This window comes from Callorhinus ursinus, unplaced genomic scaffold, assembly GCF_003265705.2.
Source record: "Callorhinus ursinus isolate GAN/ISIS: 27379988/994484 unplaced genomic scaffold, GSC_fseal_2.0 scaffold9, whole genome shotgun sequence".
Classification (NCBI taxonomy): Eukaryota; Metazoa; Chordata; class Mammalia; order Carnivora; family Otariidae; genus Callorhinus; species Callorhinus ursinus.
Window position 1 is genome coordinate 9,826,769 of NW_027397071.1, and position 138,747 is coordinate 9,965,515.

At 47.4% G+C, this 138,747-nt stretch overlaps 5 protein-coding genes across 16 annotated transcripts in view; 4 read left to right on the forward strand and 1 right to left on the reverse strand.

Annotated features, from left to right (window-relative positions):
* Positions 1 to 992: 992 nt before the first annotated feature.
* On the forward strand, positions 993 to 25,892 carry PSMA5 (proteasome 20S subunit alpha 5). The gene is made up of 9 exons (XM_025872354.2): positions 993 to 1,145; positions 5,727 to 5,793; positions 12,658 to 12,784; positions 15,037 to 15,104; positions 16,221 to 16,328; positions 16,470 to 16,528; positions 17,302 to 17,404; positions 18,628 to 18,714; positions 25,646 to 25,892. The coding sequence occupies exons 1-9, from the start codon at positions 1,117 to 1,119 to the stop codon at positions 25,721 to 25,723; spliced, it is 726 nt and encodes a 241-aa protein (XP_025728139.1). The 5' UTR covers positions 993 to 1,116; the 3' UTR covers positions 25,724 to 25,892.
* A 4,396-nt stretch (positions 25,893 to 30,288) lies between these two features.
* SORT1 (sortilin 1) lies at positions 30,289 to 93,816 on the forward strand. Of its 4 annotated transcripts, none has more exons than XM_025872347.2 (20): positions 30,292 to 30,649; positions 50,316 to 50,375; positions 51,833 to 51,906; positions 61,210 to 61,312; positions 61,834 to 61,998; positions 65,894 to 65,967; positions 68,684 to 68,733; positions 69,807 to 69,937; positions 72,600 to 72,744; positions 73,719 to 73,874; positions 75,529 to 75,635; positions 79,104 to 79,206; positions 79,529 to 79,697; positions 80,275 to 80,465; positions 82,617 to 82,806; positions 86,236 to 86,352; positions 86,955 to 87,063; positions 88,466 to 88,572; positions 88,861 to 88,984; positions 89,202 to 93,742. In XM_025872347.2, the coding sequence occupies exons 1-20, from the start codon at positions 30,341 to 30,343 to the stop codon at positions 89,214 to 89,216; spliced, it is 2,499 nt and encodes an 832-aa protein (XP_025728132.1). In that variant the 5' UTR covers positions 30,292 to 30,340; the 3' UTR covers positions 89,217 to 93,742. The 4 variants fall into 4 exon arrangements, with proteins under 4 accessions (XP_025728134.1, XP_025728132.1, XP_025728133.1 ...); XM_025872348.2 differs by having other exon boundaries at positions 30,293 to 30,649; positions 69,810 to 69,937; XM_073896196.1 differs by lacking the exon at positions 30,292 to 30,649 and adding an exon at positions 32,000 to 32,018 and having other exon boundaries at positions 89,202 to 93,816.
* A 111-nt stretch (positions 93,817 to 93,927) lies between these two features.
* On the forward strand, positions 93,928 to 109,625 carry MYBPHL (myosin binding protein H like). Its single transcript, XM_025872355.2, has 8 exons — positions 93,928 to 95,809; positions 96,272 to 96,457; positions 104,556 to 104,644; positions 105,203 to 105,431; positions 105,661 to 105,800; positions 105,944 to 106,103; positions 106,205 to 106,341; positions 107,341 to 109,625. Exons 1-8 carry the CDS (start codon positions 95,788 to 95,790, stop codon positions 107,701 to 107,703), a joined length of 1,326 nt encoding a protein of 441 aa, XP_025728140.1. The 5' UTR covers positions 93,928 to 95,787; the 3' UTR covers positions 107,704 to 109,625.
* Positions 109,626 to 113,673: 4,048 nt separating this feature from the next.
* PSRC1 (proline and serine rich coiled-coil 1) lies at positions 113,674 to 117,444 on the forward strand. Of its 6 annotated transcripts, none has more exons than XM_073896203.1 (8): positions 113,674 to 113,916; positions 114,291 to 114,348; positions 114,440 to 114,497; positions 114,966 to 115,407; positions 115,752 to 115,895; positions 116,089 to 116,207; positions 116,514 to 116,607; positions 116,830 to 117,444. In XM_073896203.1, exons 2-8 carry the CDS (start codon positions 114,330 to 114,332, stop codon positions 116,863 to 116,865), a joined length of 912 nt encoding a protein of 303 aa, XP_073752304.1. In that variant the 5' UTR covers positions 113,674 to 113,916; positions 114,291 to 114,329; the 3' UTR covers positions 116,866 to 117,444. The 6 variants fall into 6 exon arrangements, with proteins under 6 accessions (XP_073752304.1, XP_025728138.1, XP_025728135.1 ...); XM_025872350.2 differs by having other exon boundaries at positions 113,678 to 113,916; positions 115,752 to 115,866; positions 115,959 to 116,207; XM_025872352.2 differs by lacking the exon at positions 113,674 to 113,916 and adding an exon at positions 113,979 to 114,061 and having other exon boundaries at positions 115,752 to 115,866; positions 115,959 to 116,207.
* Positions 117,445 to 119,888: 2,444 nt separating this feature from the next.
* CELSR2 (cadherin EGF LAG seven-pass G-type receptor 2) overlaps positions 119,889 to 138,747 on the reverse strand; it is a 25,221-nt gene continuing 6,362 nt past the window's right edge. The window contains exons 2-34 of one of the 4 annotated variants that reach the window (XM_073896199.1): positions 136,161 to 136,808; positions 134,086 to 134,308; positions 133,546 to 133,661; positions 133,275 to 133,363; positions 132,730 to 132,887; positions 132,150 to 132,313; positions 131,880 to 132,005; positions 131,349 to 131,515; positions 130,767 to 131,054; positions 130,509 to 130,683; positions 130,134 to 130,275; positions 129,866 to 129,986; positions 129,071 to 129,254; positions 128,793 to 128,894; positions 128,054 to 128,148; positions 127,611 to 127,820; positions 126,958 to 127,141; positions 126,723 to 126,851; positions 126,454 to 126,634; positions 126,127 to 126,294; positions 125,888 to 126,014; positions 125,552 to 125,752; positions 125,083 to 125,257; positions 124,701 to 124,813; positions 124,482 to 124,561; positions 124,261 to 124,387; positions 124,049 to 124,171; positions 123,298 to 123,425; positions 122,973 to 123,061; positions 122,676 to 122,867; positions 122,377 to 122,547; positions 121,995 to 122,229; positions 119,889 to 121,265 (exon numbers count right to left, since the gene is read on the reverse strand). In XM_073896199.1, the coding sequence (XP_073752300.1) occupies positions 121,259 to 121,265; positions 121,995 to 122,229; positions 122,377 to 122,547; positions 122,676 to 122,867; positions 122,973 to 123,061; positions 123,298 to 123,425; positions 124,049 to 124,171; positions 124,261 to 124,387; positions 124,482 to 124,561; positions 124,701 to 124,813; positions 125,083 to 125,257; positions 125,552 to 125,752; positions 125,888 to 126,014; positions 126,127 to 126,294; positions 126,454 to 126,634; positions 126,723 to 126,851; positions 126,958 to 127,141; positions 127,611 to 127,820; positions 128,054 to 128,148; positions 128,793 to 128,894; positions 129,071 to 129,254; positions 129,866 to 129,986; positions 130,134 to 130,275; positions 130,509 to 130,683; positions 130,767 to 131,054; positions 131,349 to 131,515; positions 131,880 to 132,005; positions 132,150 to 132,313; positions 132,730 to 132,887; positions 133,275 to 133,363; positions 133,546 to 133,661; positions 134,086 to 134,308; positions 136,161 to 136,808 (5,438 nt within the window). In that variant the 3' untranslated portion in view covers positions 119,889 to 121,258. Of the gene's footprint in view, positions 121,667 to 121,994; positions 122,230 to 122,376; positions 122,548 to 122,675; positions 122,868 to 122,972; positions 123,062 to 123,297; positions 123,426 to 124,048; positions 124,172 to 124,260; positions 124,388 to 124,481; positions 124,562 to 124,700; positions 124,814 to 125,082; positions 125,258 to 125,551; positions 125,753 to 125,887; positions 126,015 to 126,126; positions 126,295 to 126,453; positions 126,635 to 126,722; positions 126,852 to 126,957; positions 127,142 to 127,610; positions 127,821 to 128,053; positions 128,149 to 128,792; positions 128,895 to 129,070; positions 129,255 to 129,865; positions 129,987 to 130,133; positions 130,276 to 130,508; positions 130,684 to 130,766; positions 131,055 to 131,348; positions 131,516 to 131,879; positions 132,006 to 132,149; positions 132,314 to 132,729; positions 132,888 to 133,274; positions 133,364 to 133,545; positions 133,662 to 134,085; positions 134,309 to 136,160; positions 136,809 to 138,747 lie in introns of all 4 variants that reach the window. The other 3 variants (XM_025872346.2, XM_073896198.1, XM_073896200.1) reach the window with 3 other exon arrangements.

Sequence of the window (138,747 nt, forward strand, 5' to 3'; positions counted from 1 at the left end):
TACAAACCTAACCCAGGGCCATATATGAACTTTTCTTGAGAGAGACGAGGCCTGGAGAAGTTAAGACTTGACCAGTGGTATCATACTGACTGGAATGAAACCCTGGCATTTCCCTTCCAGTCATACACTGCCTATCAAATGGCTTCTTAACTGGCTATCTTTCTTGAACAAATAATTCATTTACAGCCTTTCCTGAAGCTGTGACGTTGTTCTCCTACCTTAGGGAAGGCAAGCAGGGAGCACGAAGCACAAAAAGGCGGCACCGTCAGCTAAATTCTCCATGAATGACAGAAAAAGCAGTGAGCCATATGAATCCCAGATCCAAGGCTCTGCGTTAGCCGATCTAAAACCTGTACTGGGGAGGGCTGGGGGGGGCGGGGAGGGCAAGGAGTGGAAGGAAGTTTAGGTAAAATTACCCTGACCAGGCGGCAACTTGGGAGACATTTTCCCGCTGACTAAAACCCACCAACTTTTCTCAAACGAACTACGCGGTAGGGTGGGCAGAAGCAAACGGACTCGCCCACAGCGCCCGCTCACACCCACGGTAGCGCACCTCATCACTGCCCACGGCGAGTCCTGGAGCGCACCACACAGCGCCTCGGAGAGACCGCAACCAGACCGAAAGGGCCGGGAATCCGCGAAAGGCTGGGCGGATGCACGGCGCGGAGAAAAATGGGACCAACGTACTCCGGCGCGGATTACTGGAGCCTATCAAACCAGAGTTCAGACAGCTCAACTCTCCGTACAAGGTCTCCCGATTGCCAATCTTAGGGCGGTTCACACCTCGTCTAAAAGAAGAACTCTCCCCACGCGCCTTCGTCTCCGAGCGCATTAGCAACCACCCGCGATTTAAGCGGAAGGACGGCCCTCCTCCCGCCCTCCCTGAAACCAACCCAGGCCGGGCAGGGAGGCACGTTGACCCAATCACCTCGGCGGGAACTAAGACCAACCAATAGGAGGCAGGCACAGGAGGGCGGGCTGAAGGGGTCGCGGGCGCACGCGCAGTTGGGAGCAGGGCCTCGATTCTGTGGTGGTGTGGGCGAGCTGGGTGCTGGTGGACTCGTGTTGGCCCTCAAAAACCCCGCGTAGCTGCTGCCACCCTCTCCTGCCCTCACCATGTTCCTCACCCGATCTGAGTACGACAGGTCTGTGCGTCGGGGGAAATGGGGTCAGGGTTATGGGTGGGCAGGACTGGGGCCCGGTCCCGGCCTGGGTTCTGCCGTGTCATGGGGCGCCCCAGGAACCCGAGTCTGGCCGGGCCTGGGGATCTCTTTCCCTCCCTGGCCGCCTGCAGTGATTCCCCAAGCTAAACGCGCGCCGGGTCCTACCGCTGAGTCACTACTAGGTCCTGACTGGGTGCGGAAGCGAGAAGCACCGCTTTGTGCTTGAGGAAGAAGGCTGAGGGGCCGGGACTCTGACCTTTAACCCGGAGAAGTCCAGGGGTCACCCCCTCCCCCGTTCATCATTTCGTGAGGAGTATGACTGCCTTTTTAGAAAATGTGAACGTGTTGCCTGGAAGAAAAAGCAACTAGAGATTCTTTAATGGCTTTCATAATTTCAGCTCCCCTTCTAGGGCAACTACCTCGTTTTCCGTTTCTTAGTCGTGGAAATAGAGCCGCCTTTTCTTTGAGATGTAGGAGGGCATGCTGGGATGTATACTTTATGCAAAAGCGCTAAGGCATTCTCAGCTATGCACAGATAGAGTGTGGAGTCTGATTTTGTAGGAACTGGAATTTAGAGTGGTTCTCAAGAGTTTCCTCATCACGCTGATTCCACTAGACCTAGGCTTTTCTGACTCTTTAAGAAGCTTCAAGCAAGTTAGTTTGTGTGTGTTAAGGCCAGATCTGTTTTTCGAAATTAAGGTTGTGAGATTGTTGTATTTATTTAAAAAAAAATAACACTTTTCAGGGCTTGGAAATGCTGAGTAATATTAAATTGCACATATTTATGCTGTAGACATTTTTACTTTCAGTTTCTGCTTTGGTCAGTTAGGTTTTCACATAACTATGAAAGTTTTGTGTTTGTTTTTTAAGCCGGGAAAGGCAGATTTTTCTTTCCTCCTAGGTCCTTAGAAGCTCCATTTTTTTGTTAGAATATATGTTGACCCTGTCAAAAGTTTTATCACCTGGAACTACCACTTTTTTATCCTTTTACTGACTCTTAGAATATATATGTGAAGTTTTAAAACTGACAGCTTTTCCTACTGTCCTATAAAATGACTATTAGTATTTATCTTCCCAAGCATTAAAAAGAATTATCTTTGGGTCATAGAATTTTGAGTTAGGGTGTGTATGATAGAAATTGTTATTATCAGAAAGCCTTTATTAAGGTTTTGTGATCCTTTACTTAGCTTCCTCAACGATTGCTTTGTGTTATTTTCATTTTTGTATCTTCCCAAGAATACCTAAAATACAGCTTTTTAAAATTCACTTAGCTAATATACTTGAATGCTTGCTGTGTATAAGGCACTGTTCTAGTTGCTGGCCATACAGCAGTGAACAATATCAAGATCCTTGCTCTCATGCGGGAGACTGTCTTTTAAAGAACTATTTACAAAAATAACTGTAGTGTGAGTCAGTGTATTCATGTCATTAGAGAAATTCAGATCAAGTACTATAGAAGTTTTGTTGAGAGAGATTGCACTCAGTATTGGGGATCATTGAAAACTTTGAAAAAGAACTGGTATTTACACTGAGTCTTGAGAAAGAGTAAGATTTTAATAAATATGGACTGTGAGAGTCAGTAGTTTTGAGGCCAAGAATATAGGATGCACAAAGGAGGGACAATGGGAAAGCACAGTGAATGGGAAAATTCTGTTCTGTATGGCACATGTGATGCATGTATGGGAATGGTGAACTATGGGAAAAACAGGTTGGTGCTAGATATTGAATGGTTTTTTTATGTGTGGTTATGGAGTTTGGGTCTTACTCTTTAGGCAACCATGTGCTATTAATTTTCGTTTTAAGAAGATGTGTTTTGCAGAGATTATTTGACTGGAATAGAGGAAAGAGTGAGTCAATACCAGTTAGAAGGCTATTATAATAGTTGGGTGAAAGGTAATGAGGGCGTTGAGCATGAAAGAAGAGTGTTGAGTTACTATGTGGGAGGAATTGATGTGACTTGGCATATTAATATGGGAGATGTCCCCATCATTTCTCCCAAAATGAGTCAAATCATTCAGAACTTTCTAGCTTGGAGAACTGGGAGATTGGAGATGTTTTGAAATAAAAATGAAATAGGAATGGCAGGAGATGGAGCCGATTTTGCAAGGATGGCTGGATTTAAAGAGATATTTCAGATTGGAAAATGTTGAGTGTTCGGTGCTAATGATATCCAAGTAAAAATGCTCAGGAGGCAATTAGTCAGGGAAGAGGTCAAACTGGTAATAGAGATTTGAAAGTAGTTGGTACTTAGTGTAAATGAAACAACCCAGGGAAACAGTAAAGTTTGAGCAGAGGGCCAAGAGCAGAGCCCATGTTAGAATGTAGTAACACCTCACTAGGATGAAGTGCTTGAATTAGAGTGAAAATACTATATTCACATAATACTTTACACATTTCAAAGTTCTTTCCTACTCTATGCAATTCAATATTATCTGTAACAGAGGCAGCATAGGTTTTGGTTTTTGTTTTTCATTTGAGGCAATTAAAGCTAGTTGCAGAACTAGAACTTAATTCCAGGTCTTCTGTCCTTACTTTTCACTCAGTGATTTTTAAAAAAAATTGTTCCTGGGACGCCTGGGTAGCTCATTTGGTTAAGCATCTGACTGGGCTCAGGTTATGATCTCAGGGTTCTGGGATTGAGTCCTGAGTCAGGCTCCCCACTCAACATGGAGGAGTCTGCTTGTCCCTTTCTTGTCCCTCTCCTTCTGCTCCAGCCCCTGCTCATGCTCTCTTTCTCTCTCTCTCAAACAAATAAAATCTTTTTTTTTTTAATTGTTCCTTACAGGTCATAACTTTTTTTTTTAATTTTTATTTATTTTTTATTTATTTTTTTTAAAGATTTTATTTACTTGAGAGAGAGATTGAGAGAGAGAGAGCACATGAGAGGGGATAGGGTCAGAGGGAGAAGCAGACTCCCTGCTGAGCAGGGAGCCCGATGCGGGACTCGATCCCGGGACTCCAGGATCATGACCTGAGCCGAAGGCAGTCGCTTAACCAACTGAGCCACCCAGGCGCCCCTAACTTTTTTTTTTTTTTAAGATTTTATTTATTCATTTGACAGAGCACAAGCAGGGGGAGTGGCAGGCAGAGGGAGAGGGAGAAGCAGGCTCCGGAGCCTGATGTGGGACCCGATGCCAGGACCCTGGGATCATGACCTGAGCTGAAGGCAGATGCTTAACCAACTGAACTACCCAGGCGCCCCGAGTTCTGAACTTTTTAAATGACCTCTGGGACAAGGGGGATACTGGGATTGTGGGATTCTCCTTTCACTTCTGATTTAACCCAGAGTAATAATTCCCAGAGGCAGTATGGTAGAATAGTTAAAAGCTTGGACTCTGCAGTCACATTGCCTAAATTCTAAATCCACCTCTACTTCTTATATGCTGAGTGACTTTGGGTAAATTACTTAACCTCTTTGTGTCTCAACTGTGAAATAGTATCATAGGATTATTTTGAGGATTAAATGAGTTAAGTCATTTAGAGGTTTATAGCAATGCCAGGCATATAGTAGGTGTGCAGTAAATGTCAACTTGTATTATTACCTGTTTTATATTTGGGGCTATATATAAAAATTTTTTTGAAGAAAGTGTTTGCTAGAACAGATTTGAAAATGCTGTATTATATATCATATTACATGTTACAAAATCCAAACTCCATAATCCAGGAATCATAACTATTTTCATTCACTTGTTCAAGTATTTTTGAAGTATTCATTGTGTGCTGAAAACTTTTATAGCTGAGACCATGACTGATGCTACTTCTTCATAGTGATTTCCAAAAGAATGGAGCAAAGAAAGGTGGGGAAGTGTTTTGGAGAGAAAAAGAAGTCTGGCATGTAATTGGTATAAATATGTATGGAATAAATAAACTAGCTTAGGCTTTAGGAACTGCACAGATTATCAGTCTCTTTTTTTTTTTAATATTTTATTTATTTATTTGAGAGAGAGAATGAGATAGAGAGAGCACATGAGAGGGGGGAGGATCAGAGGGAGAAGCAGACTCCCCGCCGAGCAGGGAGCCCGATGCGGGACTCGATCCCGGGACTCCAGGATCATGACCTGAGCCGAAGGCAGTCGCCCAACCAACTGAGCCACCCAGGCGCCCAGATTATCAGTCTCTTAAGATACCAGTCCTAATTCATAGAAATAGAGAAATGTACCTGTAACTGACTTTTACTGAAAAGTAAGATATTAACAGCAAATGTATGTAATGGGAAGAGGATAAGGATAAATGCTTATTTTCTTGGGAATTGCCTGGTAGTTTTGGGGCATGAATTTACTGAAGGAATTGCAGATTGATTCAGGATTGAGACAGAAGGCCACCTCTTCTCATTTGATCAGTTTGAAGTCTCCGGGAGTAGGACAGAAGTATTCCACACATAAGTTCCATTTTCTTGAAAAGCTGTTAAATGTACAAAAAAATAGCTCCAGATTGTTGTGGGTGAAGGAGAATAATGACAACATGCACATCTTGTAGCCATTTGAGCTAGATGTTAGGGAACTTGAGTTTTGTTTACGCTTATTTTTTCTGACAATTTTTAATACTTTTTTTTTTTAATTATAGGGGCGTGAATACTTTTTCTCCTGAGGGAAGATTATTTCAAGTGGAATATGCCATTGAAGCTATCAAGGTATAGTATCAAGTGGCAAGTTTTTGAAATTTCATGGCAACCTAATGCTTGCTGGCAGAACATTTGGAGTAAATGTGTTTTAGCTCTTTTTTTTAGAAAATATTCTTTATCTCCCTTTAACCAACTAACCATTTTATTTTTTTAAGATTTTATTTATTTATTAGAGAGAGAGCGCACACACAAGCTGGGGGAAGGGCAGAGGGAGAGGGAGAAGCAGACTCCTTGCTGAGCAGGGAGCCCTACAATGGGGCTTGATCCCAGGACCCTGAGATCATGACCTGAGCCGAAGGCAGACACTTAACCTAGTGAGCCACCCAGCACCCCTACTAACCATTTTAATAGCAATTTCCATCTCATTCCTAAAACCTTTTGAACAGATAACTGCTTCATAATTATGTAGCTTTTTCTCAATGGGGCTGGAGGGACATGCTTGTGTTCTTAATCTTCTTGGCTATAAAGAGAGGAGTATAGAAATCTAGAGTTAGCATCTGGAGATATTTTGAACATATCATTTAACTGATCACCTGTATTCTTATTAGTAAAGTTGTGGATTTTTACTAGACACTTTCAGGACTGAATAAGAGATGTGTCTTGTTATCTAGTAACAAAATCAAGTAGTTCCAACCAGTATTAAGAAAAATAGTAAGTAAGCTGTCAGTACTTAAACTTCGTTATCACATGAGATGTGCATTTGTTGAATTATGGATAATCTAAATTCTGATATAGATTGTCCAGGGTAAGGTCCAAGGCATCAGTATTTTTAAGGATTCCCTCAGTGATTCTGATATCTAGCAAGGTTTGAGAATCCCTGATCTAGTCCAGCCCTTTACCCTGTGCTTCAGAATATTTTCTCCCAAGATGGCTCATTTCTGTTACAAAACAATTCATAATGGTTAAGAAATTTATCCTTGTATTGAATGAAAAGTCTCGCTTCCTGAAGTTTCCTTCATTTGGCCCTAGTTTTGCCCTTGAACCATACCGGACATTGAAACCTTCTCCAAAGACAGTTCCTTGCATAATTGAAGAGAGCTACTGTGTTTCTCTCTTAAGTTACTTATTTTAGAAAGAATGTATGGTTTTATGAGAATCTGGAAAAGGGCAAAAGAGATTTCGATTAGTTGAAGACATAGAAATAAAAGTGGATGCACTATGATAGGTGGTGGGCCAGCTACAAGTGCTTGTCTCTGTTTCTGATCATGTTTGCCCTGTATTGAAACCATACAGTACTATGAAGTATGAAACTATCAAGCTGTGGCATTTATTTTGAGCCTCTAGAGACAACAGTCCCACCCAGATGTGCAAACCAAGAATAAGCCTCAGTTTTTTGGGGTTTCTCCTTTAAGCTCCTTACTGCTAGTGATTTCCAGATTGCTTAAAGATAATTAGATAGCATCTGATCTCTAGCCTTATGTTGGACTAAGATAGAAATAGCCATGTGGCCCTTAATAGATGTGACTTAACCTGTGTGAAAATAACCTGGTTGTTGCCTTGACAACTTTTGAGTTGTCAATGAGAAATCAATTTAATAACTTTAAGTATTCAGTAGTATGAAAGGAGATGGAGAAATGACTAAGAATGGCTGACAAGAAGAAATTATCATTTAGAGGTATTGTATGGATGGCATGGGTGAGATACAGCCAGCAGAAGTGGAAAAAAATTGCCTTTAGAGTAGGTTTTTTGGGGAAAGGAAGGATAATCTGTGGCAGTATCAAAATTACCATATTATACGGAGCATCTGGTCATTGGTTACTATGAGTTATACTAAGGAAGTACTACACAGAATCAATTCAAATGTTCTCTCACTTCTCTTCTCCGTTTCCCCCATCCCTACCAAGCGGTGGGGTGAAGTTTAGGCAGAACTGTAATACTGAAACATCTGGGGGTAAATGTAAGTGTTCAAAAGAAAATTATCTTGATTTTGATGTATTTTATAAAGTAGACTGTCTTGAAAATATTAACCCTTTTTTTGGAGTGGAACCTTAGGAAGTTATTTAAGTTGGAGGCCAAATTGAACAGGCTGAGAATTTATTCTTGTAATATGAGAATGGTTCATCCACAAAATAATTATAGTACCCAGGGACTATTTCCATTTTGGACCAGATAATTCTTTGTTCGGGGACCATCTTGTGCAAGGTAGAATGTTTAGCAGAATCCCTGGCCTCTACCTGTTAGATACCAGTAGCACTCAGTTTCCAACTGTGACAACCAAAAACGTCTCCAGACACATGTCCTCTAGAGGGTAAAATGGGTCCCTGGTTGAGAACAACTCTGCTAGATAAAATTTAAAAGTAGGTATGAATTCTGTCCTGCTCTGTTCAGTTGGAGATTTAAGAGCAATACACAATACATAAAATAACTAGAGAACAACTAAGTGCCAAATAAATTCTCTGATAATATATTTTCTCATTAAAAATTTCATTCTTAAGGCATACCTGTATGTAGTTTTAGAGTCAAAAGATAAAATAATTATATAAACTTTGTAACAAAAACAGCAATCCCTGAGGACTGCCCCCTTCACCTTCAGCTTCCCAAAGGCAACACTTTAAAGTCTTTTAGCTGATAATTTTCTTGGCATTTACTTCCGTATTTCTAGCGCAGACTTACATATTTTTGTTTTGTTTTACTTAGGCATTATCCACAGACTTTATATTATGGAGAATGATGATTTCTGCCCCCACTGACACATGTAGAGAGACAGGCAGACAGATACCCCACACACATACAATTTCCTAGTGGGGTGGTGGTAAGGCAACCCACTCTATATGATATATATCATAATTTTGTAAGATCATTAGTCAACATTTATATCAGTGTGACTATGTAAATGCCATTCACAGCTGAGCCATTTTTCCATTTCTGCACAATATTTTCCTGGGAGTTCAGAACTCTCTTTTTAAAAACATTTGCTTAATTTACTATATGAATGTCATAAAATCATCCCCAAAGTCTCTCCAGGTTGTATATATCTTCTCAAAACATCCAGGCACATTAAATATCCTATTAAAGATTCTTAAATAGGGGTGCCTGGTTTTTTTTTGTTTTGTTTAGAATTATTCTTTTTTTTTAAGATTTATTTATTTGACAGAGACACACAAAGAGAGGGAGCACAAGCAGGGGGAGTGGGAGAGGAAGAAGCAGGCTTCCCGCTGAGCAGGGAGCCTCATTCGGGACTTGATCCCAGGACTCTGGGATCACGACCTGAGCCGAAGGCAGACGCTTAACGACTGAGCCACCCGGGCGCCCCTGGGTGGTTCAGTTAGTTAAACATCCGACTCTTGATTTCAGCTCAGGTCATGATCTCAGGGTGGTGGTATTGAGCCCTGAGTCAGCCTCTGCGTTCATCAGGGAGTATGCTTGAGATTCTCTCTCTCTGTACCTCCCCTTTCTTGCATGTGTACACTCTGTCTTTCTCTCTCTCAAACAAATCTTAAAAAAAAAAAAAAAAAGACCCTTAAATATGTCTTTGAACCTTCTCACCTGCTCCAGTCTGGACTAGATCTCTGGGCATACTGCCTAGCTGTATATACTCAGGATACTCTGTCAGCATCATCCTAGCAATTCCTTTTAACTCCCTCTTGTGTTAGCTCCTATGTGTCATCCTTTTTTCTTTTCATGTATTCCTTCAATTTGGTAAAGGTTCTCCAGTAGTTTCATAAGAAAGTATTTTTAATTTCCAAACTCTTAATGTTTTTTCCTCTTTCTTATTAGTGTCCTAGTCTTGTCTTGTGGATGAAATATATTCTTTTTCTTTAAGGATTTTTAAAAAAGATTTATTTATTGAGAGAGAGAGAGAGAGTGGGGGGAGGGGCAAAGGGAGAGAATCTCAAGCAGACTCCCTGCTGAATGCAGAGCCTGACGCAGGACTCAATCCCAGGACCCCAAGATCACGACCCAAGTCAAAGGCAGACATTTAACCGACTGAGCCACCCAGGTGCCCCAAGGATTTTTTTTTTTTTAAGTTTTCTTTTGATTTTTTTCCTTCTTGGTTAGATTCCTTTCTTCCTTCCTTCCTTCCTTCCTTCCTTCCTTTTTCTTTCTTTCTTTCTCTTTCTTTCTGTCTTTCTTTTCTTTCTTTCTTTCTTTCTTTCTTTCTTTCTTTCTTTCTTTCTTTTTCTTTCTTTCTTTCTCTTTCTTTCCTTTCCTTTCCTTTCCTTTCTCTCTCTCTCTTTCTTTCTTCCTTTCTTTCTTCCCTTCCTTCCTCCTTAGTTTATTTATTTAAGTAATCCCTACACCCAATGCAGGGCTTGAACTCAACAACCCTGAGATCAAGAGTTACATGCTCTTCCAACTGAGTCAGCCAGGTGCCCCAAACTGATTAGATTTTTTAGAGCTGTGGTTTTCAAGCTGCAAGTGTTGACCCATTGGTAGTCATTGAAATCAATTTAGTGGATCATGGAAGCATTTCTTTTTGAGTGGAATAGAACAGGAGATATTAGAATGCCTTGCTCATAGTGTTGGTGAGTGTTTCATTGTATTTTTTCCCATGTTGTTTCTGTTACATTTATTCGTATCTTTTTGTGTTTTGATCATGATACAAAATATATTTCTTAATGTAGATTTCAAAAAGTGAAAACCACTGCTCCAGAGAAAACTGCCCCTTCTCATATCATGCCTGAAGGGTGTTTCTCCTACTAGCTTCTGAGAGCTGGATGGGGAAAGAAGGCTGAGGTTCTTAACATTAAGCTTGTCAATTTTTACTTAACACCCCTGTTTCCACTCTAATACTCCTGTTTTTGACTGTGCTTAGTGTTTCCCAATCCAAAGACCACCCTGTTTTACACTCTCCAGAGTCTTCTACAGGAGTTGGGGTGCAGACCATCATCTAGCTTTACAGCCCAGGGGAGGGGATCTGGAAATCTGTTTCTTAGGTAGACATTGAACTGATCTTGCAATTTTTAGTTCCTGTTTCTACTGCCAACGGTCCTTGATGCCACCATTTCCTTTTTTGAGGGTTCTATGATATAAATCACATTGTTTCTTGATTTTCTTTACTACTTTAGGATTCAGAATTCTCAGGTCTGCAAAGTAAATTATCACTAACCGACCCATCTTCTTTTTTCGAAATTTCGTTGCTGTGTCTTTGCCCATTTTCTTTATCCTTGTATATTTGTGCATCCCCGCCTCCCCCGGCCCCACTGTCCTTTAATCTTGTACTATTGCCAGGCTGGGGGAAGGAGTAGAGCTAATGTGTGTGTTCAGTCTACATCTTTAACTAGAAGTATGAACACTCATTTTTTTTTTTACACAAAATTCTTCAGTTCATCTCCTATAGTTATGCATGTAAACACCAATTAAGAAAATATATAAGGGGCACCTGGGTGGCTCAGTTAGTTAAGTGTCTGCCTTCAGCTCATAATCTCAGGGTCCTGGGATTGAGCCCCATATTGGGCTCCTTGCTCAGCGGGGAGCCTGCTTCTCCCTCTCCCTCTGCTGCTCCCCCTGCTTGTGCTCTCTCTGTCAAGTAAATAAATAAATAATCTTTTAAAGAATGAAATCCTAAAACAGTGAACTTTAAAAAAATATATAATAAAAAGCTGGTATATACATTTAAAAACACTTATAAGGTCACAACTTTACACATTTGAAAAATAATACATCTGTGTATGAGACATGATCATTCAGTGTACAAACATGTTAAACATCTTATGCATAATGATTCATGGAATTCTTTGGACTCCTTTGCAATAACAGGTTCCAGGAGTCTGATGATTGCACTGGCAGGCATTGCTTTGTAGGACTAACTAAATAATGGAAATTCAGAGGAAAGAGCACATTTAGTCATCGAAGGCTTTATGAATGGTGGGTGGAATTTGAATTTTTAGCATGCTAAAGAGCTTGAACTTGATCCAGAGAGAAGATTGTATTCCAAGGGAAAGAAGGCATGAGCAGAGGTGTGAAGGTAGGGGATAATATGGCATGAGAAAATGGGTTGGGCTATACCTGGTGGATTTTGTTGGAGAATAATGAGTAATAAAGTTGGAAGAGAAAAAGTGAGATTAGGTTTTGAGGACTCTGGAAGCTTATGTGGATTTTATGTTACAGGCAATATAGGGAGATGTTAATTCTTCAGAGAAGAAGTATAATGAAAATAGCACTTTATTAAATCAGTCAGGCCATAACATGAAATATACATTTAGAGAGAGATTAAGTTGGGGAGCCTAAGTAGGAGGCTGTTGATGTAATCTAGGCATATAAGAAGAATGACTAAATTTGTTACTCATTTATTATGTGCCAGGCACAATCTTAAGCGTTTTATATATTAACACATTTACTCTTCTTGATGTATTTTATAGATAAACAGACATAGAGGGATGGTGACTAGGATGGTGTCATGGAGATGGGGAGATGAAATTAAGCTATATTGTGAACTGCTAGTGACCTCAAAAGATTATTTTTATGTTGTTGGTGGTGTTTATGTTTCTTCTTTTCTTGTCTCCCCCCCCTTTTTTTTAAAGTACATTACTTTTTTGGAGGTCATGTTGTAGATTTGAGAAATACTACCTTTTGGGACAGGTCAAGATAGCAGAGGTGAAAAAAAAAATTCGAGTTTTATTACTTTTTTGCCCACTATGTTTAGAACTTTAGAATCTGCTAGTCCAAAATACTGGCATTAAAGTTGGTCATGTTCCAGGTGTTTTCAAGAACTTAGTGAACTTTGTCTTTAGAAGAACAAAATTCTATAAATCAGTGCTCTTGCCATTGATAGGAATAGTACATTACTTATTAGGGTGCTGCTTATTCTCTGCATGCTAGGTATGGCTGAATGAAGCTTTTATCTTGTGAAGTTATTCAGAGAGATTCCTGGTGAGTATGTGAGACTGTTCTTTGACCTGTACATGATAACCATAATGCATTTCTTTTTAGCTTGGTTCTACAGCCATTGGGATCCAGACATCAGAGGGTGTGTGCCTAGCTGTGGAGAAGAGAATTACCTCCCCGCTCATGGAGCCAAGCAGCATTGAGAAAATTGTAGAGATTGATGCTCACATAGGTAAGGAGTAGGGGAAAGCTGTTCTGTAGGATCTGGCTTGGGTTAATTAATCTTTGGTGTTCCAAGGAAGATGTATTAGAGGAACATCTTATCCCCTTGTTAGCTATTATTTTTCAGGTAGTAGGCCAGTCAGTGTGCACAATGTAGAGCTCACCTACTCCCACAAGTTCCTTTCTCCTTCAAATTTAGACTTGGCAAATGCAATGGTTGTTGAAATATGTAAAGGTTAAATCATAGGCCAGCTCCCTATGATTGTTGGGTCTTCAGTGATGCATAATGTTAGTCCTGGTAGGAAACCACCAGGAGCAGAGGATTATGTGGAAAACTAGAGATATCTGCTGAAAGGAGGACTTCTTAAAGATCTTTAGGGTGACTAAGGGTCAGAGAGCATAAGACTATTAGACTGAGCAGATCAGTCCTCTTCCTCTGTTTTCAGATTTATGTTTTTACTCCCTGCCCCCCCATCCCCCTCTGACTCCCCAGCACTCCTTTTCTTGGTCTCTTTAAATTCCCCTGCCTTAGCTTCTGGCATCACTGTAGCTTTACAGGGTGAGTAGTTCTGCTTATTTATAGTGTGACATTTTAGTTGGCTGTCCAGATTTTCTTAACCTACTAGTCATCTTATTGATGAAACATCAGTAAAATAATTACTTGAAGCCCTCAGAATCAAATGCCATGGTGACTCTGTGAGCTTGACATTATTTCTTTCATAGATAGAGAAACTGAGATTTAGTATTTTAAGATTAGAATATTGTGGCTGCTTTATTTCAAGTCACCTGTCTTTTGGAGATAGAGCAGTGTCACTTCATTCAGCAATTTGAGAACCTACTGTGTGCCAGATAATGCTAGTCAGCAGGGATACAGAGAGAAATGAGACATAGTCCTCGTCTTTCAGAAGCATATATATAGCCTAATAGTGGAGGTGGACATGTAAATAAGTAAATGCAATTCAGTGATGTAGGTAGGTATTAAGAAAGGCTGTAGTATGTGTTTAGTAGGGGTACAAAGGAGAAAATAGTTTTGTGTGGGGCCAGTGGTAATGGGTATTCAGAAAAGGATTCCATAAAGGTGAAGCTTGAGCTGAGTTGAAGTGTAAAAGTAAAAGATCAGGAAGTGTTCACCAAGCAAACAAGTGTCTGGGTATAGCAAGGGAGACTCTCTGGTTAGAGGGAATAGAAATGAGCAAACCCTTGATGGTGTAAAATGTGGAATACCCTGGCACAAGCAGTATGACTGGGAGGTGGACTGTAGCAAGAAGTGAGTCTGGGATCAGACAGTTGGAAATCCTTTTTACCATGCTAAAGAGCTTGAATTTGATCCTTTTGCATTGATGAGAAAGAGCTTAAGCATTGAGGTAATATGATCAGATTAGTATTTTAGAAAGACCATTCTGATAACAAGGTTGCAGGTAGAGTGAAGGGAGCTGAGATTAAATGTAGGGAGACCAGGTAAGAAATTTGCTTTAATCCACATGGAGATGATGAGGGCTTTAACCAAAGCAATAGCCAGAGAATGGAAAAAGTAAGGATTAATGCCAGACATGTTAATTCAATAGAGACTGATAGAATTTGAGATCTAATTGGTTGTGAGGGTCAAGGAGTCTAAAAGGGAAAGAACTTGATTTGAGTTGGTGGTATGTCCAAGTAGATATATTAAGGGAGTCATTTGGCTTTATAGGGTTTGAAATGTGGGAACAAGGCTTAGGCTGGCAATACAAATTTTGAGTCATGGTGTATAAAGTAAAAGCCATAACCTTGGCGTCTTGGACCTTTAGGCAAACTTTCTCTCTAAACTATTTGGTTTGTATTTGGTCAGGGAGGTGAAAAAGCTTTTGATTTTATCCTAGGGTCTTCCACTATAGCTCATAGTAAGATGGTTATTTTTTATCTTAATTTCTTCTGTTGGGATGTTATTGTTCACTTAGTTTGAAAGTGCATTGTGGTCTACAAAAAGTGCTAAAGGGATGTTTAAGGATTTAATGTGGAAATTCATGTTTGGCTGCTCTTCTCTGTCTTCTATCATAATTAATATTGGGCTTCTATGTTATTGTGGATGTTTTTTATTTATAATATAATTATACTTGTGTTCAATACAGATAATCAAATAATTTCCCATCTTACCTCTTGGGTATATTGCTGTGGGATTGCTATGTGGCTGTCATGGTTCCATTCTAGTATTTCAGTATTTCCTGAGTGGATGAAAGAGTCCTGCAAGGATTTGGCCCCTGGGTCACTATTGCTTTTACATTGCAGGTTGTGCCATGAGTGGGCTAATTGCTGATGCTAAGACTTTAATTGATAAAGCCAGAGTGGAGACACAGGTAAAATTAGCATCATCTCTCCTTTTTCCCATGATGCTTGAGTTTCTTGTTAAATGATGATATAGCTGCCTGAGCTGTATCGCAGGTTATCTGTGTCAACATCAGATGTAGCTCTTGGGAGTGATTTTGGGTAGAATCCCTAGTTTATAACTTTCTGAGGTTTGGAGTCTAGCCATTCAACCATTGCAGCTTTAAGGAATCCCTGGCAAATAGTGCTGACAGTCTCTTGCTTCTTTTTGATTTGCCGTATATAAAGCAAGCTTTGCACTGCATTCTGTTCCCTAATTGACTTTCTGTGGGAGCACCATAGCAGGAAGTGGATGTAGCTAAGGGATATTCTACCCTAACTGCCTTTGGTGTTGGGCTTGTAAATAACAGCTCTCCTGTGGCAAGTAATGTTAGTACCAGGTGACAAATACTGGTCAGGAATACTGATATTTTCTGCTTGGAGAGTAGACCAGTAAGGAAAAAAAAAATACCTGATTTGTAAAATTTTTTGCACTTATTTTCAACTTCGCTGTCACTACTTAATGTAAAAGTAAGTCATTAATTTAAACACCAACACAATGATGAGATAGGGTCTTTGAGGGAAAGTGGCACTTAGCTGTTAGCATTCACTTTGTGAAAAGACTAAGCTTGGTGCTGCGAGGGGTTGACTCTGATTTTCAGTGGAGTAATCCTCTAGTCTGTCGTTGCTTAGAGTCCTTTTGATCAGAGTTTATTTCCAGAGCTATTTCTCTTTCTTTCATGTAGTCCCAAGCATTCAAGTTTAGTGTTAAGGAAAACACAATGGAGCTGAGCATTCAGTTTGCAACCGTAGTTCACAGGGATGTGTGTAGTGAGATGGTGGGCTGCTTTAATGCTTTTCTCATTTAAAAGGTAGACCATTTAGGGGCACCTGGGTGGCTCAGTTAGTTAAGCGTCCAACTCTTGATTTCAGCTCAGGTTATGATCTCAGGGTTGTGGGGCATTGTGCTTTGTGCTCAGTAGAGAGTCTGCTTGAGATTCTCTCTCCCCCTCTGCCCCCACTGCACATGCTCGCTTGTGCTCAAATAAGTAAATCTTAAAAAAAAAAAAAAAGAAGAAGAGGTAGACCGTGTTTTGCTCTTCTTCTAGAACCATTGGTTCACCTACAATGAGACAATGACAGTGGAGAGTGTGACTCAGGCTGTGTCCAATCTCGCTCTACAGTTTGGAGAAGAAGATGCAGATCCAGGTGCCATGGTGAGTGTCATGTTTGTGTCAAGTTTTCTTGCTGTTCTAAGGGACCTAGGACATTTGTCCTCTGAACCTGCCTTTCCCAGCCCATTTCACCACCTACTTCAATAGCCATTTATCTTAATACCTCTTGTTTTTTGGTTCTAGTCTCGTCCCTTTGGAGTAGCACTGTTATTTGGAGGAGTTGATGAGAAAGGACCCCAGCTGTAAGAATAATTTGCCATTTTTTCCTGCTTTTTTGGTAGAATTATTTTAATTTGGGATGGGGACTGGTTATTTAAATCAACTGAGAAGATTATTGTAGAATTACAAGAAATAAAGGGCTTCTAAATTCTAAAGGTCAATAATTGTGTGCAGTAATTGTGTGCTGTTTATACAAAGACAAATTTGGGGATTCTATGAAGAACTCCCCCTATTGGCACCACTGCTAATTCTGGAAAAATTAAAAGTAACTTGTTACTATAGTCAGGATGTGTTTTAGAGCTTTGCTTTAGAATGTTGATTTGATCTTTACTCTCAAGTATTTAGATAGGCATATTTATATCTCTTATAATTTATTAGTTTAAACACCTTTTATTTATTTTTATTTTTTAATTTTTTTAAAGATTTTTTTAACTTATTTATTTGACAGAGAGAGAGAGAGCGAGAGCAGGAACACAGGCAGGGGGAGTGGGAGAGGGAGAAGCAGGCTTCCTGCGGAGCAGGGAGCCCGATGCGGGTCTCAATCCCAGGACCCTGCGATCATGACCCGAGCTGAAGGCAGACGCTTAACGACTGAGCCACCCAGGCGCCCCAGTTTAAACACTTTTTAAAAGATCTGGTTTCTCTAGGCACAGAATGTCTTTTGGACCTGTGCCTTAGTGTTTCAGTGGTTTCCTGGCCACAGGGCAAGCATTTATATTCTTCAGTGAGATGTTTGTTTCTTAAAATGCCACCACTCTTCAGCATTTTAATCCCCTTCTGTTGGGGGATTTTGCAGGTTTCACATGGACCCTTCCGGGACCTTTGTACAGTGTGATGCTCGAGCAATTGGCTCTGCTTCAGAGGGTGCCCAGAGCTCCTTACAAGAAGTTTACCATAAGGTAATTGAGCAGTCACAACTTTTATTATTATTTTTTAGATCAAGGTATAATTTACATACAATAAAATGGGCAGACCTTAAGAGTTCATTTCTAGGAGTTTGACAGTTCTATCTACCCTTATAACCACCACCTAAAACAAGATGTAGAACACTTCCCTCACTCCCTAAAATGCTTATCTCCTCTCCAGCCACCCTCTTCCTCCCTGGTAACCATGTCTACCACTAGAAATTAGTCTTGTCTCTTCTTGTCATTTTTATAAATGCATTCATACAGTTTGTATTGTGTGTTTGCCCTTTTTTGTTCAATATATTGTTTTTGTTCAATATACTGTTCCATTCATTTTTTTTAAGATTTTATTTATTTACTTGAGAGAGAGAATGAGAGAGAGAGAGCATGAGAGTGGGGAGGGTCCGAGGGAGAAGCAGACTCCCTGCTGAGCAGGGAGCCCAATGTGGGACTCGATCCCGGGACTCCAGTATCGTGACCTGAGCCGAAGGCAGTTGCTTAACCAACTGAGCCACCCAGGTGCCCCTCCATTCATTGCACTTAATCAGTAGTTAATGCTGAGTGGTATACCATGGTATAGATGTACCACAGTTTGTTTATCCTTTATCTTTACAGCTTTACTTAACAGTTCTTTTTCCTAGTCTGTTTCTTGAAGCAAGTAGGCATTTGGCACTTTTTATCTTGTGGGATGGGAGGGCTTGGTTTTGGGTAACTCGTTGTGGTTGAAGGCTGCCATACTTACCATTCACATGGTTCACACAGGGATACCTGGTTCCATCAACCCCTGGTAATTTTGATTTTTATGTGTGGAAAAAATTGGGTTCATGGGTTCAAAACGGTACAAGAACAGATTTGCTAAACCAGTGGGCTACCTTTTTAGATCATTTGGAATTCTGATTCATAGGATATTCCCAATATTATCTTGCTTCTATATTAAAGGAAGATAACTACAGAAGTGTAGCCCTTTCCACTTCTTCAAAATCACTTATATGAAAGTTGGTGACTTGATCTGGTTCAAAATAAGACTTTTTTTTTCCTTTGAATAAATGTACTTATTGGCAGTTTACTTGAATTCTAGAGATACTTGTTATGCACTGTACTTACTAAGCTGCTTGATTATTTGCTACGACATTTCTTCAGGGAACTATAGGGGAAATCTTTGAAGGAAAGAGGGATTATATTATAATGGCTATTCTTCTTACCCTTTTTGTTTCAAGTCTATGACACTGAAAGAAGCCATCAAATCTTCACTCATCATCCTCAAACAAGTAATGGAGGAGAAGCTGAATGCAACTAATATAGAGGTATTTTTCTGTTCTGTTGTTCTTTACTCAGATATCATAGCTCCCATTGCTGAAGATTGAATGGATGGAGATAATTGCATTTTTGTATGCTCAGCCCTTCAGAAGTTATTACTATCCTTTGAATTAGTGGTAACAGCAGAAGACAGAATTGGATGAGTTAAAGAGTGGAAGGGAGGTGGACAAAACAAGAGTGTGCTGCCTTCTCAAGGAGTTACTACTGTCTGCAGAAGGCAACACTAAAGAAAAGGATTTGTCTTTTTAAGGATGAGAAAAGACCTGAAAATACTTTCATAGACTGAGAAGAAACTAGTGTATAGAAAAATGTTAAAAGAAACAAAAGCAGGGATGCCTGGGTGGCTCAGTTGGTTGAGTGTCTGTCTTTGGCTCAGGTTGTAGTCCTCGGATCCTGGGATTGAGTCCCGCATCGGGCTCCTTGCTCAGCAGGGAGCCTGCTTTTCCCTCTGCCTGCTGCTTCCCCTGCTTGTGCGTTCTCTCTCTCTCTCTCTCTCTAACAAATAAATAAATAAAATCTTTAAAAAAAAAAGGAAACAAAAGCAGAGGTTAGATAGTGATGGGAAAGTTCTAGAAAGAGGGAAGGCTTAGTACAAATGAAGGAGTTGGTTTTGAAGAGCAGAGCTCATTCAGCTTTATATTGAATACCCATTATATGTCTAGTACTACACTAGATGCCAGGGATACAGACACAGAAAATCCAGTTCCCATTCAGGTAGTATACTGTGTAATATAGGGGACATATAGATAATAACAGCTTGAGGCAGTACTTGTAATCAGAATGGATTGTCACAAGAACACGTAACTTATACTAGGACATTAGGAAAGCTGGCTGGAAGAGGTGATGCTAAAGAAAAGAAGAGAAGGGTATTCCAGGAAGAGGGAACAGCCATGCACAAAGGCTCAAAGATGTAAAATAACATTGTATGTAAAAGGGAATTTTTTTTTTTTAAAGATTTATTTATTTATTTGAGAGAGCGCTCTCCCGAGCACAAGAGAACACAATGTGGGGAGGGGCTGAGGGAGAGGGAGAATCCCAAGCAGACTTCCTGCTGAGCAGGGAGACCGATGATGAGGGGCTCGATCTCAGAACCCTGAGATCAGTACCGGAGTGGAAACCGAGAGTTGGACCCTTAACCTGCTGAGCCACCTATGCACCCCTGTAAAAGGGAACTTTGAGGGTTTTCTGACTGCTTGGGTATGAGATAAATGTTAAGGTAATGAGATAGAGAGGACATGGGAGAGTTGTGGACCAGATTCTGCCTGCCCTTATTTAGGATGCTAAGAGTAGATGGGAGAAAAGGAGGTAGTGATGAGTGAAGATAGGGTCGGTTTGCAGGTGAATTGGGAGAGAGGTCCTGTATTTCCTGGTGATTGTTTACATCATCTGCTCAGGGTGGGTGAATGCAACAGTAGAATTAAGGAGAATGGGAACTGTTTGGAAGAGTCATTATGGATAGGGAAAAAGGAAGACAGGGATGAGTAAAAGGATTGCTGGGCCATATTAAAATACTAATGGAGAAAAATAATTAAAAAAAAAAACTAGCAGAGGCTGAAATCATCAAACAGATAGTTATAAAAAGTCAGGATAGTAGGCATAGTATGTATGTATATTTCAATTAGACAAAATTTTTCAAGGCAATGCAGCTGTAATCACAAATCCTTAATTAAACCAATCAGCACTTAACCAGGATATTTGTCAGCGGTACTCAGCATAGACTGAGATAATGTATGTTTGGGTTAATCCCTGATGGAGGATTGCTGGTTCAGGGCCTATGAATGTCTTTCCAATAGAGCCAGCTTCCACAGGCTGCAGTGAGAGGGGCAAACTTGGATGCCAGAACAGGGGCTGGGCTAAAGGTGGGAAGGTCTGAGTGGAGTGGGAGAGAGGGATGGGGGGTTGGGGGTTGCTCCTTGAGCAGTAATGGGGAGAGAAGGGGTTTGGAATGGAAATGGAAAAACTTACTATATAAATACCGTTTTTTCACTTTCTTAGCAAAGATTTTTAAGTACTTTCCCTTGCCAGTCTCTGAGACTATCAAGTGCAGCAAATGCAGTGATACCCCCTTCTTGACCCTTAGGAGGGATTTTGTCATATCCTTTCTAGTACTTTGTGTTTCTTGGTACTGAGTGAGATAGGGTCTTGGCGTTTTTGCTGAGACTATCCCCTTCCCACGTCAGAGTAGTTCAGAGGTAGTTCTGTTGATTTCGTAGTGAAAGTTCTCAGGTCTGCCTGGTTCAGCTGAAACTGCAAAGATTTTTAGTTCATTCCGTTTTGGTGTTGCTTTGAAAAGAGCATCAGATGTGTCTCCTTCATATTCTATCATTAACTGCATTAATCCCTGACTATAGTTTTTTCATATTAAAACAAAAGGGCACTTTCACTTGTCCAAGACCATTTACTCCACCAGTACTCTGATGTTTCGAAACCTACCTGGCTGTCCATCAGTCTTTGGAAATGAGGCCCAGAAATCTGTATTTTTTAAGTCTCTTTGGGTGAGTCTGATGGTCAGTCTGAGAAGGTCAGGCATTTGGGAGCCACTGCTCTAGGGCCCATCTCTTTCATCTCTTTTAGGTCCCTGCTCCATCAGTTGTCCCTTGGAACCCCACCCTCTCCTCTACAAAAAAAATTTCCAAGTTGCATCTTTTTTAGGAAACAAAACAGGGGCACCTGGGTGGCTCAGTCGGTTAAGCATCCGCAGCTCAGGTCATGATCCTGGGGTCCTGGGATCGAGCCTCGCATCGGGCTCCGTGCTCAGTGGGGAGTCTGCTTCTCCCTCTGCTCCTCCCCCCTTGTGTCGGAGCTCTCTCTCTTGTTCTCGCTCTCTCAAATAAATAAAATCTTAAAAGAAAAACAAAACAAAATCCACTTTTGTTAACTCCTCCCTCTACCTAGTGTCCTGTCTTTAAAAAAAATCAACTTTTTTGAGATACAGCGTACGTCCTGTAAAATGTACCTATTTTAAGTACACAGTTCAGTGAATTTTGACAGATATATAATCTGCCACCTCAATTAAGGTATAGAAATAGAACATTTCTGTCATCCCAGAAAGTGTTCTTATGTCCCTTTTTAGTCAGTTCCTTCCCACTGATCTGCTTTTTGTCCCTATAGATTTGTTTTGGGTGTTCTAGAATTTCATATAAATGGGTCACACAGTATGTGCTCTTTTGTGTCTAACTTCTTTCACTCAGCATAATGATTTTGAGATTCATCCTGTGTGTATCAGTAGTCTGATACATTTTATTGCTGAGAGCTATACCATTCATCCTTTTTTGTAACCTTTATTGCTAGGTCTCTTCTCAGCAGAACCTTATGTTCATTGTCCTCACTGCTTCCTCCCATTTATTCCTCAATTGCTACCATTTGTTTCTGTTCTTAATATTTCCCTGAGACTGCTCTTTGCTAAGATAACTCCTGTTTGTCAGATTTCATGGTCACATTTTAGATGTATTATTTGACCTTTCTGAAGCAGACTACTCGGTTTTTGTTTTTTTTTTTAATTTATTTGACAGAGACACAGCAAGAGAGGGAACACAAGCAGGGGGAGCGGGAGAGGGATAAGCAGGCTTCCTGCCAGCAGGGCCCGATCCCAGAACCCTGGGATCATGACCTGAGCCGAAGGCAGACGCTTAACAACTGAGCCACCCAGGCGCCCTACTACTCGAATTTTTGACAATTCTAAAACTAAACATTATTTTTCCTGAAAACCATTTCATCTTCTTGTCTTTCTAATCCTGGTTGATGACACCACTGGTGTACCTGTCATTCACAGCAGAAACCTAGAAGATTCTGGCTTCCCCTTTCCCTTCACTGAATTGTTCTCTTCACTGTCTTTGACCACTTAAATAACTCTCATGTCCGTGCCTCCTCTCCATCCCTACTTCCAGTGCCTTCTTTTGTTCAGGCACTCAATTTTCTCCTGCCTTGTATTTTTTCAGAGGTTTCCTAACTTGTCTTCCTGCCTATCCTTGCCATCCTTCATTTCATTCCATTTCCCTACCCCCACCCCGCACCGTGCTAGTGAAGTTGATTTTCTAAATTATGTAACTAGTTTTGCTTGTTCTCCACTTAAAAACATCTTTTCTGACTCTTGTCCATAAGATGAATTCCAAACTTCTTTCATGGTATGATGATTTACTATTCTTAAGTCTTAATGTTTAATCTGTTAGGCACCTTGCTAAGCATTTTGCATGCAGTTACCTTTTTGAATCTTCACAGCAACTCTCCAAGGTTGGTATTCCTATTTCCTTTTTACAAAAGAGGAAACTGAGGCTTTGAGAGGGTAGGATCATGCCTAAAATAACAGAATTGGTAAATGGTAGAATCAAAATCTGAACCCAGCCGTGATTTGGGGTCCTATACCAAACCAGGGTATACCAGTATAATACACTGTCTTTCCACTCCTCCTCCCCATTTTATCTCCTCACATATGCAACCTCTGCTCTAGCCCCCTTACTTTGTTTTGTAAATACATCATCTTGTTTTATGATTTTATGCATTTGCACATTCAATCTGCCCTTCTGCTCCTCCACTTTTTTTTTTTTTTAAGATTTTATTTATTTATTTGACAGAAAGAGACACAGCAAAAGAGAAGTAGAAAATCAACTTCAGTAGCACGGCGCGGGGTGGGGGTAGGGAAATGGAATGAAATGAAGGATGGCAAGGATAGGCAGGAAGACAAGTTAGGAAACCTCTGAAAAAATACAAGGCAGGAGAAAATTGAGTGCTTGAGCAAAAGAAGGCACTGGAAGTAGGGATGGAGAGGGGGCATGGACATGAGAGTTATTTAAAAGTGGTCAAAGACAGTGAAGAGAACAATTCAGTGAAGGGAAAGGGGAAGCAGGGGGAGTGGGAGAAGGAGAAGCAGGCTTCTCTCGGAGCAGGGAGCCCGATGCAGGGCTCCATCCCAGGACCCTGAGATCATGACCTGAGCCGAAGGCAGATGCTTAACAACTAAACCACCCAGGTGCCCCTGCTCCTCCAACTCAAGGGGCATGTGAGTGACACAGTTGGTTAAGCATCTGACTCCTGATTTCTGTTCAGGTCATGATCTCAGGGTCATGAGATTGAGCCCCACTTTGGGCTCCCCACTCAGCATGGAGTCTGCTTGGGATTCTCTCTCTCCCTCTGCCCCTCCGCCTCTTTCAGGCCTGCGTGCACGCTTGCTCTCGCTCAAATAAATAAATAAAATCTTTAAAAACAAACAAAAAAAAGATACACAACCTAAAAGTTGCTTCTCTTTGAAACCTTCCTTGACTTCCCGTAGGTCACTCCTTTGTGGCTCTACATATGCTTAGCTTTGTTATAACACCTAACATTGAAATCAGCATTTGGCGTCTAGCACCCTTGGTAAATAAGAGATTTTCTTCATCTTTGGATTCCTAGTGCCTAGTACGATTGTAACTAGTACACAAGTGCTTAATAATTATTAATTGAATCTGTGAAAGAAAATATCTATTTTACCTGCTTCACAGAGGTTGTGTTTTTCTTTTGGTTGTTTTTTGTTTTGGATTGGTTTGGTTTGGTTTTTTAGATTTATTTCTTTGAGAGAGAGAGAGAGAGCATGGGAGGGGGGTGGAGGGAGAGGGGAGAGTCTTAAGCAGACTCCCAGCTGAGCACAGGGTCCCACATGGGCCTTGATCCCACAACCCATGAGATCATGACCTGAAAATAATAAACATCATGTAATTGGATTGTGCTAATTCTGGCAGTTTTCAAATTATATTAAATATCAGTAATAAATATTACAAAAAATGCTCTAGTATGTTTAATTTTAAGGTCTAAAAAAAAGGCAATATGAGGAAATGACATTTAAAACAAACAAAATAGCTTTTTGGCAAATGTGAAGTGGTACCTGTTGCTCAGTATTGCCCCAAAACATGGGGGACTATGTTATCAACAGAGGTGATGGAAAACTTCGTAGTTTTAGTTAAATTGAAACTAACCATCTTCTGACCCTGGTCTTATTGCTTAAATAGATTATATCTGGACTGTTGGTTATTACTGGTATCTGTCAATCACAAATGATTTCCTGTTGTCCGTGTCAATAGAATCCTTTCATTTTCATGGCCAGTCCTTTTATTTTTTATTTTATTTTATTTTTTCTTAAAGATTTTTTTATTTGTATTTGAGAGCGAGCACGAGCTGGGGGAGGGACAGAGGGAGAAGCAGGCTCCCCGCCGATCAGGGATCCCGATGCGGGGCTTGATCCCAGGACTCTGGGATCATGACCTGAGTTGAGGGCAGATGCTTAACCGCCTGAGCCACCCAGGTGACCCTAATGGCCAGTCCTTTTAAAAAAACAAAGCAAACTTTGTTGTTAAGTTGCCTTATGAACAATTTTAGAGAATACAGTATACCTAATAATAATAATATTTAGTACTTATAATGTTGTAGGCAGTGTTGTAAGCACTTTACATATGTTATCACATTTAATCTTCACAACTTCTGTATGAGTTAAGTGCTGTTACTATCCCCATTTTTCTGATGGAAATTGAAACAGAGTGGCCAAGAAAACAAAGGTCTCACACACACAAGCTTCACTTGCAAGTCTGTAAATACACTTCTAATATATTTCTAAAGGAATCATTAATAGAAAAAAGTACTGACCCCGTGTAATTTGCTGCTGCTTTTCTGGTCCTTGTTGAAGTAAGTTCAAATAATGACAGTGATGCCAGCCATTTGGTTAACTATTATGTGGGAAATTAACCTCAAAATAGAAAATTTGGTCAATAAGAATTTTTATTTGGGAGTCAGAGAGCTATTTTAGGAACCTGCGGCTGGAAAGGATATCCCTGGGACAGCATACCCCTCAGTTCCTCATGAACAGCTGCATCCCTAACACAGCTTCTCCTGACCTGGTGCTTTCTGCAGAGTAGTGGCGCCCAGCTCGTTAACCCTTCTCTGCTTTCTTTCCAGCTAGCCACGGTGCAGCCCGGCCAGAATTTCCACATGTTCACAAAGGAAGAACTTGAAGAGGTTATCAAGGACATTTAAAGAAGCATGATCCTCAGAACTTCTCTGGGACAATTTCAGTTCTCCTAAATGCTTTTAACTTTTAATTCCAGCTCCTGTTCTTGGAAGATCTTCAGTGTATGTGCATTTTTTTTATGATGTCTGTACATAAAGGCAGTTCTGAAATAAAGAAAAATTTAAAATTTGTTAATAGACTGTTCTGATGCAGTCTTTTGTTTGAAATGCTCATGTTAGGGGGCAAAAAGGATAGTGGTATTAATATCCCTACCCTATCGGAGTATCTATTCTAAAATTGTTCTGGTGTCTGTCTACAACAGAATCAACTATCTCATGAATCCCTTGGTGTTGGCAAATGAACTCAAGCTAGTCCAGCTCCTCCCAGGGATATTAATACCACTGTGAACCCATTTCATTCCTATAGTTTCTCTTGATTAAATAGGTACTTTTGCTGCTTTTCTTATTATGAAGGAGATGTTAACAAATTGACTATAAAAAACATGTTTTGAGGGTTGGAGTTAATTAAGCCAACTACAGTGTTGTCCCAGTTCTGGTGTCTTAATAGGTAATTTGGAAAGAGATTTTCATTTTTAATGAAGTTAACTATAAAAGCTTCCATCTTATGACTCATTGAGATTATTTAAAGAATCAATCTTTTGGAGCCCCAGAATTGGCCATATGAGGTAGATATCATTATCATACTTCAACAGATGAAGAATCTAAGGCTGTGTGTCCATGGACACAGAAAATTAAGCTGTGGGGACTTGAACTCAGATTTTCTGGTTTCATATCATCAACACTTGATTTTATGATGCCAGGTCCTTTGAGCCTGCACACCTACTGAGTAATAGGGAAATCTCATTGAGATTTGAAATGTACCTGCACTATCTACCACATGGCTAATCCATACGTGGATAATAGAGAATTGATTGCATATTATCTTCATTGACATTTGTAGGAAGTTGTAGTCCATGATGTCAAAATAAGTTATGATTATTTGAGTAGGTTGAATTAATACTAAATTTCATACTGTGTTTCCATTAAAAAGCAAAACAAAACAACTGTGTTTATGTACATTTGGAAATTGCAATGGCAGGAAACATTTGGAAGAAAATTTTGCCTTAGATATACACATAAGGAAAGTAGGGAACCAGAATATATTGTCACCAATGTTCTGGAGACTGTTCTAGTGATTTTAACCCTGTTATTAAATACTACATGATAGGGGCGCCTGGCTGGCCCAAGTCAGTCAAACACACGACTCTTGATCTCAGGGTCATGAGTTCAAGCTCCATACTGGACATAGAGATTACTTAAAAAATAAATACAACACGATGATCATGAGATTCATTTCTCTCGTGTTCACCTTTTATCAAATCCTGGTAGAAAATGCCACTGAAAAATCCTATCACAACTTCCATTTATTCAAATCTAACAAACTTATTGTGCCAAGTAATGTATTAGGCATTGGGGATAGAGTTGTGAAAATACTGGATACGGTCTGTGCTCCCATGAAGCTTCTACTGGGGAGAACTAGAATGTAACATTCTCTAGGTCATGAACAAAGCATGCTTCTTTAGGGAGAGGTGAGAGTTGTGTCTCTGAAATTTGGGTATTATGTGGGGAAAAATAGATCTTAGCATATCTCCCTTAGCCACAGCTTACACTGTTTTCCCTTCTCGCTGCCTGGGCAGTGTTATTTATACCTTGGACTATACAGCTGGTGAGACAGTAAATTTCGTACCCTCTACATTCTTGAAAGAATAGAATTTCAGCATTCTTAAGAGAAGTTTGGTTTTCTGTAGAATTTTAAAACATTCTACGTTTCTTGTGTCCAATTTAAATAGGATCAGAGGGGCACCTGGGTGGCTCAGTCGGTTGAGCATCCGCCTTTGGCTTGGATCGTGATGTCAGGGTCCTGGGATGGAGCCCTGCATCAGGTTCCCTGCTCAGCAGGGAGTATGCTTCTCCCTCTGCCCCTCCCCCCCACTTGTGTTCCCTTTCTCGCTGTCTCTGTCAAATAAATAAATAAAATCTTTTTTTAAGACTTCCTGTTTAAAAAAATAAATAGGATCAGAAATGATCTCACTAGGAAAAGTGATGGTTTTGTGATGTGTAAGCGATTTCTATTCATCTTTCTGCTATAGAATTTATCTTGGAGAAAGGTACAGTTTTTAGTAATAAGTAACATATATTTTAGTCCTCACTTGCAGGACTTATGTGCATTATTTCACAAGGGAGATTTGACTGCAACTTTCGTATATAGTGCCTGTGTCAGACGAAAGTAATCTAAGTTTATTCACTCAAAACATTTCCTCAGTGCCATATGCAAAGTACCATGTCCCTATCAGCTGATGCAGTTGATGAAGGAAATATATAGTCTGTAAGCATATGGTTGGTAACAAAAAGCAATATATTCAAAAGTGAAGGTAGGTAAGTGCAACAATTTTACTTGTTTAAAAGTGCATTTAGTAATATCTCCAGGAGATGGCACTGTTGAGTTGTTTTTTCTTTTCAAGACCGTAAGACAATAGACCATTCATCTTTGTGTCACCCAAACAAAGAAAAATTCCTCTATAGCCCCTCTTCTTCCCCTAGCTAATCACATGCTACTGGAACTGACTGTCTTGTGATCTACTCCATAGTTGGCATAGATTAAAAAATAATCTGTATTTTAAAAAAATAATCTGACACATGGTAATGGAAAGGAACAAATTGTACACCAGTTTTCAAGCTTTGTCATTTCAGCAGCTGAGAACTTGAAATACTAGTCTAGTGATTTCACCACCCTGCTCAGATGCCATTCAAAAATATTTTTTCTCTTCTCGGGTCATACCAAGGTTGTTCTGGAAAAAATGTAAATTTGTAAATCTTTTTGTTTGCAAATTACTGTTGAGTAGAAGGATTTTAATGTAAACATTGGGTTGGGTGCATTGCACCATTTTGCACTACAATGAATAATATATTCTCATTTGGATTTACCTCCAGTTTATAGCTAAAAGTACTTTTTAATGGCCTTATTTGGGTGTAACGTTTTGCGCACTTAGTATCCATTTGCTACCTTTTCTACTGAACAACTTCTAGCATTCCGAAGGGATGGAGTCAGTAAAGATAAGATTCAAAACTGGTTTTACTTGGGGCGCCTGGTGGCTCAGTTGGTTGAGCGTCTGCCTTCGGCTCAGGTCATGATCCCGGGGTCCTGGGATTGGGTCCTGAGATCGGGTCCCGCATCGGGTCCCGCATCGGGCTCCCTGCTCGGCGGGAGGCCTGCTTCTCCCTCTTCCACTCCCCCTGCTTGTGTTCCCTCTCTCTCTGTCAAATAAATAAAATCTTTATTTTTTTTTAAAGATTTTATTTATTTATTTGAGAGAGAGAGAGAATGAGAGATAGAAAGCACGAGAGGGAAGAGAGTCAGAGGGAGAAGCAGACTCCCTGCCGAGCAGGGAGCCCGATGCGGGACTCGATCCGGGGACTCCAGGATCATGACCTGAGGCGAAGGCAGTCGCTTTAACCAACTGAGCCACCCAGGCGCCCCTAAATAAAATCTTTAAAAAAAAACAACTTCTGATTTAAAAAAGAAAACAAAACTGGTTTTACCTGCGCTGCATGTTCTAAAAGTTAAGTGTGCAGTTTCTGCAATAAAGGGAACAGCATGGGGGTTTTATTTTATTGATTAGAGGCAAGACTGCTAATTTAGGGGGCATCATATACTCAAAACCAAACTTATGCAATGCACTCTCTGCAGGATTAAGGCACTTTGGTAAAGAAAGACATGCACCTACCTATGAAATGATCGTGTCTAAAGTAAGCAGTGGGGAATTCCCTTGCCCCTTTTACCTACCCCTGATTTCTGAGCGAATTTGTAAGTTCGGGGAAACCAATAAGCAATTCTCCCTTTGGCCTAACTCCCTGCAGAAGAGGAAAGTGAGTGAGACCATACGTGGTGGAGTGGAGGATTCTTCAAGCTTGCATGAGTCACGGATGTTCTGATGTCTATCTGCCTCCGTAGGACTAGCCCACACAGTTCGCATTTACCTTTCTGGCAGCGAGGCAGGCTGCTTCATTAGACAATGGGTGCTCCAGTACGCGAGGGTTAAAAACCTGAAGCACCGGTTCATGACGAGGCCCCCTTTTCCAGCTGAGCGAGCTGAGGGATTCCCTTAGGAGATTTTCCAGGCGCTGCCGCAACCCAAGGAATTTTAGGGGTGTCTGTGGGGGAGGCGGGGTGGGGGGCATAACCCGGTCCCCAACCTGAGGGTGCCAGAGGGAGCAGCCAGGGGTCCGGGCGCCACGAGCAGGGGGCTTCGCGGGAGGTGGGGGAAGCTCCTATGCTAACTCTGGAAGCCGGGACCCGGAGACGTCAGGCGATGGGGGGATGACCTCAGCGGTCTCTGCCACGTTCCAGCCAATCAGTCCCGCATCTTGGCATCCGAATCCAGGACCCCCGAAGCCGGAGGCGACGCGAGCCAATGAGGAGTGGACTGGGGAAGAAGGACAGGCGGCCAGCCTATGGGGGCGGAGAGGCCCGGCTGCGCGTATCCAAGGAGCGCCCGGCTCCGGCTCGGGGGTGTGGCGCGCCGCCGGCGGGGGTGGGCGGGCGCGCCGGGCGGCAGGTGTCGGCGGCGTCGGCATTTGGCGGCGATGGAGCGGCCCCGGGGAGCTGTGGACTGCCTCTCGCGCTGGCCCCACGGCCTCGGCCTCCTCCTCCTCCTCCTCCAGCTGCTGCCGCGGGCGACCCTCGGCCAGGACCGGCTGGACGCGCCGCCGCCGCCCGCTGCGCCGCTGTCGCGCTGGTCCGGCCCCGTCGGGGTGAGCTGGGGGCTGCGCGCGGCCGCGCCCGGGGGCCCGGTTCCCCGCAGCGGCCGTTGGCGCCGCAGCGCGCTCGAGGAGGATCAGGACTGCGGCCGGGTCCGGGACTTCGTCGCCAAGCTGGCCAACAACACGCACCAGGTGAGCGGGCGCCGGGCCCGGGCGCCGCCCGGACTGCGAGGTGCCGCCCCCGGGCCCCCCGGCGGCCGCCTGCCCCGCCCGCGCGGCCCGTCCCTCCTTCTTCGTCCGTGCGCCTCGCGTCTCCGCCGGGGAGACCCGGGCCGCTCGCCGGCCCCGCGCCGCCCGCGCCCCCCCGCCCCGGGCCGCGGCCCCGAAACTGCGGCGGGCGGAGTCCGGCCCGGAGCGGCCCCCGGGACGCCGCGGCCCGCGCGGCTGTGTTTCGTCACAGGGGAGGCCGCCTTAGACTTTCACGGCATTCTTTTTAAGTTGTCAAAATCTCTTGAGGGTCGTTGTTTTGCGTCTGTGTAAATAATCAGGACCCAGTAACGCTATAACCCACTAGGAGGCTGGAAGAATAATTACCTCTTAAGTGCTTGGAGAAGTTGTGCTGCGCAGAAGCAAAGGTGTGTCCTCGCTGGGTCAGTACTTTCAGGGTGGGTAGGCGGTGTTCAGAAATCCCACAGCAGCTCTTAGGTTACTGTGTGTATTTTAATAGGTAAAGGAACAAGCTTGGAAATGGGGTGACGGTATATATGTGATCTCTCTTCCGCCTTCAGTTTGACCTTCGATCCTGGCATTGGACTCGGACCAGGTTGTCTTCATTCCGTTGTAACAAGATTTCCTACAGTTAGGACACACGTTGCAGATATTCTCCTTTGCGCTCGGTCCTAGTCAGAAACTTTAAAAATTGTGGTAGTTCTCTCCCCGGGGGACAAGCCCCTCAACCTTTGCACACTACTGGCTTGACAAAGCCCATTGTTAAGAAGGTCCTGGCTCCTTGCTGCAACATGGGCATCTTCCTCATGTGTTTCCAAGAACTGATGGTTTAATTGCTGCCACCCGTATTTGTACAGTATATTCTCAATGTGACATATTCTCCATCGCATCCCTTCCTCTTACAAAAAGTGTTGCACAGAGGGCCAGAGATGAGTGGCTTACTGCACTTGTCCGTGTATGACCAGTTCCCTGTCGGCCAAATCTCAGTCTCGCCTTGAACTAGCTTTCTCCCTCTGCCTGGACTATAATTGATACCTGTGCAGAATTCTCAGACGTGGGGTCAGGGCACAGGCAGTCAGGGAGAGCCCCACCGAAGGCCACACAGGCAGCAGCTGTGTAAAGGTGGCCAAACCAGTGCTGACGTGTGGGACCACTTGGATGCAGATAGGGTGGAATGCGTCCTGGGACGACTTCCTGTTTACGGAGGAAAACAGAATGGTGTGGACTTCCATCTCCGAGTGGGGAGTTGAGGAAGGCTTTACAGCACTGACTCCGAACTTAACAACAGGACCACTTCCTTCCTGGAGTCAGCTGGACATGGCATTCTTACCCCGTATTTTAGACTCTTCTCTTGCTGGTTGACCTACCTTAGGACGTGCTGCTACTGCTGGATTTATTCCCTGATTGGTTTGACTTGATACGTCTTTTGTAAACTATTGATTTCTAAAGCTAGAGGTTGAAAAAACTGGCTCAGGGGATACTTAGGCCAGATAGACTCAAGAGCAGACCTGAAACCTTGTTCTTTGAAGCTTCCCTCTATTTCTCTCATTTTATTTCGCTACTGTTTCCAGTGAATTTTTTTTTTTTTTGGCGTTTTTCCCTCAGTCTTCTTTTGGTGACCTAATTTTAAGTAGCTCTTTTTGCACTTGTTAATCACCCATGGTCTCTTTTCCAGACATCACCCCCGGTTTATAACATGTAAATATGATGAAAGTGAAGCCGGTTAATAATCTTCACCTTAGAAATGGTTGAGTAAAGCAGTTCTTAGAGGTCCATGTCCTTAACCCAGAATTGTTATGTAGTAGTCTGTTTTGCTTTTCAGTTCTTTATTTTTAGAAGTCCTGATAAATCATCCTGAACTCTATTGAAGAAATCTAGTATTTAGGGACCCTTTATAAACAGTGTGAAATAAAAGTATCAGCATGGGAAAACAATTTTTTATCAGGGATATTGTATGCTTTTGTACAGCTGGGGAAGTGCCATTTAGAGTAGTTTCTCATAAGATGACAGGATTCAATTCCTGAGGAAAAACCAAAGGTTCTTGGTTCTCCTCTTATTTGTTAAAACTTGCTGTTCATGTTAAGCCACATGAATTCATATAGTCAGTGTATGAGAGTACCGTCCAGATATCCAAGATGGGCTGGGTACTGGGGGTACCAAGATAAAAGAAAAGATAATTCAGACTGGACAATGAAAAGCCTCCGAAGGTTTTAGCAAATTTCCTAGACCTATGGCTTGTTTGGCTTGTGAGAATATTTTGGCCTTTCATCTTCTTTAAAAAGCAAGGTAAAACTAAAGGTGATAGCACGTTTATATTCTTCTGGTTTTAGGAGACCTGTACTCTAAATGGCTTCTTCCCTCATGAAATCCGGCAAGTGTGTATGTGTATTTATAAATTCCCTTTTCTCAGACTCAAGAAATAACCTTCTTTTTGCCTTTAACCCAAAACTGTTTTCATGCCACACTTTTAACTGATTCTTTCCTTTGAGAGCTGGGAGTATTCATGACATGTATAACCTTTGCACATGAGAGAAATTGAGCAAGCACAGAAGATTTTATTAATGTTGGTTTCTAAGTTGGATTGCTTCAAAACATTCCTCCTATAAGTACCCCTTTGAGGTTAGGCATGAAAACTGTCTTAGATGAAATGCTTTGGCCATAGTTACGGTGGTTGCTGACATAATTTCCTTACTTCTCATTCCTGTGTTCAGACCATTTGATAATTTCCTTAAAATTTTCAAAACTTATGATTAAAAGCCAGAAATTGTTGCTCATTCTCTGTCCTCCCTCTGCTCCTGTCATTAACTACTTCTTTACACAGAACTTCCCAACTTGTGCCCCAACATCAAAGCATCTGGTTTCTTAAATAAACAGGCCCTGTAGAGAGACTGTTGTATGGCATGTCGGCTCTGAGAAGAATGTGCGTGTTTGTTTGCTGGTGCTGGCAGGGCTGAGTCCACGCTGACAGGACTGAATGTGCCTGTTGGAAGTTCAGGGAGCTGCCGCTCCTAGCCTGTTGTGGATCATTGTCATACCCGGAAATCTGAAGGTCAGTGCCTTTAGCTGCCCCGGAACTTTCTGACTGCCTCATGTATTCCAACATGCAGTCTCTCTCCATACTACCTTCCCTAGCACTTCCATCCTCACCCTCGAGTTAATGTTCTCTTGAGCCCTGGTCCACCCATTTGTTATACACAGGGGTCAAAGAATAGGAATTCTGTAGGATTTCCTTCTTGGTCCTGGTTGAGCAGAATGAGCAGAATCCCCATGAGGATCCTACTCCCATGCAGTGTACTAATCAGACCTTTAACCCCTAAGGGCTGTTAAAATGACTTCTGCGTTGCGGATTTCAGTTACGAGTATCAGCAGATTTGATGAAGTGTATTTATCTGGGGAAAGGTTAGTCTTCATCTGTGGTTTGGTTGGGGTGAGGGTAGAGAGCTATCCAGGCAGGACAAATGGCTCAGAGGGAATGCAGGGTAACAATTAGGGAAGTTCTCTGCTGACTCAGATATTTGGCTCTGTGCATAGTGATTTTTAATTAGAAATCTGAGTCTCCTGTTTGTGGAAATAATTGGAAGAAGGCCTATGTTCTGGCCAATTTCTAATGGTTATTTTCTTTCTGAAATGCTAATAGTAATAGGCTCTCCATCCTGCTGTTTTGATCTGATCTTTCATGTCAGGTTCACAGAGGCTCTTAGCAGCTTCTCCTGCACTTTGCCGATTTCCAATCAGCTCTTGCCAACAAGCATTGGATCCTCAGTGGGTGACTACAGAGGCTGTGCTCCCCAACTTTGTCCTAGTTGGCCTGTTATCCTTGTAAGATCCTCACAGGAAGGGCAGTGCTTAACACTGAGTGGTAATAGTCGGAGCAGGAGTGATGTCTGCTCTTCTCCCTCCCTTTCTATCCAATCCTACCCCTCAAGTTCCGTCTTTTTTTTTTTTAAAGATTTATTTATTTATTTTAGAGAGAGAAAGAGAGCATGAGCAGGAGGAGCAGAGGGAGAGGGGGAGAAAATCCCAAGCAGACTCCACGCTGAGTGCAGAGCCCAATCTGGGGCTCGATCTCACGACTGTGAGATCACAACCTGACCCGAAACCAAGAGTTGGACACTCAACCGACTTTGCCACCCAGGCGCCCTTCAAGTTCTGTCCTTACAGAAAGTGAACTGTGTTTTGAGACTGGAGAAATGATGCTCAGATGTTTTATATGGTTAGAAACTAATATTACGGCAGGTAAAACTATCAAACTTGACATGTAATTAAAAATACAGCTTTTCTTGCAAAAGGCACTGTGACAGTTGCTCTAAAAATATTATGAAATAGATATTGCATTTGTAAATCTCCAAAATTTTTCAATTACCTTCCCATCCCTTTGTAACTAGTGTTTCTTTGGCATCTTTTATTCTTTTTAAAAATTTGGTGAAAATTTGTTCTTCCCTTCGTCTGAGTGGCCTCACCGATCTGTGTGTAGGTGGGTTTGAGGAGTAATGGGGCTTGAGGAACATGCTGGTCAATTTCAAGCTGTTCTAGACAGGTTTTTTTATTGTTCTAATAGTGACTATAGTCAAAGTTGGGTTAGTAATATGTGGCTTTGAGCTAGCTGGGTTGAATGAATCATCATGACAGACAGTTCATACCCATAGAGGTTGTTAGGTGAATGCCGGACATGTGGAGGTTTTTTCTGTTGTTGTTGTTGTTGTTTAAAGATTGAGGCTATTTTCCCCACTCTACCCTGAATCCTAGTCTCAGGAAACCACAGCAAAAACAGAATCTTCCATTCGGAGCCTGTGGTGTTTTGCTGAGAAAGTTTTCTGTGAATGCAATTTATTTTCTGTTTTACATTTTGGTATCTAGCTCTCAATTCCTCATCTACAACATGAGAAATTTTGGATTAGATTTAAAATGTCTAAAAAATTCTGATTCATATGGAAGACGGGGAGGCCAGGGGTTGTGATCACAAATGTTGGTTGATTCCAAATTTAGAAGCAAATTGCAGCTGTTCTGCTTCCTAGTTGAACTTGAACATAGCCCGGATTTCACATCTGGGGGTAATTTGTTACCACCTCCAGAGCTTGCTTAACTGAAATACGAATGTTCTTCAAGATAGCAGGAGTATTTTTTTTCATATAATTATGAAAGACATTTGACTCGTTTTTGGGCGGGGGGTAATACTTTATCATTCTTTGTTGTCTGAAAAATCTAATGCTAAGCAAAACTACTAGCTTGGATAGTCCAAAAGCAAACCCAGTAAACATATAACAGTAAATTTGTTTTTTTTCCTTCCCTACAGTACTTTGCCAAAACTGGGACTTTTTTTTTTTTTTTTTTTGTTCTGGCTGCTTTTGTTTTTGAAAATAGATGGTCAGCTTACCATAAATGTACTCAGCCCTGTGCTAGTTAGAAACATATGAATGATTAATTGACTTGATTTTTTTTTCATCAGAAGAAAATGTATGTTTTGTTTGTTTTATTTTTCCTTCTAGGGCTTGAATACTATCTCATATTTGCTTTTGTTAAGACTTTTGTTCTTTTCTTCCTGTGTGTTCTAAGAAACTAAGTTCTGATATGGTACTTAAGCCAGTTTGCAAGTCTGGTTCAACAGTAAGATCACCCTGAAGGACTAAGAGAATTGAACTGGGAAGGAAAATTTTGATTATACTTCCCAGACATGATAGTTCAAATCAGATGTCTATTTGGTACCTATTATTTGTCGCAGGGATTCAAATGTTGTATACAAAATTCAAAAGAGAGATCTCAATACCCAGATTTGAGTCCTGGCTCTGCTGGTTTATAGCTGTGTGATCATGGACAATCACTTAACTTCTCTGACCATTATTATAGTTTTTTAAATTAGAGAAGCAGCTTTAGGATTATTTGGAGGGTGAAATAAAAAGTTTTATCAAAATGTTTTGTGTCAATGTCATTCATTTAAGCACTTACTAAACTACATATAGTGGAGTCCAGGCCTTTGGACATCCAAGGCAAACATTAAAGATATCCTCATTGGTGCTGCTTTAAGGATTAAGTGTTCAGAGATGGCTCGATGAAAGTTTGGAAGAATTTTTGAAGAAGGCGTGCCCACTACAGTGCGGTGGTCTGGGAAGGCTTCCTGGATGAAGAGAGAATCAAGGTATGGAGATAATTCTTAGGGAGATCTGTAAAGGCATGATGGTAGGGAAATCCAGGACGTGCTCAGGGAATGGTCATTGGAAAGTTTCTGTGGGGTAGAAGTAGCTGATGAGGAGTATGTCTAAGGTTTCCAGGAAAACATATAGAGACGTCAAAAAAGGTAGGTCTTGGGCAGGGGCAGGAGGAGGAAAGAGAGGGGAGGTCTGGGCAGGGAGTTGTGCATTGAGACTTCCTGGGGAACATCTTTTAACGGGTAGTGTTAGACATGAGGCTAGAGCTGGAGAAACCAAAGGTGGAAATGGGGAGCCGAGAAGAGTTGACCATTTAGAGGTTGACCATTGCTGCAGTCTTGAAGAATACGTCCAACAGGAGAGCAGAATAGAGGGCAGGGCAGACCACCTTTTATACTTGAAGTGCTAAAGGTTCTAAGGAACACTCTTGGACTCCTGGACCTTATTGGAGGAGAATGTGAGCCAAGGTGTTAGAAACCCAGGCGCTGTAAGATGGTGAAGCCAATGAACAGATTTCTCTTTTCTTAATATTTGTGAACAGGATGAGGTTGAATTCTTGCTGATAATGTGCTTAACGGTTTGAATCATAGATTGTTAGGCTGATTAGCTGGTCAGAGCTCTTACTTTTACTGATGAGGCTAAATGACTTTGTGTGTGGGCCAAGAACTGAGAGTAGAACACAGATGTCCCAACATGGTGCAACGTTTGGAAGTGTTTCATAGAGATGTTTTTGGTTTTATTTTTTTTTTAAGATTTTTATTTGAGAAAGAGAGAGAGTGAGAACATAAGTAAGGGGGAGCAGCAGAGGGAGAGGGAGAAGCACTGTCTGCTGAGCAGCGAGCCCGTTGTGGGGCTCTATCCCAGGACCCCAGGATCATGACCTGAGCTGAAGGCAGATGCTTAACTGACTGAACCATCCAGGCGGCCCTCATAGAGATGTTTTAAATCAATGCATTTGCTTTAGGGATAAGGCAAGGTTACAGGCCCCAGTTGTAAGTCCTAGAGTTGTGAATTCTCTGCTCTGTACAGTCATTGAACCTTCAGCAGAGCTCTGTTAGCCTTTTTTAGCCTCAGTTTCCCGTCATATAAAATGGAGCATTATCAGAGGCTTTGAAGAGAAAATGTTTTGAAAACCTTGGAGTACCATATGTGTGATTTATGTCATTTTTTAATAAGCCTGTTGATCTAGCTAATGACTCCACAGGGCCCAATTATCAGCCAAATGATCCTGATAAATACCAACTCCAGAGGAACACGTGCATAAAAGGAGATACATGAGGTGAGGTGGTTTTATCACTTGGCAGGGTTGGGTGACAGGCTTGGGTGGGGGTGGCAAGAGGGGGGGTGAGTGAAGATTGGCAGAAATGTGAGAAGCGTATGTGTCCTTTTTTTTTTTTTTAACCTTCATGATTACATTAAAATTTTAACTTGTTAATATGATTGACAGTTCTTTGAGGCACTGGTTAAGAGGGAACGTGATCTTAGGTCAGACCTGGCTGGATTCAAACTTGAGTGGTGACCATGGATAGATTCATTTCAGTGAGTCTTGGTTTTTTCATCTATAAAATGGGTGTCCTAATATCTATGTGTTAGATCATTGTGAAGATTAAATGAGATGTGGGATTTAGTGTGTATTCATCCTCTATTATATCTTACAATGATTATTTCTCCAAAGCTTCTGATGCATTACCCATTAGATGCTCAAATATTTGTTTATGCACTTGAATTTTTTTTTCCTGGCTGTCATGTTCCTAGAGAATCATCAAGGGTACTCATAGAAACCAAATCTGGATTGAGAAATATGTACTACTTATGTCCTTGGACTTGGGATTTTAAGAACAAGGGTATACGGTGAGAGAGAGATTATCTCACCCTAGTCTTTCCTGAAGCTGTGGGAGATGAAGGAGAAATAATAATCCCACTGTCATCAGATCCCCGGTCATTTGGTTCTGGTAGTTTCAAGTTCTATAGTATAGTTGTTTACTTATGGTTTTAAAGAATTTACTGTTATAAAAAAATAAGACTGCTTCTCATTTAATCACTACTTCTGCTTCATTAAGCTCTAGTTTATTGGAGTCAGTGACTGTGGTTTTAAGTTGACAGCTCTGAAATGGCCCCTTGCCGGCTTCGCCCTCGTTTGTTAACTGAGCCGCGGCTGTTAGCTTTGCCCAGTACCCACCTCTGTGAAGTTTGGAGAAATAGTAACGAGATGTGATGGATACTTCTCAGGAACTTTGCTTGGAAGCACGGCAGACCAGAATGTTGGGGACTTATTTTTCCTTATGTGCATCTCTCTTTAGGCTAACATTTCACCACTCCCCGGCCTGTGCTGACCCTCTCTTCCAGTTAGTGTGACTTTTCCACCAGGCCCTTGAGCCCGTCATGTGCTCTGTGCGTCTCCATCCTTGTTCACATGGCTTTCCTCCTGTCTGAATGCCCTTCTAGATCTAGTGGCTTTCTTCTTTACTCCCCTGCTGTGGAGGCTAGCATTTAACTATAGTATTCCATCTCATGTTCACTTTCATTCATTCAATGTTTATTCCCCAGATTACAGTCTTAAAGGTAGGGGCCATGCTCGTGCTTTGCCTTCACCATTTCTGCCTCACATGGTGCTAGGGAAAGAGCAGTCATTCAGTGTGTGGTCTGGAATCAGACAGAGAGGGGTTTGCATCTTTGCCCCACCACCTACCAGCTGTGTGGCTCCAGGCAAATTACTGAACCTCTTTGAGCCTGCTTCTTCACCTCTAAGGGAGCAGTGGTATATTATATATCGTAGGTGTTCCGTACAAGTTCACTACCATTGTTGTTGTTCTTTACTTCAACAATTGCTGATTGCACACCTTCTAGATGTTGGGCATTGTATTGGATCTCAAGTCCTGGGAACTGATGGTGGGACACAGCAGACGAGACCCCTGTTTTTACGAACCAGCAGAAAACATGAATGTTAAACAAATACGTAACTGTACATATGCTAAGTACCCAGAAGAACAAAAGTAACGGCAGGAGAGTAATTGACAGAGGTCCTTTTAGTCTGGGGGCATTAGGAAGGACTGAGTCACTGAGAAATTATTTAAACTGAGACTTGAAGATGAATAGAATTTGGTCAGTAGGAGTATCACAGGGAGAACCAAATGTTCGAAGGCCTGGGGCTGGAAGGAGCTTGGTGTGCCCGAGGATCTGGAAGCAGGCGGGGGTGGCAGTGAAGGTTTCGTCCCCACCTGCGGTGGCTCAGTGGCTGGCGACAGGGGCCTACCACTTATCACTTCTTCCTACGAAGTGGGACTAAGATGTAAAAAGTAAATGCTAACTGTTTTGAAATTTAGCTCATTTATTGGGCATAATGAGAATTGAGATATCCCATGAAAGTGAATTTTTCCAAAACTAAGCCCACCCTTTTAAGTGCCAAAGGTTTTTTTGTTTTTGTTTTTGTTTAATGGGAATCTTTCTAAACTATTTCTCTGCCTTCTTAGTCAACACTATGACCCCGGATCATTTAAGAAGAGAGATTAAACTATGCTATGCCACTGCTCACATTATTTTAATGCAGTGTGGCATTCATGCCCTCAAGGTCTGTTGAGATATGTGGGGCCATTTTCTCCCCTTTCTTTGAACAGCCCATTGTCCACTTGTTGAAGCTTACTTTTTTGTTCTGCAGAAATGATAATCCCCTTGCAAAATCCTGTTCTTTTTGCTGCTGACCCTGTCTTGAGACACACTATCCCCTAAATTTTATTTGCTTCTTCTGTGAACTAAGAAAATGGATTACTAATTGTAGGTAATTCTGACAAGTTTAGCAAATTGATAGAGTGATGGTCTGCAGGTTTATCTTAGAGGTCAAATGCATAGATTTCTACTGCACAGATCCTGGCATCAGAGGTCTCCCTTGCTTCCTTCCAGTGAGTGTTCAGGTCATTGGGGTTTCTATCTAACGCAGGTTGCTGTTGCTCTCCCCTTTCAACACTAAAGTACTGTGGAGCCCGGAAGCTGAGTTGGTTTTTGTTTGTTTTGAACAAAGAGCAGTGGAAAAGCAAACAGAGTGGTTAAATTATTGATGAGTCATAGAATTTTAAAGCTTATAAGGACTAGAGGTGTTGGCACTCCAGCCCCCTCACCTTGGTGGTGAAGTTAGGTTGCACTGCTCAAGTTCACACAGCTTTCGGCAGAGCTGGAAATAAAATTCATATTGACTGTTAGCCCAGTGCTCTTCTCTGTATCGTCTTGCCTTGCAGAAATCTCTGAATAATTGAGTAAGTATGAAAACTTGTGTAATGTTTTGTGTTTAGCGTTTTCATTTCTAAGAATAGTCTCCATGAGAACTGGAACATTTGTGATCTTATTTTTAGCTCATGTTTTATGATCTCAGCAGCGCCTTATTTAACAGAACTGAATTCTGTGAAGATTTCCTTCCTGCCTGCAAGAGCATCACCCCGGCTGTGTCCCAGACCTCTTCTGCACCGCACTGTGTCCTGTCTGTCCCTAGTTGAGGTTTGGAAGCCTGAATCTTAAATTTCCAGCTTCTATGGGATCACCAGGGCCTTGCCTTTGTATGTTATTTCATTTGATACCTATTATTCCACTGAGCGAAGGAGCATAATTCAGTTTTACTTCTGAGGAAGTGGATTCCCAAGAGAGAAAATAATTTGAGCCTGTTTTTCCAACCAGTGAGTTACTGGACTGGGCTTTCACACCCACTTTTGTAGTTGTATTTTCACTCTGACAGGCTGTCGTCTCTAGATTAAAGGTCTAGCATGCTTAGACTTCATTTTTAGACTTCTGTAGGAAGTGTGTTTTGGGGTATAAATGCTCCATGAGCCCAGAACAGGGACTCTCACTACTGTTTCCCCGGGGCTCCAAATAGGGCATGGCGCATGGTAGACACACAGAGGTACTTGTCCAAAGAAGGAATGTGTGTGAAGGATGCCATCATGGGATTCATTCCCTTGTTTACTAGCCAGAGAAGTGGCTCCTGATGGCAGAATGGTCGGGTCATCTACGAGTGGCTTTTCACCTGGGGTCAACCCTGTGAAACTGACCCACATTTGGTTCATACCTGATCAGGTATGTAACTAAGACAGGCAGAAGTTTCTCATTACCAAGTTTTCTTTCTAAGCTACAGTGACTCGCACGACCAACTTTAAGTTCTCTGAGCTATAGCAACCGTAATTTAATTAGGCTTCTGGTTTAATTAGATAACAAAGGATAACAAAGTTATCCCCATGAAGCATGTTGTGTTTTGTGGCCTTTCTCTTTTTCCAGACGGAGCTAGCGATTGGCTACAGGACCACAGAAATGGACATTTGTGTTCATTCATGGTCTCTAAAATGTGTGGACCTCAGACTTTAATATGGTAGGCAATAAATGCATGGATAAATCTTATCATCAGCTGTCAAGGTGGATGTGTTTCAGAGAAGGTAGTACAAGCTGTCCCCTAATTTCTGCCATAATGAGTCCCTGAAAACCAATTTGGTTATAAATGCCAGCCAACGATTCCCTGCTGCCCAGAGCTTCCCTACTGGGGGCAACAAATGGCTGTCAGTGCCATCTGGGACATTAGAAATCACTGTTCAACAGGTGATGAATGGAAGACTATGAGTGTGTCAGTGAATAATGACGTTGGGATGTGGTATGAGGAAGTCTACCTTAAATCGAGACCACCTATTTTAGTGTGGCTGGGAGGAGCGGGGCTCTCTGACCTGTCCTGGAACCTTCTGTTTCATCCCGTTAGCCGGTGTAATAGAAGAATAAACTTGACATGGTCTATGTATACTTTTTATACCACTCTTTTATATATCCCTTTTTCAAAATAAAAATAATATAGTTTTTATTTTTATTTTTTTAAAGATTTTATTTATTTATTTGACAGAGAGAGAGAGACAGCGAGAGAGGGAACACAAGCAGGGGGAGTGGGAGAGGGAGAAGCAGGCTCCCTGTGAGCAGGGAGCCTGATGTGGGACTCGATCCCAGGACCCTGGGATCATGACCTCAGCCAAAGGCAGATGCCCAACTGACTGAGCCACCCAGGCGCCCCTATAGTTTTATTTTTAAACATGATTCCTGATAGTCGGAGGTGGGGTGGGGAGTAATTCAGGCAGTCCAGAAAAACTGTAAAGAAGAGAAAGTATCCCCATAAATTCTACCATTTAGAGACAGTTGCTATTGATTTTCTGAAGGACCTCCCTTCAGGTAACTTTTAACCATAAGGACCCACACACTGCTTGCTTCAGCAGCACATATACGTAAGGACCCACACAGGATTTTACACACTCTTCTGTCACTTGCTTTTTAGGCAGTACGTTGGGAATATCCTCCAGTGTCAGTGAATACCAGAAACATTTTCAGCAGCACCCACTATGTTTCATTGCACGTTGTAGCATATTTAATAAAGCTTTAACCTTCACCTAGAATATACAGAGAGAACGATATCTTATGTATCTTATGGCTTTGTTACATGGATTAAATGATAATGTGTTAAGACGCCTTCACACAGTGGACGGCCTACAGGGAGTGCTCAGTAGTTATTAGCTGCAATAGACATCCAGGTACGAACATCCTTTGTCAAGACGTGTCATTATCCCCCTGCGACGAATTCTTAAGGGTGGGGGTAGGATTGCTGGGTCACATGATGTGGACATTTTCAGTTCTGACTCACATCACTGAGCAGCTCTGCAGGAAAGTGGTAGCACGTGTTACGCTCCGTCCCACAGTACACCCAGGTGCCTGGTCTCCGTGTCCTCCCTGGGTACGCTCTGTCAGGCTCTTCTGGAAGGTGGAAATGTCATTGCATTATTTTTCTTTGATTTTCTTTGGATTAATAGTGAAATTGAATAGCTTTTCACATGTTATTAGCCATTTCCTTATCCTTTGTGAATTGCCTGTTTGTGTCTTTTGCCTACTTTCTTTGGAGGTCTTTGTCTTTTTCTTACTGACTTGACAACTCTTTTCTATAATGACCCTTTGTCTTGTTGCAAATAATTTTTCCATTTTTTTCAACTTGCTATTTTGTGTTTTGCCATTAAAAAAATTTTTTATGTAGTCCAAGTAATTCCTGTAGTATGTTATGTGTTTCAGTTTTTGCATCATTTTTTGAAATGGTCTTCTCATTTTAAGATTATAAAAATAGTCACTCATACTTCTAGGATTTTCAAGATTTGAATTTTTATATTTAAATCTTTGCTGTAGGTGGAATTTATTTGGGAGTGGGGGTAAGAAGGGTTTTAGGGATCCAGCTTATTTTTTCCAGAGAGAGAGTTTTTCCAACACTTTGACCACTAACTTGAAATGCTAGCTTGATCATACACTAAAAGAAACCTTGCCCAGTCTTGGAATTTGTTTTGTTCCAATGATCTGTCTTGTCTATTCCTGTGCCAGTAACTGTGCTAGGAGATTAATAAATCTCTCTCTAGGAGTGGCAAGTTTCATGCTCATCTGCTCCTGATTGAATCAAGCTGACATTTTTACATAGCTCGTCTTAAACTGCTTGGTTTCTGAGCTTCCTACCATAGGGTATGATTCAGTAATTGGAATTACTGTATTTATTCGGTGGCCCCTTTGGATACTGGCTTTTGGATTGTTCATCATATAAACAGTATATTTACATGGTTTCCCTTAATTTTGACCTGCTTCTGCATTGTACATTTGGCTGACATTTAGCAATATGAAGTGGCCAGATCATGTTCTCTTTGTGCTAAATAATCTACCTCTTAGGCATACTGCATTGGAGCAACACGGCTGTTGTTTTCCAGAAGTAAAACGGGTTTCAGCTCTCCCCACCTTCTCCATTTCAATTGTCGTGTATACAGCTAGCATAAAGCATCGTTTTTGCAACACTGCTTGAGGTAGACATTCACTGTACCTTCTGTTGGCCGGACTCCTCGACTCCTACATATCTACATGTTTTTACATGTTCAGTATTTTAATATTGTAGGCCATTCATTGGTAGTATTGTGCTGAAGGTTTGGGGTTTTCTCCTTTTTAAAAGGGATTATTCTGCCTTTCAGGTCTTCCTAGCCACACAGCCTTGTCCTCTGCTCATATTTCTCTTATTCATCTTACTTTGCCTTGATTAGAACAATTGAACCATAACTTATCAGTTGATTCTGTTCAGCTGTATATACCACTGGAAACCATGACTGTTTGAGTAGGTGATCCTGTGGCCCCATCTCCGTTTTCTGTGGGCATTCAGTCAGAGGTCCTGTTCTTCTCGTACACATTTCCTTTACTATATTTTTATTTTTCTTCTATTCCCACCACAACTTGTCTGTCCTGATCTTAAAATTCTTTTCTTTTAATATTTTTTTAAGATTTTATTTATTTATTCATGAGGGACAGAGGGAGAGAGAGAGAAGCAGACTCCCCGCCGAGCAGGGAGCCTGATGCGGGATCACGACCTGAGCCGAAGGCAGACGCTTAACCATCTGAGCCACCCAGACGCCCTGATCTTAAAATTCTTATTCATTTGAACAAGCACTTAGCACATCTACTGTATACTCAGCGCTTGACTGGTGGGTGACAATGATATGTTACTCTTGATATCCTTTGACATTTCTCAGAAGGTTTGCGGGTATCCTCCCATTTGTTTTCCCTGCACAACCACCTCCTCCCGCCATGTTGCTATTGCTCGCGGCCACTCCTACCTCTGGACGCCCTGCTTAAATCTCAGTGCACAGACCACTGTTTCCTTGCACTCAAATGTGTGCATTTCTGTTCTATATCCTCTGCCCCCGGCCGGTGTCTGCAAACACTTTGCTGCGTGCAGGACATCCTTACCAGTTTGGGCCATGTGGAGTTGATGGTAATTATGGTGGGGAGCAGAGGAGTGAGGTCACTGTTAGGTGTATAAGCACCCCAGAACATGTCCTAGTGTTAACCATGTTCCGGCTGGCAGAAAGGGCATAGGAAGAATCCCTGTTCAGCCATTATTTACTGAAATGTTGGTAACCATGCTAGAAGGAAGATTACACACAGGTCAGTAAAGTTGGTGGCAGGGGCTTGTGAATAGACTTGTACAGAGATATTTGTGGAGCACTTAAGACATATAAGACCTTGTGCTAGGCCTGATGGGTAATACTAGACCACAGTGCCTGCCATCTAAGAATACCTAGTGTAATCTGAGGGGTAGCCAAATATGTAAATAGTTATGGTACCAGCAACATCCATAAGTGCTGTGAGAATAATATCTAGGAGGAGATCACGTGAGCTGGGATCATTAGGAACCGGAATGGTTGGTTTTACACGGAAAGTTGAGATTTCAGTTATCTTTCAGATCTTTTGCACTGGTGTAGTCCCTCTCTTATGGCTGTCAGGAAAGGAACACCCACCATGTAATACCAAGCGGCAGCAAACAACTTCAGAAGAACAGAACTTTCTTTTCTAAAGTCAGCATTAAAAACTATTTTCACTGGGTATAGAATTTTATCTTTACAGTTTTCCCCTAGTTCTTTAAAGATCCTGATCCACTGGCTTGCACTGTGACTGAGGAGAAGTCCGCTATGATTCTTTGTTCTTCTGTATGTAATGTCGTTTTTTCTTCTGGATGCTTTTAAGATTTTTATCACTGGTTTTAAACATTTTGAATATGATGTGCTTTGGTATAGTGTTCATTGTGCTCCTTAAGCTTGGGATTTGTGAGCTTCTTGGCTCTCTGGGTTTATACTTTTCATTAGATCTGGGAAACTTTGGGCTCTTCTTTCTTTTCTGTTTGTTTTTTTTTTTCTGTTCCCATCCCCTCCATCTTCCAGAGACTCCTATTACATATATATTAGGTTACTTGAGGCTCTATAGCTCAGTGATGCACTGTTCATTTTTCCTGCTTTTTTTGCTGTGTCTCACTTGGATAGTTTCCATGGGTATGGCTTCGAGTCTATTAATGTCCTCTTCTGCAGTGCCTCCTCTCCTGTTAATGCGGTCCAGTGTAATTTTCACCCCAGACACTGTAATTCCCATCCCTAGTAATCCAGTTTGAGTCGTTTCATATTTTCTATGCCTTTATTTAGCATGCTCAATCTGCTCTCTAATTTCTTGAACCTGTGGAGTATAATTACAGCTGTCTTCATGTCCTTGTCTATGAGTTTTATTATCTGTGTTATTTCTGGGTCAGTTTGATTGATTTTTCTCCTCATTATGGTTCCTGTTTTCTTGCTTCTTTGCATGCCTGTTTTTTTTTTTTTTTGATTGAACGTTGGACATTGTGAATTTTATCTTCTCTAGTGCTAGATATTTTTATATTCCTATAAATATCTTGAACTTTGGTCTGGGGCATAGTTAGGTTCCTTGGCAGTGGATTGGTCCTTTTTGCTCTTGGTTGTTGTTTTTTTTTTTTTTTAAGCTTTTTAAGGCAATACCAGAATAGCATTTAGACAAGGGTTAATTTTTCTTTCCATATGACCTTTTCTTTCCACCTGAGGTTTGGTCTGTTGTTAGATCTGATTTCATTTTTCTCTTTTACTTTCACTAGTATAAGAATGTTAAAGACTGGAATATAAAAAGTTAGTTGCATTTGCCATAGATAGATGGGTTTTTTCAATGAGTTTATATGTTTTCAAAAGTAAAATGTAGTTGGTTATTGGAAAGGAAAAGGAGAGAGGGCTAAGGGTAGCAGAAGACCACAATTAGACTTAATAAATCTGGCCTACATTTCCAGAGGAACTCTTTGGATGATAAATGAGGCCAACTCTCCTTTGAGTTGTTCAGGTGAAGCTGGGTATCGCTGGTGATATCTAATGACCCTCCTCCTTCTGTGACTGGGCAAGAGGAAAATGTGAGTAATGCCAGTGTGTATTGACTGGCTGGATCAGGTGTGTAGAGCTTTGTCTGAAAAGTGAGAGTTGCAGATCCTGATTGGCTCAAGACTATATTGTGGCCTGATCAAGATAGCCAGGACTCCAGTGATGGAATTTTTCTTTTATCCTAGTCAGTTGTGATGACCAGAGCCTTCCTTGGAAAGATAGCCTGTGTTTAGATGACTGTGAGCCCATGTGGTCTCTCTGGGCCCGTGGGAGCTCTGGGTATTCCTGCTCCTCAAGGAGCTCATTGACGTAATTTCAGACACTATATCCTCACTCAGGAGAACAGGCCATCTTGCTCTGCGTGGAATATCTTACAAGACACATTGCTGTGTCAGTTCCAGATGTCTCTAGCAGCCCTACTTTTTCTCAGATGCTTATTAGCAAGCTTACCTGTATGAATGGCCTTTCTGTCCTGCAGAGGCTGTGAGAAGCTCTGCCTGAGCATTTGAGAGTTAAGCAGCATTTCGCAAGCAAGCCCTCCGTGAGGCACTGATTGTACCATTTCCAGAGATTGTACAAGAGCTTCTGCTGATCTCACAGGTACTCACAGTCGAGGGGGGAAATAACATAGGTGAATACAGAAACCCGTTCAGGAGGACCACGAAAGAAAATGAGAAGATAAGCAAAACAGTTAGTGTTTTGAGTCGTATTTCTTCAGACTTCTCTGTTGGGGTAGTGGCTGCAGTGACCAAGCGGCTGGCATCCCACCATTTATGGACGTGTTCTATTTTGAGACGGAGTTTGTGGTTTGGGAAGGATATATAATCATTTTCAACAAATACTTATGGTGGGTGTAAAGTATCATGTCAGGCACAAGGAATACTAAGAAGTATAGAGTTACGGCCTCTGCTTCTAAGGAACTGCTCATACTCGGAAAGGGAGGGCATGCTTAAGATGAAAAAACTTAATAAGATATAATAAGTCTTTGTAAGTGAAAAGCATAATCGTCAACATTTAGAAGAAATATATACTAAACTGTTAACTGCTCGGGGGTGTGGGGCTTGAAGTGGTGGGGCACGTGGTTGGGGAAGAGGAAAGATCTTCACTTTTTATTATACGTTTGACCCGTGAACAACAAGAGTTTGAATTGCACGGGTCCACTTACATGCAGTTTGTTGTTGTTGTTATTGTTGTTTGGTAAATGTATTTTCTCTTCTTTATGTTTTTCTTTATAACATTTTATTTCATCTAGCTTTATTGCAAAAAGATAGCATATAGTACATATAACATACAAAATGTGTTAATCTACTATCGATGATATTGGTAAGGTTTCCAGTCGACAGTAGCCTATAGTAGTTAGGTTTTGAGGGAGTCAAAAGTTATATGTGACTGTTTGACCGTGCTGGGGGTTGGCACCTCTTTCCCCCACATTGCTCAAGGATCGACTGTATACATCTGGTATGGTTGGAAATTTTTACTAAGTACCAGTATTGCCTTTTTGGAATTCTTTATCAGTTAAAAAAATGATAGAGAGGGGCAATGGGGTACATGGGTGATGCGCATTAAGGAGGGCATGTGATGTGATGAGCACTGGGTGTTATATGCAGCTAATGAATCATTGAATGGTACATCAAAAACTAATGATGTACTGTATGTTGGCTAACTGAATTTAAATTAAAAAAATAATAAAATAACATAAAAATTAAATGTAAAAAATGATAGACTAGAAGATTATACCCAGAACGTTAGCCTTGAATATCTGTGTGATAGGATTATAAATAATTTATATTTTCTTTCTTGTACCTCCCTATTATTGCCCACATTTTCTATAATGGGTATGTATTATTTTGTAAATAGAGAAAGTATTTAAAAACCAAAACCCTAAAGCACCCGTGATGATTATTATAACTACATGTCAACACGCGCACCGTATCTTGGATATAATGTACCAGCTTTCCCTTTTCTTTTTCCTCAGTCTTACCATAACTGCTAAGACAGTTCTTCTATCATAATTCATCATCATCGCCACTATTTATTTATTGATTTATTTTTAAAGATTTACTTTGTTATTTTAGAGAGAGAGCAGGGGGAGGGGCAGGGGGAGAGAGAGAATCTCAAGCAGACTCCGCACTGAACACAGAGCCTGACATGGGGTTCGATCTCACAGTCCTGAGTTCATGACCTGAGCCGAAGTCAGGAGTCACACGCTTAATGGACTGAGCCACCCAGGTGCCCCCATCATCACTATGTAAAGGTGAAACAGGGCATTGGCTCTTGCTTCTGTCCCTTGCCATTTTGAGTGAGTGAGTTAGCCTAGGAGCAAAAGGAATCCATCTATCAACTACTCAACTATACTGTGAAGGCTGCCTAGAAGAATTCAAATTATGCCGATTGGGTTACAATTATTTCTGTCCATGTGGGCTGTGATCTCTTGTTTTAAAGCATCCTAAGAATACTTTCTATATCTTTATATTTAGTTCTGTTGGAAAAAGCAATTAGATTATTCCATCTCCCCATCTGGTGCAGTAAGAAAACTCATCTGCTTGGCTTACTTTGCATGAGAGAGAATTAAAATGTCCAAGTTATTTGTAATTTGGGTTAAGTAGTTCAATCCTGGCTCTCCCAGATTTTTCTGGGAATTCATACCCCCTTATAATTATGAACTTAATCACTTTGAAAGTAATGGTGTTCTGAATTATTTAAGGAAGCCAGAGATCGGAAGACAGATGTCACTTCTAAATAAATTTTTTTTTTCCCTTATAGCATGTGTTTGATGATCTCAGTGTCTCAGTATCCTTGTCCTGGGTTGGCGATGGCACTGGGGTAAGTAGTATTTTGAATCTGTTAACTCAGTGTAGCAAGAAGATGGGGATTTTAGGAGTTTACACACTGAATGTTGTTACTTTCTGAAATGGTCTCCAACCTCCATTGCAGAAAACGCATGTTTGCAGTACAGACTTTCAGGAAGCTGTGATTGGTTTGGTTTTGCTTTAGAACTGGGAACATCTTGTGACCACCTTCTTCCATAATAGCAAGATAGACACCTTTTTAGTTTTTGGCGGCTGCTTGGCATCAAGATGAGCAAGAAGAAGAAAGAGGAAGGAGAGTGCCGTGTGCTCCAACGGGAGCCTCACAATACTTGGGAAAACCCCTGTGTAGCAGCAGAAAACTGCACATTGCACATCTTGGCATTTTTCCTCCAAACTGTATTGTTCCTGTGTCCTTTCCCACAGTTAGCGTTGAAGGACTGTGGCGCCCATGGGCTCGCGGCTGTTCAGCTCCATCTGCTGTCTCTTCCCCTGCCACAGGGGAGCCTGTGCCAGGACTGGTGGCATGGAGGGAGAGTCTGTCAGCTCCTTATCCCTGTATATCCCTGTATTTACAGCCTCCACGGAGGAGGGTGCACCAAGGGTGGCCTCGGGTCTTCGGGTCTTGAGTCAGGGCTTGGCGTTGCCCAGCTCTGTGTCCTTCCGTCTGAACAAGGGTGGGGGCCACAGCTCATACCCTCTGGTATTCTGGTAATGTGTACGTCATAGCACTGAGGCCCATGACGGTGGTATCAGGAATCAAAAGAAATAGAATTTTGGTGTTGAAAAGCAAGTTATAGATTTCTTATTTTCATTAAGTTTTAAACTTGTGGTAGGATATCTTTAACCATGTCTCAGTTTCTTCTAAAATTTGAGTAGCGCACCAATTTCCATGATTTATCCATTTGTCTAAGATGGTTGGTATCTCTAAGATTTCTTGTTATATGGCTATTTGAGACTTCATAGCCTCTTGTACTAATCTACTATCAAGAGTCTGTTTTTCATGCATATTTGTGTCTAGAAAAGTACTTATTTGAAAAATTAATTTCCCAGAGAACTAACAGCGAGGAGAGGAAGGAAAGGGCAAATGTATATGACCTAGTGACCTCTATTAGAACACCCATACTATCCTAGCCTCTGTAAGCAGAAAGAGGGATGATCTTTGCCTGAGAATATCTTACAATAATAGAGATACAAAATAGTTAAACCCTTCCTTTATTATAATGTGTAGTTGATTAGCCCTGCCTCACTACTTCAGGTGTATGTGATGGGACCATTTCAACAAAAGGAGCTGAGATCTTGAGTCATTGTGAGCCCTAGTAACGTGGTCCTTCTTGGGTTTCTGATATTACAGTATAGGCTACCACAGAGCAGGGCTATTGGCAATTTTTAGATGTTGATTTAATCCCGTCACAGGCAAGCATGTAATTGGACTATCTTTCTTATTGACTGCATGCTTTTGTCTCTTCCCAGATCATTCTAGTCTTGACTACCTTCCATGTACCACTGGTAATTATGACTTTCGGACAGTCCAAGCTATATCGAAGGTGAGATACATAACATGTGGCTGGGGCATTGGCTGAGTAACACATTGTGAATGTAAGTTCCCTACTTTTATCATAGACATGATGGAGTCTAAAATTTGATTTGAAGGATCTTCTAGCCATCTTAAATTTTCACCAGACTGTCACACTCAGCACGCTGAGTGTCTGCTTAGCAACCTGCTTAGCAAGAAGTATGAAAAGGGATCTAGTTCCGAGGAGATTAGGCTAACCTCACTGAGTGGCAAAACAATAAAGGAAGATGAAGGAAGAGTCCATAGGGGTCTGTATCTCTTCGTTTAAATGGGTATGTATTTGTGGGAAGGTAGCATAGAGTTTAACCATCTTTCTATTTATTATGAGTTTTTTTATATCACTGAAATAACACAGAATGGTTTTTATGAATTAACAGTCCTCACTACCTTTCAAGTGAATGTGATTTATCTTACAATAAAATGGACACGTATTTTGAGCCCTAAGCAGGTTGTTTCCGGATCAGTAGGGAGTTCCCAGGTCAGACCTAACCCAAGTGCGTCACAGTGTTCACACTGGTAATGATGGTGGCAGTGTATGTTCAGGAACCATAATCTATACTGTGACATTCACAGGGTTTTAGAGTTGTCTTCTCAAAGGTACAGCTTGGTTAAATAGTAGGTTCTTTCTCTTAATTATAAGATTCAAGACCAGCTAACTCTCAGAAATTGCTGATTGTCTTCTCAGTCATTTGTGTCTATCCCATTTTCCCCCCAAGGGACCTAAAGAAAGATGACATCCCAGCAGATGACATAGAAACTGCCCCTCAGGGCTAAGGGAGCTCCCAGGAACCATTGTACTCTCTCAGGTTTCCTTCTTTGACGGTCGGCCTTGGTCCAGGACGGGGTGAACCGATGTTGAAGCTCTGAGACGGAGCAGCCCAACCTCCCTTCCCTAGTAGGCCTGATCACTGCCTGCCCCTGCTGAGCCTGGAGCCGGCGCTCCCTGCCCTTCAGCACAGTGATGTTGGCTTAAAAATTGGCCAAGAAGGAATTGCCATCTTGAAATTGCTGTACGCTCCATGAAAGCAGGGTTCTTGACTGACTCAGGGTTCTCCACCAACTAGCCAAACAGCTGACTCATAGCAGGCAAGCAGTACATACTAATTGAATACCTTGGCTTCTCTGTAATTTTTAGGCTGATAGTATTTTTTATTTGTTTGATAAAGATTGATAATGCATCATAGAGTCCCCATGCTAGAAAGGGCTGTCATTTATAGGTGATTTTGTTTATTCAGATAGAACAGTAGTTGAAGCATTTCAGATAGATGAAAAGTATCCTGTTTGGGGAGGGAAAAAAATTTTTTTTTAAAATTTGTAACTTCAATAACTCTTCCCAGTGTTTAAAAAACCTTGCGGTCATAAAATCTTTCCTTATGGAAAACAACCATATTATAAAACATTTGGAAATTTTAAAAGAAAGAAAAAATTCACCCTAAAAAGTAAAGTGTAATCTTAACTTATTTACACTTTATTATCTGGATTTTTCCCTTTCATATTATTCATATGGCTACATAGTCTTGGGAAGCAGCGTGGTCCAGGGTAAAGTTGCCAGACTGTGTTGGCAAACAGGCCTGGGATTGAATCTCGGCACTGTCATTTGCGAGCAGAATGAACTCGAACAAGTCATTTAACCTCCCTAAGTTTTTTGTCATCTGTAAGAGAAAGATGGTAACAGTGGTCACCACAGAGCCTTTGCAGGTTATGCTTTGCAGGCTGGCGTGGAGTAACAATGCGGTGGGCCTAGATGGCATGTAGCCAGCCTTGCTGGTGCTGCCGTGCCAGTTGTTAAAGGAATTTGAGAGCCCTTGGGCCAGCTGGTCAAGAGTGATTGCCTGCCCCCAGATGCTCCCATGGCTTCTGCAGATGCACATGTACCCTTGCCCCTGCCGATATGCAAGTATTACTAACACCTGGTGTTACAGTCTATATGCATTCCGCTTGTTGAGTGCTCATACCATGGTAATTTTCATATCCCCTCTGCTAGTAACTCATCGATTTTGTTACATTGACAGAACTTACTTAATCACTATCCTCCGGGACACCTAGGTTGTAGCTGATGTTTTCAGTATTACTAATGCTGCTGTGGTAAATATCACCCATGTTTGCATCATAGAAGATGCTGATTTCCAATTCATTTTTTTAGTAGCAGATGAAAACCTACCTCCTCTCTGATGGATCCTTACCTGTTGTGAAGGCTGTTTACTAAACTCTTCCCTCTCCAGGTTGAATTAACTTCTGTACCTCTTGCCTCGGTCACTTTCTTGCTTACCTTCTGAATTCACTTTTTTTTCTCTACACTGCTCTTGAAGTGTGTGGCTAGAACTGGACCTGACAGGTTCATGAGTCATACCCAGGGGGGAGCAAAATGTGTTTGCATGACTCTTTTCCCCATCCTTTTACTTTTCAATTCTGTGCTTACTTGAAGACAGCCAAAAAACAAAACAAAAGCAGTATCACTAAGTGTTACTGTTAAAATACCGACCAGCATCTGACTCAGCCCTTTCCATCCTATATTTGTCTAGTCTTGTAAGAAACCCCTAACACACAGTTTACTAGAGAGCAGTCCTATTTGTTTCTCATGTAGTTTCATGTGACTGAGCTTCTGTGTCCTGTCACACAGCAGGGTTCTTGTTTGGTTGTTTATTGTTTTGGCCAAGGTCATTTTGAATATTAATTCTTTCCTCCCTGCTGTGAAGTGAGACCTCCTCCAGAGTTTAGGTGGAAAGTGTAAATAGGCCTTGTTGCTTCTCCCACTGGGCTGGCCTGGCCACTCTGAAGGCACTCGTGTTGTTGGCCCGCCAGTCAAGGGGCACGTGGTGCTTCAGAAGGGAGGGGCAGGTTGATTAAGAGGAGTCCTGAACATGGTGAGGTTGCCCAACTGAAAAATAAAACAAAAGCCTGTTGAATCCACTCCGAAGACTCTTCTGTTTTTCATAGGTCTCACGATTATATTTATCGGATTATCTTTCTGTACTAAATCTTATGTGGTCAAAGGTTCATTTGGGATTAAATAAAAGACACTTGATCACATGCCAACTGTTCTGAGTCTTAACGGCTCAGAGGCTCACAGGGGTAGAAGAAAGTTGTGTCTGTTACCTACGCCAAGTTAGAGGGAAATGTACTTTGATCTTTCAGTTATAAAAAAGAATTGTGGGAAGATTGGGGAAATAATAAATAACGTCCCTCTGCATTGGTGATTAGGAAAAATTGGATAATATATGAATATCTTCAATTTAAAGGAGTTATGTTAGAATAGCTTTAAATTTGATCCTCTGTTAAGGAATAATTTATATAATGGATTGTAAAGTACATTTGCCTCTTTCAAATGTGAAGTTAAAAAGGAAATAAACTAGGGATGCCTGGGTGGCTCAGATGGTTAAGCGTCTGCCTTCGGCTCAGGTCATGATCCCAGGGTCCTGGAATCGAGCCCCACATCAGGCTCCTGGTTCAACGGGGAGCCTGCTTCTCCCTCTCCCTCTACTGCTCCCCCTGCTTGTGCTCTCTTGCTCTCTATCAAATAAATAAATAAAATCTTAAAAAAAAAAGGAAATAAGCTAATGATTAAGATGATAATTTGGGTTTTGGCAACAGAAAGATGTTTTGCACGCTTTTGTTTGATGGCCTCTTGAGTTTAACTTTTCATTGTAAGATCAACTTAATGAAACACATGGAAGCATTATTCTACATCAAAATTCTGTACCCAGTTACCACAAAACTGCTGCTATTTTGGGGCACCTGGGTGGCTCAGTTGGTTAAGTGTCCAGCTCATGATTTTGGCCCAGGTCATGATCTCAGGGTCATGAGATCGAGCCCCTGCTCCGGCTCTGTGCTCAGCGGGGAGTCTGCTTGAGATTCTCTCTCTCCCTCTCCCTCTGCTCCTACCCCCAATAAATAAATAAATCTTAAAAAAAAAAAAACTGCTGCTATTTTATTTGTGATTTTTATTTCCTGTTGAGAGTCGTTCAACTTTTGAAAATTAGTAAGGGCATCTTGAAATGACTAAATTTCACGTTAAATTTTATTCCATTGTCAATGTAAATTTTTAAGGATGTTTCTTGAGGTAAAAAAAAAAAAGAAAAAAGTTAATGTAAAAGTATCAACAGATATTAAAGCAAAGCTTAGTAAACTGACTTCTCACGGTGCCTGGGTCGCTCAGTCGGTTAAGCATCTGCCTTCAGCTCAGGTCATGATGTCAGAGTCCTGGGATTGAGCCCCACATCGGGCTCCTGCTTAGCAGGGAGTCTGCTTCTCCCTCTCCCTCTGCTGCTCCCCCTGCTTGTGTGCGCTCTCTCTCTCTGTGTCAAATAAATAAATAAAATCTTTAAAAAAAATAAAAAATAAACTGGCTTCTCCAAGACATCTTGTATGACAGCCTTTTTAATGATATGCTTGGTTTTCACTGCAGTAGGTTATTAATAATGACTGCATATTTTAGTTACAAGGTTAGCATAAATTCCATTACAAAATATATTTTACTGCCTTTTTTTTCTTAAAGAAAAAGTTTATTAAAATGCATGATGATGGCATTTTTACTACATTTTCACTTTTACAAACTTAGGGCATATAAAAACATGAAACTAGGTGGTTTTCATCATTTGGGAGATATTCCCATGAAAATACATATAAAATTGCCTTATCAACTAAAGCAAAATAGGGACACTGGATACATACTCATGTTCCTTCTTATTATTCACAATATCTTACCCCCTTTGTTTTCCCACTTGTATTTTCAAAATTTCTACAGAAAACATGTACCCTTTTTTCAGTAAGAATAAAACAGAATAAAATATTAAAATAAAAGGACATAAGGTAGTATTAGACCGTGGGGGTAAAAAAAAAAAGAGAGAGAGAGAGAGAGAGAGAGAAACTAAAGTATTGGGAGTTCAGCTTAACGTGAATTCAAATTCTGCCCATTTTACTGGCCAGTCTGTGATTTCGGGTCTGCTGTGATGTTGCCACATTTTAATAAGCTACATTCTCCCTGTTGGTCTTTTAACTCGAAGCCTCAGTACAGTTGGTTGTCGTTGTTCTTCAGAGTCCCCGTGTACACTGAACTGGCGAGTACGAAACCATTGCTCCCAGGGGAAAGAAAGAAAGAGTTCAGCTCCCGCAAACCTCTGCTCACAGCATTCATTTTTGTTCATTGATCAGTACATAATCTTGTTTTATGTGCATTTCTGTTGAAAGACACCTTATGTAATGTATATTGTTGATTCATTAACATTGAGCTCATAACTCATGCCCAGAAGATGCTTATCTAACTCACATATTTTTTCCATAAGGCACATCAAAGCCTTCTTGTACTCAGGAACACTAGCCCTCTAACACTGTGCTCGGGTGCTGTTCGAAACAGTGGAATCAACAACAAAAAACACAAAAGTGCAAAATGCACGGCACTAAATATACTGTGAAGAAGACACTTATTGACAGTATTAGAGCTGCAACAAGAAGGCAGAAGAGCGTCCCATATTGGACCTCAGCTGGGTTCCTTAAATGTTCATCACTCTGTGCGTGCCTGCAGTTGACTGCAAAAGTGCCACAAGTAAGGGTTACAAATACATTTGAGTGAGTCGTCAGATTTGCAAATATGGAATCTAGGAACAATAAGGATCTACTCTACAAGCTTTCCTGATTAGTGAAAACTACCGGACAGTAGTTTGGTGGTTTGTTTTGGTTTTTTTAAGTGTGTTGTCATCCTTGTTGCTTATATGTTGCAATTTATAGCAACTTAATCATGGCAAAAATGAACTAAAGAAACAGAAGTGATTAGGCCTGAAAACCAACCAAACAAGAATATCTATGCTTGTTTGTTTCTTTGTTTGTTTTAAGAGAGTGTGCACGCACATGCCTGAGTGGGGAGGGCAGGGGGAGAGAGAGAATCTTAAGCAGGCTCCGTGCTTAGTATGGAGCCTGATGTGGGGCTCGACCTCACGACCCTGAGATCATGACCTGAGCTGAAATCAAGAGTCAGATGCTTAACTGAGTGAGCCACCCAGGCGCCCCATGTGCTTGTTTGATTGTTGAGAAAAATAAAATGTAAGATTATCTGAGATACTGTAAAACTCTCATACTGTTACTTTTCTTTCTTTTTTTTTTTTTAAGATTTTTATTTATTTAACAGAGAGAGGGAGAGAGAGCACAAGTAGGCAGAGCGGCAGACAGAGGGGAGGGAGAAGCAGGCTCTCCGCCGAGCAGGGAGCCCAATGTGGGGCTCGATCCCAGGATGCTGGGATCATGACCTGAGCCGAAGGCAGCCGCTTAACCGACTGAGCCACTCAGGCACCCCTCATACGGTTACTTTTCATTAAATGTCCGTAGTTCAGATGCCTGGTGTACAAGTTCCAATATATTATAAATGGAAAGTCCTCAAAAACAAGGATATAATTTTTGAGTATTGACATTTGGGTTGAGTGTCAGTATGTGAGTCTTCTGGAAAAACCTCTTTTGAGTGCTTCATCCTACTAGGAATTTTGATGCTATGTCTTACTAGAAGTTCTATGTGATGATTACTTTTTTTTTCATTTTTTTTTTTAATGTCTAGATCTTCCTTGTTCTTTGGGGGTATGGGTTCTATTCTGAAAATATTTGTATTTTAACACTTTTCTTCAGCTGCAAGTATATGCATTTTCTTATGCATGTTTACAGCACAAATACATGCATAAGTGATCATTTATTTTTGGCAACTTGAAATTGGTTATTTTTTATTCAAAAGACTTGTTTCTAAAGCAGATGGTTTCACAGGATTTACTTATCATTTGACTGCTGTTTATGACACTATTAATTATCTTACAGATTTTGAAAAGTAGGTTTATTTTTCAAGATGTTGAATTGATTTCCTCTTCATGATGTATGTTATGTGCTGATAGAAAATAAAGCTACTTTTTTTTAAAGATTTTATTTATTTATTTATTTATTTATTTATTTATTTATTTATTTTAGAGAGAAAGAGAGCACACAAGCAGGGGCAGGAGTAGAGGGAGGGCAATAGGGAGGGGGAAAGAATCTCAAGCAGGTACACTGAGCGTGGAGCCCTATGCAGGGCTCGGTCCCACGACCCTGAGATCATGACCTGAGCTGAAACCAAGAGTTGGATACTTAACCAACTGAGCCGCCCAGGAGCCCCAAATAAAGCTACTTTAAAATAAAGTGTTACATTAAAATATTTTCCTTGGCCTTGCGTGGCCTTAACAGAACCCTGCATGAATCGTAGCAGGTCGATACTAGCCATTGTGCTCCAGCTGTCTTTTTAAGTGGCTCAAAGTAGTGTTGTTGCAGATGATTTTTTGTTTTGCTCATGTTGCTTGCTTTTTCTGAAGGGCAGGGATGTGTTTGTTGTGCCAAGTTCTTAAAAAGCAAGCAGGCTTGCCAACAGGTTTGTGGAGGTTCCCTGGGGATGTCATGAAGGAGGGGCGATTTGTAAGCTGGTGATAAGCAAGCCACTACAAACCCCTTTAGATGGTTGTCTGAGCGATTGAGGATACGTACATTGTAGAGCTAGGAATTGTTTGTGCATAACCCTTTGACCTGCTATCCGGAAGATAAGCGTTTTGTACTCCAAAGCCACGGAAAGGGTAGTAAAGAATCAGTTGGGTGGTGCCTAATCCCTATTTTGTTGAGGAAGAGTCTTTCAGACAACTTCAAGCCGTGTGTAGTTTATTTTAGGATACTGTCAGGGTCCTATGCAAACACTCAGAGACACTGCCTTCCTGTCTGCCTCCAACTTCCTCTTAGCCCATCTCTACCTCCAGGCCACAAGCCCTGGAAGATCGTGGAAGTCTACAGGTTGTAAGAGAAAAATTCCTCACAAGTAATTAAAAGTTGCCTCTGGTATGAGACTGAGAATTTTGCCCTTAATTAACTGGTTGACTTTTGACAAATTGCCTCCTCTTGAACCTCCTCATCTGCGAGGTGAGGGAATTGGACAAGATGTTCTCCTCAGTCCCTTGCATCTCTCATGTTCTGTGGTTCTGTGATTCTTTATTTGTTGAGGCTGCTACCAAAATTATACCATTTATTAAGTCCTATACTCTATCAGTGAAGAGCATTTATCACTGGGCAACTAACTTGCAACGCGCAGTGATCTTCACTGATGAACATTTAGATTTCATGACTGCTAAGATGTTGCAGTCTATATCATGTTTTAGCAGACTGCACACAGTATGAAACCCATCAAAGGTAGATAGCTACTGACTTTTTTGCTTTTAGTTTTCAAAATCTAAACATGAAATTGAATACCTCTCAAAAATATTGTTGGAATGAACTTTTGGGAAAAGCTTTGACAACCCAAGAGATGAGATTAAGTTTGTTTTCCCTAGCTGTGTTCTGTGCACCACGCGCGGTAGACACTGGCGCCTGGTACGGCAGCCTCTGGGAGTGGGGGGACCTCAGGACTCCTGCTCCTTCGTTTGCAGCTTTACCATTAGTACTGTACATGACTAGATTAGGTTGGAAGCCTTTGGCTACAGTTAGCAGACATCCCAACCCAGACTAGCTTGAACAATAAGGGAATTAATGGCTCATAACTAAATACAGGAGAAGGATGGGCTTCAGTGTTAGTTCAACCCAGTGTCATAGGCTCTGCTTCTCTGGAATTCCAGAATTCCCTCAGCAGTTCTCTCCAATTCTGTTGGCTTATTTTTCAAGTTGTGCTCTCATTGTGCCAAAATGCCTGTAGCAGTTTTTTGCTTTGTCTTCACATATTACAGTGTTGGGGTTTCTCAGCCTCTGTATTATTGACACTTGGGGTCAGATAATTTTTTCTTGTGAAACTGTGCATTGTAGGATGTTTAGCAGCATCCCTGGCCTCTACCCACTAGATGCCAGTAGCATCTCACCCCTGGGTTGTGATAATCATGTTTCCAGACATTGCCAAATGTCTGTGGTGGCGGTGGGGGGTGGCTCACAAAAATACACTGATTGAGAACCACTAGTCTAAAGGAAGACAGATCATTTTGTCAGGTGGGTATCTTAAGTATAAAGAAATTGTATTTCCTCAAAGACCCCAGATTTCCCCCTTTGTCTTATTGGCTCAACCTGGGTCTCTCCCCATTTCTGACCCCATCACTGATGAGGAGGTAGAATTTCCTTCAGACTAATCAGGCCCACCACTGGAGCTAGAGACGGAATCTACTCCCCTGAGGCAGGTAACTGTTCAGGGAAGGGTGGTGAGCGCCTCCACAGAGCCAGTGGGAAGGGATAATGGAAGCCAGACAGGAGCCCCAGCAGTGTCCTTGACCCCTGCATTCTAAATTTGTCTTGCTTTTCTTCCTCTCAGTGAGGACTATGGAAAGAACTTTAAGGATATTACACATCTCATCAATAACACCTTCATTCGGACTGAGTTTGGCATGGCTATTGGTCCTGAGAATTCTGGAAAGGTGAGACTCATTCATACACATGAAGCTGTGCTTGAGACCATGCGCAGGGCTGTCAGATAATAATGTTAGAATGGTCCAGTTGTTTACAGCAATATATTTAGTTTGCTATTGTTCATTTTAAAATTAAACATAATGTAGTGCTGTTCATAAAAGAATGGAATTCAGCACACAGTTTCTTTTTTTTTTTGTCCCTGTCCAAGATTCAGCCAAACTCTTTGTAATTACGTAGCGGTTGTTTGGTGTCACAACGTATAATCCGCAAAACAACATTTTAGTCTTTGGGCAACTAGCTAATCTCAAACTGAGCAGGCTAAATTCATAGTTATGATGCACTATTTCAATTTAGGATAATATTTGTTATAAGACTAATACTTGAGGAGTGCAGTACACCAACTAATCTGTTTTTGTAACTCTTCCTACTTTTGGAATTTTCTTAACGAATATCTGGTGAAAATGGTGTAAAAAATTCTGTGTTTTTATAGTATTACGCTCTGACTCTGAACTTTTTTCTTCCTAATCAGGTGATTTTAACAGCAGAGGTGTCTGGAGGAAGTCATGGAGGAAGAATCTTCAGATCATCAGATTTTGCCAAGAACTTTGTTCAGACCAATCTCCCTTTCCATCCTCTGACTCAGATGATGTATAGCCCTCAGAATTCTGATTATCTTTTAGCCCTCAGCACTGAAGTAAGTATAGTTGAGGAACTTGTCTTGCTTTTTCGCATTTTTACAGGCTCAAAATATACTCTTTTAAAAGAACCCTGTAGGACATGCCTTTATATTGGACTGCTTTCTAGTGACTTCTTAAGGCATGAATTATGTATTTTTTGCATTTTTTTCCAGTTTGGTAAAGGGCATGATTTTCATGTGCTATCTGTTCCAGACAAGTATGATATTTAGCTGTCATTACATGTTTTTTTAAGTGAGTAGATGTGGTGTGCTATCAGAGTAATGAACTAGAAAACAGTTTAATGTAATCATTCTTATGCTTCAAGGGACAAGCATAAATTGTCAAACTCCTGATGGTGTTGTTCCTTTCCTGTGGCCAAACCACATCTTCATAATTTTTTTTTGTTAGTTCCCAGTATATAAAGCATACTGATTTCTGTCTTTGATACTCCTGTTTTAAATATCCAGAGTTTTAAATCTCTGCATCACCTACCACATTCCTATACTGTCCCCAGAAACCTGTGTCCCTCCTTAACCCTCCCACCTCTCTTCTGAAAGTTCTCTGGGGAGCACGTTTCACTTTTCCTTTCCAGGAGGACCAGTCTCCTTTACCATGGATTTTAAGGACCCAAAGTGGCTGAGTTGCTAGACTATGATAATCATAATTATACTTTACATTTACATGGGCTCTTTCTCATGTTATGTCTCAGAGTGTGGTCTCCTGACGAGCAATATCAGATAGAAGCCCCTGGAGACTCATGTAATTGTAATATGCAGTTCGTAGGCCCCAATCCAGACACAGTCCATCAGTGACTTTTGGTTTTGAGGTAGCTAGTATTTTTAACAGCCTTCCCAGCTGAGGGGCACCTGGGTGGCTCAGTCGTTAAGGGTCTGCCTTCGGCTCAGGTCATGGTCCCAGGGTCCTGGGATCGAGCCCCGCATCGGGCTCCCTGCTCGGCGGGAAGCCTGCTTCTCCCTCTCCCACTCCCCCTGCTTGTGTTCCTTCTCTCGCTGTGTCTCTCTCTGTCAAATAAATAAATAATCTTAAAAACAAAACAAAAACAACCTTCCCAGCTGAGTCTGCACACTAAAATTTGAGAGCCATTGCTGTGGTGACCATTGTGGGGACAAAAACTGGATCATCAATGTGGACAAGTCGGGCTGAGCAAAGGGGTGGCACAGGGAGGGTGAAGGGCACTCGAAGAGCCATCTGGGCTCTGGGCCTTCTGTGCAGATCTTTGAGCAAAGGGAAGGCTGGAAGACTCAAGGAGGTCAAAGTTAAGTTTAGCCAAAGGAGGCCAGAGGAAGGAAACTGGCCTGCTGGGTAGGCTTCAGATCTTAAAGCAACAATTCCAGGAAGTTGGCCTCCAGCAAGCTGGAGCTGTAGGCCCTTCAAGGGAGCAAAGAGACCCTCAGAGGGATGGACAGAATCACCAACCCCCCTTTTGACTACCCCATCGCCATTACCAAGTGTCTTAAGATCATTGAAATGCTATCCTCAGGAGGAAGTAGCCCCAGTCTGCTTTTATACCTCAGATTTCTTCCAGTTAAGGGTAAGTTGGAAGTAAAAATAATCAGAGCTGGGGCGCCTGGGTGTCACAGTCAGTTAAGCATCCAACTCTTGATTTCGGCTCAAGTCATGATCTCAGGGTCGTGAGACTGAGCCCCGCATCAGGCTCCCTGCTGAGTGTAGAGTCTGCCTAAGAGTCTCTCTCTCCCCCTCCCCCCTGCACCTGCTCTCTCTCACATAAATAAAGAAAATATTTTTTAAAAATCAGAGTCAAGAAGATGGACCAATGTGTATTAAAGTGCAAATAGGCGATACCAGACCCTTTCCTGTTTCCAAGTAGAATTAGGGAAATTAGAAATGCTGGGAGGTGAACGTTACCGGAGGAGGAAAGAGTTACAGAAGGAAGAATGGTGGGTGAGAGTGGAAGAGCACTGTAGGTAAACTCTGCCTAGATCAGCCCCGTTTAATTTCAGCTGTACCAGGACATCTCTGTCCCACCTCCACTGGGTCTGGGTCCAGTAGGCTTGTGTTGCCAATGTAACGGACATTGTCAGTCTTTATTTTACTGAGCCTCTGCTACATTTGAAAATATTGGCCAATCTCTCCTTTGGGGAACTTGGCTTGCTTGGCTTCTTTCTTACCTTCTAACCTTCTAATTGCTTCCTGGTCTCTTTTGTAAACTGTCAGTCTACCCCCAAGTCCCTACTGCTCATTTCACTCTGAGCAATCTCTTCCACTCTGACCTTTGTAACTGCCCCTGTAATGTATAAGATTCTCAAATCCCTATTTCTGGCTTCCTCCTAGGGCTTCATATTTCTGTCTTGCTGCTCCCCTATTACACACACACACACACACACACACACACTCTGCCCTACAGGAAAAAGCTTCCAGTTCTACTGAATCTAGTTTCTAGATTCTTCCTGAGCCTATTCCTCTCAGCTGTGGTTTAGGGCTTCACTAACTTTTTTTTTTTTTTTAAGATTTTATTTATTTATTTGAGAGAGAGGGAGCATGAGCAGGGGGAGTGGCAGGCAGAGAGAGAGGTAGGCTTTCTGCTGAGCAGGGAGCCCGACACGGGGCTCGATCCCAGGACCCCGGGATCATGACCTGAGCTGAAGGCAGATGCTTAACCGACTGAGCCACCCAGGGGCCCTAGGGCTTCACTAACTTTTTTTTTTTTTTTAAGATTTTGTTTATTTATTTGAGAGAGAGAAAGAGAGAGAGAGTACATGAGAGGGGGGACGGTCAGAGGGAGAAGCAGACTCCCCGCTAAGCAGGGAGCCCGATGTGGGACTCGATCCTGGGACTCCAGGATCATGACCTGAGCTGAAGGCAGTCGCTTAACCAACTGAGCCACCCAGGCGCCCCTAGGGCTTCACTAACTCTTAATGAACTAATGTGGTACTACTTTTTCACTACTTTTCCTGCTTCTGGTCTGAAACCCATCTTTCCCATTGCCATCCAAGTATTTCACCTTTAAAAAAGTAAAACTGAGGGGCGCCTGGGTGGCTCAGTCAGTTAGATGTCCAACTCTTGATTTTTGGCTCAGGTTCTGTGATCTTGGGAATCTCAGGGTCATGAGATTGAGCCCCGTGTCAGGCTCCATGCCTGCCTAAGATTCTCTCTCTCCCTCTGCCCTTCCCCTTCTACCCCCCCCCCCCCCACCCATCCCGTACTCATGTGCATATGTGCATTCTCTCTCTCTCAAAAAAAAAAAAGTAAAACTGAGGGCCCTCTGTGAGCTGGCCCTCACCTCTCTCCCTAGCATTAGCCCCTTCTTTCCTCACCTTGGAATTTGTGTTCCATCAGTGTCTGAAGGCTTTTAGTCCCTTGCCCATGCTGTGATGTTTTATCTCCTCTCGCCTTGGCAAGTACTAGTGTGTATTTGTGCAATAACATCCCATCTCCCCATCTGCCTTCTTTTGGTTATACTGCTCATTATTTAATACTAATTCAACTGTCTTCACAAACCATCTCTGATGCATTGTCCCTCCCCTCCTTATTCTCACCCTGGAGACATGTTTCCATAACTTACCACATTGTATCAAATTCTTATCCACACCCCTTGTTAAGCCGGGAGCTCCTTGAGAACAGGGAGTGTATCTTATTGGTCGTTGTGTCCCCAGTGTGACATCTGGGATGGTGCCTGGCACACAGTAGGCAATTCATAAGCATTTGTTATTCTGAACTTCCAAAACCCTGAAGGGGCCCCCATCACCCGTGTGTGTGTGTGTGTGTGTGTGTGTGTGTGTGTGTGTGTGTGTGTGTGTTTCAGGTAGCTTGGATGGAACTTCAGTGTGTGTGTTTACTGTCCTGAATTATTAGATATGAACTATTAAAGGTCATATTAGCAGCTGCACAGGACAAAGCTAGAATTCTGATAAGTTATTTATAATCTTTCAGAATGGCCTGTGGGTGTCCAAGGATTTTGGGGGAAAATGGGAAGAAATCCACAAAGCAGTGTGTTTGGCCAAATGGTGAGTAACAGAAGACTCCATCTGTGCAGAGCCCTAAACCTTTCCTGACAGTGCTGCCAAAAGTCACATGAATAAATATTGAGCACTGACTACGTGCCAGGTAGTCTTCAGGGTGCCAGAAGGGATAGAAGGGGAAGGGTATGACACAGATCATGACCTGGAGGAACTTCTAATTTTGCTGGGAAAGAATACTTAATCTCACTAAGTGTTAGAATATAAAGTATAAAGCAGGGCACATGACTGAGTAGCTGCTGCCTGCAAAGGTTTATTCTCCATAAATAGTGACATCAGTTGGAATAGCATAAAATACAGCTTCGATTGGGGGCCTTATGTACTTCTCTGTGCCCAGATTTATATTCCCCCACCTAGAGATCCATTTCAGTTGTGTGGAACGTAGCAAGGAATCAGGAAGAAAGCCTAGAGAGCTTCCAGAACTTCGGAGTCACCCTGTCTGTGCACCAAAACTCCTTCGCTTCTCTTGGTGGGACCACCCGCCCCTGCCCCCCAACACACACCCAGGGCCTGCTTAAGATGATGCAGTGGAAGAGCTCTTTCTTGGGAGTCAGGTCACTTTCATTCGAAACTGGCTAGTCAGTGGCTTAACCTCTCTGGGCTTTAGTGTTTCCCTTTTGTGAAAGGAGATATATTGGGGGAGTTTGGGGGATGGTGGAGCAAGAATTGAATTAAAAACCTTCATACCACCAAAATTTTAATTATGCTCACACCCTTGTTTAGAGCCTGCCTCTTCTTTCTCTTTGACAAATTTCAGCAAATTTGTGAAGGTAGTTTCCCTGTGGATAGCAGGTTGGTGCCCGAGGTGGGGGCCGTGAGTGCTAACAAGCAGCACACGCCAGTGTGAGAAGCTGCTGCTGGGAGCTGCACGGAGGTGGGGGCGATGACAGGATGGCGTGCTTTAGTGCGGGCTCAGTAACTTCCGGTGGGAGTGCTGTGTTACAGTGCTGTATGCTTGGTGTTCATGCGCGTGACCCTTAGTCCCAGGGAAGAATCTAATATTTAATGTCCTCTAATGTCAGGGAGATGTGTGATAGAGACATTGCCAAATATGTCTCCTGAAATTAAAATATTTAAAAAATATTGCTTAAAGTGGCCTTTTCCCAGATACTGCTGATAAAATGAGGTCCGTGCAGCCCCACTGTGGTACACAGGCTACGTCAGCATTCGGTCTGTGTGTTTTCACGAATTGTGTTTGTGCCTTATATGGTTTTACCAGGAAGGAAGTCATTTTTAAAGGAACTAAGTTAAGAAGTTGCTTCACTCTCGATGGACCTAAAGTATATAGGGTGTGTTCAAGAAGACTATAGTAAATTTTGGTCATTACAACTCACCTTGATGTGTGTATATCAGATCACCACAGTGTGCACTCTGAATGGTATTTGTCGGTTATACCTCAATAAAGCCAAAAGAAACAAACCGAAAACTCATCTTTAAAATGGAACGTTTAGGGATGTCTGGCTGGCTCACTTGGTAGAGCGTGCAACTCTTGATCTCAGGGTCATGGGTTTGAGCCCCACGTTGGGTGTAGAGATTACTTAAAAAATTTTAAAAATCTTTAAAAAAAAACCCTAAAAATTTATTTTTAAATGGTATTTTATTTTGTATCCCCTATAATATTGTTTACTTTTGTAACTCATTTCTTTGATTAGTGTCTAAATATAAGATAACTGGACTTCTGATAACTGTTTACTCACCTTTTAGAGTTTTGGTTTCTAGGAATTGACAGCCTGAAGTGCTGAAAAAACGTGCTCAGACCCCGCACCTTGTGCTGGTACTAATCCATAAGTACTGTCAGGGTCTGACCCTACTTTCCTGCAAACTCCATTTCCAAGGTAGAATTTAAATAATTCAACCTCTGACCTAGCTGTCTATTCGAGATGAAAGAACTAAATTATTTAGCACATGCAAAGCACTGAACTAGGTTCTGAGGGGAGACAACAAAGCATAAAACTTCATACCTGTCCTGAGGAACCCAATAATGTAGTAGGAGAGAGAAGGCATACACTGTTGGATTAAAATAATTAAATAGGAGACAGAGGAGTGCCGAGCAGCTGGTACAGAATGGCCCAGTGCTCTAGAACAAGGTTTCTCAACCTTGGCACTAATGACTGGACAATTCTTTATTGTGGGGGAGTTGTCCTCTGCATTGTAGGATGTTTAGCAGCATCCCTGGTCTCTACCCACTAGATATTAGTAACAACTCCCTGTCCCCCAGTTGTGACAACCAGAAGTGTCCCCTGGGAGGTAAAATCACCCCCGGTTGAGAATCACTGCTCTAGAGGTTTGCAGCAAAGAAGCTTTCCAGTTGGAGTGCCAGGAAAAGTTTCATTGAAGAGCTAGATTTTAAGCTGGAGCCTAAAGATTGTGAGGGTAAGATTTGCTTACAGGAGAGAAAAAAGCATTTTAAGCCAGAAACAGGAACAGCAAATGCAAGAGGCAGATTTGGAGAGTGTAAACAGACCATTCTGACCAGCTGGAAGCGTTCACGTGAAGAAGTAGTAGACTGGGGGAAATCCTGGCGCTGAGCTGGGGGCACCTTGACCAGTGTGGCTGGGAGAGTTAGCCGTATAGCATCCCAGAAGGCCGTTTCGCCTGGTGCCTATGGATGGAGCTTATCATTAGTAGCCTTGTTTGGAGCTTTGTGACTGTGGTTGACAGTAGTCTTGAACCGTGTCTTTTCTCTGTCTTTGCCTCTCTGTAGGGGATCAGAAAACACCATCTTCTTTACCACCTATGCGAATGGCTCCTGCAGTAAGTATATTTTAGTTCCAAATAAGAATGTCCTGTTGTCTGTTCACAGTAGAATGTTCTGGGTTGTAAGAGGTAGAAACATCAAAGATCCTTCTATTCTCCGGTAATTTTTTTTTAAAGATTTTATTCACTTTTTTGACAGAGAAAGACACAGTGAGAGAAGGAAGACAAGCAGGGGGAGTGAGAGAGGGAGAAGTGGGCTTCCTGCAGAGCAGGGAGCCCGATGCAGGGCTCGATTCCAGGACCCTAGCCAGGATCATGACCTGGGCCGAAGGCAGACGCTTAACAACTGAGCCACCCAGGCGCCCCTCTCCTGTAATTTTAATAGCTAAGATAACTGTCAAGGATTTTTAAAATTTTGAAAGTACTGAGCCTAGATCAAATGAAAACGTAAGCTATACCCAGAGGCAGTGTACTTAAATTTAGCAATGTATTTGCATAAAGTAAATACTAGGCTACAAACAATAACAAGTTGAAATGCATAGTGATTTCTGCAAAAGAGCCTGGAGGTTGTGTTTGTGTTGGTGGTGGTTGTTGGCTTTCCAATCCGTGGCACCGTTTCAAAGCAGAAAGCATGGTCTTTCACATTTATTCATTCCATTTTTTTCATCCATTGATCTGCACACCTGCAGTCGTATGCCAGTCACTGTCCTAAGGATGGAGGGAGCAAGACACCCAAGGCCTTCTCTCATGGGGCTTGAATTGCTATAGGGCTATTAGAGGATTAGCAAGAAAACCAAAAACTCCAACGAGACTACTTAAAATAGAAAAAGATAAGTGTGTCGTGAAGAAAGCAAAACAGGATGCTGGGGCTGTGACATGTTTGTGCAACACTGTATCTGAATTACGTAAACTCTGTCATTCTGTCCATTGCAAAACCCACATGTATAAAAATAAAACCCAAATGGGAATTCCCTGTGTCTAATGCCGTGTCATTTTACATTGTCACTTGATTAACAAGCATAGGATTAAAAATCCTTTAGCTATAAAATCAAGAACACTCTAAAACAGTTGTTTTGAACTGGAGGTTCACCAGTATGTGAAATTTTAATTAATATTTTGTCTTGTTTAAGAAGCTGACCTTGGGGCTCTGGAATTATGGAGAACATCAGACTTGGGGAAAAGCTTCAAAACCATTGGTGTGAAAATCTACTCATTTGGTCTTGGGGGACGTTTCCTTTTTGCCTCTGTGATGGCTGATAAGGTGAGTGTTGCCTCTTTTGGAGGTTCTGAAATTTCTGTAAATATGTCTCAAATGGACGCTTTTTACTACTAGTACTGGCAGAATTTCTTGCCTTTTTGCAGCATTTAGTATCACTAACATTTGGAGGTGATTCTAGAGGCTGATCGATTCTTCTGGGCTACTCGGCACATCAGCCTGTTGTCACCACATGAATACCCATAGCCCCAGTGTTTGGACTTTACTCAGACACCTGAAAAAAAGCAGTCCACTTGCTCATTATCCAATAATGACAATAGAAATAGATAACATTAATTAAGTACCTGCTATATTCTAGGTACTGTTCTAGGCCCCAGGAATATAGCATTGAACAAAACAGATAAATGTCCTGCTCTCAGAGCTTATATTTAAATATGGAATTAGACAGATACTAAACTAATAAATGTGACATTATAATACTGGGTAGTGATTAAAGCTATGAAGAAATCTATAACGGAGTAAGGAAATAGAATGTGCTAGGAACTGGAGCAGTCCTGTTTTAGATAAGGTGGCTTGGATGGGCTGTCTGAGACCCAACTGAAGTGAAAGCATATGTTCTGTGTACATCTGGGCTGAAGGAACAGTAAGCACAAAGACCCTCAGATTGGAACATGCTGGAAATATTGAAGAAAAGTGAGAAGGGCAGCATGGCTGGAGCACAGAGCAGGGTGGTCCAAAGAGGGGGAGCCAGTGGTCAGATCAGACAAGACCTTTATAGGCCAAGACCTTGGCTTTTATTCATGTGTTGGGAAGCTGTGAAAGGTTGTGAGCAGGGGAATGGCATAAGTTGGCTTCTGTTTTGACAGAGTAGGTAGGTGCAGAATAGCCTGACAGGGAGCAGGAATGGAAGCACCAAGAGCAGCTAAGAGGCCAAGACAGCAGTGAGAGATGGTAGGTTGTTAACACGGATGAGGGAAGAAGTGGTAAGATCGTGGATATATTGTTAACGTATCGCCAGTAGGATTTGCTGATGAATTAGTTGTGGTTTGTGAAGGAATGAGAGGAACCAAAGATAACTTTAGAATCTTTGCCCTGAGCAACTGGTTGAATGGTGGTACCATTTCCTGAGATGGCAAGAGAACTAAGTTTGTAGGAGGAAAATCAAGAATTCAGTTTTGGGTATGACATGCCCACCGGATATCTAAGTGGAAATGTAGAGTAACATTTGGGTATATGAGTCTCCCCACATTATATGGTATATGAAGCTGTGTGACTAGCTGATATCTTCTGGAGGACTGAGCACGTGCTGGAGCACCCCAGCGACACTGGAGGGTTGGAAAGAGATGGGAATCCAGCACAGAAGATGGAGGGAGGGAGGTGGGGAATCAGACAGGGAGGCCCTGAAAGCCAAGTGGAGAAAGTGTCTCAAGAAGGAGGAGTGATCAACTGTGTGAAACTCAACTGAGATGCAGAATTAAAGGAGTCCTGACAATGATCCACTGGAGTTGGTGAAGTGGAGGTGGCTGGTGACCTTGACAAGGGCAGTTTCTTCAGAGAACTGGGGTTAGCAGACTGATTACAGTGGGTTCAGAGAGAACGGGAGTGGAGATGGGGAAGTAGACATAGTAACTACACATAACTCCCTTGAGCAGTTGCACAAAATCCTGCCAGCAACCCTGGGAGCAGATCATCTTGACTCAATTTGTATCTGAGGAAATTGAGTAACTTGCCTAGGGTCACCCAGAGATAGAAGCGTGGTGGGAATCAGACTGCCTGACTACAGAGGTGGCCTCCTGCGGTGTGTACCGCCACTGTCTACAAAATCAGCGTCCTACTGTGCGCTGCTGAATTCTCGTTCTTACCTGTAACAGTGAAAGTAAAACTTGAAAGTAAACTTCTAGGTATGAGCTAGAGAAATTAAGTCAAATGCACTTGTCACTGAACTTAAAGAGTATTTAACATTAGGAGGTGCAGGGACTGATTCTTGTGCCCTGGCCAACTGTGTCTAGTAGGTACTTTAAGCTATTTATCAGAGAGGAGGTGTTAATTGCCTCCTTAGCAGACTCCTTTTAGCAGATAAAAACCCCCTGGTCAGCTCCCTTATATTGGCCACGTCCCAGGCTGTGCACGTGACCTTCGTTATGGCTGTTCACAGACACTTACTTCCTTTAAAGAGGAGACGTGTCACATCTCAACTTCCCTGTGATCTCCCAAGCATGGGTTTCATCTCCCATTTCTTAGACTCTTAATTATCTAATTCTTTGGATTATGCCAGGACTTTCTCAAAGGGACCAAACTTTTGTGCAGCAGTCATCATTTTGAGAATTATCTGAGCAAGCATATGCCAGTGGCTATAAAGCCAGACCAGTGATGGCCCCATGGTACCCTTAGCTCTATTGAAGGAAATGGGAATGTCAGAGGTTGGGAAGATTATATCCTACAGGGCCATACCGGAATGAAGAAGCCAAAGAGGAAGCCAAGATAGCCTTACTTACAATAGAATGGATTGTTCTGAGGCCTGGAACTTTGCCAGGGGTTAGAAATTGCTTTAGTAATTGGTACTGGGACCTGTCAATTATAACAGTTGTACCTAGTGAGGAAATGGATAATGATACTCATAATTATGAATAATAATGTTCCTATTCATGTCCCTGCACAGGGCATCTTGGCAGAAAATTAAAAAGATAAATATTGACATTTGTTCCAGGATGCAACAAGAAGGATTCATGTGTCAACAGATCAAGGGGACACATGGAGCATGGCCCAGCTACCTTCTGTGGGGCAGGAACAATTCTATTCTATTCTAGCAGCTAATGATGACATGGTGTTCATGCATGTAGATGAACCCGGAGGTAAGAGCTTTTTTAGTGGCCCACCCTTGAATGCATAGAGATGGAAGCTTCACGTTTGACTTCGAGCTTGCTTCTTACATGTTGACTTTTTCTCTGACCCCTAGGTATGTGTGTCCTACTGAATACACAGTCTTACAGACAATATGTAGTCTCTGTTAAGAAGGCCTCTTGTTTTGACTCTATAGTATGGTTTATGTGTGTGTCTACATAAACCTTTGAGCAGTGCTGCTCAAAGGATAATCAGAGGACTGATACTGGTTTGCAAACTCTTTGTTACCAAGTAAGCGCAGAAAGCAATAGCAAGCACTGAGAAACTCCTATAGCCACTTGACAAAGTAATTTTATATCTGTTGAATCTAATCATTAAAAAGTTGTGGATTATATTTTGTCTATCTTTTGTATATCAGGCTTCTTATGATTAATTTTTATTATATTTTACAAATGATCAGTTTCTGCCATAATAGAAATTTAAAAATTGGTCCTTTACCAGGGCACTTGCCTGGCTTAGTCATAGCGACATGAGACTCTTGATGTTGGGGTTGTGAGCCCCACACTGGGTATAGAGATTACTTAAATAAATAAAACTTAAAAAAAATTGATCCTTCACCACAGATAGTTTGAAAAGCATTGTTCTGGAATATAAAGATTTAGAGATATGTATGATACGAATCTAAATGCATTGCCTCTGCCACCAGAATATATCTGGGAAGGTCTTCTCTGTAGCATCTGATTAATCCATCCAACAAATAGCATCTGCCATACTCCAGGCACCAAGCTGGGTGCTGGAATTAAAGGTGGACATGAAAATCACGAGTATCAAACCGTGATTAATTCTCAGGTCTGCATCTACATCATGAAGAGAGACCATTGGCTAATGTCTGCAGTCAGTCAGTCAGTCATGCGTATGGTTAGACTGTTGTTTTCTCTCTGTTCCCTCCCTGGACTTAGTGTTTTTATGTATTTGCCTGTTTCAGATACCGGATTTGGCACAATCTTTACCTCAGACGATCGAGGTGTTGTCTATTCCAAGTCCTTAGACCGACATCTGTACACCACCACAGGGGGTGAGACAGACTTCACCAATGTGACCTCCCTCCGTGGGGTCTACATAACAAGTGTGCTCTCAGAAGGTGAGTCTGGGCACGGCTGTGCTTCAGCTGAAAATGTTGTGAGTTGAGGTTTGTGGGGAGAATAATGGTCCTGTCCCCCCAGTAATGTTGCTTTCCTAGCCTACAAGCCTATCCATGTAAATTCTGGCTCGCTCTTTCTTTTACATAAGTTATGGTAAATAGAACTAAAAAAAAAAAAAAAGCAACAGCAGGTAAAAAGAAAGACTTTTTGGGTTCTATGTTGTTTAGAATAAGTGTTAAATTAAAAAAAATAAGTTTTCTATATTGGGAGGTTCAGGGCTAGAGGAATGAGCGTGAGTTTGAACCACTACCTGCTTTTCTCCTTGTAGAGGACACAACTGTAGCCAGCCAGCATTTCTCTTGTGTTCTACTCAGTGGTTCTGCAGAGCTCACCTTTGCTAAGGCCCAGTTATACAAATAGACACGTCACCCAAAAGTACAAAAAGGCTCTTAAGGTTTTGTTTAAATATGTATTTATTTTTTGGTAGGAGGTGGGGGTTGTTTGTTTTTACTTGTGAAGATCTTGCAATGGTCTGCAAGGTCCTAAGCAATATTGGCCCCCGTTTCCTCCCTGACCTCAGCTCCTACCTCTCTCCCCTCTGCTTACTGCATTCTGGTCACTCCAGCCCTCTGCACTCACACGTGGTTTAGAGATTTGCAGGCACTGTTCTCTGTTTCCCCGGAGAGCTGCAAGGCTAACGCCATGCCCCTTCCCGTCTGTGCTCATATGTTGCTTTCTGACTAGAACCTGCCCTGGCTATCCCATTGGAAACTTGTCTGGCGTGCCCCGCGTCACCCCCCCCCGCCACGGACACACTCAGCCTCTCTTTAGCTGGGCAGGTTTTTCCCATAGCACTTACTGTCTCACATACTATATAATTTACCTATTTACAGCACCTGGTGTTTGTCCCTGCTAGGATGTATATTTCCCAAAGTTTTTTTTTCTGTTTTGTTCACTGATAAGAGTCCCAAAGGCTTTCAACAGTTTTCATAGTAGGCACACAATAGATGTTTATTGACTAAATGAATTGCCCTTCATTTGCTTTCTTGTTTGATTTTCCTTGGACATCTCAAAACATATTGTCTCTGAATTTAAACCTGCAATTGTTTATGTCATTGAAAATAGAACAGGGAAGAAACATGTAGAAAAAAGAAAAGAAAAATTATAAGAGAGATCAGATACAGAGTAGTGGAGAGACAAAAAGTAGGAATTACTACGCCAGACTTACACACATATATTCAAATCACATTCAAATCTTGAGAGTCCCCAAAACAAGCCTGGTATCCTGGCCTTATCTGAGGGGAGAATGGGATGCCTTCCCATTGTAGATTTTACTTCCAAAGCAAGCAAGCAAGGAGAATGGACATCAGCCTGTGTGTGTTGGTGAGGAGATAAAAGGTATCTTTTCAAGAGTATCAGTCTAGATGATTTCTGCTATCAGCTGGGTCCTGTTGAGGTGGGAAGCCTTCCTCAAATATCACGGAGTGCCGCTCAGTTACTTACCAACACTGAGCCGTTTGATGTTACAAGCTTGTAGGACTCCAGACTTCTAATGGTGTTATATTGTCTCAGGAGAGAGATATGCAATGAGAAACTGAACTTAATAGGGTGTTTCCAGTGTATCAGACTTAATATCATTCTTTTCCCATTCAGATAATTCTATCCAGACTATGATCACTTTTGACCAAGGAGGAAGATGGAAGCACCTGAGGAAGCCTGAAAACAGTGAATGCGATGCTACAGCAAAAAACAAGAATGAGGTTTGTGTCCTATGTGTTAGGAGCAAGGCAGCGGTTCCATTCTGCTCTGATCGGTGCCAGGTCCCTGAATAACGGTTTCATAATGTGATTAGGGTCCACAGCTACAAGTGGAAAGTTTGGAAATGAGAGTAATGAAAGGAACTTAGAATGCAGGGAAGGGAACTGCTAAGAAAAGCCCAAAATACTGTGGATTATTTGTCTTTTAAAGAAAAACAAAACTAAAGGCTAAAATTTTGTGTCTTATTAAACTGCTGAATGCAGAGTAGAAGGTGGACCTGTGATCATTTAGGAGTCAGCATGGCGGCCCTGAGACCTTAGGAATTCTACACGAAGTCATAGGCCGGCCCTTCATGAGCAGCGCAAAGCTGCGCGGGCCACAAACAGACGGACGAGAGCTTGGCCGTCTCTTCGCCGCTGCCTGGGCTCCACACAGCCCGCAGGCGTGGATGGTGACGCTGCGCTGTGAAAGCCGGAGCTGACCCTTCTGAGGAGAGGCTAAGAATAGAGATACAAAGGCATTGCTCCAGGAGATCCCAGATTCCAGGAGGGATGGGTCTTGACAGGCAAGAAAAAAAGAAAAGAGAAACAAGCTTTGTGTCTGGCTCCTGCGGAATTTGAGCGGAGCTGGGGGAAACCCTGGGAGTTTTCTTCAAAAAGTGACAGTGTTGGTGGTTCCCGAGGTCTCCTCGGAATACCTGTGGTGGATAGGCACTCTGCTGTTGTAGGCGGGATTTTGGTTTTCAGAACCTCAAACAGTGTGAGGTGGTGTACCTGTACCCCCCCCCCCCCAACGCTCTTTCTCCCTGCTCTGTACTCGTAAGTGCTGTGAGCCCCCCCCCCTTTCTCCCCATCCCTCTGCTCTGGCGTCCCCTTTAGCCTGCCCACTCTCACACTCCCGTGCCTCTCCCCCTCAGTGCGCTTCAGGGTTCCCCTTTGCCTGTGAATAAAGTCTTTGCCTCAGACCTGGTGAATGAAGGTCCTCTCCTCCCTGTCAGGATCTCTCCTGCCTTTTCATTGTCATTGTCCTTCTTATCACCAGTATTTTCCTTATCGTAGCCCTCTGCTGCCCCCTGAACACCCTGCATGCACCCCTGCCGCTTGGCCTTGCCCATGAGATTCCTGGGGAAATTGTGGCTGATTTTCCCACCCCCGAGTCATTAGAATCAGTGGAAATCCTGACCATCCTCCATGCCCATCTTCAGTTAGAATTAACCCTTCGGGGCGCCTGGGTGGCTCAGTTGGTTAAGTGTCTGCCTTCAGCTCAGGTCACAATCCCAGCGTCCTGGGATTGAGCCCCATGTCAGGCTCCTTGCTCAGCAGGGAGTCTGCTTCTCCCTCTTACCCTCCCCCCTCTCGTGTTCTCTCTCTCATTCTCTCTCTCTCTCAAATAAATGAGTAAGATCTTTTTAAAAAATAGAATTAATCCTTCCTCTTCATTTCACCAGTAGTTTGCTTGAACCTCTTTTTTATTGCAGTAAAATACATAACAGGAAGCTTTTATCCAAAGCAGACCTCTTTTTAAAGCATTAACTTTCGGGGCACCTGGGTGGCTCAGTTGGTTAAGCGACTGCCTTTGGCTCAGGTCATGGTCCCAGGGTTCTGGGATCGAGCCCCGCATCGGGGAGCCTGCTTCTCCTTCTCCCACTCCCCCATTTGTGTTCCTTCTCTCACTGTCTCTCTCTCTTTCTGTCAAATAAATAAGTAAAATCTTTAAAAAAAAAAGTATTAACTTTCATTGTTCTTTATAGCTAAACTGGTTTCTCAGAGATCTCTTTCTTTTAAAAAGATTTATTTGTTTTAGAGAGAGAAAGAGTGCATGCACGTGTGGGGGGAGGGGCAGAGGGAGAGAATCGTCAAGCAGACTCACTGCTGAGTGCGGAGCCCCTCCAGTGCTCTATCCCGTGACCCTGAGATCATGACCTGAGGTGAAACCAAGAGTCAGATGCTTAACAGACTGAGCCACCCCAGCGCCCCTCAGAAATCTCTCTTAAAGGTGGGACTGGGTCTTACTTTGGATCACCACCACATCTTGTACAGTACCTGAAATATTTCAGGCGTTCATCAGGTTTACTTGTGTGGAATCATGCTTTAAATATTGATCAGAGGGGCGCCTAGGTGGCTCAGTCGTTAGGCGTCCGCTTTTGGCTCAGGTCATGATCCCAGGGTCCTGGGATCGAGTCCCACATCGGGCTCCCTGCTCCGCGGGAAGCCTGCTTCTCCCTCTCCCACTCCCCCTGCTTGTGTTCCCTCTCTCGCTGTGTCTCTCTCTCAAATAAATAAAATCTAAAAAAAAGTAAAAATAAAAACAAATAAATATTGATCAGAGGCTTCGGTATAATGCAGGAATAAAACAAACTAAGACACTGCACATGAGAAAATAATTGCATAATTTGCTCCCAAATATACTAATGCATTTTGGAGCCAAGAATATCCTACTGGGACTATAACTCAACAAAAAAAAAACCAAATTAAAAATGGTTAAAGGACTTGAATAGACATTTCTCTAAAGAAAATATACAAATGGCCAAAAAGCACATGAAACGATGTTTGACAGCACTAATTATTAAGGAAATGCAAATCAAAGGCACAGGGAGAGATCACCTCTCACACACTAGAATGGCTACTACCAAAAACAAAACAAAACAAAACAAAATAACATGTATTGCTAGGGATGTGGCGAAATTAGAATTGTGCACTGTTGGTGGATATGAAAAATAGTGCAGTGACTGGAAAATAGTATGGTGGTTCCTCAAAAATTAAACTTAGAACTACCATATGATCCAGCAATCCCACTTCTGGGTGTACATCCAAAAGGATTGAAAGCAGGGTCTCGAAGAGCTATTTCTATGCCCATGTGCATAGCAACATTATCCACAAGAGCCAAAAGGTGGAAGCAACCCAAGTGTCCATTGACAGATAAATGGATAAGCCAAATGTGATATATACGTGCAATGGAATAATATTCTGCCTTAAAAAGGCAGGAAATTCTGACACTTGCTACAACATGGATGAACCCCAAGGACATGACGCTCAGTGAAATAAGCCAGTCGTAAAAGGACCAGTATGGTTCCAGTTCTGTAAGGTACCTAGAATAGTCAAATTCATAGAAACAGAAAGGTGGAATGGTGGTTCCCATTCTGGAAGGTCTGGAGGTCAGGGAGGAGGGGGACTGGGAGTTATTGGTCAACGGGTGTAGAGTTTCAGTTCTACAAGATGAAAAAGTTCTGGAGATGGATGGTGGTGATGGTGGCATAACATTGTTAATGTACTTAATCCTACTGAGCTGTACACTTAGACACGCGTGGTTAAGATGGTAAATTTTATGGTTTGTGTATTTTACCACAACCTTTTTTTTTAGAGTATCCCACTGAAGTCTGGGTTCAGTTCAAAGCTTCCTTAGAAGGCTCTGTGAGATGAGTAAAAAATTACACCTTTGGTTTTAATCTAAGCTTTGGTTTCTTTTCACAGTGCAGCCTTCATATTCACGCTTCCTACAGCATCTCCCAGAAGCTAAACGTTCCAATGGCCCCACTCTCAGAGCCTAAGGCTGTCGGCATAGTCATTGCCCACGGTAAGCAGCCCTCCCCTCGTCTCCCCGAGAACCGTCAGCTGAGCACACTGAGACTCGGTCGCAGCCTTGAGTCCTGTAAGAAAACCACCATACAGGACTTCTCCCATCCTTCGTAGGGTCTCTTACATGATAATGATACTTTGGGTTTTCCCTAGAGAGAGAAACATGACTTCTCCCTTTCCCAAATTTTGTGGTCCCTTTTTTCTATTACAAGAGACATGATGGGAAATCATCAGAGTAAATTCATTGAAAATTATTCTCTCGGCGGTAAATCCTGTTTCATTGCTGATTTTGGCTGATAAGATGGTGGATTGTGTTGCAGGTAGTGTAGGGGATGCCATCTCAGTGATGATCCCGGATGTGTACATATCAGATGATGGGGGTTACTCCTGGGCGAAGATGCTGGAAGGACCCCACTATTACACCATCCTGGATTCCGGAGGCATCATTGTGGCCATTGAGCACAGCAGCCGCCCTATCAATGTGATTAAGTATGCATGAGCTCTGCTCCCCCGCTCTATCGGCAGAGAGGGCAGCTGCGGGACGCTTTTTGGTTGTGGGGCGGATCCGCGGGGTGGGGGGCTGCTTACAGACCCTGATTCAGATGTGTGCGTTCTACAGAACTGTAGGGATCGTTCTTGGAGGGCTTGCAACCCACATTCAATGGCTGTGCTTTTTCTTCTGACTTCCTCTAGCAAACACTTTCCGTCACTTTTTAAAAATATTCTTCTTTCTCTCCTCAAGAATCATACAGAAGTGTTTAAGCACTTTGGATGGAAGATGACTCCTTAAGTATAAGTTATATAAAATAATTTCTGTTTGTGTATTTAGAAGCCCATTTTTTCCTGTGAAGAATCTTATGAAGGCATTTTCTTCTGTACTCTTTGAGTGAATCCCTTTTACCTACCCTTTTAACTGTAGGCATTAAAAATTAATATAATCAGTCAGTAAGCTATCACCTAAATCTGAGGGTTTTCTCTGGTTTGGGACCAGACAGCTAGAGTGGTCTCCTGATACTGCCGTACATGTGGATCGTCTGTCACCGTTGTCCTCTGACTGCGGTTTCAGGTTCTCCACAGACGAGGGTCAGTGCTGGCAAACCTACACGTTCACCAGGGAGCCCATCTACTTTACCGGCCTGGCCTCAGAACCTGGAGCTCGGTCCATGAATATCAGCATTTGGGGTTTCACAGAATCTTTCCTGACTCGCCAGTGGGTCTCCTACACCATTGATTTTAAAGATGTCCTTGAAAGGAACTGTGAGTACCTCCTTTGACATTTTTTTTTTAAGATTTTATTTATTTATTTGACAGACAGACACAGCGAGAGAGGGAACACAAGCAGGGGGAGTGGGAGAGGCAGAAGCAGGCTCCTGGCTGAGCAGGGAGCCCAACGTGGGGCTCAATCCCAGGACCCTGGGATCATGACCTGAGCTGAAGGCAGACGCTTAATGACTGAGCCACCCAGGTGTCCCCCTCCTTTGATATTTTCTACCAGAAACTTATAAGCCCATTTTCCTAAGTAACCAATTCAATTTCATTTCTTTTAGCTGGAATAAGAAACTGCATAGGAAAGAGGGTTGAAGGATGTTCCACGTGGGTAATCAGGCAGTGGAAAGGTATCAGAAATGCTACTTCCCTCTTTGGACTAGCACAAATGAGGACCACGTGTGTGATTTAAATTATTCTAGCAGCTGCATTATAGGAGTAGAAGAGGTGAAATCCACTTTAATAATAATGTAATCCTCTTAACATATCCAAAGTATTGTCATTTCAACATGTAAGCAATATTAAGAGTTGTCAATGAAATATTTTGTATTTTATATTTCTCCTCTAAGACTTCAAAATCCAGTGTATATTTGACGCTTACCCTTGTAGTAAATCTCAATTCAGACCAGCCATAAGTGGGTAGGGCTCTCACATAGGAGAGGGTAACTTCATACTGTCGGAGCTCTGTAACGGTTTAGGGGACTTCTTTCTGCTTGTAAGGATAATGCATGCTTGCATTTATCTAAAATTATTTTATGACATTTCAGGGGTTTTCACCCTTGATTGTAGAAGAACTGTAAAGAGAAAGATTTAGAGGAAAGCGTGTCGCAAAGAGCGTCTGACTGATTGTGTCTCTTATCAAAACGTTGAAGTGAAAAAACAACAACAACAAAAAACATTGAAGTAAGAAAGTTTTCACGCAGAGTTTTGGCTTGAGTGTCAGTCACAGGTGAGGCTCTAGAATGGCGACTGGGTAAGCATGGAGCCCACACTGACCGTTTCAGAGTTTTGTGACTTCAGGCTGGAAGGCATGTTAAAGGCACAGAAAATGGCTTCAGAAAAGGAGGTAAAAAGAATCCTAAGCAAACCCAGGCCCCAGTACCAAAGATGCTGACATTTTACTGAAAAATATGGAGGATAAAAGAGAAAACTAGAGAAAAGGTCCCCGCCCTGCGAGCTGCAGTTTCTTGTTGGTGTGCTCCGATAAAAGACTTAAGGTTTCAAGTCACTGTGGTTGAATTTAGGTCCTGTTATTCGAGTGTATGATGGGTCAGTTTCCTCAGAAGGTTAGTTCAGTGACTCCTGGAGGAAGCAGAGCACTCCATTTGGACCTTACTTTTCTACAGGGTGTTTAAATATGATTTAATACCCAAGAGTCATTATTATCCAGATTCATTAAGTAGGCTGTAAAGGAGCTGGCTTATGAGTTTTCCCCTCGTAAGGCAGCTCTACAGTTATCCTTAAAGTTTAATGCCATTGAAAGATTTGGTAAGCACCTGCTTCTTAACAGGCTCCATGCTGGTCTTCCTATCCCAAAGGATAAAAACCTAATCCACAGTCTTTAGGCCATAGCCTTTGAGTCATTTTTCCAGGAGTGGATGATCCGACTTATGAAGCCAGACTGACTATCATCAACAGTCTACTAGAAGGCCAGTCAACTAGAGTAAAAAGTCTAGAAAGAGATGGTCTTCCCTTCTGTTTGAGGCAAGCTAACCCATGGTGAAATTGAACCCATGCTTTTGGCTAATTGGTATCTTGTCCTAAAAGGAAACCCCTGGTCGCTTACCTGTGGCAGCCCCTGCTGACCAAGAGCACAGGTGCACAAGACATGGGGAGAGCAGCCCCTCTGCTCGGAAGGAAGCTTAGAGCTGCTCCATCCAGCTGCCCGCTTTGGAACAAATAAGGTTCTTCCTAATACTCAAACAGGCGGTGAGAGGCAAAGAAGCCTCCTGTGGCATGAGGAGATGCCAACGGCCAGTAGGCGCCAAGTCCTGCAACGTTTGCCTGCAGTTCCCAAATGAAGCAGTAGCATGAGTCAGACATGCCCGTTTCCCCTCCTTGTTCTGCTTTCCGCCCGGCAGCCGCCTCGCGCGCCTGGGTGCGGGGCCAGGTGGGGACCTGGACAGCCTGTCTTCTCTTTAGGTGAGGAGAAGGACTATACCATATGGCTGGCTCACTCCGCAGACCCTGGAGATTATGGAGACGGCTGCATCTTGGGCTACAAGGAACAGTACCTGCGGCTTCGCAAGTCGTCCGTCTGCCAGAACGGTCGGGACTACGTGGTGACCAAGCAGCCGTCCGTCTGTCCCTGCTCCCTGGAGGACTTCCTCTGGTATCTGCGTCCCTCAGATCCCTGTTAGCCACTTGGCCGTGCGGGAGGAGGTGAAAGGCAGCTGTCTTATAGGGCTTTCTGCCCCGAGGGTGGAGAGCTACTGCTGCTTACTGAGGAGATGGAGGCACAGAGAGGGGATCCAAAGGGATTAGTAATGGGACAGGTGAGCTACCACACCAGGCGGTCAGTGGTTGGACAGGGCCGGCGACAACCCCCAGGAATCCTGGCCCGACAGCAAGGGGGAGAGGTATGTAGGGAGGAAGAGAACTCAGAAACCTGGAGAGGAGGCGACAGGGCAGAGACCCCCGGGAAAGGCAGTGCAGGAGCCGGGAGGAGGCTGGACTTGCATGTGCTCACTCAACACTGACAGCCTGAGTTCAGCAGGTAGAGCACTAGGTTTCAGATTGTCTGCAAGACCGAAGGCAGGGAGTGCGGTTCTGTCCTGAGACAGGAGGGGACGTCGGGGTACTGAGGATCCAGATGTACCATCAAGGTCTAGGGGCCATCGAGGTGACTCCCTCGAGTTCAGGACCATCCGGGCTACAGGGTCAGGTGCACGGCTGGCATGGAGTTAGGTGATTGTCTAAGGGCAAGGCCGTCCCCAGGTCTCCAAGCGGGGGTACTGCTTCCCGTGACAGCCAGTAATCTTACGGAACTCATTTCTTGCAAAACACACGGGCAGGAAGTAAAGGTGAATCCTGGAGGGTCTGGAAAAGAGTGCGGACAGACAGCGGTCGTGTCCTCTCACGTCACATTCTCTAGAACTAGGAATATGGGACTGAGCGAACCCCCAGGCTGACGGGTGTGCCCCCCCCACAGACTGTGTGGCTCACATCTGCAAGTGGAATGGGCCAGGGGTGCCCCCCTCTGTGTTTCCATGGGGAATGGGATCCCTCCGACGGCTGTGGTGTCTGTCTAGGGCTAGGGCTTGTTGACACTGTGACACTCTAGTGGGCTGTCTTCGTCCTAGATGGCGCACAGACTGGGCTCTTAACTACCCAGCCTTCTGCTTTCCAGACCTGCTGTGCTTCGTCGGGGCCATGGCCATCGTACGCGGGGCTTCCTCTGCCCGGGGAAGTCTTGCCACATTCCCTGCTCGGCCCCCAGGTTTGGGGGATTCCTACTTGACCTTTAGTACTTAGCTCACTTCTCCCCTCCGGAAAGCCTTCCCCAGCTTTCCCTCATCTGGGCTCCTGCAGGACGCCTGTTGCTGTGTTTTGGTTATCGTGGACGGGCTTGGTTCTGCCATTACACTGCTGACTCCTTGAGGGCATGTTACATTTGATAATCACGTAGTCGTCACGCTAGCCCCTGACATTTACGGGCGCTCACTCTGTGCCAGGCACTGTCCTGAGCCATTTACGTTTACCCCCAGTGGCCCTCTGAGATAGGGACGGTTGCCATTCCCATCTCACCAAGGGAGAAGTGAAGGCTCAGGGAGGCCATCACTCCCTTGGCCACCGCGGCTCAGCCGGAAGTGGTAGAGCTGGAACGTGCGCCGGTGGCTCGGCCCCGGAGCCTGCACGCCGTACGGCCCGTGCTTGAGAAATGTGTAGTTGTGAGTAGGAAGGGCACTTCCTCCGACAGGTGGGATCCCATACCTAAGATTTTCACCAGCACTTTCCCCCTGCTGGAGGGGTGGTGTCTTCGGCATCTTTCGTTCTCTTACCCTGCTCCCTACATTTTTGCCAGAACAGCCCTGAAGCACGGGCAGCGTCCTTGCATCCCCCACACATTCGTTGCGTACTTGCTGCACTCAGGGCAGTGCAGAGTGACAATGGAAAGTTTGTTCTTGACGCTCCTGGTCAGACGCACAGACTTAGGCTGTGAAACGGTGCCTCGGGGATTTAGCGAAGGGAAAGGCCATCCCATCGCGAGCTGAAAGGAGGTGGCTCAGAGAAGGCTTTGTGGAGGAGGTAACATTTGAGCTGAGCGCTAGGACTTGACCTTGCACATCTGGGAAGAAACAAGTCGTTAGAGCCAGTGGACCTGTGCAAGCGCAAATATCCGCCAGCGTGCTCAGGAAGGGTGTGCTGGGAGATAGGCCGTGAGGGGAAGTCGCAGTGGTCACGATAAAGAAGCGAGCAGGGTGCAGATGGGGCAGGCCCAGGCTGACTTTTCAGCTTAGATAATGGAAGGAAGGTAGCACCGTGGACAGACACAGGGCAATTATGGGAGAGCCTGGCTTGAAAGAGAATATGTGATGTGTTTTGAATGCTTTATTTATTTGAGATTCTGTCAGCAGACTTAGGTGGTGACATCCAGCAGGTATTTGGAAATATGGGATCACAGCTCAAGAGAGGTACAACCTGGAAGTTTTAGCTGCAACAAATAGTTAGGCTCACGAAGGGAGAGCAGATAGAGGGCGAGAGAACCAACCGCAGACGGGGGCAAGGGTCTGCGTTTCCAGGTTAGGAAGGTGGAGGCGCAGGCCGCGCGGAGAGAAGCAGGCGAGCGCGGCTTTGCAGGGCGTGGGCAGGCGCGGGCGGTGTGTCAGGGGCCACAGCACAGGCCAGGCTGCAGAAGGCTCCCTAAGGTTGCGGGACTAGCGCGTCCCAGGGCCCTCAGGCATTTGTCTCCAACGTCGTAGAGGGGGTTGAAGCCAAAATGCACAGAATAAAAAGTAAACGAGTATAACAGAATGAGTACAAAATATACAAAATACTCTTTTAAGAAGTTTGGCCAGTGAAGAAGAAGAGGGAGAAGGAAGAGCGTATGCCCAGGGTAAGGAGCAGCCGCAGGTGAGTGGGCCTCGCGGTCCCTCCGCACGGGCCCTGGGCAATCAGAGGGCTGGGCCAAGGATGCTCACGCAGGGGGTCAGCCTTGGAGAGGAGGCAGCGTGGTACTTCCTGGGGGAAGCAGAGGAAGGAGAGCCGATGGGAAGCACTGTGGAGAGATGGGATCGGATGGAGGGCAGGACAGGCATTCACACTGGAGACAAGGATCATCTAAGAAGCTAAGAGGGACAGAAATGGGGCAGGTAGGAAAGATTTGACATACACCCTAGGGTACGCCACCAGAGAACATAACAGTGAGTGAGTGGAAGGTAAATAAAAAGATGACTAAGCCCCGTGGGTTCAGATCTGTCCCCGGTGCCCCTGTTTCTCAGTGTCTTAGTTCTCAGCGCGCGAGTCCCCACCCTGCTGCAGTCGGTCCCTTCCTGGAGCCGCTGCTGTCTGGGCAGGGCTCCTTGCTACCGAGTCCCAAGTCCACCGGGCCTGCTTCATAAGCCCCTGGTCCCCCAGTTAAGCCTTCTCCATGTCTGTCCTCCTAAGTGGACCTTCGTTACAGATGACACTGAGCTGCTTCCGTGCGACCAAAGACTAGAATGTTAATCTGCCACTGCCGCCCCACATAAAACCTTCATTACTAGTCACTTCACTGTCTTTCAGCAACTCTGAAAGATACTTTATTTGCTGACTCTTACAGTGATTTTGGCTACTTCCGTCCAGAAAATGACTCCAAATGTGTGGAACAGCCAGAACTGAAGGGCCACGATCTGGAATTTTGTCTGTACGGCAGAGAGGAGCACCTGACAACAAATGGGTGAGGCAGCTCTCCTCCTGAATCGAGACGGGCGTGTCCTCACCGTGCAGAGTGAGCCCCCACTCACAGCGCCCCACACCTCCATGCAAGCAGTCTTCTAGAGCATACTAGGAAAATACTGTCTAACAGAACTTTCTGTGGCGCTGGAAATGCCCTCTCATCTGCTGTGTCTGATATGGTAGCCACTACCCTGTGTGGCAACTGAGGCACTGAACTAATTTTACTTAGTTTAAATGTAAGTAGCCACTGTATTAGGCAGTGCTGCTCTGGAGGGGACACAGTGCCCCCCCCAAATACTCCCCCCTCCCATTTTTGTACCACGCGTTAATGTGCTTTCTTTGGGTCACTGTTCTTTGGCCCGATCTCTTAAGGCAGAAAGGTAGGCATGCCTCTGCAGCAAGGCCGGGGGTTGCTTGGTCTGTTCAAGGCCTGGAACTACACAAACATCCCCAGAACATTCCTGTGGCTCTCCCCTCAGGCTGAAAGGTGGTGGAAGTTTGAGAAGCTTTTCTGCAGCTTTTCAAATCTTGTTTTCAGGAACGAGGCAAGAATCCAGGAGTACATCCTAATGGTCTGATAACAAATTGTCTCTGCCTTTTCAGGTACCGAAAAATTCCAGGAGACAGATGCCAAGGTGGTGTGAATCCAGTCCGAGAAGTAAAAGACTTGAAAAAGAAATGCACAAGCAACTTTTTGAGTCCTGAAAAGCAGGTATGCTAAAGTAGACCTGGTTCAGGTACCAGTGGGATTTTGTGTTCTGCCAGGCACAAAGGGACAGCATTAAGGATTTTATTACTGAATACAAAGTGGCCAAACTACTTCGGGCAGGCTTCGCTGTGCACAGGAAACCACTGGGATGGAGGATGGGTCACACGCGATGATAAACTCCCTACTAAAAACTTTTTCATTGGGGAAACAATGTAGAATTCCGTAAAATTGTTTCGAATCTTGGGAGCATTGGGTTGAGGACATTTCTGGAGCTGAGAGTCATTTACGGAAAAGACTTGAAGTCGGGCTGTTAAGGGTGGGAAGAGAGGAGCCTGGGGCCATCGTTTAGGTGGGCTCTGGCCTGAGTCACGCCGACTGCATTCCTACTGGACAACTGAACTATGATAGCAGTGGGTTTGTGATGTGGGAGCAAGTTACGGGGCTGATTACAGCTCTGTAGTACTGAACTGTCTGGTGAGGATGTAGAAAATGGTGAAGAGGAAACCTCTTGATAAAGAAGCACTGGACCAGCAGTGTGATTGGGGCAGTCAGCTGTGGGCCCCAGTTTCCTAATCCATAAAATGGGAGCTGGACAATCTGCTGTCCTCTCCTCTCTGGCCTTCTAAGGGATGAGGGCCTGACATGGGCAGGATTAGGAAGGTAGCAGGAGCAGAATGTGTGGGTGTGTGTCCTTGTCAGAGGGCAAGTTCCCTCTTCTCTGCACCCGACCCTGCACTCCTGGTGGCTGTCCTCAGAATGTGTGTGTGTGACTGCACAGGACTCCCGCGCCCAGGGACACAGCGTGTCCCAGAACCCAGCTCTGCCTCCTCTTGGATTCATTGAAAACACGCACTCCCTATCTCCCACCCTGCAGCAGGTTAGGTCCCACTCCAACAATGATATGAAAAGGCTTATTTGTAAAAACATGCCAGAAATTAAGTAAAAACAAGTGTCTTTGTGTTGCATGATGTCCTGCCTGATCCGGCTTTGGCCCAGCTCCTTCCCAGGTGCTGGCCCTGTTCCAGATTCGTTCAGCCCGCTGTTCTCATGCTCTCCCTTTCCTGCTGTGCCCCTAAGTGCTCCACCACTCCACACGGCTAGCAGAAAACAGCCTCAATTGCTTTTTGACCTAGGTCTCTGCCGAGGCTCCCAGGGTAACCCGGACAGTAGAGCCCCTGAGTTTGGACCATTCTGGCAGCTTTGGGGCAGCCAGCGTTCTGGTTCCCCTCTGCTATCGGTGATCCACTCCTGGTAGCACTGAGACAGTCCGTTGAGGGGCCTGGGAAAGCACGAGGGGCCTGGAGACTGCAGACCATTCACTGAGAAACCAGGGGAAGGAGCAGCCTCATGGAGCTCAGTCCTAGAAGGTGCACACCTGAAATTGTCTGTGTTTTAATTTGTCGAGAACTCCAAGTCAAACTCTGTTCCAATCATCCTGGCCACCGTGGGATTGATGCTGGTCACAGTCGTAGCAGGGGTGCTCATTGTGAAGAAGTACGTCTGTGGCGGAAGGTAAGGAGCATGAAAGTTGATCAGAGGTACTGAATTCCAGCCACAGAGTCAGCCCAGGGCGTGTGGTTGAGTCGGCCCCCTTAGCAAAAACTTGCTAGTTGAAGCGATGTTCCTGAAGCATCGGGCCCAGAACTTCTCAGAGCTTCTATCTGCCACATGCCAACTATGGGCTGTGCTTCCTGTGTGCGGGCCTCATGCTGTGAGTGTATACAACTCAGAAAACCCACAGTCTTGTCAGAAACGCATCCCCGCTCGCCGCATGAGGGTCACGGAGGTTTCCCTCCCCAGGTTCCTGGTGCATCGCTACTCCGTGCTGCAGCAGCACGCAGAGGCCAACGGTGTGGACGGTGTGGATGCCCTGGACACGCCCTCCCGCACTCATAAGAGTGGTTATCACGACGACTCAGATGAGGTGAGACCATTTCTTCTGGAGGGGTGCTCCAGAAGTACAAGAAAAGAGTGTTTCTTTTCCTGTTCGTAATCAAGATCCGATTGAGGCAGAGGAGGGTGTGAGCCAGGAGCAGGCACTTAATGACTGTAAGAGTTGGCCAGCCCGGAAACCAGGTCATAACTTTCAAAAGAGGAATTTTTTAGTGTGCAAATAATATGGTCTCTGTTTCTCTTCCCAGGACCTCCTGGAATAGCTCCTCAAAGGAGCTGGGACCGAGCACAGATGATGGAACCGCAGTACCTCTCACACGCCCGACTTGGGGGAATAAATTTCCCATTGCGAGGGACCCAGCTGTTTCTGCTGCTTCCACCAAAGCCAAAAGGATCTGCGCTAAAGAAATGCAGGGGGGTGGGGACCCTAAACACTCTCACGATTGGCTCTGAGAAGGGGGGGGATACTAAATTCTTTAATTTTTTATTTCAAGTTCTGTCTTTTTGCAAAGTATGGGTTCTTTTGGTTTTGTTTTTGTTTAGTAAGGGAAATGAAATGGGATTGGAAGGGAACTTTTCACTAACCGCCCCCCCCTTGCATGTTTTGCATGGCACCTGCCCCCAGGGCCCCAGGGCACCTGCCAACCCCAGCATCAGCTCTCACAAAGTACTCGGTGCTGTCCCCGGGCTCTGCTGGCGATGCGAAGCAGCCGCTGAGAGGGACTCGACAGGGACTCGGGGCTGCAATGACTGGCCTGGCCTGGCGGCCTTTCCGCGGCCAGGGCCAGCCCTGCCCTGAGAACGCTGCACGCCAGCCCCCTCACACATACGCCACCTTTGCTTGCTTGCTTTTTGGGGGACCATAGACCACAGTGGTGTCTCTTCCCCTCCACCTCTGTTTAATTAGGCAATACCCTTGTTAATTGCCCTTTGGCAACTGACTTAACCATGTGCTTCCAAGACACTAAATCAGGAAAACTTAAAGGGCAATATTTTTAACTTGGGGCAGGAAGAAGGGAGCAGCAGGGACTTGACTAGATTTAGCAACTATTAAAGGACAAATTCTTGCTTCTTCCAAGATCTTTCCAGCCGTGCTTCATGTTTGTGCCAGTGGACTTGCTCAAGGACAGGGTTAGGGCTTGCCCTGGATGTCTGCCCAGGCTGAGTGGTCTCTCTGCTGGAGCCGAGGGAGGGTGCCCGTGGTGGCCCCTGAGGACCGAACATCACAGTCTTCCATGTCCTCTGCCACCTGTGGGCACAGTGGTGAATCCTTAGGACGGCCGCTTACTTGCTTGCTTCCTCTTGGACTGCTGTTGCACGCCGAGCCAGGACTAGACATGTTTTCAGATTTATAGGCTGTTTTTTAAAAATCAGGATTTTATTACCAGGCTCTCCTCCTCACCCATTTTTCCCAGCTTGGCCAAGGAATTTGTTGGCATGAAACTTTTGGCGGAACCAACTGAAAACACACGTCCAGTGTAGGTGATGTTTTACGTGATGCATTAAGTTCATACTTTAAATTTAAGGAAGTTTTCCATTGGACATTCTTTCAAGTCAACAACAGAATGTGGTGAGGTCGATTTTTGGGGGGCCACACAGTAATGGAAAGCTACAATAATTCGTTTTAATACAGCTTGAACATTTGCTATCCAGGAATATAGTATAGTACATTTTTGGTCTTAGCATCCCTACTGTGCTGGCCACAGATTCTCCCAGTGATTATGATTGGGACATTCTTTGGTAACTGCCATTTTGCTGCTAGTTCATTTTATGGTGATAAAGTCATGAAAAAGTAAACGTGCCAAATCAACTTTTGTCAGAATGCGTGAGCAGATGGCTGCGTTCTCTCCTCCCCAGAATGGATTAAGCAGCAGCAGGGAAAGTGGGAGAGGGGGTGGATGGAGAAGGTTAGAGACTTCAAAGCTTGCAGCAGAACTAAATGAGTCAGGGAGCTTCAGTTGGGAAATAAAGCTAGGACAGTTTTTGTGAAGAGAATTCGTATTTGTTCGAGCCAGAGAGCACTGGTCTTTTGGGAAAAAGACCATTTTCCCGAAAGTGCTCATTCATTTGGCAGAGTTTTTAAATTTAAAAAAATTCCAAAGATAGACCAGCTCACAAATGATAAAGCCTCGGTCTTTCTCCTGGACACCCTCACCTCCTGCCCAAAGTGATTTTGATGCCCAGCCAAGACCCACTTTTGCTGCACTCCTTCTCCCGGGGTAGATGTGCCCGTATGTGGTCATTCTCTGATTTGTTTTAGGATGCAGGAAAGTTAATCTTCTCTAATAAGGTGAGAGCGCTGTGCTTCTAAGGGTATCTGGGATTTCTGTAGAACTTGGCAGTTTTCCGAGCACTTTCTCTTGGCATTATGTCCCTGGAAACTTACAACATTCTCGATGAGACTTTCTCTTTGAAGGCAGGGGTTTGTCATCCCCATTTTTCTGGAGACAGAGCTAAGGTACAAAAAGTGAGTAAATTGTCCAGGTCCCTGTGTGCATCGTGAGCAGTGCTGGTCGGCTGTCTTCAGAGCTCTTCAACGTTTTTATGCGTGCAGGTGCTGCGGGCCTGGAGCAGGCAGGGCTCCTTGCGTACGGAGGCCTCGCTGTCCTTTAGGATAGGGGTCGGTGGCATCTCTGTGGGAGCAGTAGGGAGCACCTCTTTGCCACTGTGGTAAACAGAAAATTTTATTCTCCTTTTTTTTCATGGCTGAAAAAGAAAAATTAATGGTAATTTTGAATATGTGTTTAGAAACTGCCCCTCTCCTGGTTGCAGGAGTGAGCTCTCCCTTGATGAGCCACCCTTCTCCCTTCTTGTTTTCTCGTCCCCGTCTGGCTTGCTGGCTGGCTCGGTTGTTTGGAGGACTGCTAACAAGCCTGGCTTCCCCACTTCATTGGCTAGTTAGTTTCCTGTCTCTGCCCGCTCACTCACAAACGTACGCCGTCAGCCGGAGAGTATAACCACCTAAATCCATGACAGCTTCGAAGAGAAAACAATCTTTAATTTGTCCTACTGACGTTAGGTTAGGAGCCTTATCTTTGAAAGTAAAGTGTAGCTTATCATTGTATAAAACCTCAGGCTTGATGGTAGGAGAAGAGACGATTTCTGGAGGTCTTAGCGATAGGATTGAGCATTGTACGATACGTTGGACATAGCCATCTACAGTGATCTGAGCTTTTAGATCCAGGCAGAGAACTCACCATCCCTCACCTGTGATAGGCGTTTTGGACCTACAGGGGCTTTCGGTTTTTAACGACTCTAGAGGCCAGGGGTACATGCACCTGGGCTGGTATTTGAATGGGGGCACCACTTAGGAGAAGAAAAACGTCTGGAGGGTTCTGGCTATTCTAAGCTGGGCTCAGGAGATTGAATAGATTAGCTATAACTGAAATTTAGAATTTGACATCTGCCTCTGAGTAGGCTTTCCGGTGTATACCTCTCTAATTCCTGGGTTTGCCTCTGGGCCTCTCCATGCCCAAGCTGGCCTTTCGTTCCTGACACCTTAGTACCAGGCTGGCCAGCTCCAGCCCCTGCGCTGGCTCTCTAAACCACAGCTGGTTCTCCCGTGGCCTTGGTCACAGGGCCAGGATACCGAGAGGAGTGCAGGGTGGCGGGGCTGGCCGAAGTTTCAGTCAGTTCTCTATGTTCTAGGCCAATCCTCCAAGTAGAGAGGTCCTTTTATCCTTCGGGAGAGCCCTAAAGAACCCTGCCTCTATATGCAGTGGTTTGGAGCTCTTCCTGCTCATTGTGGGTACATCCTCCTCGCCCCATATGAAGCCTGGATACTTGGAACTGCTAAAATCGGAGATTCAGCTTTTCAACTTTGCTACTTATCTGGCCTCAAGCAGGGAGGTAAACATGGACTTAAATGTCCTTTGAACAAAACCAAAGTGTAAGATGTGCCGCATGACAGAGTGCTAGGGAGGGCCAGACCTTCAGCGCTGGCCTTCAGCAGGTGCCAGACATTCTGTTTCATCTGCCACCCGTGTGCCCAGCAGCTCTGGGAGCACCGCCCTGCCTGAGCAGCGCCGGGCCTTGCACTCATGGAGGCCAACTGACATAGCAGGAGCATGTTGATTCCTTGGTTATGTTGCATTATAACAGTAAGAGTCAGAACATTAATTTGAAACTGTCTTCAACAACTTGCTGTATGCATTTTTTCACACCAGTACATTCTTAAGCATCCTTGTTTATATAGAATAACATAAACTAATCTGTACCTTTATATATATATGTACATATATACATGTATAATCTGTATAGTGTACATGTTAATGATTTATTGATATGTCCCAAATCTTTCATGCAGCCCTCATCCTCCGCATGCCCTCGGTTTGTGGTCGGGTGACTTGAATGTTCCCCGAGGATCCTGCCCACCTCCCGTGTTTGGACGTCTAGGGAAGGAGGGTTTTGGTCGTACCCTCATCCTCATGCACAGAAATGCTCAGGGTCCCCATGTGCCTGTTGTTCAGCCCTCTCTTGTCTCTCATTCCCTTTCTGAGCATGTGGTCCCTCCCTGCCCTGTAACTTCTCTGCCCCTCCCCCAGCTGTGGGACAGCTGCCTTCCTACTGAAGTGTAAAGCAGTACTAACATCATTACTGCATGTGCGCTAAAAACCCAAGTCTTCTGTTCCCTTGGGACAGAACATTGCATGTGGGGTGGGATAATCAAGTTTCAGTGACCCATGTCAGTTACACAACAAAGCCAGATCCCATAGCAAAATTCCACAAAATGGAAATCAAACTTAAATTTCTTTATTAGCATTGTGTAAATAAATCTGGATGTGTTTAACTTTGTACTGGTAATTTTCTGTATATTTGCAATATTTGGGTTAGAAATAAAACAGACTGGACTTTGTTACCTGACCTATCAAAATGACTAGCTACATTTTGTTGCCATGATAGATTTCCCAGTGTTTCTAGCTTCAGAAATCAAACTCCAGCAACCAGAGAATAAGCCAGGTAAAGAGCCAGGACTGCCTTGGTAGCATGAGAAGTATTAGGTAAGTTGTGGGGGAAAACTTAGTTTTTCTTGTTCTTTACGCCCCTAAAGGTCTACCTCCCATGGGTATTTGTAGCACCAGCTTCCCCGTTCTTACCCCACACGCCCTCTCAGGGTGTGAGTGCTACCCACTTCCTCTGGACACAGCAGCATAGAGTGATTGTCCCGAATTAGCTGTTCCTCAGGCAGGTTTGACAAGGGACAACACTGAAAGCTTAAGTTCAGTACCTTCCCAGCTGCCTCTCTTAGATTTCTCTTGCGGTTCTTGCTCATAGTCCTGCCTGGTCCATCTCATCGAAGGACCTTTCAAAGAGTTGCGGCTTTCCTTTCTCCCCAAATATTTCTTTTAGGAGAGGTTCCCGTCCTCCCTTGAGCCTTGAGCCAAGCCTTGAAGACTGCTTCTCAGTCTGCCATCCTGGGGGACATTTCCAATGAATACTTACTCTGACATCATGATCTGAAGATGACAAGGCAGAAGACCTTGCTCTGAAGGAGCCGGCTCCTTCAGAGGAGCTGTCCCTGGCTCCGGCTATCTGGCCAAGGAGTTCCTCCTCCAGGAGATCGTGTATGGTAGTTTTATTTTCAGGAAGTCTAGCCAACCTAGTGTCCAAAGACTGACTGCACCAGAATCACTAGGTTGCTTGTTCAAATGCAGATTCCTGGACCCCACCCAGACCCATTAAATTAGACTTTGTAATGGACAGACCCTAGGAGTCTGCATTTTTAACTTGATTCTTTTACACCTTTATTGCAACAACGGGCTCAGAATGAAAGTCTAGGCCAATTTCATACCACCTGGTGTGGGGACTCGGTGCTTACAAGGGCTTTGGCTGGGTCAGGCAAGAGAAATCAGGCAGAGGCCTTCACACTAGTTCCGATGGGGCGCAAGTGCGGCCTCAGTGGTCAAGCTCCGTAGCGCCTTCCTCTGCCATCCCAGCTCCTGATAAATAGGTTCCTGGGCCGGAAGTGTGTTTGCAGGCTGTCCTGGCCCTCAGCCCCGGTACAAGCTGCAAAGAGGAGATTTCACACCCCATAGGAGCACAGGCGCCTGGGATCCTATCGACTCGGCCTCCAAATTGAGGGCTAAAGGGGAAAAATGAGTGTAAAGAGCCCATTCATTCAACCACACTCATCTTTTTTTTTCCATAAAAGAAAAGGGTGGTGGGAAGGAGGAAGCGGGTATGTGGGAACTCTGTACTTTCCATTCAACTTTACTGGGAACCTAAAACTGCTCTAAAAAGTAACGTTTTTACACACACACACACACACACACACACACACGGGAGGGGATGCTGGTTTCTGGAGCTACTGAAGTGAGGATATGATAGGAAACCATTTAGATGCAGGGTACAGAACATGAGGAATGATGGTTTGGTGAGCCGAGACATCATGCAGGACCTTTAGTATGTAACTAACACGGTGGTCTGGCCACTTCCTTCCACTTAATCATTTTCTCCTCAACACAGTCATGGCATCATCATCCCTTGTGTCAGAGCCCAGGGCCCTGGGGTTCAGAGTTCGTGATTTGCCGAAGGTCACCTAGCTCATGAGTGAGTGGCACAGCCAGAAGTCACACACACGTCCTCCGGCCTCCTGCCCCAGGCCGCCTCTCACTTTGCTGGTGCTTTATCTCAGAGGGCCACATGCCGGCCTGACCTAAAAATAGCTCACATTTATGGAGCACTTCGTCGGCTACATTCTGCTAAGCACTTTACACAGATTACCTCTCATAATCCTCGCGACAACCCTATGGTCATTATCCTCTCTGTTTTACAGGTGGGGAAACAGACCCGAGAGAGATGTGATATGTGGCAAGTCACACAGGCTGGTGGGTGATGGAGCCAAATGGGAGGCCAGGTAGTCTGGCTCCGGAGTGCGGACTCCGCCTTCCACTGCCACTAGGGGGTTAGACGGAGGGGATGGGGACAGACCCCCGAAAAGGGCGAGTTGGCAAGACCTTACAGCTCACTGACTGTGGAGCAGAGAGAGAGAAGGAGCCCTTAAAGGTGTGCCTGTGAATCAGCTAAGCCTGCTGAGCCAGGGCCCCATTGTGTGGTCTGTGCGTGCAGTCAGGGGAGCTGTTAGAAGCTCAGGCCCTCCCCTCCCTCCGCAGTGCTGTACGAGGGCTGCCCCCTCAGTCCTCCTGCGGCTATTCTGGGCTGCTGTCTGATGTCCCTCTCTTCCCCAGTCCCTGCTTCAGCCCTTCTGCTGAGAGTAGCCGGGTGGGAGAAGGCCAGGCCAGTTACATAAGCCTGTGGCTGGGACCCTGGGAGACCGGGCTGGAGAGCAGGTGCTTAGCCCCTCCCTCACCACCAACAGTGAAAATCTCCCGCTGGAGCCCAGCCTTGGGGTGGCCCAGCATGGAAGCAGCCACAGCTCTGGAGGCGGCCTCGGGATCCATACTGAAGGTGAAAGAAATGAGCCCAGCCGATGCTGAAGGACCCCCGGCTTTATCTCAACAAGAGTCCGGCTGCCCCATTCCCCAGCTCCTGTCCCTTACAGACGGTGACCTGGGGGGTTGGGAAGGGCGAGACGGCTGGGATGGTAGGAGTTGGGAGGTCTCCCTAACACCCGGCTGCACCTCCTTAGCTTTGTGCAGAGGTGAGCGACTTCATGGGTGGTACCTGGGACGGAGGAGCATTAGTTGGAGCCCCCACCCCTTTCCTTGGTGGATTCTTATTTGCTGCTCAAGTGTCTCTGCTAGGTTTGTGCTTTTTAGCTGAGAAGTCAGTGAATGGTGTTTGTGGCACTTCACAGTGACTAAAAATGATCTGTTTATATTTGTACCTGTATAAAATGTCTGTCCCGGGGACCGAGGACCAGATAGACTAATACCAGCTAGGAAGGGAATGAGGGGTGCGAAGGTGGCCGTCTGCATTAGAAGGGGGAGATGAAAAGCTTCTAGCAACCAAGAGGCTGGGTGGTGAACAAACAGTGGATGACACTCTGCCTCTCCCTGGGCAGTGCTGGGGGTCCAGGACCTACCCTAACACTCCAGCTGGCTCCCAGGGAAAACCCCAGCCTCTCAGGTCCCGAGCCCCATGGAAGAAGGAGGACCATTGGCCTCCCTTCCACAGTGGTGTCTGTGGGCCTCTAAGCAAAGAGGCACTTTTGAGCCAGGAGGTGGTGGGTGGCCCTGCCAGGCCCGGGTGTCCCTGCTGGCGGCCCAGCCGCCCACTCCGCAGCTGCCCCTGGCTGAAGCCTCTGCAGCTAACAGCTCTGCGAGCTCTGTGATGTTCACTTGGGCTGTCGCCACTGTGCCTGGCTCGGCTGGCTAGAGATGGAAGGCAGGAGCCAGGCTTTTTCCTTCTCCTGTGCGGTAACTGGGAGGAGGGACCACAGGCACCTCGCACATTTAAGACGGTTACCTGCACAAAGTCTGTGCTTTAGGCCCCTTGACATCTTGAGTGCAGGGGATGCAAAGACCGCAAGCAAGCAGCTCATGGAACCCCAGAGTAGGGAGAGGTAGGAGAAGACGTGATCTAGACTCTGCCCAGTGCCCCCTCCGGCAGCTCTGTGCCCTTGGACAAGCCAACCAACTGCTCAGTTTCAATTTCCTCCCTGTAAAATGGTAAGGATACCTGTCTAGCAGGGCGGTTGAAAGAATTGTTGAGATGATCCAAAGTGCCTTGGAAGAGGTCAAACTAAGATGCGAATAGATAATAAGATATTTCCAAGGCAGGAGTGAAGACTGAGTCTACCTGCAAATGGGGCTGGGTAGGGAAAGTTGGCTGCCTCTTCTCATCCTCCTGGGAGACGCTGAGTTTTCGGGAGCTGTTTGAATGTCACAGGCAGAGAGCCGGTTGAATTTGCTCCATTGAAAAGGAGCTTGGGGTAACAGAAGTTATTGTGAGCACATTAGGCTGGGATGGTCTTGAGGCAGAAAACCAGTTCCTTCCCCAAAAGGTCCAGGGAATAAGCCACAGAGTGAGAATGAGAGCCGGGACTGCTGACTCCCGACTTGGCTGATCTCCCTAAGACCCTGGGGGAGGGCATCCAACTCACCCACGCTCCTCCCTCTGGCTGTGAGTGGCTGCTGTGGGCCCTGGGCTCCTGACAGCCCCTGGCCGGCCGCCACAGTGCAGCCTCAAGAGCCCCCGTCTCAGGACCACCAGCGCCAGCAGCTCGATTCATTAGCCTTCCAGAGGTCAGTGATAGTAAGCACTGCTTGTGATACTTCGCAAAGCATGTTCGATTCTGTTATCTGCTTAGAGAAGATAGGAGTTCAAATCCTAGCTCTGTCCTGTAACCCTAGGCAAGTCGGTGCCCTTCTCTGGGCTTCCATTTTCTCATTTGTAAATTGAAGGATAACCTTTTGATGGCTATGGACCCCTAGGAAAATCTGATGATGTCTGTGGAATCTTATTCCAGGAAAAATACTCGAACAAGTTCAGGGAGCTCACAGAATCCCTGAAGCCCATTCAAAGGTCCTTCAGGGTGCCATGGACCTGGCCTAGATGGTCCCTAAGTCCCTGTGAGCTCCAAGAACTTTTTCTTCCTCTTAATGCCTCCTCTACCTGATGGGGAGCACCACGGGACCCAGAGGGGCCCCTCAGTGAGCGTGTGTGTGCATGGGAAACGGAGTAGGCACCAGAGGCGGAAATTCACCTGCAACATCAAAATAACCTGCAACTGGCCAACACTGAGCTTTTAGTCAAGAAAGCCTGCTCTGTGGCTAAATAAGCAGAAGTAGGTGGCCGGCACTGGGAAACAATTTCAGTGTATCCTCAGCACTACGCGGAGGCATTGGGTCCTGGAGGCAGCATCAGTGGGAGGCTGGCGGACAGGCTGCACCCCTGCCGTGAAGAAGAGGAGACTCTGAGACCCAGAGGAAGGGTCCATCTGCTGATTTCAGAGTAACTGCATCTCCTTTCAGTCCAAACTATTCTGTGTCTTCCAGGCTTGGGAAGCTGGAGCCCGTGCCTGGGAGCAACCTTCCTTCCTTTTTTCCTTCTTCCCTCCCTCCTCCTTTCCTAACCTCTTTCTTCCTTCTACAAATATTTCTTTTATGCCTATTATGTGCCAGGCACTGCTACAGAAATAAAATAGGCAAAAATAACTCCCCTTGTGGAGGTTCCATTCTAGTGTAAGGAGATAGACAATAAATAAACAAACAAGATATGTAATATGTCAGAAATGTGCTGAAAAAATGAAGCAGAGGAGGACAGAAAGTGCTGGGTGTGGGAAATATGTTTGCTATTTTAAACAGGATATTCAGTGACAGTCTCATTAATAAGGTGCTATTTAAGCAGCAACTTAAAGGAGATGAGAGAACAATGCATGCAGATATTTGAGGTGAATGTTTCCCATGCAGAGAGAACAGTCAGTGCAAAGGCCCTGAGGCAGGAGTGTGCCCTATGGATCGGGGCCACTGTGCCTGTAGCAGCACAAGGGAGATAATGGTAGGTTTGGGGGCAGAGAGCTAGCAGTACCCTTGTGAAGACTGGCTCAACTCCGAGACTGATGGGCAGCCTGGGCAGGGTTTTAAGTGAGAACCAACATGATCAGATATAGGTTTTAAGGCTTTTTCTGACTCCCGAGTTAAGAATAAGCTATAGGCAGGCCTGAAACACTAGCAAGGTCATCAACTGAGGATGAGGATGAGGGAGAAGGTATGGGGGTTTTAGAAGAGGAAGGTGTCCAGTTGTCACCCAGGAGAATAAGGAGGCTGGGTGGACCTAGGAAGTCTGGAAGAATTGCCAGGGGGCCATTGGGGAGTTAGTGGCCATCAGCCTACAGTCAGCCTCGCTTGTATTTTTCCCCAGTGTGCAGATGTGGGCACTGAGTGGCTGGAAAGCATTTCACTGGGGTTGGCCATGGCTAGGAGAGCACAGTGCAGTACCAGAGGATTAAGGGATCTGAGCGGGTACACAAGGGAGTGGGTGTAATGACCGGACTGCAAGTTGGGTGGGAGAGAGAGTGGTAACCGAGAGGACGACAGGGAGTGCAGGGGTGGAAAGGCACGGAGTGGAGATCTCAGTGGTGCGCAGGGTCGCTGGTGCTGGAGAGCAGAGCTCTAGGGGCAGAGAGCGTGCTTGTCAGGGAATGCCCGTCCATGTAACAAATAGGCCTCAGAACCGAAGGCTCAAAAACAATAGATGTTCATTTCTATTAAAAAGTTTCTCTATTTAGTTCTATTAAAAATAGTTCTGCATGCAATAATTCCAGGCCCCAGGCCTCTCCCCTCTTGTGGCTCTGCCACAAATCTCAGGCAAGTGTTTGCCTGATTCTATGTCCTTCCGTTTTTTTCTGACCTTAGTTTCACAGTCTTCATGAAGCTGACACTCCTGTCTTTCACAAGTGCTTCGGAGGTCACCTTTCCTATGGTGCTCCTCCAGACAAGTTTCTTTTCTTTTTTTTTTTTTTTAAGATCATTTGTTTTATTTATTTATTTTAAAAGATTTTATTTATTTATTTGACAGAGAGATGGAGGGCACAAGTAGGCAGAGTGGAAGGCAGAGGGAGAGGGAGAAGCAGACTCCCCACTGAGCAGGGAGCCCAACGCGGGCCTCGATCCAGGACCCTAAGATCATGACCTGAGCTGAAGGCAGATGCTTAACTGACTGAGCCACCCAAGTGCCCCAAGATCATTTATTTTTGCGAGAGAGAGAGAGAGAGAGAGCACACAAGCAGGGAGAGGGGCAGAGGGAGACGCAGGCTCTCCACTGAGCAGGGAGCCCAATGCAGGGCTCGATTAGGACCTGAGCCGAAGGCAGACGTTTAATGACTGAGCCACCCAGGTGCCCTCCAGACAAGTTTCTGATAAGGCCAAGGCCACATACTGTTTCAAAGCCATAGCTTGCCTTGTGCATTTGCTCTTTTTGGGTAGCCATTCACTCACACAGGCACATGCATGCACACACACATGCTCACAGTCTCGCACACTTGCACACACACTCTATCTCACACATAGGTGCATGCGCACACACACACACCCTTTGTTCTTTCAATGTGTCTCTTATTCCTTCACACTCCAGGCCATAAGTAATCATATCAACGTGAACTACACAGCCCTTAAGAAAGTGCTGGAAGAAAGTCTTTAACGGCATGAAGGGAAATTTTGAGAGAATATGAACACTTATTTCCCATGAACGTCGAATAAGGAAATGGGCATAAACTTCAGAATGAAATTAGGGTAGAATTAAGAGGAATTTTCTAATCCAGAGGAGTCAAGATCTTTGGACTTTAAGTAGTAGTCTCCTTCTCTGCTAATTTTCGAGGAAGAATTAGACAGCATTCTGTCTGAGAGAAAGGCCATGCTGAGAGCAGCACAGCTCAGAAGCCAATGTCTCTCAAAGGACTTTTCTCAAAATGCCTTTTCCCCAAGACTCTATGATGGAAGAAAACCACACTCAAAGTCTCAAACTGGTCTCAGGAAACCCAGGCTGTGCCGTAGGGCTCTCATCTTTGGTTCACATCCGTCCTGGGCATCTGAGGAGCAGAAAGACCTTGGGCGTCAGGGAAAAGCCACGTTCCCCCAAGGTCGGTACAATCAAGACCTCTCTTGATCGCGGATGTGTGAAAAGAGATGCCCCAAATGAGCCCTCCGATTAACATTCTTAGCAAAGGGGCAGACTGCTCGCTTGTTCAGGCACACGAGAGGGCCTGGGTGGAGCTGGAAAAGAGCATTCTGCTGCCCGGGTACCTGCAGCCGCCAAATACTCCCCCTGCCACCTCCCGCACTCTGTCAGCTGCTTTGGCCTCAAGCCCACCCTCTTTCTCCCCCTGGGGGCTGGGAGCCTGCTGGCAGCCGAATCCTCACCTACTAATCCTCAGACTCACAACATTCTACTAAGTTTGTTCCCTGTCAGTTCATCATCTTGTCAGGGAAGCCCGCTTATCAGCAAAGAACTGGCAGGGGAGCCCCCCCCCCCCAGGGAGGAAGAGACTGCCGCCCCAGCTGTCAGCCCTTCTCCTCTGTCTCTCTGCCCGCGCTGGGGTCCCCTGTGCATCTCAGGGCCGTTCTGCTCATCGTCCTTCTAGGCCACCATCTTACTTTACGTTCCACATAAACCTATTTCTTTGATCGTTCTCTTCCGTTCAGGTGCAACAATGCTAACATCTTCCAAGGTAGTTGTCTAAGAAGCACAAGAAGCACCAGTGGGCACAAATTAATACGTCAGCCTGCACCTATCTCTAGAAAAGCCCATTTCCCACCTGAGGTCTGAGCAGGGCTCGGACAGCACATCTTCCAGGCGTGACAACCGGGCTCCTTTCCTCACCCCAACCTGTTCAGTTCTTGAGGGTATCCCTCTGCCTTCCCTTCTTTGCCTCCTCCTCCTGAGGGCGAGATCACCGCCAGGGCCCTGACTGGTGCCCAGGCCCCAGTGGCCAGGGGAGGGCCCGGAAGCGGGCAGATACTCGGAGAACTGGTCCTGCAGGCATACTCTTCCAGATGGGGAGGCAGCCTAACTTCACAAAAGTGTTTCTCCCTCCGAGGCCTTTCCCCCCTGTCTCCTTGCTCCGGCGGCTCATCCAGGTCCTTCTGTGTCAAGCAGGCAGAGTAGGAGACAGCAAAGCTGGCTTCTCCCCAGCGAGCATGAAGGGCTATTTCCCCACCCAACAGTCTGGAACCAAGCCCAACAAGATGAGGTTTTGACCCCCCTTTTCAATTGCCGCCCTCTTTTTCCAGAAAACCCTTAAGTCATATCCGCTTGTTCTCAACTCCTTCGTTGCTCGCCAAGATGGCCACAGGAGGGAACACATCACACAAACACTTCTTCTGTTTTTCATGCCCCACCCCCCTCCAAACCGCCAAAGTTGAACAGAGGGCAAGCAGAGCAGTGTCTTTCAGCTGCCAGAGCTCGGTCGCTGTGGTGTTCTTCCGGAGGCGACCGGCCCTGAGCCGCACAGGCAGGACAGTGGCTCAGAGCACTGAGGCCCTGCGTCATTTAGTTCCTGCTTTTGCCAGGGGCCAGGGTGAGGTGCAGTCCAAGACTGTACCACCCAGGGGGAAATGTAAGCCTTGCAGCGAGAAAGGAAGCTAGATCAATAACATGGACAGCGTGCGCTGAGTGTCCGTGTTTATATTCACTTACAGGGGCCAAAAGTGATCTCGAGACGGTGATGGGGGCAGACTGCGGGAGGGAAGGTCCTGGTCTCTAAACAGTGGGCTACAAACGGAGGTGCAGGAAGAACATAGTGGAAAGTCTATTTACTTTATTTTAAAGTTCACCGCGCAGAAGTTTGCAGTGTATAACGTACATATTTAAACAGTCCAACTTTTAAGTAAACACACATACGCTGCGGTAGAATGCTCAGGAATGTATTTGCCGGGAAATGTTATCAGAAAGTTTGGAAACCTCTGTCAAACCATTCCGCTGTTTGCCACAGTTGTGAACTGGGTGAGGTTTACAACTGCTCGGATGAATTGTGGGAAGAGGCCGGGGAGTTGGTGGGACCTGAAGTGCTCTCGCAATTCCACTTAAGACGACAGCAGCAGGGGACCATCTCTGCCCAAGGAGAGGCCAGAGCCCCAGAAAGCTGGAAAATGGTGTCACCTCAGCCAGGCTCCCAAGGGAAGCCGGGTGGGATGCTTGCACTTTCTCAGCCAAGGCAGCCTGAGGCTCCCTGAGAGGAGAGAGGTCACAGCTGGGTGGCCTCCATACCTTACACTTACACTCCATACCTTACACTTTCCTGAGCATCTCCTGCCTCCATCCTGGAAGTCAAGGGACAGAGACTAACCCCTCTTCTCACTGGACACGCCTGGGAGATCACGGAGCAGCGAGCAGCAGGCCTAGTCTTTCCCAGAGTCTGTCCATACAAAGCGATGGCCCATGAACTGGAAGAGCACGTCGCAGGCGCCCGAGCGGGGCAGCGTGCAGAAGAAGGGACCCAGGTGCCAGCTCCCCGAGCAGTGACGTCAGGGCTGCCCTAGTGGTCCAGTGTCACTCTGCCTGCAGAGTGGAAAGCTTTCTCTTCAACTCTGGCATCAAGCCGGGAAGCAGGGCTGACACTTGGAGGTCAAGACTAACACTGAAAGCGGCTTTGATAAAAGCGTTGTTGAGGACAAATGTAGGGAAGGGGAAGACTGGTCTAGCACAGGCTAGACCAGTCTGTGCACAAACAGAAAAAAGAAATCTCAGTTGATGAAAAGTCAGTAGTTGAGAGTTACCCATTAAAAGAAGTGAGTGTTGGGACGCCTGGGTGGCTCAGTTGGTTAAACCTCTACCTTCAGCTCGGGTCGTGATCCCGGGGTCCTGGGATCGAGTCCCACATTGGGCTCCTTGCTCAGCGAGGAGCCTGCTTCTCCCTCTGCCTGCCGCTCCCGCTGCTTGTGCTCTCTCTCTCTCTCTCTCTCTTTAATAAATAAATAAAATCTTTAAAAAAAAATAAAAGAAGTAAGCGTCAGGCTCACACTCCAGTGGTTTCTGCCAAGACTTGAATGCTCTCGAGGGGATCTTTCAGCCAATCACTCTGCCCTAAATCCCAGCGAGACAATGGGAGCAAGCTTCCCATTCCCTGGGAGAGGACGGATTTGCTGAGCACGTGGGTCATCTGCCCATGGGGCACAGGCAGATGGTGTCCACTTCCTCTGAGCTCTGCCCCTCCCATCCTAGGAGGTTCACCACCCACTGTTTTCTTTCCTTCCATCACTCAGAGCACCCCAAGATCTGGCTACCTCAGACCTTGAGGCAGACCTATATCCAGAAGGTCGGAGACACTGTGAACGTACTAATCCCATTCCAGGTGATCATGCTGGTCCCATGCTGGGTCCATGTTGGGTTCATGCTGGGACCAGGCCAGGGTTTTGATTTGGAAACAGATACTAAGAGTCTTGCTGGCACTGGGGCAGTCGTCATGGCCTGAAATGGAGGGGGCCATGTCACCAGAAGCCTGAGGCAGAATGACCCTTCCATCTGCACTCCTGAGGTAGGGTTTGGGTTGGGCATGCCCCATGTGACGAACTGAGGCGAACCTATGTCCTTCAGTCAGCAGAGGTCTGGGAACTTTCGGTTCAGAGGGCTCTGGGGAGTTTAGGCAGCTATGGTTAGCCCCAGCTGCCCCAGGTGACCTAAACTCTCAGAGGGTGGGAAACTCAAAGCCAACCCCTTTGTTCCTCCCATGATCCTTAGGCTGTTGATGAAAGAGGCGAGTCCCCTGGGACAGTCCACCAATTTCTAACTCAAAGCATTTGCAGTTCAAGTCAGGTCACCATGAGGACCTGGGGTGGCTCTGACCCCCCATTGCAGCAGGGAGGGTCACGAGGCCTCTTGGGGTTGCTCACAGCTTTTTCCCATTTCTTAGGGCAAACCCAAACCTCGAGCCACCTGGACACATGATGGCTGTGTCTTGGATGCCAGCCGTGTGAGTGTGCGGAATGGGGAGCAGGACTCCATCCTCTTTTTTTTTTTTTTAAATTTTGGACTCCATCCTCTTCAACCGAGAAGCCCAACGTGCGACTCGGGTCGCTACCAGCTCAGTGTGCAACTGGGAGAGCTGGAGACCACTGCCACCACTGACATCCTGGTGATCGGTACAGTGCGGGGAGTGGGAGAGTGGTGGTCCTCAGGGGCTCCTTCTCCAGGCTAAAGAGGGGCCATCACAGAGAGCTGGGGAAGCCGGGGTGACTCCCCATGGCGAGGGTCACAGTGGTGGAGGAGGGGAGGCATAGCTGAGCAGAGAAGGGGAAGGGCACTCCCGAAGTGAACCCCAGGCATATGTGGGAGTTGTACCATGCCTGCTGCCATGCTTGTCTCTTTCAGAGAGGCCAGGCCCTCCTCAGACTATCAAGTTGGTGGATGTTTGGGGCTCCAGTGCTACTCTGGAGTGGACACCTCTCCAAGACACGGGCAACACAGCACTCCTGGGATACACCGTGCACCGTGCTGACACAAAATCTGGGGTGAGGCCCAGCTGGGAGGGAGTGTGGAGAGAGAGGAATAATGCATTCTGGAATGGGGCTCTGTAGCTCCATGCGGTGGGCTGAGGTGGAGTGAGTTCACAAAACAGGGGTCTCATTCACGGCATCTTCTTGGGACCCCAAAGCTGTGGTTCCCAGTGCTGGAGCGTTATCAAGGCACCAGCTTCACGGTCTCCAAGCTTATCATGGGCAACTCCTATGCCTTTCGAGTCTTTGCTGAGAACCAGCGTGGGCTCAGTGAGACCGCCCCCATCACTGCTGACCTTGCGCACATCCAGAAAGCAGGTGGGGCCTGGGGCCTGGGAGCTAGGAAGGGTTGAGGATGAAGAGTTGAAGAGGGGTGAGGATCTCAGGCACTACAGCGTGGCCCTTCTTGGTCCCCTCAGAGACTGCTTGCAAGACCGAGGGGTTTGCGCAGCGAGAATTCTCTGAAGCCCCAAAGTTCACCCAGGCTTTGGCAGACCGCACGACGGTCAGCGCCTATGACACGCAGCTCTTCTGCTGTGTCTGCGCCTCTCCCAAGGTGAGCGGGAGTCCCACAGGCTGGCCGGGCCGCGTTGCTCCCTGCTCCTGCCCTAACCTCCGCTGTGGGGAAGAGCATTCTAACCGCATCATTGTTCCATCCCCACCACCTGCCCCTTCCGCAGCCCGTCAGGCAGGTTATGAACAGTCAGGGCCCTTAGAGTCCAAGACAGCCTGATGTGGATGAGGCTTCCAGTTTCCTTTCTTTGTGTCTGTTCCTCGTAGATGAAGATGTCACTTACTGATCAGCTGGCAGCTGGGCGTGAGCTTCAAGTTGTCCCTCTGGCAGAGGTGATGGGGTCCCCTGGTTTCTCCTCCGTCACCCACTATGCCTCACCTGCTCAGGGCCATCTGCATGCCAGCTGTCTAGAGTTGAGGCCACGACCCTTAGCAAGGCCCTTTCCAGTCTAGTCACTGTACCTCTGTACCCTATACTGCATAAAACGTCACTACAACCTTACCAAGTACCTTTTGCATAGAAGCCCTGGGCCAGACTACATGGAGAGAACATCTCAGAAAGAGAATGTCAACAAGCCCCGTCTAGATACTTTCTAAGCAGAGGGAACAACAGTGGGAATAGAATATGAATGATTCAACAATGTATATACAAAAAAGAGGAGATCCTGAGGCCCGGTACTTAGGGATCCATGAGGGACCTGCTTGCACAGGATGGAACAGAAGGTCCCAGCTTTTTTCTAGTCAGGAATACTTGATGAACAGGCAAGGTTTCAGGTGCTCTTTTAAACCAACAGAAGGAGCTTAAGGCTTTTGAGGGTACTGGAAAGGGAACCCCTCCCCAAATGTAAGGAATGGGGAGCTTTCCAGAAGACCATTATCTCTTCTAGATTCCGTACCACCTGTTCTTCAGGCACCCTACTCCTCCCCCTTTTCTGGCCGGTGTGTCCCCAAGCCTTGTAGGCGAGGAGTCCCAGGGATTGAGCACAAAAAGAACAATTGGTTCTCACCACTCCTGTGCCGTTCCCTCGTCTTTATCTTGCAGCCAAAGATCATCTGGCTGAAGAACAAGATGGATATCCAAGGCAACCCCAAGTACAGAGCTCTCAGTCACCTGGGAATCTGCTCTTTAGAAATCCGCAAGCCTGGTCCCTTTGACGGGGGCATCTACACCAGCAAGGCGGTTAACCCCCTGGGGGAGGTGTCTGTGGACTGCCGGGTGGATGTGAAAGGTAAGGGCAGAACTCATCCCCTCTCTCCACAGCTGGAAAATTCGGGGACGGAGCCACAGCCTGCAGGGAGCAGGGCTTGGCTGGCTCCCCCTGCAGGTGCTCTTGGCACTGTCATCATCAGGATGGATTCGAGGAGCCGTTTTTATTATCCAATATCATATTTCTCTCCAACATAATTCTGTAATACAGAATGGCTAGTTCCATTCTGCAAAGGAGAAACCTGAAGCACAGGGTGGTGATCGGTTTACCCCAAGATTCCCAGCACTGCTTAAGTGAGGAGTCAGCACTGGGGTGGAAAGAGCCCAAGCCTCCTGGCCTTCACTCAGATCGTTTGTCTTGCAACTCTATAGTCTTTGACTCAGTCCAGGAAAGCTGCAGCTGTCTGTTAGGCTTTTAAACAAACCAGAGGACTTGCCCCTCCGGTTTGTTAAAAGGCTAAGCACATCCTCTCTACCTCTTTTAAAGTATTCATTCATCCATCCATTCCTGTCGCCTTGTTCTGACGTCCGTCATTGCATTTAATGTATTGTTATATAAATGCCTATTTACTGATGTTTCTCCATTAAACCAAGAGCACTGTGAGGGCGGGGACAGTCTGACTCGTTTTTGTCGCCCCCCCCCATCCCCGCCAGTGTGGAGCCCAGTTTCTGACACACAGTGGGCACTCTCTAAGTGTGCACAGCATGAATCAGGAATGAACGGGCCATTACATGCCCTATTATTCCCCCTGAGGAGACTCCTGATTAGCACCATGGACTCTGCAGAAACCTGAGAAGTATATCCCTTCCCAGTGCTCCTCCACAAGAACATTTCCCAGAGATTTTTGAGATGTTAACTCTGAGAAATGTCTGAATTCTTGCAGCTACTCATTGAGGCTCCCCGAGAGGATGAGGGCAACTCTGACAAAGGTAAGGAAAGAGAGACTGGGGTTCTGAATGGAGTAGGTCATGTTTATGGCTAGTGTTGAGTCTGGGACAGATATGTATTCCTGAGTCTTTCAACCATGCAGTCATTGGTGACTACTTTCCTTTTAACCACTTTTTTTGGTAAGCTGCTATCATCTCCGTGGAAGGAATTTACTATAGATGGTACTACTTTCGTCACATCCTCTATCTGTACTCAAGTTGATGACGGGTATGAAACCTAATGGTCCTCTGAAAAGGAATAACATCTACCTGACAATAAGCGGGTTCTGTGGGAGGGAGGTGGGCAGGTGCTACAAGAAAATGCATCAGGGGAACCACCAGGAGTGGGGGATGGAAAAGAGACAGGAAGTTGCTGCTGTCCACTGTTTCTACCTCAGAATCATGAGCATGGTGAGAAGCAGATCAGTTTGCTTCTCTTTTACTTTGAAGTTTATGAATTCCTTCCCTTCTGAGAGAAGAAACCACCATTACCTTCGTGTCAATAATAATTAAACATGTGGGTATGTGGTCCCAAGCAGCACATTACTGGCAAAGAGCAACTCAGATCATCGTTTAAAATGGGATAGCTCCTTCAGGTTCTAAATCACACACAGCGGAAATGCTGTGTGCGAACTGATGAGTGGGGCGAGAAAGCAGCTCGTGGGAGAATTAAGGAGAACTGGTTCCCAATGTCTCCTTGGACTTGCAGTTCCTGGCTGATAAAAATTGAGGATGAATACCATCTGAGAAGCCATTTAGTTGAGTCCATCATTGATAGAGAGCAAATAAAAACCCTCAGGGATGCATTAAAAGCACAGACTTCTCAGGAGAGCTCTCTCTGCCAGTTGGCTTGCAAAGACAGTTCTCTGGCCACCCCTCAGTTCCCTCTCTGGGTTAATGTTAATGTTACGTTGGGGTTAGCCTTGTCAGCGGGACTTGCTCTGCTACCTCTCTCTCAGCAAGCACACAGAAACAAAGCAGGGTAACTAGAGAAGTGACAGCACAGGACCCAGGGAGCATGAAGCGGATTGCCTCAGCATCCTGGATGTACGCTGGGTGTTTGCTGTTACAGCCACAACATACCGTTTCTTTTCTGTGCCTCCAGAAAGCCTGACTGGGGCAAGACTGTGTTCTTAAGGAGCTCCGGCACAGCGTCTGGTTTGGGCTAATCTAAATAAATGTGTGGATCCTCAGTGGCTAAGTGTCCGTCTGTTTGAGCCTTTCTCTATGGGAAAAAACATTTAGAACACTGGACTCCTTTAGCCAGACTGTATGGAATCTGCAGACCCTCAGACTCATCTTTCTCCTCATATCCACATTCTCTTCCGCAGAGGTTTCTAACACTGTCCTTTTGTCTAGAGTCTATGACAGAGCTGAATTCATCTCTCCAGTGCCTGGTGCTGAAAGAGATGCTGAACATGACTTGCTCTCTTCCTCTCTGCGCTCTCCGGTATGAGTTGGAAAACAGGATGCACATCCATCACAGAGACGCAGACAGCAGAACACATAAACACGTACATAGCTAAGTGAAGACAGAGCACTAAGACTTGAGGGCTGGGAGACACTGAAGAAACTGGAGCGGTCTCATTAAGCCCTGGGGAAAGAATAAAGGTGGGGTGCCCTTGCCTACACTTTTGTTTTCATTTTTATAGCAAGTAAGATCTTAAAGGAATTCTGTGATGGGATCTGCAAAAGAGAAATTCCTCCCATCCTAGCTAGGATGGGCATGGTGCTCTTCCCACCAAGAGCTGGAGTCTGTTTCCCCTCCCCTTGAACCTGGGCTGACCATGTGACCTACTTTAACCAAAAGAATATAGTGGAGGTGATGCTGTGCCAGTCTGGGCCTAGACCTCAAGAAGTCTAGTAGTTTCTGCTTTTGCTTCTGGAAGTCAGCTCCCATGTAAAGAATCTCAGGACAGATTACTGAATTAGGAGAGGCCACATGCAGGACAACCAAGCATCCCAGCCGACAGCCCACACCACAGCCCTAGATATGTGTGGCCACCTGAGACCCTTCAGCTCCAGTCAAGCCCAATCTACTGCCTGTGGAGCCGAGAGGGGTAGTCCTCCCACGAGCCTGGCCAAACTGTAAAATCATGAGATGAATGGTTGCTGTTGTTTCAAGCCATGAAATGTTAGAGTGGTTTATTACACAGTAATATGTAACTGAAACAGCCTTCTCTGCATCAGATGCTTTGAATGCTGAATGTTAGGCTTTATCTCTTTTTTCATTTTTCAAATGAGGAAGTCAAAGTTTATAAATTGCTCCAAGTCATGCAGCTGGTAGTAGCAGATCTGGGATTTGAACAAGATCTGCCTGACTTCAGGCCTTCCCTCTTTTCTGTCCTCTCTTTCACCCAGTGATCCTCACTGTAGTGAGTCTGGGTTGGAATCATGGGTTTAAGAAAGAAATTTTTTTTTAAGATTTTATTTTTTTGTCAGAGAGGGAGAGAGAAAAAGCACAAGCAGGGGGAGCAGCAGGAAGAAGGAAAAGCATGCTCTCTGCTGAGCAAGGAGCCTGATACGGGACTCGATCCCAGGACCCTGGGATCATGATCTGAGCCAAAGCTGGACGCTTAACCAACTGAGCCACCAGGTGTCCCTGAAGGAAAAGATTTCTAGGAGGCAGTAAATCTTAGACAAGGCTTTGGGGGCAGGGGGAGGGGTGTTTTGGCTGAGAAGAGTGAGAAGGGCTTTCTGTTCACACCAAAGGTCTATTTTCAGTTGAGGCAAAGTGTCTATTCCAGCCTTTCTCGACTGGAGCACTATGAGAATTAAGCCCCAGTGCCTCCATCCATTGCATGTCATAAATTAACTTCTTCTATGCATTCAGAACATTACTAGTTATGTAGCATCTTGGGAAAATTGAGAAAGTAGCCACACAAATTATCTGTGGGGTCTAATGCCCTTGCTGAGAATGTTGGGTTGGAGAGAGTGGGGGAACCAGAGTCCAGGGCCAGATAGTCATGTACGCAATGGCCAAGAGGCCTCCCTCCAGCTGAAGCAGGGCCTACGTCAGGAAGGAGTGGAATACTTCGTTATGATGCCCTAAGCATCAGTTAGACCTCTGGCTGTGGGGCCCACAGCCCCATGCCTCTGCTGTCTGTTGAAGTACTCAAGGACCATCCCTTACAGTTGATCTATTCTGAACCTTCATGATGAATAAAATCTTCACACTGAACGAGACTTCCAGTCACAGTGACTCTCTGCACATTCAAGAAGGATTGCCCTGGAATCCTTAATTTTATCATTTATGCATTCAACACTATGGAGTGCCTTCTGAACTAAGGCTGACCACGTACCTGGGAGGGGGTGTGATCTCTTTGTTACTTCATTTATTCACTATTTATCCAAAATCTTAAACATCTGTTCATATGTATCATTTTGGGGTTGAGCTAACATGGACAAACAATTCCCAGAGTAGTGGCCTTATGCTGAGTAAGAACTCTTGTGCCTGAAATCTGTATTTTCTGATTTTGTTATTATTTTGATGGAGGAGAAAGTAGTTTGGTTGCTTTTTTTTTTTGGTGGTGGTACTGCAACAGCTTTCAAAATCATAATTTGATAACAGGAATTTTTTTTAAGATTGTATTTGAGAGAGAAAGAGAGAGACAGAGCACAGTGAGAAGAGAGGCAGAGGGACAGGGAAAGAGACAAGCAGACTCCCCACTAAGCAGGAAGCCCAAAGTGGGGCTCAATCCCAAGACGCTGGGATCACGACCTCAGCCACAGGCAGACGCTTAACCAACATGGGCCCCTGGTGACAGGAAATTGAAGAGGAGTTTCCTTAGGAGAAACTAACTGCCAATTTGCTAAAACTGCCTCCCCCGGCTGAGGTTGGGTGAGGAAGCAATCGCAGGGTTTCCCTGCTCAGGCTGCTCCTAGGCAAAGCAGGAGGGCAGGTACTGAGCAGCTTCTCTCCCTCCACTCTACTTTGCCACCACCTGCCTGGAGAGAGGGAAGCTACTGGCCCCCGACCTCCCACCTCCCCAGAGCCTGAATCCTATAAGCAACTGCAGTCCCACCTTCGCCAGCAAGCCTCCAGAAAACCAGGCCATCCTCTTCTCTCAGCTCTTCTTCAGGCAAGTCTGCGAAGTTCTGGGCCTCCCCCACCCTGCCCCTCAGCACCCCACTAAATCCCAAGGCCCCTTGGCGGGCTGTGGCATTTATTACACTGACAGCTCACGCCTGCAAACCTCACAGCTAAACACTAGGAAGGAAACCCCACAAAGCCTGTAAATAGCCAAGATAATGGTCATAAACCCTGGAGACCAAAGCTCTCCAGCCATTCTTCTAAATTTTTAGAACATTTTTTTAAAAAGATTTTTTTTATTTATTTGACAGAGACACAGCGAGAGAGGGAACACAAGCAGGGGGAGGGGCAGAGGGAGAAGCAGGCTTCCCGCCGAGCAGGGAGCCCGATGCGGGGCTCGATCCCAGGACCCCGGGACCATGACCTGAGCCGAAGGCAGATGCCCAACTCACTGAGTCCCCCAGGCGCCCCTAGAACATTTCTAAGAAGCCCTGGCAGCTGGTGGCCCAGCCTACTCACAGGCAACCACTGGGAAACAACAAAATCTCTAATAAGGAGGCTTAAGCATTTTACAAACACAGCTTTTAGTTTAGAGATAGCAAGTTACAAACACGCTCAAAAGCCCCTGAGGCACGCGGCAGAAAACTGGAGACTGGTAGTTCTCCCAACCGCGGAACGTGACCGACGGTCAGGGGCCTCGCTCCGCGGGGAGACGGGGGGTCCCTGCCTGCCTCGTGACGGAGGAGTCTCGGCTGAACTGAACCCAAACCTCCCGGTCGGAAAAGCCTGTTGTTTGTTGTTTTTTTTACATCTCGGCTACCTCGGGTCCCGAATGTTCTCGCTTAGAAAGATGGAAGATGTACTTCTCAGAGAACCTCAACATACCTAAGATATAAGTATCCAGGTTCTCCCGCAACTTGGAAAAGTCACAACTGAGGAAATCTGGCAAACGCGGGGTTTGCAAACGGAGTAACCCGCCGGAAGCGAATTTCCTCAAGTGCGGCGTTAGTCTTAGGGCGGGCGCGCGCAGGCCGGGCGGGTGAGCCCCGGCTCCGCCCCGCTGGGGGAGGGGGCGCAGAAGGGCGGGGGGGGGGGGCTCGCCCGGGCGCGAAGCCTACATTCATTGGCCAGGTCCCTCGCGCCCCGCCACAAGGCCCCGCCTGCTCCGAAGGGAGGCCTCCCGGGCGCGCGCGCGCGCTCGCGGCCTCCCCGCTTGAGCCCTCCGGATGGAGTCTTTCTCAGAGCCGCTCTCCACACGGCCCCCACCTGTAGACTTCCGGCCGGCTGCCTATCGCCGCCCCGCCCCCGAGGGCAGGGGATGCTGGGATCCGCCAATCACTGGGCGTCTGTGGTAGGAGTGGGTGGAGCCTGAGAGATTCGAAAGGAGCCCCACCCCCTCGGGGCTGATTCCCGGGACCAAGTGGTGGGGAGGCAAGCACCTTCGGCGAGAGGTGAGGCGGGGCGGAAAGTAAAAACGCAGGGTGGGCTGGAGGTGTGGTGTGCGGGTGGTGCCGTGGGAGTTGAAAGGTGATCTGGGGAGAGGAAGAACCGGAGGATGGTGGCGGGGAAGGAGATAGGGCGTGCAGACCGCCCCCGGTGAGGAGAGGCCAGGTTGTAGGGGGGCGGCTGGGCAACCTGAGGAGGGGGGATGTGCGCTCTCCGCACCTTCCCCGGAGGTAACAGGGCTAAGTTACAGGGGCAGGTGCTACTCCTGGGACCCTTGCTTTACCTCCAGCGTGATCCCCAACCCCTGGCTTGCACCCTGAGTCTAGCTGGGAGCCTTGGGCAGGATGGAGAACTGAAGAAAAGGGTATTTTCTCTCCAGCTCAGGTCTAAGCTGACTCGTTCTCCTACCGGCTGGAACATGGAAGATTTGGAGGAAGGTAAGGAAAGGAAGGAGGGAAGAATGAGGCGCTGCGATTGAGAGCCGTGTTAGTGACCTGAGGCTGGCATTCATTCCCTTCTCCCCTACAGATGTAAAGTTTATCGTGGATGAGACCTTGGACTTTGGAGGGCTGTCACCATCTGACAGGTACCATCCTCTTTAACCTACTTGCTTTCCTCCAACAATGCCTCTTTGTCTCTAACCGCCTACTGCTGAATTATTGGTCTCTGGGGTCTGGGTTGGTAATGTAGCAAGGTTGGGTGCCCTGCGGCTGCCGGGGGACTTGTTGACATGGGCCTCAATGACACTACTGGGGGAAGGAAAAACGGATAAGCTGGAATGGGATTTCAGGATGTTAAGAAAAAGGGTAAGTGGATTTGCTGCGTCTTCATCCTGGCGTCGTTTCCAATGTCGGTAAGAGCTAAAGGCCTATTAGGCCTCATAGAACCAGGCGTCTCATCACCTAGAGGCCAGATCTCCCAGCCAGCATGGGCATCAGGGTTTGGGTTGTATCCCTGGCTCTGTTGTGGGGCGGGGAGGGGTACCAGGTCTCCTTTGCACAGTCTCCTGCTCTCTTCTGTGTGCGCATGGTGCCTGGTTTGTTTTCTGTCTCAGTCGTGAGGAGGAAGATATAGCAGTGTCGGTGACTCCAGAGAAACCCCTCCGAAGAGGACTTTCCAATCGAAGTGACCCAAATGCAGTGGCCCCAGCCCCCCAGGGGGTGAGGCTCAGCCTAGGCCCCCTTAGTCCAGAGAAGCTGGAGGAGATTCTCCATGAGGCCAACCGACTGGCAGCCCAGCTGGAGCAGTGTGCCCTGCAGGAGCAGGAGAGCACAGGTGACGTCCTGGGGCCTCGCAAGGTGAAGCCCAGCCCTCGGAGGGAAACCTTTGTGCTGAAGGACAGTCCCGTCCGAGACCTGCTGCCCACTGTGAGTTCTTTGACTCGGAGCACCCCCTCCCCAAGCAGCCTGACACCCCGACTCCGGAGCAGCGATAAGAAGGGGGCAGCCAGGGCTCTTCGGACAACATCTGGAAAGAGGCCCTCCAGTGTGAAGAGAGTAAGTTTGGAGGGTCTGGGTTGGATGTGTGCCCTCAGACACAGTGTGTGACTTGGTATAGCCATAGAGTTGGTAAAATGGGGTTAGTAAAATTCTACCTCAGAATTATTGGAATTAAGCAAGATACCATAAGCAAAGCACTTACCGCAGCATCTGCACATATCTCTGTAAATGTCTATAATAAGTTCAAGATAAATGGTATTGGTGAGGATGATGATGTTGGCAGCTAACGTCTGCCCTTCCTTACTGGGACGTAGGCAACTCTCCACCTCTATTTCTCAAACAGCCAGCAGAACAGATTCTTTTTCTCTTCTAGTTCTATTTTTTCTCTCTTTGTATTTCAGGAGTCACCCACTTGCAATCTGTTCCCTGCATCCAAAAGCCCAGCATCTTCTCCTCTTGCCCGATCCACTCCTCCAATCCGGGGCAAAGCTGGGCCCGTTGGGAGAGCAACAGCAAGTGAGAAGGCTTGGGCAGCAAAGCTGTGGGTGAGTGGGAGGGGGGGAAGGATGTGGATCTGACCCTCTCATTCCTCTACTCCTTTCCACCAGGCCCGCCTACCCCTGTCAGACCAGTCTTGGCCCCACAGCCTTCTACCAGCAACTCTCAGCGACTCTCTCGGCCACAGGGAGCAGCTGCTAAGCCTTCCAGTCGACTGCCTATTCCCTCAGCCATCCCCAGGCCTGCCAGCCGAATGCCACTCACCAGCCGGAGTGTACCACCCAGCAAAGGTGCCCTGCCTCCAGCTTCTCTGCCAACTCGGAAAGGACTTCCACGACCAAGCGCCGCAGGGCACAGAGGTGAGGAAGAGTGGACATAATAGTTGGAAATCAGGAGGAAGAATGCTTGCCCTTGCCCAGCTTGGATGCACCCTCCCAGAGCTGGGACCAGGGACCACTTTCTCCATCTTCATTACCACTCAATTTGAAGATGGGGAGACTAAGTGAAAGAGAGGATGGGGGTCCGGGCAAAGAGTCTGAACCATGGTTTTCAAATACCTTATGTTTTTGACCTTGGGTAGGAAGAAAGGCACTAATCCCAAACTCCCTCTGAGAAGGTCATTTGAACTCTCTGCTAACTCATTTCTTTTGTCAACCCCCATCAAGTTCCCATTTCCCAGCGACCAAATCTTCCGGTCCCTGGTGCCACTCGAAGCAATCTGCAGCCCCCCAAGAAGGTTGCAGTCCCAGGACCTACCAGGTAAGACTGGTTAAGATGCTCTCTCCCCTCTGTCATCTGGGCTTCCAAACTGTTATGCACACCAGCCCTGAGTCTTGTGTGGCAAGGTGGGGATGAGAGGGGAGCCTGGAGAGGCAAGGAGTCCCATTTCCTCCTTCCCTCAGAAACTTGACCTCAGCTGGGTGACAAATGGGCTTGAGGAAGAGGGACAATTTAAAGCAGTTCTTCCTTCTGACTCCTTAGGTAAAGAGATCAGGACAGCAAGCAAGAATTCAGTAGCAAACCACTACCGTCACTGCCTGGACTCACCTCTACTCGGCCTCCCAAGCCCTCTCATGGAAGACAGGCCCTGACTCTAGCAGATTCTGGCCCGGGAGCAGGAGAAAGAGATGACACCAGGGCTGGTGGCCCAAGAGTAAAGAGATGGGAGATGGGGTGGATTAGGGCTGAGCTGGAGGGGAATCAAACCCTGTGGGTTGAAAGAGGATTAGGGAAAAGAGGTCACCTCCTGACAGTGAAATTAACAAGCAGAAAATGAGAAAAGCCAGAGAGTAGCCAGCCCCGACTCTTGTGTTTAGTCCCAGAGGGTTTGATCTTCTTCCCAGGCATTGGTTCACTGGGCATTTACATGTGAATGGCCTCCTGCTCTCTGAGGAGGAGCCCTGAATTACGTCCAGGACGCAGGCCTGTTTGGAGAGACAGAGGCAGGCACATGGTCTCCAGAACTTCTTTCCTGTAAATTCTCTGACTCTTAAGAGGCCAGTTGATGATAAGCTTACATTGGTCAGTGTTTTTCTAAAATAAAATGAATGTATTTTTCTAATCTCTGTACATGTGAAAGTAAATTCTCCAATTTCACACAGATTTGTAGTAAACTCCTGTATTATTCCGATGACGGAGCCGCGACAAGCTTCCCAGACCAGGGCCTAATTAGGCTGAAGGGGCTTGTGATTCGGGACCACCCACCCTCCCTGTGTTGGCACTAGATGGGAACAAGCTGCCTTCTTCCGGGATACATGTGTTAATGAAAGGTCCAGATCAAGTGAAATATGTGAGTGAGGCTATCAAGGCAAGGTCTTGGTCAAGTTATTATCTATATCCTAAGCTTGGGTGTCTTTCCTGGCAAGAGCATGGAGCCTTCTGAGAATGCCCTCAGCATCTGCTCTGCTGTACTGATGAGATGAGGGGACCCTTTGGTGGGTACCCTGGTATTCAGTTTTGCTGACTGCTTCAGCAGAAGATGCTGGAACACCTCATCACATTCTGCCTTATATCATTAGAATTGGTGGTCCTAGACTTGAGGGCTGACACCTTTGTCTTACAAACCTCTGCCGTGCCTAGTGTTATGATTTGTATGTGGCAGAGAATTTCATTCATTTGTTGAAAAAATAAATTTGAGTGCAAGGGAGGGGGGGGTTGGTGAACGAATGACAGAGACTAACAGATTTCACTAAGGGTCCCCCTTTTCTCACAGCCTTTGACTCTTGAAACCAGAACCAATTCAATTCCTTGTTGGGTTTTTGGTTTTTTTTTTTAGGATTTATTTATTCATTTTAGAGAGAGAGAGCCGGGATAGGGGGCAAGTAGGGGCGGAGGGAGAGGGAGAGTCTTAAGCAGACTCTGCTCTAAGCATGGAGCCCGGGGCGTGGCTCAACACGGGGCTCGATCTCACGACCCCGAGATCACAACCTGAGCTGAAACCAAGAGTCAGACGCTAAACAGACTGCACCACCCAGGTGCCCCAATTCCTTGTGAGTTTTGAGAGAACTTCCCTCTTTGAAGGCTGGGCTATGACTTAAGGAAGGCAGTAGGCGACTGAACAGAGGGAGTGGAGTGTCAGCTGGTGCCCCCCGCCCCCCCACATATAGATGCCCATCAGCACCCCACTTAGGCATTAAAATGTCCTTTCCCAGACAGAGGCCCTCCACTGCTGTCTCCTTTTTATGGCTGATCTTCAGGTTCAATGAACATATTGACTTTTATTACAGTGGCAGCCGCCTAGGCATTCGCCTCTCTCCCTGAGCCTCCTACAGCAACTCCTACAGGCTCTGGGAGTCTAAGAATTGAGCTGCGGGAGGGGATGCGGAAAGACACCGACTATTTGGCTCTGGAGAAATTTGGCAGAGGCAAGAAAACCTCAGGTGTGTTCTCCAGCTGGTGAGCAGGGCCCTTGGTGACTCCCCAGTGGGACCGAAGCTCTGGAAGGCCGGCGCGCCTAGGCAAGCTCTGAGGTGTGGCCGTCAGATGGCACGTGTGTGTGGCTTGGGAGGCAGACCCGTATGCTGTTGCCACCTGGTGGCCAGAAAGGACAAGGCATGTTCCCTTTGCCCTTGGTCAGTCTTGAATTTCATAACCCCCACCTGCCCTGCCCCCATCCTGCTCCAAACCTGCTTAAGCAACGTCCAGTAGACCTTGCCAGCTAGGGAGGAGGCCCCCTGCCACAGCGGCCCTTCTTGCTCGGCTACCTGCTTACTTCCTTCCCTTTGGGGCTGGCTATTTTTCTCTGCACTCTACCCCCACCCCTCCCCAGGAGCAACAATGCCGGAAGCCAACATTTACTGGCCTCTTAACTACGCACTGCGAACTGTTCGAAGCACTTTACATGTGTTAACTCATTTAATTCTCATAAAAGCTCAATTAGGCGGATGCTATTATCATCCTCATTTCGCAGGCAGAGAAACTAAGGCCCGGAGAGCTTAGGTCACTGGGTCTGGTTCCAAGGTATGTGCTCTTAATCACTACCCTCTATGGCCCCCATGTTAACTCCCCGGCTAGTTTGCTGAACAGACCTTTGAAAAACACAAAACTTGGGAAAGGAAGTAATGTTGCAGAGCACGGAGGTGGCTTGAGTGTGAATTGTTGCTTCATTTCTGATGGGAAAACACACACAATGACCCAGAGGAGTGGAGTCAGGAGGTACCTCGTCACTGAGCCACTCAGCCACCCTGCCCTCCCTGTCTCCTGAATTCTGTCCCCAGGACTCAGCCCTAAGGGGCTGGCCTGGAAACCTGCCTTCTCTTTGCAGCCTCCCCAGGGACACAAGTCCCTGTTGTCCTGATGAAAAGGATACTCTCCTGCCACCTGCCACATCTTCTTTGGACGTGCCAGGACATGGGCTCCGAGCTGATGAGGCTATTCGGGGAGCACTGCTGGGATGCTGGTAGTGGGGGCTAGCTCACTGGCCACTTGACATCCGAGTCCCCTGACTTCCTGGCCCTCCCACGGCCCTCCCTGCTCTTGTTTTCCAGAACCTCCCTCTGGAAGCACAGGGCACCCACAGAAGCACAGGATGACAGCGCTCAACCCGCACAGAACTATAGTTTATTCAGTAGTATGGGGAAATGAAAAAAAAAAAACAAACAAACACAAAACCCTACTGTATTTACAGTAACAATCAAACTGTACAATCTGATGGTTAGTATCAAGTTAGCATCCAGCATCTTTGTATTTTTTTAAGTCAAGTCATCAGTAGTTAAAAACCAGTTAAATTTTTAACCCTTTGTAGGAATTGCTGAGGGGAGAGTTCAGGGGGCGAATCCATGGCAGAAAAGCCGGTAACCAGCCTTACACATGAGAAACAGGAACATTTTTTTTTTTTCCCACCCATAGCCTCTTTTTCTAGCCACCTGCTCCAGAGGAAAGTCGGTGACAAGTGGGGAATACATGCTCAGCGTACATGGGAACTCAAACGAACAGCGGTTGGCAACACTGAGGCGGCGGGAGGAGAGGAGGCAGGAGATGAGAGCCTGGAGCAAAGGGAAGGGCCTCAGGCCCCCGCGCCAGGACTGCTGGGTGCCCACCCAACCCGTCACGGCCACATCAGACCCCCTGGGACCGGACACGAACCCATCCCAACACAAAAAGCAAATAAATAAAAATATATATTAACTCTCTCTTCGCAGGGAGCTGGGGATGGGCGTGGGAGAGGGAGAGAAAGAGGAACGGGACCTGGTCCTTTGAAGAAGAGAGCCAATTCCGAAAAGGGGTTAAAAATAGAACACGTCTCAGAGGCCACAGTAGGTCAGACAAAGTGGGATTTGTCTGATCTTGGGGGGGGGGGGGGGGGCAGTGGTGGTGGCTGCGTGGACACCAGAACCCAGATTTGAGACCTGTGCTTGAGACTTCTGGGGGCAACCAAGCCAGCCCTCGACTTACTCTTCCTCCGCGTCCCACCCACACCACAGCAAAGAAGCGCAACTAAACACATGACTGGCCTTCCCCGGGCGGGTCAGGCAGGGAAATGAAGCACTTTTGGGTCAGCAAACTGAGCAAACGCCCGGGCTGCAGCACGTGGCCAGAGTCCAGGGAAAGGAGAGGGGCTGGGGTGGCCCGGCCTCCGCCCAGGGGCACGGGTTCCCCTCAAAATGTGTTCATGCAGCATTTGGGGGTCCGGGGGCGCGGAGTCCTTCAGCCCCCTCTCCGGACGGGGCTTTTGCAGTTCCTGGGAGGGGCAGCACAGGCAGGGTGAGGAGTGCCCTCGACCTTGACGCCCTCACCATACTGAGGCCCCGCCGGGGTGCAGCCTGCAGGGCCCGATGCCCTGGGTGCATGTGGCTTTGTCCTTTCCTTTTGGTGATGGCAAACGAGGGGCAGGCCCCCCAAGAGTCCCTCTCCTCCCAGAGGCACAGCAGATGGGAAACTGAGGAGAGGCTGGGAAGTATCCTGGGAGGTCCTATCCTCTTCGGGAAGGGAAAGGGGAGTCAGTTTCCAGCATATAAAAAAAATTAATCCCTGAAGTCATGAAGAGTGGAGATCCTTTTTTAAATTCTTTTTTTTCCTCTTTTCTGAAAAAACTTTGTCTTGGAGATGTTGGCCCCGGGGGTCCAAAGTGCAGTGAAGGGGATGGTGGGGGAGGGAGTTGGCACTAGATGGCCCTGGGTGGGGTGGGTGCCCCTCCCGGCAAGGCCCAGGCTCCTCAGATGGACGTTTCGTCGCTGCTGTGGGCAGGCGGTGGGGAGCAGGGGCAGGATAAAGCACAAGACAGGAGTGGGGGCATGAGTGCAGCTGGGGAAGGTAAGGGAGCCTCAGGGTGTAGGAACCACCGGCCCAGGGTTAATGCAGGAAGTTAAAGAAGAGAAATCTGGAGAGGCAGGAAAGGAAAGTGACAGAAAAGGCAGACAGGGGGTTAGTCGGAGCAGAGAAGACAGTGAGAAGCTTTCACCAGAAGAAGGAAACAGGAAAGCAACCCCAGCTCCCCACCCTCCCTCGCTTTGCCTGATGCAGGCCTAAGCTGACCCCGCGGGCCCCCATGGTTTGTGGGCCCATCACAGTAAGGGGGCTGGGCTACACCAGCCCATTCGTCCCCTGACCGCCTGCCAGAGCAGCCTGGGGAGGCCTGGAAGCGGCTCCGAGCCCAGCCAGGGCCTCTGCGGGGCTGCACCCTGTCCCACCCAGCCAGCCCCACTCACTCGGAGCCCGACGAGTCCTCATCCACCGTGCCTGCCTTGATACTCATGGCGATGGGCATGACCCCGTTCAGCTGCTCCTGCAGACTCTGCCGGGGTGGAGGGCGGGGAGGGGGTCCGCCCCGGCTGCCCTCGCTGGCTGAGGAGCCCCTAGAAGACCCTGTGCCTTGCTCCAGGGGTAGCCGTAAAAGGCTGCTCTTCTCACTGATGGTGGGCAGACACTTCTTCTTGAGGATGCCTGTGGGCCGGGGTGGGGGGGCAGGTGCCATGAGGAGCGGGCGGTGGGATCGGGGGGCTGCCCTAGGGAGCCCTACCAGCCACAGGGCGAATGTGAGGTGTGAGGGTGCCGAATGGGGGACACGGCAGCTGGGCATGCCCCACTCACCTTTGTGAGGTTGGGCAGAGGGGCCTGGAAGGGGGCCAAGGGACCCCTCCCGAGGCAGGGCATCTCCATTCTCCCATGGGCGCTCCTCAGAGACCCCATTACCACTACTCTCCTTTGCTGTGGTCCCGAAGTCTCCTGGCCAGGGGGCCTTCCCAGGCCCTGGGCCCCCATCTAGCAGAGAAAGGAAGTAGGTAAGGCCCAAAGGAGGCAGACAACTAGGCAAGTCACCACCCTAGGAATCCCTGGCTCTCTGCCCTCCCACTGCCCCCTCAAAGGCCCCAGCCCTGGCGCTGGCCCACCCTTGGGGGTACTGTGCAAGGGCAGTCTCTCAGCGCCAGGCCCCAGCAGGCTGTCCCAGCCCGGCTCGCCAGGGAAGACGGGCTCTTCCTCCTCCTCTTCCTCCTCCTCACTGTCTGATGAGTGAGTAGAGGCATAGGAACCACTCTGGTCATCTTCCAGGGACAGGTCACTGTCAGAGTCCGTGTCAGGGTCTGGGAGACGGGGAAAAGATCAGAGCTGCCCCGTGCGCCTCTGCACACCCCCCACAAGAGCCAGGCAGCTGCCCCCCACTGGTCAGCAGGAGCTTCCTTTCTCACCATGCTGCTGGTCTTGACCTTCCAGGAATAGGCTGCCTGGGTCCCCCAGGCCAGGGGGCCCTTGGCCAGGGTTCAGCGTGGACTCTTCCCTGCAAACACAAGACCACGCTGGAGGGGTTGGCCCAGCCCCTTGCCCAGGGTCCCACTCTTTTCTCTCTCCCCGGTTTCCCGGTCCCTGCCCCCGTGCCCCTCCTGCTTCTAATTTAAGCTGCCACCCGTGTCGGCCGCCCTGTGCGCTCTTCAGCTCCCAGCACGTGGCTGGCCTGGCTTCCAGCACGTGTGGTGCTCCTTGCCCCTTGCCGACGCCCCCAGCACCGGCGCTCACCTCAGCAAGAAGGGAATGTAGCTGGGCTGACTCTTCCCCGAGCGGCTGGCGCTATGCAGGGAGCCAGCTGAGTCTCCATAGGGCTGGTACAGCCGCCCATCCGCATAGGGGCTGGGGCAGTTGTAGGACTAGGCAGGGAACAGAGAGGTCAGTAAGTGGGGGAGCAGCATGGGGCGGCCCCAGGATGGAGAGTGGAAGAGCCGAGGGAGCTTGTCCCAAGGTCTACCTCCCACGTGCCCAGGTCTGGCAGAGAGAGGCCCCACATCTCTGCAGCTCCCCCGAACTGCGGCCCCCCCCGCCCAATATCAGGCCCTGGTAGTGGTTGTAGCTCTCCCGTAGCTCTGCCAGCCCTGTGCACCCCAAGGACCCTGAACTCGGCTATATGAGAGGGCTTCCTGGTAAAAAACCATCTCCCAAGAATGTGCTGGGAGACAGAAAATTTACCCAGATGCACCGGGGATTCTCAGACGCTGGGTATCCGTGACTACATCACCTGTCTTGGCCCCTCTTCACCTTCTTCTTCCTGGCTCCACTCCCCTCCCTCCTGAGTCAAAATCCTCCTCCCCAGCCCCAGATCCCGCTCTTCCCAGGCCGCACATACCATTTCCCCAGCCCTTCCCTCCGCCCCAGCAAAGGATGTGAGGATGGAAAAAAAGTGGGGCACAAAGCACAGAGAACCAGCTCCTTGGGGCTCCTGCCTCTTCCACCCGGCCCCAGAGCCCTCCAGCTCCCTGGCCCCCAGCTCCCTCACCGAGGTCAGGGTGGACTTGGTGGTCAGCGCAGGGTCAGGGCTGGGCTTGCGGCTGCAGGCAAACTTGAATGCTTTCCGGACCTCCTTGCTAAGCACCACGTAGGAGAGGAAGATGAAGGGGCCCTGGCAGGCAACAGGCGGCAGCTAAGTGCCTGTCTGGGCACCCCATGGGCAGGCCTCCCCTCCCACCTCCACAGGGCACGGCCCGGTACCTGGATGCAATTGCAGGCAGCAAAGAGGTAGTGGAAAAGGAGGGTGTCACTGTTGACAGAGAGCAGCGCCAACAGCCACGTGGCGCTCAGCAGCAGGAGGACAGCGAAGGAGGGCCGCAGGCCCGAGCTGGAGAGGGGGAGGCTGTGAGCCCGGCCCGGAGGCCCCCTGCGCCCCTGCCTGCCCACTGCCCACTGCCCAGGCACCCACACCCCATACTCACACGGGGCCTTTCTTCTCAAAGCCCTGCCGCTGGGCAGCACAGGAGGCCCGGGCCGCCAAGATGTACAGGAAGACACTCATCTACCAAGGCAGGAGGATCATCAGGGGACAGACAGCTTCTATCCCACCCCACGGGGGCCCAGCAGTTGCACCATTCCTAAAGGGGATCCTGAGGGCACACGCAGCCTGTTGGCCCCCCAGCCCGCTTTCTAGCACCTACCGAGACCGCGAAGGCCACAGGGCCAGCAAAACTCCAGATGAGCGTATCGTAGATGGAGAGCCAGCAGAAGTCAGGGTTCCCATAGCCCTCAGGGTCCAGGCCCACGGCTAGACCTGGGGGTATGGTGACAACAGCAGGGGAAGGGGTGGTAGGGCCCCGGGAATCAGTCAGGTGTCATGTGGGCTCACGGGGCCAGGTGCAGAGGATGAAAGGTTCCACCCACCCTGTGTCCCCGTGTTCGTGCCGACCTCTGTAGGACGGGGGACCCAGCCCCTGATGGGGAGCCTCGGGGGCCGAGAGGAGGACTTGGCCTGGGGCATGGCGATGCGGGTGGGGAGAACGTGGCATGAAGGTGGACCCCGGGCCCGGGAAGGGCGGGTACCTGTGATGAAGGCGGGCACGCCCCAGCCCAGCATGTAGTAGAAGCGCATGGGGCCGGCATTGACGTCGCGCACCTCGGTGAGGGCCCGGTACAGGTGCAGGGCCTCCAGCAAGGCCCAGGAGAAGGTGCAGAGGTACAGGAAGTGCAGCAGGATGGCGATGACTGTGCAAGCAAACTGGGGGCCCGGCCACGCCAGGTCAGTGACCAGGGCACCCCCAGGGCACGGATTCCAACTTACCAGGCAGAGGGGCAGGGCCGGGGCGTTGGGTGGTGCTTCGGGATGTGTGGGCCAGAGGGAGGTACATCTAGGGTGCCGGGGAAGTGAGGGGGAGCTCGAGAAGAGGAAACCGTGGGCTGGGTGCTGGGCTGGGTTCTATCAGAGTTTCTGCTGCAGAAGCAGGGACCGGGGCAGGGAGCCGGAGAGGACTAGAAGCTGTGGATGGTTTCTGGGGGAGGAGAGCCATCTTACAGGGAGGTCAGCCTGGTTGATTCCTAGGAGGAAGACCAGCTGCGCCAGGCCCAGAGCCCCAGTCAGGTTCCGTCGGATGCCGTGCTGGTTGGAGCGTAGGGCACGTAGGATGGTGAGGAAGAGGAAGGCGAGCAGCAGGGCAGCCAAGGTGACCCCTAGGGCCACGTATGTCAGTGTCTTCAGTGGCAGGATCTCCCCATTCTGCAGGGCAGGTGGCAGGAGGCCAAGCGAATTAGGAAGGGCCGGGCCTGAGCATCCAGCCCGGGGCCCGGGGCCCTGGGCCCCCACCCCTGGCTCCGCAGCTGTCTCCCCCCAGCCCCCCACCGTGGGTCCAACCTCCCGCCGGGACACGTCCATGAGCACGGCGAAGCTCGTCATGTGGTTGCACTGGCAGCTGACGTGACTCTCGTTGCGGAAGACGACCTCGCAGCCTCGGGCTGACCAGCCACCCGTGCCACTGACCCTGCAGGGGTGCGGGGGGGAGCGGGAGGCAGGGTCAGGACGCGAGCAGGGGAAGGCACCCAGGGGCCTGGCTCTCCGCCCAAAGCCTTGGGGGTAGGGCAGCGCAGGCTCACAGGATGGAATGGTTCCAGAAGACACAGATGGGCTTGGTGCGTTCCTCCGTCTCCAACAGCCGGAACTGCACCGTGACCGGCTTGTCCAAGGCTCGGGGCAGAAGCTCCTCATCGTCATGGACGCTGATACTCACCACGGGCGTGTTGATGACCGGCCGTTTGGGGACTCTGACGAGGAACAGGCCGGCCCACAGTCACTACGGCAGTCTCGTGGCTGAGGGGACAGCCCGCATCCCTCAGGGGTACCCGGACCCCGGCCTCTCTCCAGGCTTCAGCACTCACCCACCCATGGTGCATCCCCGCCCCCTCGTCTCCGCGGCTGCTCACCTGAGGCTGCGCTTGTCCGGGTCATAGTTATGGGGCAGCAGGCTGGCCAGAGTGCGGTAGATGATGACACTGGCCACAGCCTCCCCGTGGCTCAGCTCTGGGTGCCGCCGCTGACGCCGTGCCAACTCCTCAGGCTCCTGGGCCTCTCCAGGGCTCGCAGGCCGGACCATGGTGGGTGTCTCTGGGATCGGGACACTGTCCACTCAGCGGGACCCTGCACAGGGATGCCCCAGCCAGGCCCCGGACCCACCCTGTAGCTCCCCACTGACCTCGAAAGACAGAATCAGGCAGAATGACCGTTGTCTCTAGGTCTGGGGGCCGCTCCCCCCGCAGCGCCTCATAGCGGGGCAGCTTGGCCCCAGCAAAGTTCCCCTTGTCCAAGCGAACCACAGAGATGACTAGGGAGAGGGTCACAGGTCAGAGCCGGGCTCAGGCAGGTGGGCCCCCAGCACAGCCACTGTGCCCGGGCTTCTGTCCACAAACCCCGCCCTGCCCCAGTCTCACCAATGTTGGGCGTGACAATGGTGAAGGGGTTCAGGTAGGTGTGCCGCATGTTCTGAGCCAGGGCGCTGGCATAGGCCTCGTAGTGCTGGAGCAGCCAGGCGGTGCCTCCCTCCGTCTGCTGGATCAGCTCCCAGTGCCGCTTGTTGGCCGCGTCCAGGAGGGCGCTGCCCACCCGCAGCAGGTTCTAGGGTGAGCGTGGTCAGGGTGCTATAGCCCCACGCCTTCTCCTCCCCACCACCAGGCCGCACCTGTGCCTAGACCAGCCCAGGCTACCCACCCGAACCACACCCCTCCCTCAAACCTTCCCTCTTCCTCCTGCAACTAAGAGTTCCCGGGCCCTGGGCCTGGACCCCTGCATAGGTACTAGATGCTGATTCCTCCCCACCCTGGCCCCGTGGGCAGGGGACCTCTGCTCCAAGGAGCCTGGTCACACCAGGCCCCAATACAAACATTAGTTTCTATCAGCACCTTACTAGGGAAAGGGCTGGAAAGAGATGCTCTAAATTCCACGGCTCAAGGGAGCTCCTGCAGGCCTCACGCCAGCTGGGAGGTCCCTCCCCAAAGGCAGGGATGGCCCCCAAGTTGCCCCAGGAACAGGCTCACTCACCATGACCCCCATCTAACCAGCCAGCCCTGCCCCAACCAAGCCCCACCTCGGTGAAGTGCACATCCTGTGTGGCGGACAGCCCAAAGCCCCGCTGGGCGCTCTCGTGGGCCAGCAGCCGTGTGGCCAGCTGGTAGGCCACCTTGACGTCGCTGCCGAAGTAGCCAGCCGTGTGCTGTGTGGCATTGCGCAGAAGCAGGGCCAGTTGCTGGGAGCGCCCCGAGTCCAGACCCGACTCGTTCCGCTGCAGCCGCTCGGCCTAGGATGGAGCCAGACAGGACAGGGAGCAAGGGAGGTCAGCACAGGAGGGCAGCAGTGAGGTCCCCAGAGGGCAGAGCTGGAACTCAGGAATGAAAGGGCCTCAGGAAAGGGGAGAAACGGCCACTCCAGGTGGAGGCCCCGGGAGGCAGGGGCTGGAATTCCAGAAGCCCCTTTCTCAAAGCTGGCAGCAGGGAGGGGAGAGAGGAGCTAGACATGAGGAGGTTCACTTACAAAGCCCTTCAGCTCTGAGAAGGTGACTGATGTGCAGTTGAAAAGGTTTGGGGGGAGCCACCCCCTGTGCTCATCACAGTGACGCACGGCGGTGCCTGGGGGAAGGAAGCCCAGAGGGCAGGCCTCAGGAGAGACACAGGAGGCCTCGGGGACCTGCCTGAGTTCCTGGGGGCCAGCACCTCATGGGCCAGAGACAGGAGACAAGCAAACAAGGGCCCTGCCCTCCTGGAGCCCCGGGTAGAAGAGGAAGACAGGTGTAGAGAACACTAGAGCCAAGACCTCTGCCAGACTGGCCCGAATGAGGACTCCAGGAGCACAGGGCGTGTGTCCTCCTTGAGCCCCCAGACATCGCTGCCCCTCTGCAGCCACCACTTTGGGCTCTCTGCCACTCTCTGCTTATGAACTGTGTTCGTCATCGATCCAAGGACCAGCACCAGCCCCCATCCCGGGGGCCGTGTCCCCTGGAATAGCACCCGACAGCTATGTATGATTCATCTTCGAATCTCTGATACCCAGCCCCGGGGTAGGCACACTGCAGGTTTGTCAGCATTGTTGGATAAGAGTTCAAGATGTAGGTGCCCTTCATCCAGGCAACCTTGGGAGCAGAGGAACAGTGCACCAAGGAAGGACCTGGAGACCAGGGAGAGGTCCCAGGATTTGCAGCCAGGGGCTTCCCGCCCTCGTCCCAGGGAGGAGAGGCTGAGTCCACAATATCACATGCTAGGCTTCCAGCACCTACCAAAGGAGCCTTTGGGGCAGGGGGCAGCAGCAGGCAGCCCAAAGCGGGTACGGGGCCACCAGATCCCAGCCTCGATGGCCCGTGGGCAGCTGTCATAATTCACTGCAAGGAAGCACACAGGGTCACCCAGGGGCAGCTGTCCCCTCGGAGCTCTGCTTGGGCTTCTGGCCCTCCCTCAGCAGCCCCGGGCCTGCAACCAGCCCCTGCTCCTGGCCTCCCTGGGATGCCGGGACCTGGCACGCAGCAGGAGAGCTGCCGACCCGTCATGGGAACCCCACCTTCACAGCCATTGGTGGTGACCTCAGCAAACGGGTTGTCACAGCGGTCACACTGGCGCCCAATGACACCTGGCTTGCATGGACACTGGCCGTCCTCAGAGTCACAGACGCGGGATAAAGAGCCCGTGGGGTAGCAGTCACAGAGGAGGCAGGTGGGGCTGCCAGGGGGCCGGTAGTGGTTCTCCTGAAAGGGAGGACAGACGATGCTGGTCACCGGCTCAGGCTCTCTCTCTCCGGGCTGCTCATGGGTCCTCTGGGCTGTGGTCCCTCTAGAGAGAGGCTCGCTGACTTCAGGTCCTCCCAGGAGTGGTATTCAAAATATTTAGGGGCGCCTGGGTGGCTTAGTCGTTAAGCATCTGCCTTCGGCTCAGGTCATGGTCCCAGGGTCCTGGGATCGAGCCCTGCATTGAGCTCCCTGCCCCGCAGGAAGCCTGCTTCTCCCTCTGCCCCTCCCCCACTCCTGCGCATAGCGCGCTTGCTCTCACACACTCGCATGTGCGCTCTCTCACAAAAATAAATAAAATCTTAAAAAAAATATATTTAACTGGTAATGATTTGCAGTGTAGTCCATCAATGAGACACCAACCAGTCAGAGCAGGCTGCAACCAACCAGTATAGCTGGCCTAGAGCTCACTGGTAAAGAACTGGTCCTGGGTCCCCCCAAACCGCAGACACGTGGGAGCATGTGGCCACTTGTCCCCCTCCCCCATCAGAGCAAGGGCACACAGCCCTGAGCTCTCTGCAGGAAGGCTTTCTCCACTGCCTCCCCTCAAGGGCCCGGGTCAGGGCTGTCACCTTGCAGTGGCACACGCCGCTTGTCTTGTTGCAGTCTGGGTCGAAGCCTTTGCCGATGTCACAGTTGCACGGGCCGCACGTGGGGTGTCCCCACCAGCCACGGGGGCAAGGCTGGTCAATCCTGCAGAGAGGGGCCCAGGCAGACATGAGCTCCCTCTGCCACACCTCGTCTGCTGCAGCCATGTGACTGTGGCTGTGGCTCAGCCCAGTTCCCGGTACTCTGAGGGACACCCCAGAGACAGGCTGCTGCATGCCCTGGTCCACTTACCTGGTCTCACAATATGGCCCAAGGTAATTCTGGAGACACTCGCAGGTGTAGCCGTGGGGGGCGCTGGGCTTTCGGATACACACAGACTGATGCTCACATGGGTTCAGGTCACACACGTTAGTACAGTTGTCACCATAGTAACCTGGGACCGTAAAGATGAGAGAGGCTCAATCCCCACCTTGCCCTGGCACTTTCTTTAAACCTGCCTTCACGCCACCTCCTTCCACCTGAGAATCCTACCAGCTGGCTATGGCTTTGTAGTGCAGGAGACAAGGCTCAGAGAAGTCATGTGACTGGCCTCAGGCCATACAGCAGAGCCGAAGTGAGACCCCTGGCGCGCCCCCACCTGCCCATCTCCCCAGATCCTTGGCACACCTGGATCACAGCTGCAGGAATAGCTGTCCCAGTCATCGCTGCAATAGCTGTTGGCAGGACACGGATTCGAGTCACAGGGGTCTGGCAGGCTGCAGCCTGGCTCCACATTGATGCCTTCCCCGCGGCTGGGATCCAGACCGCTAACCCCCTCGGGCGTCTCGCTTACCCTCACACCCTGGGAGGGACAGAAGCGATGTTGGCCCTCCGTGGCACGGGCCTCCAGGTGGGGAGGATGGCAAGGCAGAGGAGGATGCTCACCTGCAAACAGCCCCGGAAGCCGCGGGCCACACCGCTGGCTGGCGCAGGCACTCCCCCGACCGTAATGTTGCTCAGGTGCAGCCCATGCAGCCGGGGGCCTAGGTTGCCCTCTGCCCACTGCTGCCCATAGTCGAAGGACAGGATGGCATGGCCGGGGCCCCCAGTGGCTCCCAGTGCCAGCTGTGCATGGTGCCAGTCGCCGTCATTGGCCCGGCCTGGCTCCAGCTGGAGAGACGAGGCCTGGAGCCCTGTGCCCTCCACGCTCAGCACCACGTGGCCTTCCCTCAACTTCACCAGAAAAAAAGAAAAGAGAGTCAGCAGCCTGCCTTCATCGGCTCTTCCAGCCCACTGCCCTCCCGCCTGGACCACCAAACTCATCCTATAGCCCCGCTGAGGCCACAGAGGAAACGGTATTATTTCCCTCAGGGCCAATAGATGGCAGCAGTGATCCAACAAGCCGATGGAGCTGCCTCTTCCTCTGGGAAAGAAAAGACCCCGCCTAGCCCTCTCCGACCAGTCCCCTGGAGGCCATAGCTGCCCTGGTCAGGGCCCGCCTACCCCCCCACCCCCTCCCTGCATCACCTGCAGGGTGATGGTGCTGCGCCCCCTGGTGACAGCCTGCAGCAGGACACCGTTGGCCTGGCGTGTGCGGAACATGAGGCTGAGGTGCCAGGGCTGGGAGATGGGCAGCGAGAGGCCATGCCAGGCGAGCAGGCTGCTGCCCAGGAAGCGCTGTGGGTTGGCCATTTCTGGAGAGGCAGATGAAGGCAGACTCTGAGGGGTGGAGCAGCCAAGTGCCCCAGGGGCTGTGATGCTCAGAGGTGGTGGTTCCACAGGAGGCAGGGCACTGCCTCTCCTAGTGCCCACTCCCCTCGCCGGCCCCGCCCTCCAGAGCATTTACCTGTGCTGCGCCCGGCCCACACTGTGCCCAGGCCTGCCTCTGACTGGGCCCTTTGTCTCCAGTGCTACCCTCTCAGGGCTCTGCCCAGACATGCTTTTCCACCCACAGCCCAGCTTGGCTGGGCCCTGCCCAGTGCCTGCCCCGACCCTGCCAGTGTTCCCAGCATTGTTGACAGCTCTTGGGCCTTGGCCTCTGCTGGTGGCCTCTCCTACCCTGGGCACAGCTCTTGCCCCCGAAGCCCAGAGGACACTCGCAGCTGAATGCATCCCACTGGTTCACACAGGTGCCCCCGTTGTTGCAAGTACTGCTGTCACACACATTCTTCTTGGCAGGGCAGCCTAGAAGGGAGAGAAAGGGGCTCGGCTCGGGGCTCCAAACAGAAAACCTGCGGCTGGAGGGCCCTCTGAAACCCCCACGACATCCCCATAGCCCTCCTTTCTGCCTGGGGCTCCTGGCCTGGCCCCTACCCCGGGCTCCCATACCAGGCACGGTGCCATTGTTGGCGATGAAGTCGGCCATGTCCACATGCCGGCTGTCCACCTGCAGGTTCCTCATGCAGCCCACAAAGTGCCGCGTGCGGACAGGGAAGCTCTCGGGCAGGTCAGGGACCCCACCCAGCAGTAGGGGCCCTGTCAGATCCAGAGACCTGGCGGAGCAAAAATGGGGGCAACATGAGGCACAATGCGGGGGCTTCTGGCCCTTCCTCCTTCCCTCTTCCTTCCCCTAGGCCAGAGTGGGGAAGGGCCTAAGCAGGAGCCTGAGGAGCCCTGAAGAACAGCACAGGGAAAGGGAGGCACCCCAACCTGGAGCCACTCTCCTCTCATACCCACCCCTCCCCTAGACTGCTCCATGACACCCTACTCTAGTCCCCTCATCTTGCCGCTTCCACCCCCGACCCCAGCCCCTGCAGAAGGCTGAGCAGGGGCTAGGGGAAGCAAGGGGAGGGAGGGCCTCCATCTGGATTGGTTTCCATTTCCGGGCCCCCTAAGGCCCACCTTCTCAACTGCCCTCCCTACCTGGCCCCACACCACACCCCATGCCCCAGCCCTCTCCCCCGCTCACTTTTTGCTGCCACCCTGGGTGCCCTGGGCAGCGCAGGAGTAGTTGCCCAGGACAGCTCCGAAGCGCAGGGCCACCCCTGTGTCACAGCCATCCACGGTCACCACAGCCACCTTCTGTTCCGATGGGCCCTGCGGGAGCCCCGTCTGACCTAACAGTGGCTGTGGGCAGAGAAGGCAGAGAAGGGGAACCGTGAACATGGAGCCCATGAAGTTCTCGGGTCAGGCACAGAGACACCAGCACCTGCGGACACCCCTTTGTACACATGCGCGTGGATATACACACATGTGCACATTCAGTGTGCTCACGGGACATACGTGCTTAACTGCCTTCCTCGACATTCACCGGAGTCCGTGCCTGTCTAACAGGACACTGAGCATCGAGCACTACTCGGCGATGGCAGGGGAATAGCCCAGCCCACCCCCCCTCCCCCCTTTAGGCCAGAAGTGCCATGACCAGCCCCCCCCCATGGATGAAGCACCACCTCGGTCTGAGCACCTGAGCCAAGGACAGAACCCTCCGACTCCCTGACCCCCTCTGATACCCACCTTATTGTAGTACTTCAGCTGCACCGTGTGCCACTGTCCGTCACTGACCCCTCCGGGCACGAACGGGGACACGGTGGTGGTCGACTCCCCTGGGGAAAGGACCCAGGTGAGCTGGGACACCCAGTGAGGGCTGGGAACGGGGAGGGTGTGCTCATAGTTGGAACTGGGCCCAGGTTTGGCTGGGGGGGGGTGTGTGTGTGACTTGGGGTTGGGGGCCAAGACACCTAGGGCCTTTGGGAGATGGGCAAGGACATGGGGCAAGCGGGATCACCTGCAGAGAAGGTGAGCTGGACCTGCTCCTGGATCACCTCGAGGGCCACAAAGTCATGCTTCTCGTTGAAGCGCCCGTTGTATAACAGCAGTCCGTCCCGCTCCTTGGTGGCAAACCTGAGCAGAAGTTGGGGGTGGGGGGCAGGGAATGGGGCACCCACTTAACCCCGACCACCCCAGCCACCTAACTAGCCCCTGATCCTACTCAGGACCCTCCCGAGAGCTGACACCGTGGCCCTTGGCTCCGTGGGCCATGGAGCTCAAGTGTGGACGATGAGCCCACACCAGAACTGAAACCAGAACCCTGACCCCTTGGCTCCCCACCCTCGAGAGTGGGTAGGAGGAGCGGTCAGTGGACCCTGGTGGGCGAGGAAGGCCTACTGGCAAAGTGCACAGGCCACTCCAAGTGCCGACCCGGCTCTGCCAACAACCTGCTCCCAGCACTTTCGCTGCCCGACCTCTCCCCCTGCCTGTAGAGGGGGAGACGCCCCAGGCTCCCAGCACCCTCCCCCCCCCCCCCCCCCAGGGCCGAGCCACTCACGAGAGGGCCAGGGTGAAGTGGAAGCGCTGACGCAGGCCACGGAACGTGAGGAAGGAGCGGGCAGGGAAGCTGCGTGTGGTCACCTGGCAGTAGGGCTTCTCGAAGTCTCCAGACGGGCAGTCGCACTTGAAGCCACCCACCAGCAAGTTGACGCAGGTGCCCCCATTCTTGCAGACACCTGGCGTGCAACGGCCTGAGCGGGCACTCACCTCACAGTGCTCCCCTGGGCAGGGGGAAAGGCAGGGTGAGTACCAAGTGCCTGAGAAGGTGGAGGGGACCTGGGATGCCTCCCCAGGGCCCAGTCATACCTCCTGCAACACTCCCAAGTTCTCCCAAGCATCCTCACCCCCATCCCATTATACTGCTGCCCTGCAAGTTCCTTGGAGCTCCCAGGCCCTTCTGTACTCCTGTTTGGGGCTCAAGCGCACAGGCCGGCCGGGGCCTCGGTCACAAGGCCTAGGTCCTAGTTAGCCTTTGGTGTCATGGCTACCGAGCAAGCTAGGGGCTGTTCTGTTCCCACAGGGGTGAATGTGCATGGAGGAAAGAGCCTGCAGGACAACGCCAGGGCTGGCGCCAAACCCCCTTCCTCCCTCCCTCCCACTGGTGCTTTTGTCCCTGTCAGGCGCCAAGATCAGTTTCCCTCTCTGGGGATGAGACCAGGCTTCCACTTGGATTGTCAGAGTTATGGCTGGGGCGGGGTCGGGGGGGGGGTGAGGTGAAGCTGGGGGACTCCCGGGAATGGGGCAGACAACTCCCACCCTGAGCCCTGGGGTCCAGACTGAGGCCCTCTGTGCACTTGGGAGATACTGACAGAATGGGGGCCCGAGCCTTGGGAGCAGACCAGGATTTCAGTGGAGGAGCTGAAAATTCCAACAACATCAGATGGGAAAATCCACCCCTTTCTCTCCCTCCCCATTCCCAGATTCTAGAGATAGGTTCTCAGCTCCTGTGCCTAGTGACTGGCTCTTGTTTCCATGGAAACTGTTGTTCGCACACTCTAAGCCCCCTCCCCATCCTCTTGGACAAAAACTCCCCTCCCATCCCCCAAGCCCTCCCCTCCCTTCCACCCCCACCCACAACAGCAGCCGAGAGGCGTCAAGTCTGGCAAGTTCTGGGCAGGAAGATGCAGCCGGGAAGGCGGTGGGATCTGCCTGCCCCTGCTGGCAGAGCCAGTGCGCATGGCTGTGGAGGAGAGACAATAAGGCCTAACCTACCGGGGAAGGAAGGGCCCACGGAGGAGAGGAGAAGGGGGTGTCCTGAGGAGAAACAGCATCTGGCAGGGGCAGGGGCAGGAGCACAAAGCAGAGGCAGTGAGCCCTCCCAGGGGGAGAGGCTGGGGAGGGGATGTGTAAAGACCCAGGTCACAGGCCAACCCGGAGGCCTGACCCTTTTTCCAGCACCTGGGCAGGGGTGGAGCTATTCTGCTCAGGGTCACACAGGTACAACGACCTTCGGAAACAACCCTACCCCGCACCCAAACCCCTCCAGTTTCTTCCATGCCTTCCCCTCCATGCCTGGGAAGAAAAGCACTACTCATAGCCCAGAAAAGTAACTCTCTCAGTGGTTGGGGGAGACCAGGTCCCAGGTCCAGCTTCCGGGCTAAGTTGGGCTGTGAGGTGAGACACAGAACAAGTCACCAGACCCCAGGGGTCTCTTAAATCACAGCCAACACCTTCCAAGGGCTAGCTCTTTACATGTATTAAGCTAATTAAATTAATCCTTACAACGCTGCTAGGCTGTAAGTAGATTCATTATCTCCATTTGAAACTACGGAGACTACTGAGCCACAGAGAGGTTCAGTAATTTGCCCAAGGTCACGCGACTGCTAGTGGCAAAGCTGGAACATAAACCCAAGCCGGCTGCTCCTAGAGCTGGTGCTGCCTGAGATGGGGGGTGGGGGTGGGGGTGCTCGGAGAAGAAGGGCTCCCCCATCCTCTCTCCCCACCAGGTCGTGGAGAAGCAAGCGAGATCTGCCGGCGGCCCAGGGTAACCTCCACCTTACTCCGGAAAGGAAGGAGGCCGCCCCGGTCCTTAGCCTGCCGGCCGCCCCGGCCCCGCCCGCCGCCCCAGCTCACCGGTGTAGCCGTCGCGACAGAGGCAGGTGTAGCCGCCCTCGCGGCTGCGGCAGCGCCCGTGGGGGCCGCAGGGCCGCGAGTAGCAGAGGTCCACCTCGGTCTCGCAGTAGTCGCCCGTGAAGCCGGGTGGGCAGCGGCAGCGCAGCCCCCCGACGGGGTGGATGGGCCGGAAGAGCACGGAGGAGGAGGCGATGAAGGGCGCCGAGGAGTCGAAGCGCAGCACCGACACGCAGCGCATGTAGTTCTCACAGGGCTCGCGCAGGCAGATGTTGTCGTCGAAGGGCAGCACGCGCTGGGCAGAGATGGCCGTGAGCAGGCTGCGGTTGAGGTACAGGCGCTCCTGCAGGTCCTCGGAGGGCAGGAAGGGTGGCCCGCCCCCGGGCCCCGGCGGCTGGCCCACGGACAGGCTCACATTGAGGATGTGGCCTCCAGGGGCGTCGGTGTCCCGCTGCACGTTGAAGACTACCACGTGGTCTGGGGGTGTGGCCAGCGTGGCCGCCACCGCCTGGATAAAGAGACCCAGTAGGGGTGACAGGAAGCGCTCCGGCGACATGTCCTCCAGGCGCAGCGTGATGCTGTGCGTAAGCATCTCATCCGTGATGATGGTGACCCGCAGTGCGCACTGGGCAGTCACACTGTGCACGCCGTCTGCAGAGAAACGACATGGGTCAGGACCTGATGTGGAGCTGGGGAGGGCAGGGGTGCCGAGCCATAGATCTAGCCCTGGGCAGGAGCACCCCGAGAAGGGAGTGGGAGCTGAGATCCAGCCCACACACCCCTGCACTGCCCAGTTGCCACAATGGACTCCCTTTTCTAATTGGCAAAAGGTGCCCAAGAAACTACACGTATGGCACCTGTAGGCAAGTCACACCTTGAGGGATCAGGCCCCATAGACACTTAGGGCGATTTGATTTTCAGAAGTTCTCTTTGCATACTTTCCCAAAACCCTCCGTTGTGAAGAATGGTACATTTTTTAATGTTTGTGCGCCTCTCCCTGCCCAAGCCATGAGTCTTGCTCCCTTATACCAGATTTGGGGCTTCCCTGCACAAGAACCCAATTTTGCCTATTTCTTACCTTTTACAGGGCCCAGAGCACCAAGAGGTACCCACAAAAATAATCATTCTTCCCCCTCGGCCTCTGTATCTCAACACTACTATAACCCTGACCCTGGCTGTGCTCCCTCCTCCCCCACCAAAGCAGAGTGTGGGGGGGGTGAACTGGGTCAGTGGGCCACCCAGTCCCCCTCCCACTGAGCCCCATAGCTGCTTGGGCGCAGGCCTGCTATCCCCATAGCAACGCCCCACACAAAGCATTCTTCCCACCCAACTCTCCAGGCTGCCGAAGATAGCCTGGGGGGGGCCTCACCCCAGGAAATCCAGCTGAGCCACCTTACCAGAGGCTGCACCACCCATTGCCCTGATGCTGTGAGGGATCTGGGGGGGGGGGGCGCGGGCAGAGATGGAAGGGCCTGGGCAGCTCTCCAATCTGAAACCCCAGAAGAGCCCCACTAGGCTGATGTCTCCTCTGGCCTTGGGCCTCCAGCTATTCATCGCCCACTTGGCTCACGCGTTATACCCGAATGCCTGCCACACCTGCAGGCCACACACTCACTTATAAACAGCTGGATGCTAACACACGCTAGTGTCTCACTCCACCCACACTCTAAGCCCAGAAATACCATACACACCTGAATGCACATATATATGGCAATGGATTTTATTTAGCTCAGAAATGAAAGCTGGAGGCCAGTGGGGAGGGGGAAATGGCTTGGCAGGGCTCTAAAGGATATTCATATTTTTATTTATTACAATATCCTACACATAGTAGGTTTCAGTAAATACTAAGATGTTGATGTCTCCCTAGTGAAGAAATGGTCTTTAAAACACAGTGGGGGTGGGGTGGGGGGCACCTGGGTGGCTTAGTCGGTTAAGCATCTGCCTTCAGCTCAGGTCATGATCCCAGGGTTCTGGGATCGAGCCCCGCATCGGGCTCCCTGCTCAGAGAGTATGCTTCTCCCTCTACCTCCCTCCCCCAACTTGTGTTCCCTCTCTCTCAAATAAATAAATAAAATCTTAAACACACACACACACACACACACACACACACACACAGCAGGGGCCCTGAGTTGGTATTGAAAAGCACCCCCTGGCAGGAACGGGTCAGGAGATGGTGTTTCTGGGGTGGGGTGGGAGAAGGAGAGGAACCTGGGCGTAGATTCTGCTTCTACACCATACCTATTTGAGGTGGCTAACTACCCCCAGGCAGCTCAGTCGAGCCTGGGAAGGCTGAAGGCAGAGACCCATCTCAGCCCCGTCCTCAGCCTACCCACCTGCCCTCCAGCCTCATCACCTGAGGCTGCCGAAGCCCACCAGCTCTCACCAGCAAGCTTGCTTGTCATTACCCACTCCTGCTCCTCCCACTCCTGTCTATAGCCACCGAATATGCCAGCCCACAGTCCTCCTACTTCTCTCACTTGCCCCAAGCTCACCTACTCCAGGAAGGCTGCCCAGATTGATGACCTCAGGCTCTATTTTCCTCCCGCTTTCAGACCACCCTGCATGGAGGTGTGGACCTGGCAGAGGGCTC

What these genes read in the sequence shown, in the direction of transcription:
- PSMA5 (XM_025872354.2), top strand. Translation starts at nt 1,117, where the DNA reads ATGTTCCTCACCCGATCTGAGTACGACAG. An exon ending in ACCCGATCTGAGTACGACAG is followed by an intron (nt 1,146 to 5,726) that starts GTCTGTGCGTCG and finishes TTTTAATTATAG; the next exon opens with GGGCGTGAATACTTTTTCTC. An exon ending in ATGCAGATCCAGGTGCCATG is followed by an intron (nt 16,329 to 16,469) that starts GTGAGTGTCATG and finishes TTTTGGTTCTAG; the next exon opens with TCTCGTCCCTTTGGAGTAGC.
- SORT1 (XM_025872347.2), top strand. Translation starts at nt 30,341, where the DNA reads ATGGAGCGGCCCCGGGGAGCTGTGGACTGCCTCTCGCGCTGGCCCCAC. An exon ending in GGGTTGGCGATGGCACTGGG is followed by an intron (nt 50,376 to 51,832) that starts GTAAGTAGTATT and finishes GTCTCTTCCCAG; the next exon opens with ATCATTCTAGTCTTGACTAC. An exon ending in CAGTCCAAGCTATATCGAAG is followed by an intron (nt 51,907 to 61,209) that starts GTGAGATACATA and finishes TCTTCCTCTCAG; the next exon opens with TGAGGACTATGGAAAGAACT.
- MYBPHL (XM_025872355.2), top strand. Translation starts at nt 95,788, where the DNA reads ATGGAGCCAAATGGGAGGCCAG. An exon ending in GCTCCTGTCCCTTACAGACG is followed by an intron (nt 96,458 to 104,555) that starts GTGACCTGGGGG and finishes TCCATCACTCAG; the next exon opens with AGCACCCCAAGATCTGGCTA. An exon ending in ACGTACTAATCCCATTCCAG is followed by an intron (nt 104,645 to 105,202) that starts GTGATCATGCTG and finishes CCCATTTCTTAG; the next exon opens with GGCAAACCCAAACCTCGAGC.
- PSRC1 (XM_025872353.2), top strand. An exon ending in GGGCTGTCACCATCTGACAG is followed by an intron (nt 114,498 to 114,965) that starts GTACCATCCTCT and finishes TTTCTGTCTCAG; the next exon opens with TCGTGAGGAGGAAGATATAG. An exon ending in AAGCGCCGCAGGGCACAGAG is followed by an intron (nt 116,208 to 116,513) that starts GTGAGGAAGAGT and finishes ACCCCCATCAAG; the next exon opens with TTCCCATTTCCCAGCGACCA.